The 121896-nt window shown below is 41.0% G+C and overlaps 1 protein-coding gene across 1 annotated transcript; it reads left to right on the top strand.

Annotated features, from left to right (window-relative positions):
• Positions 1-14316: 14316 nt before the first annotated feature.
• GSDMC (gasdermin C) lies at positions 14317-62839 on the top strand. Its single transcript, XM_064384100.1, is given in 12 exon segments — positions 14317-14536; positions 15609-15792; positions 40312-40477; positions 49964-50075; positions 54698-54742; positions 58518-58564; positions 58566-58641; positions 59788-59814; positions 60776-60915; positions 61229-61358; positions 61821-61894; positions 62600-62839. Coding segments are annotated over 12 exon segments (1461 nt in total).
• Positions 62840-121896: the final 59057 nt, after the last annotated feature.

The following is a 121896-nucleotide window of genomic DNA, read 5'->3' as shown; positions in this document are numbered from 1 at the left end:
GTGCTGTCAACACTGGGCAGAATTCAGTCAGTGCCCTCAGAGGGAGCATTCAGACCTGCCCTAGCCAGAGGGGAATCACCCATTCCAGCAGCCAGAGCTTGAGTTTCAGCAAGCCTCACCATGGGTTAAAATGCTCTGGGGTTCTACATAAACTTTAAAAACTGAATGGGCCACAAGGACTGAACTTTGGGGGCATGTGACCTAGGGAGATGCCAGCCAGGGAACATAATGGAATGCTTATGTCACCTCTCCCCAACCCCAGGCAGTGCAACTTGTAGCTCTAAAAGGGACCCCTTCCTTCCACTTGAGGAGGGGAAAGAGTAAAGAGGACTTTGTCTTACAACTTAGATACCACCTCAGCCACAGTGGGATAGGGCACTGGGCAGAGTTGTGAGGCCAGGCATGGTGGTGCATGTGTGTAATCTGTGCCTATTTGACAGGCTGAGACAAAAGAATCACTGTACCTGGGAGGCGGAGGTTGCAGTGAGCTGAGATCATGCCATTGCCCTCCAGCCTGGGCAACAACAGTAAAATTCCATTTCAAAAAAAATTAAAAAATTTTACAGGATATGGATTAAAAAAAAAAAAACTCCAAAGAAATAGATAGCATAAAAAAAATCACAACATCTGGAAATGAAAAACACACTTAGAGAAATGTGAAATACACTGGAAAGTTTCAACAATAGAATTAAACAAGTAGAAGAAACAACTTCAGAGCTTGAAGAGAAGGCTTTCAAATGATTCCAATTCAACAAAGACAAAGAAAAAAGAATAAAAAAATGAACAAATCCTCTAAGAAGTCTGGGATTATGTTAAGTGACCAAACCTAAGTATAATAGGTGTTCCCAAGGAAGAAGAAAAATCTAAAAGTTTGGAAAACTTATTTGAGAGAATAATTGAAAAAAACAAAACAAAACAATTCCCTGGCTTGCTAGAGATCTAGACATCCAAATCCAACAAGCTGAAAGAACAACCAGGAAATTCACTGCAAAAAGAATTTCCTAGGCACATATTCATCAGGTTATCTAAAATAAAGAAGAAGGAAAGAACCTTAAGAGCTGTGAGACAAAAGCATCAAGTAACCTATAAAAGAAAACCTATTGGATTAACAGCAGATTTCTCAGCAGAAACCCTACAAGCTAGAATGGATTGGGGTCCTACCTTCAGCCTCCTTAAACAAAATAATTATCAGCCAAGAGGTTTTTGTTTTCTTTTTTTGAGATAGAGTCTCACTCTGTTGCCCAGATTGAAGTGAAGTGGCATGATCTTGGCTCACTGCAACCTCCACCTCCTGGGTTCAAGTTATTCTCCTGCCTCAGCCTCCTGAATAAATGGGATTACAGACACATGTCCCAACACCCAGCTAATTTTTGTGTTTTTAGTAGAGATAGGGTTACACCATGTTGGCCAGGCTGGTCTTGAACTCCTGACCTCAGATGATCCACCTGTCTTGGTGTCCCAAAGTGCTGGGATTACAGGCATGAGCTACTGTGTCCAGCCCAGCCAAAAGTTTTATATCCAGTGAAACTAGCTTCATAAAAGAAGGAAAGATACAGTCTTTTCCAGACAAACAAATGCTGAAAGAATTCACCACTATTAAGCCAGCACTACAGGAACTGCTAAAAGCAGCCCTAAATATTGAAACAAATCCCTAAAATACACAAAAATAGGACCTCCTTAAAGCATAAATCTCACAGGACCTATAAAATAACACAATGAAAAAGAAAGGTATTCAGCCAACAACTAGCATGATGAATAGAACATTACCTTACATCTCAATGCTAATGTTGAATGTAAATCAACTAAATGCGTCACTTAAAAAATACAGAATGGCAGATGAATAAGAATTCCTCCACCAAGTATACGCTGTCTTCCAGAGACTCACCTAACACATAAAGACTCGCATCAACCTAAGTTAAAGGAGTATAAAAAGATATTCTATGCAAAGAACAGCAAAGGCAGGCAGGAATAGCTATTCTTATATTAGAGAAAACAAACTTTAAAGCAGCAGCAGTTTAAAAAGACAAACAGAGACATCATATAATGATAAAAGAACTAGTCCAACATCAAATTCTAAATATATATGCATCTAACACTGGGGCTCCCAAATATATAAAACAATTACTACTACACCTAAGAAATGAGATAGAAGGCACTACAATAATAGTGGGGGACTTCAATACTCCACTGACAGCATTAGGCAGCTTATCAAGACAGAAAGTCAACAAAGAAACAATGGACTTAAACTATACCCTAGAACAAATGGACTAACAGATATTTACAGAACATTCTACCCAACAACTGTAGAATATACATTCTATTCATCAACACATGGAACATTCTCCAAGGTAGACTATATTATAGGCCACAAAACAAGTCTTAATACATTTAAGAAAAATTGAAATTATATCAAGTACTTGCTCAGACCACCATGGAACAACTTTGGAAATCCACTCCAAAAGGAACCCTCAAAACCATGCAAATACATGGAAATTAAATAATTATAAACAGACTAATGCAGAAGGGTGGGAGCGGGTAAGGAGCAAAAGACTGCACATTTGGTACAGTGTTCACTGCTCAGGCGTCTTCAAGAGATTCACCTAACACAACAACTCGCATAAACTTAAGGTAAAGGGGTTGAAAAAGATATTCCATGCAAATGAATACAAAAAGCAAGCAAAAGTAGCTATTATATTAGACAAAACAAACTTTAAAGCAACAGCAGTTGCTTTTGGGTGCACTGAAATTTCAGAAATCACTACTAAATTTTGGAAACCACCACTAAATAATTTATCCATGTAACCAAACACCCCTGTTCCCCCAAAACTATGGAAATAACTCCAAAGGGATATCAGAGAACTTCCCATATCTAGGAAATGTATCAATTTTCAAGTATAAGAAAGTTATAGAAAACCTAGCAGATTTAATCCAAAAAAGAATACCTTAAGTCATCTCATAATCAAACTCCCAAAGGTCAAGTCTAAAGAAAGCAAAGCTAAAACAGCAAGAGAAAAGAAAAAAAAATAACATACAATGGAGATTCAATACATCTGGCAGAAGACTTTTCACTGGAAACCTTACAGGCCAGTAAAGAGTGACAAGACATGTTAACAATGCTGAAGGAAAAACTTTTACCCTAGCATAGTATATCCAGCAAAAATGTCCTTGAAGGATAAAGGAGAAATGAAAACTTCCCCAAACAAACAAAAGCTGAGGGATTTCATCGGCACCAGACCTGTCCTATAAGAAATATTAAAGAGAGTTCTTCAATCTAAAAGCAAAGAATGTTAATGAGGAAGAAGAAATCATCTGAAAGTACAAAAATGGTAATAGTAAGTACACATAAAAACACAGAATATTATAACTGTAATTGTGGTGTGTGAACTATTCATAAGTAGAAATCAAAAGATGAACTCATCAAAAATTACTACAACTTTTCAAGACAGAGTACAATAGAACATAAACAGAAACAAAGTTAAAAAGTGGAGAAACAAAGTGTATATTTTGGAGACAGAGTCTTGCTCTGTCATCAGGCTGGAGTGCAATGGTGCAATCTTGGCTCACTACAACATCCACCTCCTGGGTTCAAGCGGTTCTTCTGCTGCAGCCTCCTGAGTAGCTGGGATTGCAGGTGTGTGCCACCACGCCCAGCTAATTTTCTTTCTTGTATTTTTAGTAGAGACGGGGTTTCACCATGTTGGCCAGGATGTTCTCAATCTCTTGACCTTGTGATCTGATCTGCCTGCCTCGGCCTCCCAAAGTGCTGGGATTAGAGATGTTAGCCACTGCATCCGGCCTTAATTTTTTTTTTTTTTTTGCAGTGGTGGTTCACTCTTGTTGCCTATCCTAGAGTGCAATGGTGCAATCTCAGCTCACTGCAACTTTGCCTTCCAGGATCAAGCAATTCTCCTGACTCAGCTTCCCGAGTAGCTTGGATTACAGGTATATGCCACTATGCCTGACTAATTTTGTATTAATTTTAATTTTTTTTTTTTTTTTTTTGGCAGAGATGGGGTTTCTCCATTTTGGTCAGGCTGGTGTTGAACTCCTGACCTCAAGTGATCCGCCTGTTTTGTCCTCCCAAAGTGCTGGGATTACAGACGTGAGCCACTGTGTCTGGCTTTTTAGTGCATAGGTTTTATTAGTTTTATTTTTGCTTGTTTATTTATGAAATCAGTGTTGTCATTAGTTTAAAATAATGGATTATAAGACAGTGTTTGCAAGCCTCATGGTAACGTCAAATCTAAAAACATACAATGGATATGCATAAATAAATAAATAAATAAATAGCATAAAACTTAAAAATACTACCAGAGAAAATCACTTTCACTGAAAAAAAGAGAAGAAGGAAGGAAAGAAGAAGCAGAATTTCACAAAACAACCAGAAAACAAACAACAAAATGGCATGAGTAGTCTTTACTCATCACTGATAACACTGAATGTAAATGGTCTAAATTCTCCAATGAGAAGATGTAGAGTAGCTGAATGGATTAAAAAAAAAAAAAGTCCCATCACAGTGGCTCACGCCTGTAATCCAAGCACTTTGGGAGGCCGAGGTGGGTGGATCACTTGAGGTCAGTAGTTTGAGGTCAGCCTGGCCAACGTGGTGAAACCCTGTCTCTACTAAAAATACAAAAATTAGCCAGGTGTGGTGGTGCAAGCCTGTAGTCCCAGCTACTTTGGAGGCTGAGGCAGAAAAATTGCTTGAACCCAGGAGGTGGAGGTTGCAGTGAGCCAAGATCATGCCACTGCACTCCAGCCTGGGCAACAGAGCAAGACTCTGTCTCACAACAACAACAACAACAACTACAACAAACCAAGCACCAATGATCTGTTGCCTTCAGGAAACACCCTTGACCTAAAGACACACCTGAAAATAAAGGACGGAAAAAGACATACCATGCCAATGGAAACCCAAAAAGAGAATAAATAGCTATCTTTATATCAGACAAAATAGATTTCAAGACACATGCTGTATCAAGAGACAAAGAAGGTCAGTATACAATGACAAAGGGATCAGTTCAGCAGGGAGATATAACAATTCTAAATATGCAGTCAATACAGGAGCACCCTGATATGTAAAGCAAATATTAGAGCCAAAGAGAGAGTTAGACCCTGGTATAATAATAGCTGGAGACTTCAACTCTCAACTTTTAGTGTTGACAGATTTCCCAGACAGAAACTCAACAAAGAAACATTGGACTTAATCTGCACTATAGAACAAATGAACCTAATAGGTATTTACAGAATACCTATCATCCAGTGGCTGCAGAATACATGTTTTTCTCCTCATCACATGGATCATTCTCAAGAATAGAGCATATGTTAGGTCACAAAACAAGTTGTAAACCCTTAAAAAAAAGTTGAAATAATATCAAGTATCTTCTCTGACCACAGTGGAATAAAACTAGAAATCCATAACAAGAATTTTGGAAACTATACAACCACATGGAAATTAAGCAATATGCTCCCGAATGACTAGTGTGTCAATAAAGAGATTAAGAAGAAAATTAAAAAATTTCTTGAAGCAAATGATAATGGAAATACAATATATCCAAACCTATAGGATATGGTGAAAGGAGTAATCAAAAAAGGCTACATCAAAAAAGAAGAAAAACCTTAAAACCCAAAGTTTAGTAGAAGAAATGAAATAATAAATATCAGAGTAGAAAGAAGTTACATTGAAATGATGAAAAGAATACAAAAGATTTAAAAAAACGAAAAGTTGGCTTTTTTTAGAAGGTAAAATTGACCCACTTTCTATTATAATATTTGTTGAGATGGAGTCTTGCTCTTTGCCCAGGCTGGAGTTCAGTGGTGTGATCTTGGCTCACTGCAACCTCTATGGCCTAGTTTCAAGTGATTCTCCTGCCTCAGCCTCCTGAGTAGCTGAAATTACAGGTTCATGCCACCACACCTGGCTAATTTTTGTATTTTTAGTAGAGATGGAGTTTCACCATGTTGGCCTGGCTGCTCTCGAACTCCTGATCTCAAGTGATCTGCCCACCTTGGCCTCCTAAAGTACTGGGATTACAGGTGTGAGCCACCACACCCAGCCAAAATTGACCCACTTTTAGCCAGACTAACTAAAACAAAGAAGACCTAAATAAACAAAATGAGAGATTAAAAAGGAGACATTACAATTGATACTAAGGAAATTCAAAGGACCATTAGAGGATACTGAGAGCAACTATATGCCAATAAATTGGAAAACCTGGAAGCAATTGATACATTTCTAGACACATACAACCTACCAAGATTGCCAGAAAGAAATCCTAAACCTGAGTACACCAATAATAAATAATGTGATCAAAGCTATAATAAAAAGTCTCAGCAAAAGAAAGCCCAGGACCCAATAGCTTCCCTCCTGAATTTTTTTTTCAAATTAATGTCAATTATTTCAAACTGTTTAAAAAAATAGAGGAGGCAGGAATATGTCTAAACCTATTCTATGAGGCCAGTAATACCCTGATACCAAAATCAGACAAAGACCCATCAGGAAAAAAAAAAAATACAGGCCAACATCCGTGATGAAAATTAATGGGAAACATCAACAAAACATGAGCAAACTGAATTCAACATTAAAAGGATCATTCATCGAGACCAAGTGGGATTTATTCTAGGGATGTCAGTAAGGATGGTTCAACACACACAAATCAATCAATGTGATACATCATATCAGTAGAATAAAGGACCAAAACCACATGATCATTTCAATTGATGTTGAAAAACCATTTGAATAAATTAATATCTCTTCATGAAAAAAATTCGAAAACAACTGAATGTAGAAGAAATATACTTCAACATAATAAAAACCATATACAACAGACCCATAACTAGCATTATACTGAATGGAGAAACACTAAAAGCCTTTTCTCTAAGATTGGGAACACAAGAAGGATATCCACTTTTACTTACTATTATTCAACATACCACTGGAATTCCTAGCTAGAGCAATCCCATAGGAAAAAAAAAAATAAAAGCATCCAAATTGGAAAAGAAGAAGTCAAATGGTTCTTATTTGTGGATAATGTGGTCTTATATTTAAAACAACCTAAAGATTCCAACCAAAAAAGCTGTTAGAAGTGATGAATTAAAGTTGCAGGATACAAAATCAACATACAAAAATCAGTAGCACTTCTGTCAAAAGCGAAAAATCTCAAAAAGAAATTAAAAAAGTAATCCCATTTACAAGAGCTACAAATAAAATTAGATGACTAGGAATTAATTTAACTGAAGAAGTAAAAGATCTCTTCAATGAAAACTATAAAACACTGATGAAAGAAACAAGAGGACACAAAAAAATGGAAAGATAGACAGTCTATGTTCAGAGATTGGAAGAGTCAATATTGTTAAAATGTCTATACTACCGAAAGCAATCTTCAGATTCTATGCAATCTCTATCAGACTACCAATGACATTCTTCACAGAAGGAACAAAAACAATCCTAAAATTTATGTGGAAACACAAAAGACCCAGAATAGCCAAAGCTATCCTGAGCAAAAAGAACACAACTCGAGGAATCACGACTTGACTTCAAATTATATTACAGAGCTATAGTAACCAAAGGATCGTGGTACTGGCATAAAAACAGACACATAGACCAATGAAAAAAGAATAGAGAACCCAGAAATGAATTCATACACCTACAGTGAACTCATTTTTTACAAAGGTGCCAAGAACATACATTGGGGAAAAGACAGTCTGTTCAATAAACCGTGTGCGAAAACTAGATATCCATATGTAGAAGACTGAAAGTAGACCCTTATACAAAAATAAAATCAAAATAGTTTAAAGACTTGAATCTAAGGCCTCAAACTATTAAACTACTACAGGAAAACATTGAGGAAACTCTCCAGGACATTGGCATGGGCAAAAATTTATTAAGTAATATCCCACAAGCACAGGCAACCAAAGCAAAATTGGACAACTGTAACCACATCAAAGTAAAAAGCTTTCTTCTGGCAAAGGAACAATCAACAATAGAAAAAGACAACCCACAGAATGGGAGAAAATATTTGCAAACTATCCATCTGACAAAGGATTTATAAGCAGAGCACACAAGGAGCTCAAACAACTCTATAGGAAAAAATCTAACAAACCAATTAAAATATGGATAAAAGTTCTAAATAGGTATTTCTCAAAAAAAAAGACATACAAATGGCATATCTCATATACCCCATAAATAAATATATTTATCTACTATGTACCCATACAAAGTAAAGACAAAACAAAACCAAAAACCACAACCTTACACCAAGACTATTGCAACCTTAAACCAAAAATAATTCTGCCAGGACATCTGCCCACCAACTGCCTGTCTAACCCTGGACTGGTGCCAGCTTTGTTACTGATCCTGTAACCAAAGCTAATGGATTCAAAACAATTGTGTAATCCTTCTTATTTTTCTTTTAAAAATCTTTTTCTTCTCTTACCTCTCTGAATACATATATAGTTTGAAATGGCAGGCATATTCCTATTGCAATGCTCATTCTTGAATAAATATCATTTTCTTTTTATTATTTAGTGCCTCTCTCTATCTATTTAGGTTGATGTGACTCACATAACTCTTCCCAAACAGCTAAGTTACTTTTCTCTGACTTCTGGAACACCCAATAGCAGGTTGGGACCTGTAGAATGTTGGTACACAGGAGGGTTATGTATGTAATTATAATTTGATATTTCAAGTCTATAGTTTTTACAATGAAAATTATAGAATGTGAAAGTTAATTCTGGTACATTATGTCTGGTGGTGATATGCAGAAAGTACAGTCTGAGCTTTGTTCCAAGTGAAGTGCATATCAGGTTCTTATAGTGGAAAGGGAAGGCTTGGGACTTTAATGAATATTAAAAGAAAACAAAAGTAAACTAAATGCATTGTGAAATTCTGTCAGCTTAAAGGAATGTTGCTGTACTGAGTGTCAGTTCCAGGACATTACTCAAAACTTAAAGGTGTAGCAATCCTGTTTACAGTTTCTCCTGCAGGCACTTTACAGTATCTTGAAATCCACTGAAAGTATTTGGAAAAGGCATGGGTTTAGGCAAGTGTTTAATTCTTTTTGCAAATCCTCTTTTTATTTATCTTTAAAGTAAAGATTGTTGCAAGATTGGATTTAGATAATACATACATGGTATTTAGTACAGAGGAGGCATTAAGCACAATAATTCCTGTTGTACAGAGCTCCACATGTAGGCAGTTCAGAAGTACTTCCCAGGACCCTGGAACTGGTGCCTGTCCCTCCTGCTGAAGTTGTTTTTCTCGATGTCCAATGGCTGAATTCCAAATTCAGCACATATACCAGAGGAATATGAGCCAAAGAAGTTGTTTTAGCTACTCATGCTGGGAATCCATGAGTCCAAGACTTGCTCAGCTAGTTCTGTATGTAAAAGGAAATGGGTGTGGCTTCTGAAAAAGCCTTTTTAATTCTGATTCAGGCGATATATTATTAGATGCTACTTGATTTTGTCACACAGATTTTTGGGCTGAGAAGGACTTGAGAGGTAAGGTTCTGTGATCCAGAACTAGTTTCAGACTTATTCTTCTGGAAATAAAGAGGGACCTCCCTGTGCTTATTTTTCCAGGATACTGCATTGGAAACTGAGTCAGGGACCCATTGGTGAGAAGAAAACAGTGAGTAGAATCACATTGATCTGGTCCTGGAGTTTGTCTGACAATTTCTGCTTGGCAGCAGGAGGTCTGAAGATGGGAAGGGGCCCTACTCAATCGTACTATTTCTCTCTCTTTCTCTCTTTTTTCAGACGGAGTCTCACTCTGTCACCCAGGCTGGAGTGCAGTGGCGCTATCTCGGCTCACTATAACCTCTGCCTCCCAGGTTCAAGCAGTTCTCTGCCTCAGCCTCCCAAGTAGCTGGGATTAGAGGTGCCTGCCACCACCACACCCAACTGATTTTTGTATTTTTAGTAGAGACAGGGTTTCACCATCTTGGCCAGGCTGGTCTTGAACTCCTGACCTCGTGGTCCACCCACTTTGGACCCCCTGAAAGTGCTGAGATTACAGGTGTGAAGCACCGTGCCCAGCCAATTTCTCTATTGGACAAAAGGATATACAACCTGGTAAGTGCTAATGGGATCATGGGATGAAAAAGAAAAGATAATATCATCAGTGACAAAAATGTTCAGGATGAGTTTGTGAAATGAGTCGAAGATTTTTTTTTTCCTACATAATTTGACTGAAAAGAAAGTTTCTTTATCATGGAGAATTCCAGATAGCATGTAAGGCTAAGGAATATATCTCTGATACATTAGTGTACAGGTCCAGTCTTAGAGAAGCTTCTTTTGTTCTCATTATTCTCTGTTGTCCAGTGGCCTTTTACATAGCTCATATCAGAGATAATTGAAATGGTCACATCAGGACTTTTACATAAACTGTTAAAAATCCCGTCTTTCTTCATTATTAAATATTTTAGAATGTTCTAAACTGAATTCCATATAGTTAGAGAATCTTGTTCCTGTTTGTTATAATTGCAACAATGCAATTATACTTTTAGTTATTTTTAAATGTACAATTACTTTTGACTCTAGTCACCCTGTTGTGCTGTCAAATACTAGATCTTATTCAGTCTTTCTGACTACTTTTTCTTTTGTACTCATTAACCATCCCCACCTTCCTCCCACATCCTAATACTCTTCCCAGACTCTGGTAACTACCATTTTACTCTCGATGTCTGTAACTTCAATTGGCTTAATTTTTAGCTCTCATAAATAAGTGAGAACATAAAAAGTTTGTCTTTCTGTGCTTGGCTTATTTCACTGAATGACCTCCAGTTCCATCTATGTTGTTGTGAATGACAGGATCTCATTCTTTTTTATGGCTGAGTAGTACTCTGTTATGTATATGTGTCACATTTTGTTCACCCATTCATTTGTTGGTGGACACTTGCATTGCTTCCTGATCTTGGCTATTCCGATCAGTGCTGCAACAAACATGGGAGTGCAGATATCTCTTCAATATACTGTTTTTCTTTCTTTTGGGTGTATATCCAGCAGAGGGATTGCTGGGTTTTATGGCAGCTCTATTTTTAGCTTTTTGAGGAAGGTCCAAACTGTTATCCATAGAGGCTGTACTCATTTACATTCCCACAAACAGGGTATGAGGTTCCCTTTCTCAACCTTCTCTTCAGCATATTTAGTACTTGTATTTTGGATATAAGCCATTTTAACAGGGATGAGACATCTCATTGTAGTTTTGATTAATATTTTTCTGATAATAATGTTGAGTACCTTTTCATATGCCTGTTTTTCATTTGTATGTATTCCCTTGAGAAATGTCTATTCAACTCTTTTGCCAGTATTTAAATCTGATTATTAGATTTTTTCCCTATAGAGTTGTTTGGGCTCCTTATATTTTCTTGTTATTAATCCCTTATCAGATGGGTAGTTTGTAAATATTTTCTCCCATTCTGTGGGTTGTCTTTTTCTGTCATTGACTGTTTCCTTTGCTGGAAGGAAGCTTTGTAACTTGATGAGATCCAATTTGTTGCTTTTTGCTTTGGTTGCCTGTGCAGCCAACAATGCAGCCTTTCCCCATTGCTTGGTTTTGTCAGAGTTTTCACAGATCAGATAGCTGTAAAACACAAGCAGTGGGGAAAGACTGCATTGTTGGCTGCATGTATGTCTTCTCCATTCAATACATGGTGCTGGGATACCTGACTAGCCACAGGCAGAAGATTGAAACTGGACCATTTCCTTACACCATATACAAAAATCAACCCAAGATGGATAAAAACTGAAATGTAAAACCCAAAACTATAAAAAACCCTACAAGACAACCTAGGCAATACCATTCTGGACAAAGGAACTGGACAAGATTTCATGATGATGCCAAAAGCAATCACAATAAAAGCAAAAATTGACAAATGTGATCTAATTAAACTTAAGAGCTTCTGCACAGCAAAAAAGCTGTGAACAGAGCGAACAGGCAACCTACAGAATGGGAGAAAATTTTTGCAAACTATAAATCTGACAAAGGTCTAATATCCAGCATCTATAGGGAACTTGAGCCAATTTACAAGAAGAAAAATCCCCATTAAAAAGTGGGCAAACGACATGAACAGGCACTTTTCAAAAGAAGACATACATATGGCCAACAGTCATGTGAAAAAAGCTCAACATCACTGATCATTAGTGAAACGCAAACCAAAACCACAATGAGATACTATCTCACACCAGTCAGAATGGCTATTACTAAAAAGTAAAAAAAAAACAAAACAGATTCTCGCAAGGTTGAGGAGAAAAAGGAATGCTTATACACTGTTGATGGGAAAGTAAATTAGTTCAACAATTGTGAAAGACAGTTTAGTGATTCCTCAAAGTCCTAAAGACAGAAATACCATCTGACCCAGCAAGCTCATTACTGGGTATATACCCAAAGGAATAGAAATCACTCTATAATAAAGACATGTGTGCGTATATTCATTGCAGCACTATTAACAATAGCAAAAACATGGACTCAACTTAAATACCCATCAATTGTGGACTGGATAAAGAAAATATGGTACATATACCTCATGGAGTACTATGTAGCCAAGAAAAGAACAAGATCAAGAACAGCTCCCAATGGAGCTGGCGGCCCTTATCCTTAGCAAACTAACACAGAAACAGAAAACCAAATGTCTCATGTTTTAACTTATAAGTGGGAGCTAAATGATGAGAACACATAGACTCATGGAGGGGACCAACACATATCCTCTGCTGGAAGGTAGAGGATGGAGTGTGGGAGGAGGGAGAAAATCAGGAAAAATAATGAATGGTACTAGGCTTGATACCTGGGTGAAGAAATAATCTATACAAGACACCTCAGTGACAGGAGTTTACCTATATAACAAGCCTGCACATGTGCACCTGAAACTAAAATGACCCCTTAAATAAAATAAAATAAAATAAAATAAAAATCTGTCTGAAAAAGAAAGAAGAATTTCCCTGACCTTTTAGCTATTGTAACCGAAAACCAAAATCTCTCTACCACAGGTTTTGAGAGCATCATTCATTTGTGATACCACTCATGATTTATGAATATGCATGTGTTCACTAGTAAAATCATTTGGTGACGATTTGTCTTTATCACTATGCTGTAAGCCCCAAGAGATTAGAGGCCATTCTTATGTTGCTCACTACTATACTGCCAATTCCCGAGAGAGGGCCTAGCATCTAATGGGTGCTTATTAAATGTTTGCAGAATGAATGAATAAACAGGCAAATCAACAAATTGATTAGTGAAGAACCAATTTCCCTGGAATTGTAGCAAACCATCCTTTTCATAGATGTTGTCTCTACCTTCAGTGTAGACTAGGACCTGATCACTTTTCATCACTTTGAGTGCAATGCCCTGGCCTCATCTCTCACTAACGACTACCTGTAGTATCACAAAACTGCCCTGACTAGACTCCCACTTCTGCCTGTACTCCCTTACTGCATGCTGTTGTCAACACAGCCCCCATAGGCATCTCTCTTCAAAAGATGCATCAGATATGTCACTTGTGTGCTCAAATCCCTCCAAAGACTTTTAATCTCACTTCAAGTAAAAGAGAGTGATGAATATGACCAACAGGGGCCTTCACCGACTTGCCCACAGTTTCTTCTGACCTCATCTTCTTTCCTTTCCACCTCACTTATTCCAGGCATGCATTGCTTCCAAGTCTTTGCACTTGCTGATTTCTCTACGTGGCATTCTTTTCTCCACATAATGTTCATTGTTTATACCCTGCCTCCTCTACATTATTGTTCAAATGTCACTTCTCAGTGTGGCTTTCTCTGTAAAATTGCAAACACCAACATAATGTCTACCACTACTCATATCATCTTAACATAAGCCCTCCCTTCCCTCTGGCCCTTTAGTTGATGATAGTATTCAGCCCTTCCTTATTCCTGTTATTTAGAGTATTCCCGAGGCTGAGGAGATACCCAGGCTTTCCTACTCCAACCATAAGGGGCAATGAATTTCACTGCAGTGCCTCTGTCAGAAGCCCAAATTGTCTTTAGAATCCCAAAGTTGGAAGCCAGTTGTGGTGGTGTGTGCCCATAATCCCACATGCTAGGTAGGATGAGATGGGAGAATCACTCAAGCCCAAGAGTTCAAGATCAGTCTGGGCAACATGGCAAGACCCCATCTCCAAAACAAAAAAATGAACTCAAAGTTGAGAAAGTTATAATGTAGTCACTATTTTAAATTAAGACCTGCTATTCTCATATGTATGTTATCTTTTCCTTTAGGGGAAATATCAATAATTGGTGAGAGTTTAACCATTTTCTTCTCCTCCCAACTGAACTTTGTGCTCTCCTTTCATCTCCCCTAGCAACATGTCCTGTATGTTCCAACGCATTAGCAAAAGTTTGGTCAAAGAGGTTGGAAGCAATGACCTGACGCCTGTCAAATGCCCAATCCGTGCCACCAAATTACGTCAGTTTGCCGTATTACAAAAGATGAATAATTCTCGTTCAGTTTTTTGGGAAAAGTATGACTATGTTCCACTTCAGTTCTCCCTCAGTGACATCCTGGAGTCAAGTTCTTCAGTCTCAGGTATCATCAGCCAGAGGCCAAGGAGACGAGGGGTAAGAAACATTGGTGGTCAGATAGAGAGATGGCCCAACATCCAAAAATAACTGAGCACCCAGAAAGGAGCTCTCAGGACCAGTCTAGCCTGTAGGCAAGGGGCAAGGGGCAAAGACAAATTGAGACAAATTGAGAATCCTACTAATTATCTGGTTGTAGGTGTTCATTAGGTCATTTAATATTTGCATCAGGCTCATGAGGTGAAGATGTTATCCTCACTTTAAATAAGAATAAGTAGAATGCTATACAATTATCTGTTCAAAGTTATATACCTGAGGGCTGGGCACTGTGGCTCATGCCTTTAATCTCAGCACTTTGGGGGCTGAGGTGGGCAGATCACTTGAGGCCAGGAGTTTGAGACCAGCCTGGCTAACGTGGCAAAACCCTGACTCTATTAAAAATACAAAAAAAAATTAGCCAGGCATGGGTGGTGAACTCTTGTAGTCCCAGCTACTTGGGAGGCTGAGGCAGAAGAATTGCTTAAGCCCAGAAGGCGGAGGTTGCAGTGAGCTGAGTTGCACCACTGCACTCTAGCCTGGGTGACAGAGTGAGGCTCTGTCTCAAAACAACAACAACAACAAACAACAACAACAATTAAACAAAAAACAAAGTTATGTACCTGGGAACTGGTAGAACTGAGATCGAAACCCAGGTCTGTCTGGCTCTACACCTTAAACATTTTCTGCCCCCGTGTGCTGCCCTCTGAGGCTGGGTGCTGTGCCTGCTGCAGAGGAGACAGTGTGCCTGGAAGGATAATCCTATGGGTATTCCACATTGTATGTTTCACAGCACTGTTTCTCAGGGTAAATATTTTATCTCTGTCACACAGTGCCCAATGGATTTAAACATTTTCCCTCTGTGATAATTTACATTCACATTAATTGGTTAGTTAATTTTCAACAGAGTTTTAAATGAGTGGGAGGGTTAGGGCAAAATAGGTCTTTGTTATTTCATTTTACTTATCAGCTGTTCTTGGCTAAACCTATGAATTCCTGAATGGATTCTTGGCTAAACCTATGGCCATCTTTTCTTTCCCCAGATAATGATGTGAATGGACCATTATATTTCTGTGATACTATGATCCAAAAGTATGAGGCTGGCATAGGTGTGAATGTTGGTGGAGAATTGAGTGTGTCAGGGGAGGCCTCTGCAGACCAGGGAGGCTCCCTCGGGTATCAGATTGTGACCATCTCAGCTCCACACCTGGAAGTCTTTCAAAAAAGGTGAGGCCATGGGAGAGGAAGGGGATGGATCAATAGTATCCCAGGGGGTGCTTTACATAAAAATGCATCTAGCAGGCCTTGTTGCTGGGATCAAAATCAGATGACAACATCCCAGATTTTGCTACTCTTCTTGAGTATTCATACCTTCTGTTACTCAAGTAATAGTTATTAGTTACCTAACAAATACTTACCAGAGCAGTAACTACCCACGACTATGTTGTTATATTCTGGGGACAGAAGAAAACAAGACAGATATAAATACCTGTCATATTTAAGAGAGAAAATAAGCAATAAAAATAAATTAACAAAGTATTAATTTAAGTGAGATAAAGACTCTAAAACTGTTTAAATAACATGTACATTACTGTCTTTGGATTTATTTTTATTGTTTTCAGCTCTTTTGAGGTATAATTGACAAATAAGATTGTATGAATTAAAGGTGTACAATGTGATGATTTGATGTATGTAAATATTGTGAAGAGACCACAATTAAGTCAGTTAACATGTCTATTACTTTACCTAGTTATCATTTTTTTTTTTTTGTGGTGAGAACTTCTAATGTTTACTCCCTTAGCAAATTTCAAAGATACAATGTAATATTGTTAATTATAGTCTGTGTACCCTTTGACCAATGTCCCTCCATTTTCCTGACTTCCTAGTCCCTGTTAACCACCATTATGTTTTGTTATTCTATAAGTTTGACTTTTTCAGGTTCCACATATACGTGAGATTATACAGTATTTGTCTTTCTCTGTCTGACTTTTGTTTAGCATAATACCATTCAGGTTTATCCATGTTGTTGCAAATAGCAGAGTTTCTTTCTTTTCTATGGTGGAATAATATTTCATTGCATACGCATACCACAATTTCTTTTTCCATTCATCTGTTGACAGGCACTTAGGTTGTTTTGGTGTCTTGGCTATTGTGAATAATGTTGCAATGAACATGGAAATGCAGATATGTCTTTGAGCTACTGATTCAGTTTTCATTGGCTGTATACCCAGAAATAGGATTGCTGGATCATATGGTAGTTTTATTTTTAGTTTTCTGAAGAACCAACATACTGTTTTCCATATGGCTATACCAATTACATTCCCATCAATAGCATACAAAGGTTTCCTTTAATTCACATCTTTGCCAAAACTAATCTTTTTGTAAAAGCTTTCCTAACAGATGCAAAGTGATGTCTCATTGTGGTTTTGATTTGTATGTCCCTGATAAGTAATGTCGAGCACCCATTAATGTGCCTGTTAGCTGTATGTATGTCTTTTTTGGAGTAAATATCTATTTAGGTCCTTTGCACTTTTTTTTTTTTTTTTTTTGGGGAGATAAGTCTCACTCTGTTGCCCAGGCTGGAGGGCAGTGCTGTGATTTTGGTTCACTGCAACCTCCACCTCCTTGGTTCAAGCAGTTCTCCTGCCTCAGCCTCCCTAGTAGATGGGACTAACAGGTGAACCCTGCCAGACCTGGCTAATTTTTAATTTTAATTTTTAGAAGAGACAGGGTTTCACCATGTTGCCCAGGCTGGTCTCAAATTCCTGAACTCAGACAATCCTCCTGCCTTGGCCTCCTAAAGTGCTAGAATTACAGGCATGAGTCACCCTGCCTGGCCACTCATTTTTTAAATCAAGATTTTTGTTTTTACAATTTAGCTATATGAGTTCCCTATACATTTTAGATATTAACCCTTTATCAGGAATATGGTTTGCAAATATTTTTGACCATTCTGTAGGTTGCATTTTTACTCTGTTGATTGTTTTCTTTGCTGTGCAGAAACTTTTTAGTTTGCTAGAGTACCACTTACTTTTTCTTCTGCTGCTGGTGCTTTTCGTGTCATATCCAAAAAATTATTACCATACCCAATCTTGACGACATTTTTTCCCACTTTTTCTAAAAATGTTTTAAGGTTCCATGTCTTATATTTATGTTTCTAATCTACTTTGAGTTGATCTTTGAGTGTAATATAAGGTAAGGACCTAGTTTTTGTCTTGCATTTGAAGTCTTTTGCATGTGAAAAGTCTTCAGTCTTTTGTTGAAAAACTGGATACTTTCCTCAACACCATTTTTTGAAGACTCTATCCTTTATCCCACAGTCTATTCTTGTCACACTTGTCAAATATTGGTTGATCATACACATATGAGATTATTTCTTGGCTACCTACTCCACTGGTTTATATGTCTGTTTTTATGCAAGTGCCATAAGTTTTAACTTCTATAGCTTTGTAATATACTTTGAAATCAGGAAGTATGGGATGTCTAGCTTTGTTATTTTTTTGAAATATATATATATATATATATATATATATATATTTTCTTTTTTTTAAAACTGCATTATAGGTTTTGGGGTACATGTGAAGAACATGCAAGATTGTTGCATAGGTGCATACGTGGCAGTGTGATTTGCTGCCTTCCTCCCCTTCACTTATATGTGGCATTTCTCCCCATGCTATCTCTCCCCAACTCCCCACCCCCGCTGTTTCCCCCCACTACCCCCCCAACAGACCCCAGTGTATAGTGCTCCCCTCCCTGTGTCCATGTGTTCTCATTGTTCAACACCCGCCTATGAGTGAGAACATGCGGTGTTTGATTTTGTGTTCTTGTGTCAGTTTGCTGAGAATGTTCTAGGTTCATCCATGTCACTACAAAGGACGCGAACTCATTGTTTTTGATGGCTGCATAATATTCCATGGTGTATATGTGCCACATTTTCCCTGTCCAGTCTATCATCGATGGGCATTTCAGTTGGTTCCAGGTCTTTGCTATTGTAAACTGCTGCAATGAACATTCATGTGCATGTGTCCTTATAGTAGAACGATTTATAATCCTTTGGATATATGCCCAGTAATGGGATTGCTGGGTCAAATGGAATTTCTATTTCTAGGTCCTAGAGGAATCGCCACACTGTCTTCCACAATGGTTGAACTAATTGACACTCCCACCAACAGTGTAAAAGTGTTCCTATTTCTCCACATCCTCTCCAGCATCTGTTGTCTCCAGAGTTTTTTTCTTTTTTTATTGCATTTTAGGTTTTGGGGTACATGTGAAAAACATGCAAGATTGTTGCATAGGTGCATACGTGGCAGTGTGATTTGCTGCCTTCCTCCCCTTCACCTATATGTGGCATTTCTCCCCATGCTATCTCTCCCCAACTCCCCACCCCCGCTGTTTCCCGCCACTCCCCCCCAACAGACCCCAGTGTATAGTGCTCCCCTCCCTATGTCCATGTGTTCCCATTGTTCAAGACCCGTCTATGAGTGAGAACATGCGATGTTTGATTTTGTGTTCTTGTGTCAGTTTGCTGAGAATGATGGTTTCCAGGTTCATCCATGTCCCTACAAAGGACGCGAACTCATCGTTTTTGATGGCTGCATAATATTCCATGGTGTATATGTGCCACATTTTTCCTGTCCAGTCTATCATCGATGGGCATTTGGGTTGGTTCCAGGTCTTTGCTATTGTAAACTGTGCTGCAATGAACATTCATGTGCATGTGTCCTTATAGTAGAATGATTTATAATCCTTTGGATATATGCCCAGTAATGGGATTGCTGGGTCAAATGGAATTTCTATTTCTAGGTCCTAGAGGAATTGCCACACTGTCTTCCACAATGGTTGAACTAATTGACACTCCCACCAACAGTGTAAAAGTGTTCCTATTTCTCCACATCCTCTCCAGCATCTGATGTCTCCAGATTTTTTAATGATTGCTGTTCTAACTGGCATAAGATGGTATCTCAATGTAGTTTTGATTTGCATTTCTCTAATGACCAGTGATGATGAGCATTTTTTCATATGTTTGTTGGCCTCATGTATGTCTTCTTTTGTAAACTACCTGTTCATATCCTTCGCCCACTTTTGAATGGGCTTGTTTGTTTTTTTCTTGTAAATCTGTTTTAGTTCTTTGTAAATTCTGGATATCAGCCCTTTGTCAGATGGGTAAACTGCAAAATTTTTTTCTCATTCTGTTGATTGCCGATTCACTCTAATGACTGTTTCTTTTGCCATGCAGAAGCTGTGGAGTTTGATTAGCTCCCATTTGTCTATTTTGGCTTTTGTTGCCAATGCTTTTGGTGTTTTGGTCATGAAGTCCTTGCCTACGCCTGTGTCCTGAATGGTTTTGCCTAGTATTTCTTCTAGGGTTTTTATGGTGTTAGGTCTTATGTTTAAGTCTTTAATCCATCTGGAGTTAATTTTAGTGTTAGGTGTCAGGAAGGGGTCCAGTTTCTTCTTTCTGCACATGGCTAGCCAGTTTTTCCAACACTATTTATTAAACAGGGAATCGTTTCCCCATTGCTTGTTTTTGTCAGGTTTGTGAAAGATTGGATGGTTGTAGATATGTTGTGTTGCCTCCGATGCCTCTGTTCTGTTCCATTGGTCTATATCTCTGTTTTGGTACCAGTACCATGCTGTTTTGATTACTGTAGCCTTGTAGTATAGTTTGATGTCTGGTAGTGTGATGCCTCCCGTTTTGTTTTTTTTGCTTCGAATTGACTTGGCTATGCGGGCTCTCTTTTGGTTCCATATGAAGTTTAAGGTGATTTTTTCCAGTTCTGTGAAGAATTTCATTGGTAGTTTCATGGGGATAGTGTTGAATCTGTAAATTACTTTGGGCAGTATGGCCATTTTCACGATATTGATTCTTCCTAACCATGAACATGGAATGTTTCTCCATCTGTTTGTGTCCTCTCTTATTTCGTTGAGCAGTGGTTTGTAGTTCTTGAAGAGGTCCTTCACGTTCCTTGTTAGTTGTATTCCTAAGTATTTTATTCTCTTTGTAGCAATTGTGAATGGCATTTCGTTCTTGATTTGGCTCTCTTTAAGTCTGTTATTGGTGTACAGGAATGCTTGTGATTTTCGCACTTTGATTTTGTATCCTGAGACCTTGATGAAGTTGCTTATCAGTTTCAGGAGATTTTGGGCTGAGATGATGGGGTCTTCTAGATATACAATCATGTCATCTGCAAATAGAGACAATTTGACTACCTCCTTTCCTATTTGAATACCCTTTATTTCTTTTTCTTGCCTGATTGCTCTGGCGAGAACTTCCAGTACTATATTGAATAGGAGTGGTGAGAGAGGGCATCCTTGTCTAGTGCCAGATTTCAAAGGGAATGCTTCCAGTTTTTGCCCATTCAGTATGATATTGGCTGTTGGTTTGTCATAAATCGCTTTTATTGTTTTGAGATATGTTCCGTCAATACCTAGTTTATTGAGGGTTTTTAGCATAAAGGGCTGTTGAATTTTGTCAAAGGCCTTCTCTGCACCAATTGAGATAATGATGTGGTTTTTGTCTTTGGTTCTGTTTATGTGGTGAATTACGTTTATAGATTTGCATATGTTGAACCAGCCTTGCATCCCCGGGATGAATCCTACTTGATCATGGTGGATAAGCTTTTTGATGTGCTGTTGCAATCGGCTTGCCAGTACTTTATTGAAGATTTTTGCGTCTATGTTCGTCATGGATATTGGCCTGTAATTTTCTTTTCTTGTTGAGTTTCTGCCAGGTTTTGGTATCAGGATGATGTTGGTCTCATAAAATGATTTGGGAAGGATTCCCTCTTTTTGGATTATTTGGAATAGTTTCAGAAGGAATGGTACCAGCTCCTCTTTGTATGTCTGGTAGAATTGGGCTGTGAACCCATCTGGACCTGGGCTTTTTTTTTTGGGTGGTAGGGTATTAATTGCTGCCTCGACTTCAGCCCTTGTTATTGGTCTATTCAGGCTTTTTATTTCTTCCTGGTTTAGGCTTGGGAGGAGGCACGTGTCCAGGAATTTATCCATTTCTTCCAGGTTTCCTAGTTAATGTGCATAGAGTTGTTTGTAATAATCTCTGATGATGGTTTGAATTTCTGTTGAATCTGTGGTGATATCCCCTTTATCATTTTTTATTGCATCTATTTGGTTATTCTCTCTTTTCTTTTTTATTAATCTGGCTAGTGGTCTGTCTATTTTGTTGATCTTTTCAGAAAACCAGCTCCCGGATTTATTGATTTTTTTGAAGGGTTTTTTTGTGTCTCTATCTCCTTCAGTTCTTCTCTGATCTTAGTTATTTCTTGTCTTCTGCTAGGTTTTGAGTTTTTTTGATCTTGCTCCTCTAGCTCTTTCAATTTTGATGATAGGGTGTCAATTTTAGATCTGTCCTTTCTTTTCATGTGGGCACTTATTGCTATATATTTTTCTCTAGAGACTGTTTTAAATGTGTTCCAGAGATTCTGGTATATTGTGTCTTCATTCTCATTGATTTCAAAGAACATCTTTATTTCTGCCTTTATTTCATTGTTTATCTGGTCAACATTCAAGAGCCAGATGTTCAGTTTCAATGAAGCTGTGTGGTTCTGGGTTGGTTTCTGAATTCTGAGTTCTAACTTGATTGCACTGTGGTCTGAGAGACTGTTTGTTATGATTTCCATTCTTTTGCATTTGCTGAGGAGTGATTTACTTCCAATTATGTGGTCAGTTTTAGAGTAGGTGTGATGTGGTGCTGAGAAGAATGTATATTCTGTGGATTTGATGTGGAGAGTTCTGTAAATGTCTATTAGGTTTGCTTTTTCCAGGTCTGAGTTCAAGTCCTGGATATCCTTGTTAATTTTCTTTCTCTTTGATCTGTCTAATATTGACAATGGGATGTTAAAGTCTCCCACTATTATTGTTTGGGAGTCTAAGTCTCTTTGTAAGTCATTAAGAACTTGCCTTATGTACCTGGGTGCTCCTGTATTGGGTGCATATATATTTAGGATCGTTAGCTCTTCTTGTTGCAGTAATCCTTTTACCATGATGTAATGTCCTTCTTTGTCTCTTTTGATCTTTGTTGCTTTAAAGTCTATTTTATCAGAGATGAGAATTGCAACTCCTGCTCTTTTTTTGCTCTCCATTTGCTTGGTAAATCTTCCTCCATCCCTTTATTTTGAGTCTTTGTGTACTCTTGCATGTGAGATGGGTTTCCTGGATACAGCACACCGATGGGTTTTGGCTTTTTATCCAATTTGGCAGTCTGTGTCTTTTGCTTGGGGCCTATAGTCCATTTACATTTAGGGTTAATATTGTTATGTGTGAATTTGATCCTGCCATTTTGATGCTAGCCGGCTGTTTTGCCCATTGGTTGATGCAGTTTCTTCATTGCGTTGATGCTCTTTACCATTTCATGTGTTTTTGGAGTGGCTGGTACTCGTTGTTCTTTTCTATGTGTAGTGCCTCTTTCAGGAGCTCTTGTAAAGCAGGTCTGGTGGTGATGAAATCTCTGAGTACTTGCTTGCTCGCAAAGGATTTTATTTTTCCTTCACTTATGAAGCTTAGTTTGGCTGGATATGAAATTCTGGGTTGAAAGTTCTTTTCTTTAAGGATATTGAATATTGGCCCCCACTCTCTTCTGGTTTGTAGGATTTCTGCTGAGAGATCTGCTGTGAGTCTGATGGGCTTCGCTTTGTGGGTAACCCAACCTTTCTCTCTGGCTGCCCTTAGCATTTTCTCCTTCATTTCAACCCTGGTGAATCTGACGATTATGTGCCTTGGGTTTGCTTTTCTTGAGGAATATCTTCGTGGTGTTCTCTGCATTTCCTGGACTTGAATATTGGCCTGTCTTGCTAGGTTGGGGAAGTTTTCCTGGATGATATCCTGAAGAGTATTTTCCAGCTTGGATTCATTCTCTTCATCACATTCAGGTACACCTACCAAACATAGATTAGGTCTTTTCACATAGTCCCATATTTCTTGGAGACTTTGTTCATTCCTTTTTACCCTTTTTTCTCTAATCTTGCCTTCTTGTTTTATTTCATTGAGTTGATCTTCACCCTCTGATATCCTTTCTTCTGCTTGGTCAATTTGGCTGTTGAAACTTGTGCATGCTTCATGAAGTTCTCGTGTTGTGTTTTTCAGCTCCATCAATTCACTTATATTTCTCCCTAAGTTGTCCATTCTCATTAGCATTTCATCAAATCTTTTTTCAAGGTTCTTAGTTTCTTTGCATTGGGTTAGAACATGTTTTTTATCTCACAAAAGTTTCTTCTTACCCACCTTCTGAAGCCTCATTCTGTCATTTCATCACACTCATTCTCCATCCAGCCTTGTTCCCTTGCTGGTGAGGAGTTGTTATCCCTTGTAGGAGGAGAGGTGTTCTGGTTTCGGGTGTTTTCATCCTTTTTGCGCTGGTTTCTTCCCATCTTTGTGGATTTCTCCACCTGTCGTCTTTGTAGTTGCTGACTTTCTGATTGGGTCTCTGATTGGATGTCCTGTTTGTTGATGATGAAGTTATTTCTGTTTCTTAGTTTTCCTTGTAACAGTCTGGCCCCTCTGCTGTAAGACTGCTGAGGTCCACTCCAGGCCCTGGTTGCCTGGGGATCACCTGCAGCAGCTGCAGAACTGTAAGGGTTGCTACAATTTTCTTCTTCTGCTTTGTCCCAGAAGGATACCCGCCAAATGTCAGTCTGAGCCCTCCTTTATGAGGTGACTCTTTGGATATACAGGGGTCAGGGAGCTGCTTGAGGAGACAGTCTGTCCTTTATACGAGCTCAAGTGCTGAGCTGTGAGCTCTATTGTTCATTCAGAGCTGCTGGGCAGGTACGTTTAAGTCTGCTGCAGCAGAACTCATAAACCCCCTTTTCTTCCCCAGGTGTTGTGTCCCGGGGAGTTAGGGCTTTATTTGTGAGTTTCCACTGTGCTGCTCCCTTTTTTTTAATCAGGGCTGCCCTGCCCAGCAAAGAGGCAGCCTAGTCACTGCCTGCCTGCCGAGGCTTTGCTGAGCTGCTGTGGCCTCCGCCCAGCTACTATGTGAACTTCCCTGCAGTCCTGTTTATATGGGTGTAGTTAGAACTGCCTCGGCAATGGTGGCCCACCTCTGCAATGATGGACTCTCTCTGTAATGGTGGGTTGCCTTGGCAATGGCAGGCGCCCTCAGCAATAGCGGACTGCCTCTGTAGTGGTGGACTGCCTCTGTAGTGGTGGACTGCCTCTGTAGTGGTGGACTGCCTTGGTAATGGCAGACGCCCCTCCCCCACAGAGCTGGACCATCCTGGGTTCAGCTATGCTTGCTCTGAAACCATCAACCCAGAGCGTTTCCAATTGCTGTTTTTCTTTTTTTTTTTTTTGGCAGTGGAACCAGCCAAGCCTGATCACCTGGCTCCCTACCTAAGAGGCTTTTTTTTTTTAGTTGAATGGTCGACTCTCTCCCAGGTGTTCCAGTTGCCTGTTGAAAAGGCGCCGGGATCTGTGTGATTTCCAGTGTGGTGACCCACTGCGCCGGCTGAAACAATGGCGCTGAGATTCATGACACTTTTTTGCCCAGGAATCTCCTGGCCTGGCTCCCCGTTTCAGTCCCCCTTTTTTTTTTAATCAGATGAATGGGTGACTCTGCCTTCCTGGAGTTCCCCTTGCTGGCTAACAGGGGATCCAGTCCCATTTACTCTGCACTGGGAACTGCCACGCCGGGGTGCCAGCAAAACAGCCACGCCAGCCAAAACAGCCGTGCTGGCAACCCGTGGGGCTCCTCCGCCTAGGAATCTCCTGGTCTGTGGGCAGTAAAAATCTGTCTGGAAATGCGGCGTCCACTCACCCTCTGCGCTTTCACTGGGAGCTGCAATCTTGAGCTGCTTCTAACTGGCCATCTTGGATCTTCCCCTCTGAAATATATTTTGTGTTGTACTTCAGATTCTGGGGTACATGTGCAGATCATGCAGAATTGTTGCACAAGTACATACATGGCAGTGTGGTTTAGTGCCTCCATCCCCATGTCACCTATATCTGGCATTTCTCCCCATGTTAACCCTCCCCAACCTTACTACCCCCTACTGTCCCTCTCCTAGTGGCCCCCAACAGACCCCAGTTTGTGATACTCCCCTCCCTGTGTCCATGTGTTCTTATTGTTCAACAGCCACCTATGAATGAGAACATATGATATTTGATTTTCTGTTCTTGTGTCAGTTTGTTTAGAATGATGGTTTCCAGATTCGTCCATGTCCCTACAAAGGACACAAACTCATCGTTTTTTATGGCTGCATAGTATTCCATGGTGTATATGTGCCACATTTTCCTTGTCCAGTCTATCATTGATAGGCATTTGGTTGGTTCCAGGTCTTTGCTATTGTAATCAGTGCCACAATGAACATATGTGTGCATGTGTGTTTATAATAGAATGATTTATAATCCTTTGGATATATACCCAGTAATGGGATTGCTGGATGAAATGAAATTTCTATTTCTAGGTCCATGAGGAATCACCACACTGTCTTCCACAATGATTGAACTAATTTACACTCCCATCAACATTGTAAAGGAATTCCTATTTCTCCACATCCTCTCCAGCATCTGTTGTCTCCAAAGTTTTTAATGATTGCCATTCTAACTGGTGTGAGATGGTGTCTCATTGTGGTTTGATTTGCATTTCTCTAATGACCAGTGATGATGAGAATTTTTTCATATGTTTGTTGGCTTCATATATGTTTTCTTTTGAAAAGTGGCTGTTCATATCCTTTGCCCAATTTTGAATGGGTTTGTTTTTTTCTTGTAAATCTGTGTTAGTTCTTTGTAGATTCTGGATATTAGCCCTTTGTCAGATGGGTAGATTGCAAGAATTTTTTCCCATTCTGTTGGTTGCCAGTTCACTCTAATGATTGTTTCTTTTGCTGTACAGAAGCTCTGGAGTTTAATTAGATCCCATTTGTCTATTTTGGCTTTTGTTGCCAATGCTTTTGGTGTTTTAGTCATGAAGTCCTTGCCTATACCTATGTCCTGAATGGTTTTGCCTAGGTTTTCTTCTAGGGTTTTTATGGTGTTAGGTCTTATGTTTAAGTCTTTAATCCATCTGGAGTTAATTTTAGTGTAAGGTGTCAGGAAGGGGTCCAGTTTCTGTTTTCTGCACATGGCTAGCCAGTTATCCCAACACCATTTATTAAACAGAGAATCCTTTCCCCATTGCTTGTTTTTGTCAGGTTTGTCATTACTGTAGCCTTGTAGTATAGTTTGAAGTCAGGTAGCATGATGCCTCCAACTTTGCTTAGGATTGTCTTGGCTATGTGGGCTCCCTTTTGGTTCCATATGAAGTATAAAGTGTTTTTTTTCCAGTTCTGTGAAGAGGGTCATAGGTAGCTCGATGGGGATACTGTCAAATCTGTAAATTACTTTGGGCAGTGTGGCCATTTTCACAATATTGATTCTTCCTAATTTTCCATCTGTTTTGTGTCCTCTCTTATTTCCTTGAGCAGTGGCTTGTAGTTCTCCTTAAAGAGGGCCTTTACATCCTTTGTTAATTGTATTCCTAGGTATTTTATTCTCTTTGTAGCAATTGTGAATGGGAGTTTGCTCTTCATTTCATTCTCTTTTAGTCTGTTATTGGTGAATAGGAATGCTTGTGATTTCTACACATTGATTTTGTATCCTGAGACTTTGCTGAACTTGGTTGTCAGTTTCAGGAGATTGTGGGTTGAGACAATGGGGTCTTCTAAATATACAATCATATTGTCCGCAAATAGAGACATTTTGACTTCCTCCTTTCCTAATTGAATACACTTTATTTCTTTTTCTTGCCTGATTGCTCTGGCTAGAACTTCCACTACTATATTGAATAGGAGTGGTGAGAGAGGGCATCCTTGTCTAGTGCCAGATTTCAAAGGGAATACTTCCAGTTTTTGCCCATTCAGTATGATATTGGCTGTGAGTTTGTCATAAATCGCTTTTATTATTTTGTGATATGTTCCATCTATACCTAGTTTATTGAGAGTTTTTAGCGTAAAGCGCTGCTGAATTTTGTCAAAGGCCTTCTCTGCATCTATTGAGATGATCATGTGGTTTTTGTCTTTGGTTCTGTTTATGTGGTGGATTATGTTTATAAACTTGTGTGTATTGAACCAGCCTTGCATCCTCAGGATGACGTCTACTCAATCATGATGGATAAGCTTTTTGATGTGCTATTGCCATCAGTTTGCCAGTATTTTATTGAAGACTTTTGCATCTATGTTCATCATGGATACTGGCCTGAAGTTTTCTTTTTTTGTTGAGTCTCTGCCAGGTTTTGGTATCAGGATGATGTTGGTCTCATAAAGTGATTTGGGAATGATTCCTTCTTTTTGGATTGTTCGGAATAGTTTCAGGAGTTGTACGAGCTCCTCTTTGTATGTCTGGTAGAATTGGGCTGTGAACCCATCTGTACCTGGGCTTTTTTTGGTTGGTAGGCTATTAATTACTGCCCCAGCTTCAGTCCTTGTTATTGGTCTATTCAGGGTTTCAACTTCTTCCTGGTTTAGGCTTGGGAAGATGCAAGTGTCTAGGAATTAATCCATTTCTTCCAGGTTTACTAGTTTATGTGCATAGAGTTGTTTATAGTAATCTTTGATGGTAGTTTGTATTTCTGTGGAATCGGTGGTGATATCCCCTTTATCGTTTTTTATTGAATCTATTTGATTCTTCACTCTTTTCTTTTTTATTAATCTGGCTAGCAGCCTGTCTGTTTTGTTGATCTTTTCAAAAATCCAGCTCCTGGATTTATTAATTTTTTGAAGGGGTTTTTATGTCTCTGTCTCCTTCAGTTCTGCTCTGATCTTAGTTATTTCTTGTCTTCTGCTAGGTATGAGATTTTTGATCTTGCTCCTCTAGCTCTTTCTATTTTGATGATAGGGTGTCAATTTTAGATCTCTTCTTGCTTCTCATGTGGGCATTTATTGCTATATATTTTCCTCTAGACACTGCTTTAAATGTGTTCCAAAGATTCTGGCATGTTGTGTCTTCGTTCTCTTTGGTTTCAAAGAGCATCTTTATTTTTGCCTTCGTTTCATTGTTTATCCAGTCAACATTCAAGAGCCAGTTATTCAGTTTCTATGAAGTTGTGCGGTTCTGAGTTAGTTTCTTAATCCTGAGTTCTAATTTGATTGCACTGTGGTCCGAGAGACTGTTTGTTATGATTTCTATTCATTTGAATTTGCTGAGGAGTGATTTACCTCCAATTACATGGTCAGTTTTAGAGTAGGTGTGATGTGGTGCTGAGAAGAATGTATATTCTGTGGATTTGGGGTGGAGAGTTCTGTAGATGTCATTAGGTTTGCTTGGTTCAGATCTGAGTTTAAGTCCTGGATATCCTTGTTAATTTTCTGTCTCATTGATCTGTCTAATATTGACAGTGGAGTGTTAAAGTCTCCCACTATTATTGTGCAGGAGTTTAAGTCTCTTTGTAGGTCATTAAAAACTTGCTTTCTCCATCTGGGTGCTCCTGTATTGGGTGCATATATATTTAGGATCCTTAGCTCTTTTTATTGGATTTATCCTTTTACCATTATGTAATGTCCTTCTTTGTCTCTTTTGATCTTTGTTGGTTTAAAGTCCATTTCATCAGAGACTAGGATTGCCACTCCTGGTTTTTTTGCTCTCCATTTGCTTGGTAAATCTTCCTCCATCCCTTTATTTCGAGCATATATGTTTCTGTGCACATGAGATAGGTTTCCTGAATACAGCACACTGATGGGTTTTGAATTTTTATCCAATTTGCCAGTCTGCATCTTTTGATTGGGGCATTTAGCCCATTCACATTTAAGGTTAATATTGTTACGTGTGAATTTGATACTGCCATTTTGATGCTAGCTGGATGTTTTGCCCGTTAGTTGATGCATTTTCTTCATTGTGTCTATTGTCTTTAATATTTGGTACATTTTTGGAGTGGCTGGTACTTGTGGTTCTTTCCTTGTTTAGTGCTTTCTTTAGGAGCTCTTATAAGGCAGGCCTGGTGGTGATGAAATCTCCCAGCAATTGCTTGTTCATAAAGGATTTTATTTCTCCTTCACTTATGAAGCTTAGTTTGGCTGGATGTAAAGTTCTAGGTTGAAAGTTCTTTTCTTTAAAGATGTTGAATATTGGCCCCCACTGTCTTCTGGCTTGTAGGGTTTTTGCTGAGAGATCTGCTGTGAGTCTGATGGGCTTCCCTTTGTCAGTGTCCCGACCTTTCTCTCTGACTGTCTTTAGCATTTTCTCCTTCATTTCAACCCTGGTGAATCTGATGATTATGTGCTATGGGGTTGCTCTTCTTGAGGAATATCTTTGTGGTGTTCTCTGTATTTCCTGGACTTGAATATTGGCCTGCCTTGCTAGGTTGGGGAAGTTTTCCTGGATGATATCCTGAAGAGTGTTTTCCAGCTTGGATTCATTCTCTCCGTCACATTCAGGTACATCTATTAAACGTAGATTAGGTCTTTTCACATAATCCCATATTTCTTGGAGGCTTTGTTCATTTCTTTTCACTCTTTTTTCTCTGATCTTGCCGTCTCATTTTATTTCATTGAGTTGATCTTCAATCTCTGATATCCTTTCTTCTGCTTGGTGATTCGGCTATTGAAACTTGTGTATGCTTCACAAAGTTCTCTTGTTATGTTTTTCAGCTCCATCAGATCATTTGTATTCTTCTGTAAGCTATTTATTCTCGTTAGCATTTCATCTAACCTTTTTTCAAGGTTCTTAGTTCCTTTGCATTGGGTTAGAGCATGTTCTTTTAGCTCAATTTGATATTACCCACCTTCTGAAGCCTGTTTCTGCCAATTCATCAGACTCATTCTCTATCCAGCTTTGTTCCCTTCTTGTTGTGGAGTTGTGATCCCTTGGAGGAGGAGAGGCATTCTAGTTTTTGGTGTTTTCATCCTTTTTGCACTGGTTTCTTCCCATATTTGTGGATTTATCTACCTGTTGTCTTTGTAGTTGGTGACTTTAGGATGGGATCTCTGAGTGGACGTCATTTTTGTTGATGTTGAAGTTTTTTCTTTCGTTATTTAGTTTTCCTTCTAACCTTGAGGCCCCTCTGCTGTAGGCCTGCTGGAGGTCCATTCCAGACCCTGCTTGCCTGGGGATCACCCACGGGTGCTGAAGAACAGTAAAAGTTGCTGCCAGTTTCTTCTTCTGTTATCTTTGTCCCAGAAGGGTACCCACCAGATTTCAGCCTGAGCTCTCCATTACGAGGTGTCTCTTTGGATATACAGGGGTCAGGGGGCTGCTTGAGGAGACAGTCTGTCCCTTATAGAAGCTCAGGTGCTGAGCTGGGAGCTCCATTGTTCTGTTCAGAGCTTCTGGGCAGGTATGTTTAAGTCTGCTGCAGCAGAACTAATCACTGCCTCTTTTCCCAGGTGCTCTCTCCTAGGAAGGTCAGCTTTATTTATAAGGTCCTGATGTGCTGCTGCCTTTTTTCAGAGATGCCCTGCCCAGCATGGTGGTAGTCTAGTCATAGTCTGCCAGCACAGACGTTACTGAGCTGCTGTGGACTCTGCCCAGCTGCTGTGTGAACTTCCTGTTAGAAGTGCCTCAGTAATGGTGGTCTGCCTTAGTAATGGTGGACTGCTTTGGTAATGGCGGTTTGCCTCAGTAGTTGTGGACTGCCTCAGTAATGGCTGACACCCTTCCCCAAACTGAGCTGGAGTGTCCTGGGTCCAGCTGTGCTTGCTGCAAAGCTCTCTATCCAGAGCATTTCAGATTGCTGGTCTTTGTTGGGGGTTGGTCCTGCTGAGCCATATCACCTGGCTCCCTGTTTCAGCCCCCTTTTTTTTCAGTTGAATGGCAGCTCTGTATCCCAGGTATTCCAGGCACCTGTTGAAATGGCTGCCTGGATTTGTGAGAGTTTTTGTGCGGAGACCCACAGTGCCAGCTGAAACAGCTGTACTGGAAACTTGTGGTGCTTTTCAGCCCAGGAATCTCCTGGTCTGTGGGCAGTAAAAACTCATTTGGAAATTTGGTGATCACTCACTCTCTGCATTCTTCTCACTGGGAACTGCACTCCAGAGCTGTTCCTATTTGGCCATCTGGGATCTCTCCTTCCTAGCTTTGTTCTTTCTTGAGATTGCTTTAGCTATTCTGGGTCTTTCCATAACAGTTTTGGGATTGTTTTTTCTATTTCTGTGAAGAATGTCATTGGTATTTTGATAGGAATTGCATTTAATCTATAAATTGCTTTGAGTAGTATGATATTTTAATAATATTAATTCTTCTTTTCCATGAGCACAAATATTTTTCTTTTTTTTTGTCTTCTTTAATTTCTTTCATCAATTTTGTAGTTTTTAGTATAAAGATCTTTCAGCTCCTTGGTGAAATGTATTCACAAGTATTTTATTATTTTTGATGTTATTATAAATGGATTTTTTTTTTTTATACAGAGTATGACTCTGTCACCCAGGCTGGAGTGCAGTGATGTGATCTTGGCTCACTGCAACCTCCACCTCTGGGGTTCAAGCACAATACTGGCTAATGTTTTGTATTTTTAGTAGAGATGGGGTTTTGCCATGTTGGCCAAGTTAGCATCAAACTCCTGAGCTCAGGTGATCCATCTGCCTCATCCTCCCAAAGTGCTGGGATTACAGGTGTGAGCCACTGTGCCTGGCCTATAAATGGAGTTTTGAAGATAGTTTGTTGTTAATGGGTAGAAATTAAACTGATTTTTTAATGTTGATTTTGAATCCAACAACTTGACTGCAATTATTTATTAGTTATAACATTTTAAAAATGGAGTTTTTAGGATTTTCTATGTATAAGATGTTATATGTAAACAGAGGCAATTTTAGTTCTTTCTTTCCTATTTAGGTGCTTTTTATTTATTTTTCCCTAATTTCACTGGCTAGGACTTCCAGTGCCATACTGAATAGAAGTGGTGAGGGTGGACATTCTTGTTTTGTTCCTTATTTAAAAGGAAAAGCTTTCAGCTTTTCAACATTGAGCATAATGTTAGCTGTGGGCTTTATTATGACTACATATAGCCTTCATTATGTTAAGGTACATTTCTTCTATATCTAATTTGTTGAGTTTTTATCATGAAAGGATGTTGAATTTCATCAAGTGTTTTTTCTGCATCTACTGAGATGATCACATGGATTTGTCACTGATTATGTTAATGTGTTGTATTATATTTATTGATTTGCCTATGTTGAGCTATCCTTTCATTCCAGGGATAAATTCCACTTGATCGTGGTGTATGGTCCTTTTAATGTGTTGCTAAATTTGGTTTGCTAAAATTTTGTTAAGGACTTTTGCATCTATGTTCGTCAGACATATTGGCCTGTAATTTTCTTTTCTTGTAATGTCCTTTTCTGGCTTTGGGATTAGAGTAATGCTAGTATTGCACAGTGAATTTGAATTATTCTTTCCTCTTCAATTTTTTGGAAGTGTTTGAGCAGGATTGATATTAATCTTCTTTAAATGTTTAGTAGAACTCGCCACTGAAGGCATTTGGTCATAGGCATGTATTTTGGGAGCTTTTTTGATTACTGATTCAATTACCTTACTTGTTAATGATATGTTCATATTTTCTATTTCTTCATGATGCAATCTCACTAGGTCATATGTTTCTAGGAATTTATCCATTTCTCTTAGATATACCAGTTCACTGGTATATAATTGTTGATAACAGGCTCTCGTGATCCTTTTTATTTCTGTGGTATCATTTGTAATGTCTCCTTTTAACTATAATTTTTATTTATTTGAGTTCTTCTTTCTTGATTTGTCTAGCTAAGGGTTTGTCAATTTTTAATTTTTTCAAAAAACCCCTCAGTTTTATTGAGCTTTTCTATTGTTTTTCTATTTTCCATTTAATTTATTCTGCTCTAATATTTGTGATTTCCTTCCTTTTGTTAATTCTGGGCTTAATTTGTCCATTTCTAGTTATTTAAGGTGTAAAGGTATGTGGTCGATTTGATCTGAATTCTATTTTGTTAATGTAGGTGTTTATAAGCATGAACTGCTTTTGCTGTATCCCACAAGTTTTGGTATGCTACGTTTCATTTTTGTCTGTCTCAGATATTTTTTGAATTCCTTTTGATTTCTTCTTTGACGCACAGGTTGTTCAGTTTAATTTCTACATATTTATGCATTTTCTGAAATTCCTTGTTATTCTTTCTAGTTTTGTACCATTGTTATTGGAAAAGATACCTGAAATAATTTCCATATTCTTAAGTTTGTTAAGACTTGTTTTGTGACCTGACATATGATCTATCTGGGAGAATATTTCATGTGCTCTGGAGAAGAACTTGTGTTCTACTGCTGTTAGGTAGAATGTTCTGTATGTGTCTGTTTGGTTCATTTTGTCTACAGTGTTTTTCAAGTTTTGTATTTCTACATTGATTTTGCTTTTTTCTGGGTTATCTGGCCATTAGTAAGAGTAGGTATTAAAGTTTCCTACTAATTTTGTATTGCTATTTATTTCTCCTTTCAGTTATGTTAATTTGATTTATATATTTATGTGCTCTGATGTTTGCTGCATATTTATAATATCATTATATAATGGCATTCTTCTATCTTGTTACGGTTTTTGACTTAAGTTCATTTAAGTCAAATGATCTTTTTTATATATATATATATATATACACACACACACACACACACACATATATGAATGAGGGTGGCCATACATACATACATACATACAGACACACACACACACTATATATATATAGTGTTATATATATATATGTATGTGTGACTATATATACACACATACACACATATATCTATACAAATATATGTGAATGAGGGTGGCCATACATACATACATACAGACACATGCACACACTATATATATATATGAAAGGTGACACACACACACACATACATACAGACACACACACACTATATATATAAAAATGTATGTATGTGTGTGTCATCTTTTGCATTAGAATTTTTTTTCCCATCTCTTCCCTTTCAGCCTGTGTGTCCTTAAAGCTAACACGAATCTCTTTTAGGCAGCAAGTCATTCTATCTTGCTTTCTTATATATTTATCCACTCTATGTCTTTAGTTTGGAAAATTTAATCCATTTACATTTAATATAATTATTGATAGGTAAGTACTTACTATTGTCATTTTAATTGTTTTATGACTTTTACAGTTTTTTTTCTTTCCTGCTTTCTCACTTGCCATCTTCCTTTGTGATGTGATTACTTTTTGTGGTAGTATGCTTGATTCCTTTCTCTTAATTTTTTGCATATCTACTATAGATTTTTCCTTTGTAGTTACAATGAGGCTTACCTAAAATATCTTATACTTACAATATCCTATTTTATGCTAATAACAACTTAATTTTGGGGGGTTAATTCTTTTTGGGGGGTTCAACCAATTTGGGACATTTTTGAGACAGTCTCACTCTGTCACCCAGACTGGAGTGCAATGGCACAATCTCAGCTAACTGCAACCTCTGCCTCCAAGGTTTAAGGAGTTCTCATGCTTCAGCCTCCCAAGTACCTGGGACTACATGTGTGTGCCACCAAACCTGGCTAAATTTTTTGTATTTTTAGTAGAGATAGGGTTTTGCCCTATTAGCCAGGCTGGTCTTGAGCTTCTGGCCTCAAGTGATCTGACTCCTTCAAACTCCCAAATTGCTGGGATTACAGGCATGAGCCACTGTGCCTGGACTTTAGCTTAATTTTGATTGCATAAAAAGCATTATAACTTTACTTCTTCCCCTCTTTGATATTTAGGTTATTGATATTATGATTTACATGTTTTTCATATTGTATATCTAATAACAAATTGTAATTTTTAATATATTTAAAACATTTTTATACCAGAGGTGAAAATTGTTCATGTACCACATTTAGAATATTATAGAATTCTGATTCTGATTACATATTTTCCTTTACTGGTAAATTTTACACATTAATGTGTTTTATGTTGTTAATTAACATTTTCATTTCAACTTGAAGAGCTCCTTTTTGCATTTCTTATAAGGCAGATCTAGTGGTGAACTTCCTCAGCTTTTGTTTGTTTGGGAAAATCTATTTCTCATCTCTGAAGGACAGCTGAGTTTTGTATTCTTGTTTGACAGTTTCTGTGGATTGAATTTCCCCTCCAAAACTCATAATGAAATTTAATTGTCATTGTACCAGTATTAAGAGGTGGGGCTTTTAAGAGGTGATTGGACCATAAGTGCTCTACCCTCATGAATGGATTAATATCATTATCATGAGAGTTGTGTAGTTTTGGCAAGAGTGGGCTCTTGACAAAAGGGTGAAGTTCAGCCCTTGTATTCTCTTTGTCTTGTGTGTTTGCTTCTGCTTTTTACCGTCTTCCATGAGATGACATTCATCAATGCTGGTGCCATGCTCTGAGAACTTTCCAGCCTCCAGAACCATGAGCCAAATAAACTTCAGTTATTTATAATTTATCCAGTTTGTCATATTCTCTTATAGCAACAGAAAACAGACCAAAACAGAAGTTTTTCTTTTCTTTAAGTATCTTGAATATATCATCCTTTCCTAGCCAGGTTTTTTCTAAGAAATTTGCTGATTGTCTCATAGATACTCCTCTGCATGTAATGAATAGTTTTTTCTCTTGTTACTCTCAATATTTTCTCTTTATCTTTTGATAATTTAATTATAATGTGTCTTGGTGTAGACCATTTTGGGTTCAACCTATTTGGGAAATTTTTAGTGTGATAAATCTTGATGCCCACTTCTGTCTCAAAATTTGGGAGGTCCATTTCCTTTTCCTTTTCCCTTTCCTTTCCAAATGGTCTTGCACTGTTACCCAGGCTGATGTGCACTGGCATGAACTTGGCTCACTGCAGCATCTACCTCCTGGGCTGAAGTAATCCTCCCACCCCAGCCTCCTGATTAGCTAGTACTATAGGTTTGTGTCGCCAACCTGCTTAAATATTTATTTTTTGGGAGAGACGTGGTCTCAATATTATGTTCAGGCTGGTTTTGAACTCCTGGACACAAGTGATCCTCCAACTTTGGTCTCCCAAAGTGCTGGGATTATAAGTGTGAGCCACTGCATCTGGGTATCATTATTTCTACAAATAAGCTTTATATCTCTTCTTCACTCTCATATTTTTTTTATATTTTGTTTCACTTGATGGTGTCCCATAAGTGCTGTAAGTTTTTTTCACTCTACTTTCTGTTTTCTTTTTATTCCTCTAACTGGATAATTTCAAATTTTTACTGAGTCCACTAATTCTTTCATTTCCTTGATTGAATCTGCTGTTGAAACTTTCCCAAATTTTTTCAGTTTAGTTACTATATTCTTTATCTTTAGGATTTTTAAAAAATGGTTTTTATTTCTTTGTGGAACTAATTTTGTGTGTTGTTTTCTTAATTTTGTTTAATTGTCTGTTTTTTCTTGTCGTTCATTGAACTTCTAATTTCTTTGTCAGTTTATTTATATACCTCCATTTCTTTAGAGTCAGTCATTGGAGCTTTATCAGATTCCTTTGATGGTGTTTTCCTGATACTTCATAATCTTTGTACCCTTGCATTTCTTTCTGTGCTTTTGAGGCAGCAGTCACCTCTTCCAGGCTTAACAGTTCATATCAGTGGAGATAGACCTTCACCAGTCAGTCTAACCTTGGGTTCTAGATGGACTGGCTGTTAGTGTTCATGAGTAAGTGTGGCTGTTTGTGCTCTCTGGTTGGTGGGGCCACTGCCTGCATGCTGAGGTGGAACTGCTGTCTGTGCTTCATGGTTGGGTTGAATCGTTGGCTGGGTTCTGTGGTCAGGAAGAGCTGTTGGTTGGACTCTGCATTCAGGCTGGGCTTCTTCATAGGGTGGGGATTTTGACTGGCTTCATGGTCAAGTAGGGCTACTGGCTGGACTGCACAATCACTTCTTGTCAGATTTTGTTGTGGCCTGTGCTCCTGGCTTTGTGGTACTGTTGTTTAGACTATATATTGGACAGGGCTTCAGGCTGGGCTCTGAAATTGCCCTTATTGGTTGGGGACCCATGAAGTGCTCCCTGACTGGGTGTACTGCTGGCTGACCATCACGTTCAGATGGAGCCATAGACTAGGTTTTGTAATCGGTGGTGGTCTCAGGATGTGCTTTGTAGTTGGTCAGGCCACAGGCTGGGCTCCATGTTTGGGTAGGGGCACAGGCTGCACCGTGTGTTTGTGCTGGGTCACTGGCTGGGAACTTTGCTCCAGGTAGGACTACTAACTTTGCTCCATGGTCAGTCAGGGTCACTATGAGCTCCCACATTGGCTGGGTTTGTAGCCTGTGTCCCACATTTGAATGTGGTTGTAGGCAGAGCTTCAAGCCTGTGTTGGGCTGTTGATCAGTCTCCTTCATGAGGCACGGTTAGAGACTATGCTCCACAGTTACGCAGAGTCACCAGCTGAACTTCCTGCTTGAGTGGGGCCTGGGGCTGGACTCTGAACTTGGGAAGGGTCACTATTTGGACTTCCTGGTCAGGCCAGGCCAGAGGCTGTGTTCTGTAGTTAGGTATGGTTGCTGGCTGGCCTCCGTATTTGGGCAAAGTCTCAGGCTGGACCTGAGGCTGAGCAGAATTGTTGTGGAGGATCCTTGGTCAGTTGGGGCTAGAGGCTGTGCTCCACTGTTAGGCAGGGTTGCTGGCTGGCTCTCCTGTCTTGCAAGAAACTTAGGCTGGGCTCTAGGCTGGCATCCACAGCCAGGCTGTACCACTTGCTAAATATGCAAGCCAGACAGATATTGCCTACCATACTTCCAGAGCAGACTGATTTGTTGGCTTTGGTCTGCAGGTGGGCAAGCTGCTGGCTGGTCTCTCTGATTGGGTGCCACTGCTAGTAGGAATGCAGTGTCACTGCCAAGATCCATGCTGTGATTGCTGAAGTCTTGACAACTTCTTTGCTTCTAGATGACCCCAGGTTGCTCTAGTCCTGCCGATTTCCTCAATGTTCTCTCTGATATGGGACATAGCCAGACCTCCTAGGATGCACTTTGGAATGCTGTTTGAAGCTGGATATCCACTTTGGCTCTCTTTTTCCCACTGAAGAAGTCATGAGCCCAGGGGAACTCCATCTATGTTTTGATGGCACTTGGGGAAGGGTGATACTGCAAAGTGAAACTATTGATCTTACCATTCTAATGAGGCTGTGTGTGTGTGTATGTGTGTGTGTGTGTTTCAAGGGAGTGCTTCAGCCTCATCCTTGGGTTCTGGAATTTTTACAAGAGCATTTTTTCTATGGATAATTGTTAACTGAACTTTCTGTGAGGTAGTCTATAGCCAAGGACCTCTCATTCTGCCTTATTGCATATGCCACCTCTGTCCTGGGATTTAGTTTACCTTCTTGTACGTTGGGAAAGATGGATATCCAATGATCCATTAAGGGCTAAACAAAAGTAAGTCTTCATATATGGTAGAAACACATATGTAAATTTAAATAATATTTCTATCAAGGCAAAAAACTGTTAAGTAAGCAAGTAACTAAAACCGCAGAATGTTGAAAGCCTAAAAGTTATTTTGATATTCCACAATTTCTGTATGCCTGTTTTTTTGCGAGAATTAGAGACAACATTTGTAAAGACTGTTCATGGTGCAAAACAGCATCTGAATTTCTGTAGCTCACAGAAAGAGAAGCATTTTTCTCACAGAGGTATATTTCAGTATTTAAAGAGCCTGTAATTTCACAGGTAAATATGATTTGCCAGCACCAAGAGAAACAAGCCAGAACTAAAACTTTTACATAAAAAAGAAAAGGTAGTGAGATGGTTTTAATAAATGGGATGAGGGATGTGTAATGTGTTTTCACCTATAAATGCTTTGGGGTGCTCGGATAGTAATAAAAAGGATGAGATAAAAGAGACTGGGTGGAAGGAAGGGAGTCCGTTTAGGTCTCTCTTTGGATTTAACAGTTGAACTGACATGTACAGAATGAAAAGCAAGCAACGTAGGATGAAAGGAGTCCTGATGGGGTGTTTAATACCCTTGGGGTAAAATAGAGCTTGGTGTTTTCAGGATAAGGGGCGATGTCAGTGAGTTGGAAGCTTAGATAACCAGGATAAAGGAGATACAACATGAAACTTGGAAGATAAGTAGGTGTCAAATAACATAGCATTTGAGGACATGGTAAGAAGCTTGAATTTTATTATAACAGCAATGACAAAAACCTAATATTGTGTGCTCAGTAACCTCTTCCACTGAAAAGAAAATTAAGAGTCCCTTAACATTCCACATGACGTTTGTATAATGGCTGCCTTGAGTAGAATCAAGGTTGAGCCTCAGAACTGAAATAGAGATGAAATCTATCTTCAGTCCTTAAACCATTCAGATATCCCTTGGAAACTACATCATCAATTTCAGCCCTACCAATCCACCCACCAAGGACAATAAATCTGTAATGGTCATGAAATCATCCAGAGTCCTCCTTGCCTCATCACACTTTATTTATCTGCTCCCCAGCCCCCCTGATTGTGCTAATGGACACATTTGGTGTGAATACTCAGCTTTCACAACAGGACCTCCTAAGGACTGTTCTCAGTTATCTAGACCTTTCTGCTTCTAGCCCTTTTTTTTCTTAGAGACCCTAGTGCTGAAATTCTATAAATTATATCTTAATAAAACCAGTATAATTTAGTAAAATACAGATGCCTTTAACAATATGATACATATACGTTCACACCTGAACCACCATCAATGGAATCTTCTCCATCCTGTATGTCAGATAAAACATTCTGCTGCCCTAGGTACTTGAACACCCATTGGTGACTCACCTATCAAGGTCTAAAAGCATTGCACCCCACCCAGCTCTTGAGGAGAAGGGCACCCAGAGTAACCTGAAAAGGCATCTCTTTCCCACTCTGACTCTCCTCCTCCTTCCTTAAATCCCCAGGAAACTGTTGCATCCAGAGCCAGAATATCTAAAGGACTGTCGGAGGAGAGGGGGCAACCTGTACGTGGTGACAGATGCTGTTGAACTGATCAGTGATGCTGTGCTGCGTGACAACAGTAGTATGGATCTTTTTGGGAAGATATCTCTTTGGATTACTTATGGCAAGGTATAAATTTGTCCTGAAATGGGATTGAAATACAAAAAAGTACAGCCAGTCCTGTCAACCATGCTTAATTTCTCAGGGGGCTCTGGACTCATTCCCAGGGATTACAAGGGGTGGAGTCATTATTTCCCACTTCTCACATGTCAATATATCCTGACTTCTGATCTAAGAGTATATTCTAGTAGCTTCCATTACAGTGTTTTAGTATAGGGGGTCATGCAGTATTGACAAAATCAGAAATATATTTAATTATTTAATATTGTGTTTTGCTTTGGTTAAATGATAAATTCAGCAGAATCTAGATGTGTGGCTGCTGTGTTATATACAGTCTAGTTTTATGGTTGGAAGAAATGAGAGACCACTAACACCAAATCCCAGTTATTAAAGTACTTTAAGCTCTAAGAAAACGTGATAAATGTTTCAAGGAGTGAAATCAAAGTATCTTCAAGTACATGTGACTTATATGAGTCATTCACAATAACCAAGTATAATATTTTTTTATATGAATAAATTCATTTATCAAATATTCAGATCAAGTATTGGTGAAAGATATATAAAGTTTGTGTGTGTTATAGTGTGTTTTGCACTATGTCTGTGTCATCTGTCCTCACTTAAGAGCTTTACAAACTAAAGAAAAAAATCTAATAATGCATATAACTTTCCTAATGCAGTGAGTTACTACTAAAAAGTCGACAAATGGTAATAGACCCTGGAAAGCAGGAATAGCGGACTGCCACCTGCAGCAGGGGAGAAATGTTAGAAGCAAGAATCCCCAGAAGGTTCAGGAATTGGAGGCACTAGCTACCTCTGAAGATAGGGTATAGGTGGGACCGAAAGTAAGAAATATTGATTGGAAATCTTTTTAAATTTTTAAAAAATGTTTATGGGTATATAGTAGATATAAATATTTATGGGGTACATGAGATATTTTGTTACAGTCATACAATGTATAATAATAATTTCAGGGTATATTTATAAGGAACATTCAGAGCCCAAATCCATTCCCACCTCTGTACAGCCAAGCACCTACCCTCATCCACTCTGGCAGAAAACCTTCTGAAAAACTTAATCACTGTGGGCTCTAGATTTAGGGAGACTAGTTACAGTGATGGGTGGAGGTGAGAAGCCATATTGCAAAAGGAGAATAAGTGTACATCCTCAATGGGAGTGAGGACATGGAGCCCTTTTCCCCATTCAGATTCAGGCATCACTTCCCTACCTTTTCCACCCCCACAACACACAGCCTAGGCAGGAGATTAATGAATTATTTCCTAGGAAAATTAACCACTACAAAAGAAATAACTAAAAAAACCCCCAACAACTGGAGACTCCAGAGATAGCTTAATCCCTGCCTGGTTGCCCCAAAGTGAAACCTCTACTCAACATACCCTGCCAATGCACACTTAACAGCTTTCCTGCTTCACTCTTTAGTAAAACAGAAAAAAAATCACAGACACTTGAGGAAAGCCTAAAACACAAAACAAAAACACTTTGAAATCAGGAAATTAGAGGAAACAAAGATGACATAGGGAGGTAAGAAATACTTGATCCCCCGAAAGAGATGATATTTTGTTTCCATGAAAGACTAATGCTCTGTAAAAAGGGTATTTATGGCTCTTATAAATTAAAAAACAGAGTAGTAGAAATTTATTATTCTTTTTTTTGATAGTATTTTTTTTATTGTATTTTAGGTTTTGGGGTACATGTGAAGAACATGCAAAATTGTTGCATAGGTACACATGTGGCAGTGTGCTTGCTGCCTTCCTCCCCTTGACCTATATCTGACATTTCTCCCCATGATATCTCTCTCCACCTCCCCAACCCCCACTGTCCCTCTCCTATTTCCCCCCAACAGACCCAGTGTGTAGTGCTCCCCTCCCTGTGTCTGTGTGTTCTCATTGTTCAACACCCACCTATGAGTAAGAACATGCGGTGTTTGATTTTGTGTTCTTGTGTCAATTTGCTGAGAATGATGGTTTCCAGGTTAATCCATGTCCCTATAAAGGACACGAACTCATCGTTTTTGATGGCTGCATAATATTCCATGGTGTATATGTGCCACATTTTCCCTGTCCAGTCTATCATCGATGGGCATTTGGGTTGGTTCCAGGTCTTTGCTATTGTAAACTGTGCTGCAATGAACATTCGTGTGCATGTGTCCTTATAGTAGAACGATTTATAATCCTTTGGATATATACCCAGTAATGGGATTGCTGGGTCAAATGGAATTTCTATTTCTAGGTCACTGAGGAATCACCACACTGTCTTCCACAATGGTTGAACTAATTTACACTCCCACCAACAGTGTAAAAGTGTTCCTATTTCTCCACATCCTCTCCAGCATCTGATGTCTCCAGATTTTTTAATGATTGCCATTCTAACTGGCATGAGATGGTATCTCAACGTAGTTTTGATTTGCATTTCTCTAATGACCAGTGATGATGAGCATTTTTTCATATGTTTGTTGGCCTTGTGTATGTCTTCTTTTGTAAAGTGTCTGTTCATATCCTTCGCCCACTTTTGAATGGGCTTATTTGTTTTTTTCTTGTAAATCTGTTTTAGTTCTTTGTAAATTCTGGATATCAGTCCTGTGTCAGATGGGTAAACTGCAAAAATTTTTTCTCATTCTGTTGGTTGCCAATTCACTCTAATGACTGTTTCTTTTGCTGTGCAGAAGCTGTGGAGTTTGATTAGGTCCCATTTGTCTATTTTGGCTTTTGTTGCCAATGCTTTTGGTGTTTTGGTCATGAAGTCCTTGCCTATGCCTGTGTCCTGAATGGTTTTGCCTAGATTTTCTTCTAGGGTTTTTATGGTGTTAGGTCTTATGTTTAAGTCTTTAATCCATCTGGAGTTAATTTTAGTGTAAGGTGTCAGGAAGGGGTCCAGTTTCTGCTTTCTGCACATGGCTAGCCAGTTTTCCCAACACCATTTATTAAACAGGGTATCCTTTCCCCATTGCTTGTTTTTGTCAGGTTTGTGAAAGATCGGATGGTTGTAGATATGTTGTGTTGCCTCCGATGCCTCTGTTCTGTTCCATTGGTCTATATCTCTGTTTTGGTACCAGTACCATGCTGTTTTGATTACTGTAGCCTTGTAGTATAGTTTGATGTCTGGTAGTGTGATGCCTCCCGCTTTGTTCCTTTTGCTTAGAATTGACTTGGCTATGTGGGCTCTCTTTTGGTTCCATATGAAGTTTAAGGTGATTTTTTCCAGTTCTGTGAAGAAGTTCATTGGTAGTTTGATGGGGATAATGTTGAATCTGTAAATTACTTTGGGCAGTATGGCCATTTTCATGATATTGATTCTTCCTAACCATGAACATGGAATGTTTCTCCATCTGTCTGTGTCCTCTCTTACTTCGTTGAGCAGTGGTTTGTAGTTCTCCTTGAAGAGGTCCTTTACGTTCCTTGTTAGTTGTATTCCTAGGTATTTTATTCTCTTTGTAGCAATTGTGAATGGCAGTTCGTTCTTGATTTGGCTCTCTTTAAGTCTGTTATTGGTGTATAGGAATGCTTGTGATTTTTGCACATTGATTTTGTATCCTGAGACTTTGCTGAAGTTGCTTATCAGTTTCAGGAGATTTTGGGCTGAGATGATGGGGTCTTCTAGATATACAATCATGTCATCTGCAAATAGAGACAATTTGACTTCCTCCTTTCCTATTCGAATACCCTTTATTTCTTTTTCTTGCCTGATTGCTCTGGCTAGAACTTCCAGTAGTATATTGAATAGGAGTGGTGAGAGAGGGCATCCTTGTCTAGTACCACGTTTCAAAGGGAATGCTTCCAGTTTTTGCCCATTCAGTATGATATTGGCTGTTGGTTTGTCATAAATCGCTTTTATTGTTTTGAGATACGTTCCATCAATACCTAGTTTATTGAGGGTTTTTAGCATAAAGGGCTGTTGAATTTTGTCAAAGGCCTTCTCTGCATCAATTGAGATAATCATGTGGTTTTTGTCTTTGGTTCTGTTTATGTGGTGAATTACATTTATAGACTTGTGTATGTTGAACCAGCCTTGCATCCCCGGGATGAATCCTACTTGATCATGGTAGATAAGCTTTTTGATGTGCTGTTGCAATCGGCTTACCAGTATTTTATTGAAGATTTTTGCATCTATGTTCATCATGGATATTGGCCTGTAGTTTTCTTTTCTTGTCGAGTCTCTGCTGGGTTTTGGTATCAGGATGATATTGGTCTCATAAAATGATTTGGAAAGGATTCTCTCTTTTTGGATTATTTGGAATAGTTTCAGAAGGAATGGTACCAGTTCCTCTTTGTATGTCTGGTAGAATTGGGCTGTGAACCCGTCTGGACCTGGGCTTTTTTTGGGTGGTAGGCTCTTAATTTCTGCCTTGACTTCAGCCCTTGTTATTGGTCTATTCAGGGTTTTGACTTCTTCCTGGTTTACACTTGGGAGGAGACAAGTGTCCAGGAATTTATCCATTTCTTCCAGGTTTCCTAGTTAATATGCCTAGAGTTGTTTGTAATAATCTCTGATGATGATTTGAATTTCTGTTGAATCTGTGGTGATATCCCCTTTATCATTTTTTATTGCATCTATTTGGTTATTCTCTCTTTTCTTTTTTATTAATCTGGCTAGTTGTCTGTCTATGTTGTTGATCTTTTCAAAAAAGTAGCTCCTGGATTTATTTTTTTTGTTTTTTTATTTTTTATTTTTATTTTTGTCTCTATCTCCTTCAGTTCTGCTCTGATCTTAGTTATTTCTTGTCTTCTGCTAGGTTTTGAGTTTTTTTGATCTTGCTCCTCTAGCTCTTTCAATTTTGATGATAGGGTGTCAATTTTAGATCTGTCCTTTCTTTTCATGTGGGCACTTATTGCTGTATATTTTCCTCTAGAAACTGCTTTAAATGTGTCCCAGAGATTCTGGTATGTTATGTCTTCATTCTCATTAGTTTTGAAGAACACCTTTATTTCTGCCTTCATTTCATTGTTTATCTGGTCAACATTCAAGAGCCAATTGTTCAGTTTCCACAAAGCTCTGCGGTTCTGAGTTAGTTTCTGAATTCTGAGTTCTAACTTGATTGCACTGTGGTCTGAGACACTGTTTGTTATGATTTCCATTCTTTTGCATTTGCTGAGGGGTGATTTACTTCCAATTATGTGGTCAATATTAGAGTAGGTGTGATGTGGTGCTGAGAAGATTGTATATTCTGTGGATTTGGTGTGGAGAGTTCTGTAAATGTCTATTAGGTTCGCTTTTTCCAGGTCTGAGTTTAAGTCCTGGATATCCTTGTTAATTTTCTGTCTCATTGATCTGTCTAATATTGACAACAGGGTGTTAAAGTCTCCCATTATTATTGTTTGGGAGTCTACATCTCTTTGTAAGTCATTAAGAACTTGCCTTACGTATCTGGGTGCTCCTCTATTGGGTGCGTATATATTTAGGATCATTAGCTCTTCTTGTTGCCTTGATCCTTTTACTATTAGTAATGTCCTTCTTTGTCTCTTTTGATCTTTGTTGCTTGAAACTCTATTTTGTCAGAGATGGGAATGCATCTCCTGCTATTTTTGCTCTCCATTTGCTTGGTAAATCTTCCTCCATCCCTTTATTTTGAGCCTTCATGTATTCTTTCATGTGAGATGGGTTTCCTGGATACAGCACACCGATGGGTTTTGGCTTTTCATCCAATTTGGCAGTCTGTGTCTTTTGATTGGGGCATTTAGTCCATTTAGATTTAGGGTTATTATTGTTTTGTGTGAATTTCATACTGCCATTTTGATGCTAGCTGGCTGTTTTGCCCATTAGTTGATGCAGATTCGTCATTTTGTTCATGCTCTTTACCATTTGGTATGTTTTTGGAGTGGCTGGTACTGGTTGTTGCTTTCTATGTGTAGTGTCTCTTTCAGGAGCTCTTGTAAAGCGTGCCTGGTGGTGATGAAATCTCTGAGTACTTGTTTGTTTGCAGAGGATTTTATTTTTCCTTCACTTATGAAGCTTAGTTTGGCTGGATATGAAATTCTGGGTTGAAAGTTCTTTTCTGTAAGGATGTTGAATATTGGCCCCCACTCTCTTCTGGCTTGTAGGGTTTCTGCTGAGAGATCTGCTGTGAGTCTGATGGGCTTTCCTTTGTGGGTAACCCAACCTTTCTCTCTGGCTGCCCTTAGCATTTTCTCCTTCATTTCAACTCTGATGAATCTGATGATTATGTGCCTTGCGGTTGCTCTTCTTGAGGAATATCTTCGTGGTGTTCTCTGTATTTCCTGGACTTGAATTTTGACCTGCCTTGCTAGGTTGGGGAAGTTTTCCTGGATAATATCCTGAAGAGTATTTTCCAGCTTGGATTCATTCTCTTCGTCACATTCAGGTACACCTACCAAACGTAGATTAGGTCTTTTCACGTAGTCCCATATTTCTTGTTGACTTTGTTCATTCCTTTTTGCCCTTTTTTCTCTAATCTTGCCTTCTTGTTTTATTTCATCGAGTGGATCTTCGACCTCTGATATCCTTTCTTCTGCTTGGTCAATTCGGCTGTTGAAACTTGTGCATGCTTCGCAAAGTTCTCGTGTTGTGTTTTTCAGTTCCATCAATTCACTTATATTCCTCTCTACGTTGTCCATTCTCATTAGCATTTCATCAAATCTTTTTTCAAGGTTTTTAGTTTCTTTGCATTGGATTAGAACATGTTCTTTTAGCTCATGGAAGTTTTTTATTACCCACCTTCTGAAGCCTGATTCTGTCATTTCATCACATTCATTCTCCATGCAGCCTTGTTCCCTTGCTGGTGAGGAGTTGTGATCCCTTGTAGTAGGAGAGGTGTTCTGGTTTTGGGTGTTTTCATCCTTTTTGCACTGGTTTCTTCCCATCTTTGTGGATTTCTCCACCTGTCTTCTTTGTAGTTGCTGACTTTCAGATTGGGTCGCTGAGTGGACGTCCAGTTTGTTGATTTATGTCTGTTTCTTAGTTTTCCTTTTCACAGTCTGGCCCCTCTGCTGTAGGACTGCTGAGGTCCACTCCAGGCCCTGCTTGCTTGGGCATCACCTGCAGCAGCTGCAGAACAGTAAGGGTTGCTACCAGTTTCTTCTTCTGCTATCTGTGTCCCAGAAGGATACCTGCCAGATGTCAGTCTGATCTCTCCTTTATGAGGTGACTCTTTGGATATACGAGAGTCAGGGAGCTGCTTGAGGAGGAAGTCTGTCCTTTATAGGAGCTTGAGTGCTGAGCTGTGAGCTCTGTTGTTCATTCAGAGCTGCTGGGCATGTATGTTTAAGTCTGCTACAGCAGAACTCATAAACCCCTTTTTTTCCCAGGTGTACTGTCCCAAGGAGTTAGGGCTTTATTTATGAGTTTCCATTGTGCTGCTGCCTTTTTTTCAGGGATGCACTGCCCAGCAAGGAGGCAGCCTAGTCCCTGTTTGCCTGCAGAGGCTTTGCTGATCTGCTGTGGGCTCCTCCCAGCTGCCGTGTGAACTTCCCTGCAGTCCTATTTATATGGGTGTAGAACTGCCTCAGCAATGGTGGCCCACCTCTGTAATGGTGGACTCTCTGTGTAATGGTGGGTTGCCTTGGCAATGGCGGATTGCCTTGGCAATGGCAGGCTGCCTCAGCAATGGTGGACTACCTCCATAGTGGTGGAGTGCTTCGGTAATGGTGTACACCCCTCCCCCACAGAGCTGGACTGTCCCAGGTTCAGTCATGCTTGCTGTGAAACTCTCAACCCAGAGCGCTTCCAATTGCTATTTTTTTTTTTTGTGGGGGTGGGATCAGCCAAGCCTGATCACCTGGCTCCCTGCCTCAGAGTCTTTTTTTTTTTTTTTTTTTTTAGTTGAATGGTTGACTCTCTCCCAGGTGTTCCAGTTGCCTGTTGAAAAGGCACCGGGATCTGTGTGATTTCCCGTGTGGCAACCCACTGTGCCAGCTGAAACAGCAGCGCTGAGATTCGTGGCACTTTTTTGCCTGGGAATCTCCTGGCCTGGTTCCCTGTTTCGGTCCCCTTTTTTAATCAGCTGAATGGGCGACTGTGCCTTCCCAGAGCTCCTCTGGCCAGCTAAAATGGCACCCAGACCAGAGTATTTTGTATGGAGAACTGCTGCACTGGGGCACCGGCAAAACAGCCGTGCTGGCCAAAACAGCCGTGATGGCGACCCATGGGGCTCCTCCGCCTGGGAATCTTCTGGTCTGTGGGCAATAAAAATCCATCTGGAAATGCGGCGTCCACTCACCCTCTGCACTTTCATTGGGAGCTGTGGTCCTGAGCTGCTCCTTATCAGCCATCTTTGAACTTCTCCCTTATTATTCTTTTTCTTAAATAGAAGAGTCAAAAATCAAAATCAAAGAAATTTCCAGGAAAGAGTAAGCAAAAAGATAGGAGAATACTCATAAAAATATTTGGAGGCCACGCACAGTGGCTCATGCCTGTGCACTTTGGGAGGCTGACACAAGTGGATTGCTTGAGCTCAGGAGTTCAAGACCAGCCTGGGCAACATAGTGAGACCTTGTCTCTACAAAATATAAACAAAAAATTATCCAGGTGCTGTGGCACATGCCTGTAGTTCCAGCTACTTGGGAGGCTGAGGTGGGAGAATTGCTTGAGCCTGGGAGGTTGAGGCTGTCGTGAGCCATAATTTTGCTACTGCATTCCAGCCTGGAAGACAGAATGAGACCCTGTCTCAATTAAAACAAAACAAAACAAACTTGAGGATCAGTCAAGTAGATTTAACTGCTCCTGAATAATAGGAGTTCCTGAAGGGGAGAACAAAGATATAATGCAATGGGGAAAATCTTTCAGGAAAAAATACAAGGAAGGTTCTGAGAACCAAAGAATGTGTTTCCAGAATGAAAGTGTCCGCTGAAGGCATGGTTTCATAAGTCAACATAAATTCATACCACAAAACATAAGTGTGAATTTACAGAACATTTACCACCAAAAACCATAAATATTTCTAAAAGGGAAATAAAGTCATATTCCAGAGAATTCCATCCTTCAATTCTATGCCCAGTCAAAATATGAAGTATGAGAGGTAAAATAAAAAATGCCTTTAGATGTACAAGGTCTCAAAAAACTGTCCCCCATCTGCTCTGGAGAGAATAAGTAAAGAGACAGAGAAGGCACAGGGACATCACATTAACTGATAAAGGAAAGGTTGGGAGTGGGGAAAAGCAGTTTTCCCCGAGTATAAACAGTGAATATTAACTTAAACGTTGAGATATGAATATTTTAGGAAGACAGAAAGGAAATAAGGAATGAGGGAAGAGAAGGAAAACAAATTCATCATAATCAAAAAGAGAATAAATAGATATACTTAAATCTGGAAAGAAAGAAAAACATTGCAATATCAACACGAAATTGAGAAATGGGAAGATGAGAATGGGATGAAATGGAAGAAAAGCAGTGATTGGAAATTGGAAGTCAGCAGTACGGAGGATGAGAGCAGGGAATGCTGGTGGCTTTCCTCATGAGCTTTCTAGAGCCATCTAACCTTTACAATGACATATATTTAATACTGTATTGTCTGGTTTCTCTCCTCAGGGTCAAGGTCAAGGAAAGATTTTCAGAAAGAAGGAGAAGGCGCTGACTCTGAAGAAGGGCATGGTGATGGCATATAAGACAAAGCAGCTGATTTTTGAGGAAAAAGACAGGAGTAAGCAGAGCTCAGCGAGTCAGATGGGGGTAGAGAGGGGTGTCTGCTTCTCCTGAGTGGGAGACGAGAGGAAAATAACCATAATATGCAACCTTTCCTGCTCTGCCTATCCAAGGAGATGTATGTATATTTCTTACTGTCCAGGGCACATACCCATCCTACCACACAGAGGCACTTCCAAGCATGGCCTGGCTGAAATGCTGCTATTGGCAGATACAGACAGTCCTGTACAGGGAAAATAATCCAACTTGTTCATCTTGGAGTATTGTTAGCGCCGGGCAAGTCCAACCCTAGTCCTAACCATCCTTATTCATTTAAGCATCCTCAGCAACTCATCAGCCACAGAGGCTTACCCAAGCTTACCCATAACCCCAGGTTAAGGTCCTATGAGGCAACAACAGCAGAATCACAAACAAAATTGCAGACACAAAACCCTAAGAACATAAGGCTGAGTTTTATCTATATCTTTCCCTCCTCTACAAGACTGAAAATGCACAGTTCCTGATCACACACTTTGGATTCATACTCCATGTGGGCAGAAGCATCTGTGTCAGTTGCATGCCTGGGTGTGATGGTGAGTGCTGGAAACACAACCAGCTCTCAGAGTCCTTGTCCTCTTCCTTCCCAAATGCTGAGTCCCAGCTAAAGCTCATTCTAATACAGATTGAGCTCAGCTCCTCCTTCTCCCACACTCACTCTCACACTCTACTGCCTAAAGTATCCTCACTGCAACATAGTCAAGGGAGTGTCCTGATGTCAGTTACCTCTCATCAGTGGCCATAGACAGAATGAGGCTGAACTCTCCAATCTTTCACAGCTAGTGGATTCTGGCTTCTGGAAAACTGACCATATTCAAAGCAGCTCTCTCAGGAGGAGAAGGGGTGAGAATGGGATTTCCACTTTCAGGAGAGGTCAGAGTCTCTTGCTGAGGGCACCAGGAGATGGTGGCACTATCAAAGGTCATGGTGAATTATAAGATGATTTTAATCTATGTGATAAGATTATTTTAATATATGACATAATGTGATTTTAATATTGAAGGAAAAGAAAAGGAGCCCTAGTTTCAAAATATCATAATCATCAAAAAGAAATAAAAAATGATGTGATCAGACAAAAGAAGACTCCACAGCATATGATGTGGTGGTATCCAGATAGAATCAAATCAGTTTTCATTGGTGACTGAAGCCAGGTGGACTCATTGGAGAATAAACCACAGTGGTTGAAGTGTGAATGCAAAGAGAGAAAATGGGGACTCAGTGTGTAGATGACTCTTTTGTTTTTTTTCTCTTTCTTACTTTCTTTTCTTTTTTTTTTTAAAAAGGATGAAAGGAAGAGAGAAAGAAAAACAATGAATGAGAGGAAGAAAAAGGAAGAGAAAGAGGGAGAGAGAACAGGAGTATTGCTTTATTGCCCAGGCTAGAATGCAGTCTAAAAATGGGAATTGAAAATGTTTTTTATGCCAATAATTGTGCTTAACAATGGAGACAGGAAGGAATAAGGGAAGAAAATAACAAACAAGCAGCCAACCAATATTTCATTTAAACCTATGAAATGCTATGCAATTACTGATGAGTGATTTACTTCCAATTATGTAGTCACTTTTGGAATAGGTGTGATATGGTACTGATAAGAATGTATGTTTTATGTATTTGAAGTGGAGAGTTCTATAAATGTTGATTAAGTTTACTTGTTCCGGGTCTGAGTTCAAGTCCTGGATATCCTTGTTAATTTTCTGTCTCGTTGATCTGTCTAATATTGACAATGTGATGTTACAGTCTCCCACTATTATTGTGTGGGAGTCTAAGTCTCTTTATAAGTCATTAAGAACTTGTCTTATGTATCTGGGTGCTCCTGTATTGGGTGTGTATATATTTAGGATCATTAGCTCTTCTTGTTGCATTGATCCTTTTGTAAGGACATTACAAAAGGATGGTAATGTCATTACCATTGGTCATTACCTTTGGTAAGGATATTACCATTATGTAATGTCCTTCTTTGCCTCTTTTGATCTTTGTTGCTCTAAAGTCTATCTTGTCAGAGGTGAGAATTGCAACTCCTACTTTTTATTTATTTATTTATTTTTACTCTCCGTTTGGTTGGTAAATCTTCCTCTGTCCCTTTGTTTTGAGTCTTTGTGTATCGTTGCATGTGAGATGGGTCTGGATGCAGCATACCAATGGGTTTTGGCTTTTTCTTGGCTATATCTTTTGATTGGGGGATGTAGTCAATTTAAGTTTAGGATTAATAATAATATATGCGAGTTTAATACTGCCATTTGATGCTAGCTGGCTGTTTTGCCCATTAGTTGATGTAAATTCTTCATTATATTAATGCTCTTTACTTTTTGATATATTTTTGGAAAGGCTGATACTTGTTGTTCCTTTATATGTGTAGTGCTTCTTTCAGAAGCTCTTGTAAAGCAGGCCTGGTGGTGGTGAGATCTCTAAGTACTTGCTTGTTCACAAAAGATTTTATTTTTCCTTTGCTTGTGAAGCTTAGTTTGGCTGGATATGAAATTCTGGGTTGAAAGTTCTTTTCTGTAAGGATGTTGAATATTGGCCACCACTCTTTTCTAGCTTGTAGGGTTTCTGCTGAGAGATCTGCTGTAAGTCTGATAGGCTTCCCTTTGTGGGTAACCTGACCTTTCTCTCTGGCTGCCCTTAGTATTTTCTCCTTCATTTCAACCCTGATGAATCTGATGATTATGTGCCTTGGGGTTGGTCTTCTTGAGGAATATCTTTGTGGTGTTCTCTGTACTACTTGGAATTGAATATTGTCCTGCCTTACTAGGTTGGGAAAGCTTTCCTGAATAATATCCTGAAGAGTATTTTCCAACTTGGATTCATTCTCTTCATCACATTCAGGTACACCTATCAAACGTAGACTAGGTCTTTTCACATAATCCCATATTTCTTGGAGACTTTGCTCATTCCTTTTTATCCTTTTTTCTCTAATCTTGTCTTCTTGTTTTATTTCATTAAGTTGGTCTTCGACCTCTGATATCCTTTCTTCTGCTTGATCAATTCGACTGTTAAAACTTGTGCATACTTCGTGAAGTTCTCGTGTTGTGTTTTTCAGCTCCATTAATTCACTTATATTCCTCTCTAAATTTTCTATTCTGGTTAGCATTTCATCAAACCTTTTTTCAAAGTTCTTAGTTTCTTTGCATTGGATTAGAACAAGTTCTTTTAATTCACAGAAGTTTCTTATCATCCACCTTCTGAAGCCTACTTCTGTTAATGGAACATGCTTGTTCTTCATCAGGCCTTGTTCCATTGCTGATGAGGAACTGTGATCCCCTGTAGAGGAAGAGGCATTCTGATTTCGGATATTCTCTGCCTTTTTAGGCTGGTTTCTTCCCTTCATTATAAATTATCTATCTATCATCTTTGTAATTACTGACGTTCTAATTAGGTCTCTGAGTGGACGTCCAACTTGTTGATTCCCAGCACCGAAATCTGAGCAATCCACTGCACTGACCAAAACAGTGGTGTTAAGATTGATGGTGCTTTTCTGCCCAGGAATCTCTGGTCTCGTTCTGTTCTTGAGTCTGTCCTTCAATCAGCTGAATAGGTGACTCTGCCTTCCTGGAGCCCCAAACGTACTCTGCACCAAGAAATGCCACGCCGGCCACAAAAGTCACGCTGGTGACCCGTGGGGCTCCTCCGCTGGGAATCTCCTGGTCCGTAAGCAGCAAAAATTCATCTGAAAGTGTGGCATCCTCTCATTCTATTTGCTTTCACTGGGAGCTACAATCCTGAGCTGCTAGTCATCAGCCATCTTGGATCTCTCTCCGATGACTCTTGAAGAAATTTGGCTGTGAGGGGACAATAGGTGGGAGGAGGTGATAACTAAAGTAGGCCATGTAGCTTAGGGAAAGGGGTTTATGAGATGGCAAAGACGTGAGCCTGTTGTCAGGCTATGGGAAAGATCCTGATGAACTGGAGAGGGTGAAGATGAATTGGAGTCGGTTGCATTGCTAGGCATGTATCTCCATTCCTTGCATCAACTAGGGAGAGAAGATCTCATTTCCATGTTATATATGTGGTGTCTGACATAGAGGAGTGCCACTCTCCCTGCTAGTAGTCAGAACATGACTTGCAGTCACTGCTGTGAGGTTAGCTTTTCCTTTAACTTCATTCATTCATTTCCTCTAAGCTTTTCAACACTTATACAACCTTTTTGTCTTTTTCATGGACTCTTTCCCCTGTTGAACATTTACACTTTAGTGTTAGGTGAGTTTTAGACCTCAGCACATTTCTCTCATGGAATGTGAAATCATCCAAGAAGATGTCAGATTGGGTGTGGTAAGTAAGGCAGGTCAGTAAGAAAAGGGCAGCAGGAGGCAGTCCTACCTCCTGAAAGTCAGAGGAAGCTGAATTCCTCTACTCTATCAAGGTAGTTTCTTAATGTTGGATGGCAAAATGATTACTGAAAGTGCTTATTTACATGCAGGTTCCAGGGCATCCTTCAAAGTGATTCAGTAAGACACAGAGTGAGGCCAGTGGTCAGATTTAACAGCATCCCGGTGGTTTTGATACAAGGGTTCCCTGGTCCAGGTATAGGGTATGGGAAAGACTCAGGCAGAAATAACTCTCCTAATGAACTTCTTTTCCATTCAGCCATTCTCATCACAGATGATGATGAACGGAGCACCTTTCAAGATGGTGAGTTCCTAAGTCTGGTTTATTTTATTTTTATTTAAATTTTTTTTTGAGAGTACATAGTAGGTATATATATTTATGGGGTATGTGAGGTGTTTTGACACAGACATGCAATGTGCAATAATTGCTTCATGGAAAAATGGAGTGTTCATCCCCTCAAGCATTTATCCTTTGTGTTACAAGCAATCTAGTTACACTCTTTTAGTTTTCAAAAAAGGTACAACTAAATTATTTTGACTGTAGTCACCCTGTTGTGCTATCAAATGCTAGGTATTATTCATTCTTTCTAGCTTTCTAAAATGTGCCCATTAACCATCCCTACCTATCGCCTAGATCCCTCCCCACCCTTCCCAGTCTCAGGTAGCATTCCTGTGTTTTCAACTGTTTTGATTTTTGCATCCGACAAGTAAGTGATAACATAAGATGTTTGTCTTTCAGTTCCTGACTTATTTCACTTAACATAATGACCTCCAGCTTCATTTATGTTGTTGTAAATAATAGGATCTCATTCTTTTTTAGGGTGAATACTATTCCATTATGTATCTGTACCATATTTTCTTTACCCATTCATCTGTTGATAGACACTCAATTTGCTTCGAAATCTTGACTATGTGAATGGTGTTGCAACAAATATGGGAGTGCAGATATCTCTTTGTTATACTGATTACCTGCCTATTGGCATATACAGCCAGCAATGAGATTGCTGGATCATATGGTAGCTCTATTTTTAGTTTTTTGAGGAACCTGTTCTCCAGAGTGGTTGTACTAATTTACATTCCCATCAACAGTGTATGAGAACCCCTTTTACTCTGCATCTTCCCCAGCATGTGTTATTGCCTGTCTTTTGGCTATAAGCCATTTTAACAGGGGTGAGATGATATCTCATTGTAGTTTTGTTTTGCATTTCTCATATGATCAGTGATGTTGAGCACCTTTTCATATGTTTGTTTGCTATTTGTATGCCTTCTTTTGAGAAATGTCTACTCATATCTTTTGCTCATTATTAATCAGATTATTAGATTTATTTCTATAGAGTCATTTGAACTTCTTAAATATTCTGGTTATTAATCCCTCTCGAATGGGTAGAGAAGTGGGTATTTTCCCTGATTCTGTGGGTTGTGTCTTCACTTTGTTGATTGTTTTCTTTGCTGTGAAGAAGCTTTTTAACTTGATGTGATCCCATTTTTCTATTTTTACTTTAGTTGCCAGTGCTTGTGGGGTGTTTACTCAAGAAATCTTTGCCCAGATCACTGTCCTGAAGAGTTGCCTTAATGTTCTATTTTAGTAGTTACATAGTTTGAGGCCTTAGATTTAAGTCTTTAAATGATTTTGATTTGATTTTTGTATATAGTAAGAAATAGGGGTCTAGTTTCATTCTCCTGGATATGGATATCCAGTTTTCCCAGCAGTATTTATTGAAGAGACTGTCCTTTCTCCATTGTATGTTCTTGGCATCTTTGTCAAAAATGAGTTTGCTGTAGGCACATGGATTTGTTTCTAGGTTCTCTATTTTGTTCCAATGGTCTGTCTTTTTTTTTTTTTTTTTTTTTAATGCCAGTACCATGTTGTTTTGGTTACTATAGCTCTGCAGAATAATTTAAAGTCAGGTAACATGATTCTTTTCATGTTGTTCTTTTTGCTGAGGATAGCTTTGACTATTCTGGGTCTTTTGTAGTTTCATATAAATATTAGAATTCTTTTCTTTCTGTGAAGAATGTCATTGGTGTTTTGATAGAAATTGCATTGAATCTGTAAATTGCTTTGGGGAGGATGTACATTTTACCAATATTAATGATTCCAATCCATGAACATGGAATATCTTTCCATTTTTTTGGTGTGTCTTCTTTAATCTTTTTCATCAGTGTTTTATAATTTTTGTTTTAGAGATCTTTTACTTCTTTGGTTAATTCCTAGGTATTTACTTTTATCCCTATCATCAATGGGATTAGTTTTTTAATTTCTTTTTTAGAGTGTTCACTGTTGGCATATAGAAATGTGAGGTCATGTTTTCCTGGGTGATCCTGATTCTTGTAGATGTTTTGTGATATCTAGGCATTGATGAGTTAGGTATTTATTGTAGTCTTCTTAGTCTAGGCTTGTTTGTGCCTGTCCTTGAGCAGGCTTTCCAGGTATTCAAAGGGAGTTGGACTCCCTGTTTAGTATCTCTGTGGTTATTGCACATTCATAGAGGTTATGCTTTGGTGGTCTTAAATAAGATCCAGAATAATTATCGAGATTTCCTGGCAAAGAATCTTGTCCTTTCCCCTTACTTTCTCCCAAACAAATGGGGTCTCTCTCTCTCTTTGCTGAGCCACCTGGAACTGGGAATGTGGTGATGCAAGCACCCCTATGGCCACCACCATTGGCACTGCACTGGGTTAGACATGAAGCCAGCCCAGTGCTGGGTCTCACCCCTGGCCTGCTGTAACCACTATCTGGCTACCACCTATGTTCACTCAAGGCCCTAGGGCTTTACAATCAGCAGGTGACAAGGCCAGTGAGGTTTTTGTACTTCCCTTCAGAGCAGTGAGTTTTCCCAGGCCCTGGGTGGGTACAGAGATGCTCTCTGGGATGTAGGGATTGGAGTCAAAAACCTTACAGATTTACCTTATGTTCTACTCTACTGCTGCTAAGCTGTCCCTCAAATTACAAGACAAAGTTTTTTCCACTCTTCCCTTCCATTTTCACAGGCAGAGGAACTCTCTCTGTGGCCACATTATCACTGACCCATGGGGAGGTTCTGCCAGGCCACTGCATATGTTTGCTGACAGCCCATGACTGGGCTCATCAGTCAGCTTGTGGTAAATGCTGTCTGGCCTGCATCTCACCCTTTAGGGAGGTGGGCTCTCCTCTGGCCCAGGACAGATCCAGAAATGCTGTTGAAGAGCCTAGGCCTGGTCTAGAGGGCCCCGAGAGCCTGTTTGGTGCACTACGCCACTGTGGCTGAGCTCGTACCTAAGATGCAAGACAAAACTTCCGTTACTTTTCCCTCTGCTTTTCTCAAACAGGAGTCTTTTACCACAGCCACCACAGCTGGGAATATGCTGGGGCACACCTTTAGTCAGCACATCTCAGGGCCCAAGGCCCACTACATACCACCTTGGTACTGCTGCTGGCTATTTAGGGCCCAGTGGTTCTTTATTCAGCAGGTGATGAATTCTGCCAGGGCTGTGTTCTTCCCTTCAAGGCAGTAGGTTTGTTTCTCCCCCAGTAGTGTCTAGAGATGTTATCCAGGAGTTAGGGCTTGGAATGGGGGCCTCACAATTCTGTTCAGTCTCCTATCCTCCTGTGGCTGAGATGGTATCCAAGATGCAGGACAATATCCTCTGTGCTCTTTGCTCTCTTCCACTTAGCCAAAGGGAATGACACACTTTCATTGCTGTGAGCTGCCCTGCCTGAGAATAAGGGCAGGGTAGCACAAGCACTTTTTTTAGCGACCCCAACTAGTGTCTCTCTAGGTCATGTGTCACTCTAGTCCTCTGGCTCTGAGCCCAGCTCAGCCTTAGGAATTGCCTAAAAATTGCAGCCCTCATGTCCTAGACTGACCTTTAAGTTCTCCTGGGACTCCAGAGCACTTTGGCTGGCATTAGCGAGGCTTACCAGGAAACTTGAGTTCTGAAAGAAGGAATGGGCAATTCCCCCTTTACTAGGTGTGGCTCAAATGCTCCCTTTGTGCACTGGCACTGATGTGCTCAGCCTGGCTCTGCTCTCTGCTATGACAGGGCAGCACTGAGTTCAATGTAATGTCACCCAGTCACTGTGCCCTCTCTCTCCCAAGTGTACAGAATTTCTGAGAGGCTAGGCTACTGTGGGGCGAGTCTACTGATTGGTGGTACAGTCGTTCACTACCATGTCTTCAACCTTCTTCAATGCCTCATCCAATGATATAAAGTTAAAACTGGGTACTGTGATTGCTCACCTGATTTTTGGTTCTGTAATGGTGCTTTTCTTTGTGCAGATAGTTTTTAAAATTTGGTATTTGTGTGGGGTGTATGAACCATGAAGACTTCTATTGCACCATCTTGCTCATCCTCCTCTGCCAGTTTTTTTTTTTCCCCTAGAACTTAGGCACTGCTTATCCCTGACCCCCTTTGGATTCCCACAAGAGCCCTGCTTGGGCACAGCTCCCACAGACCCACAGAGAACATTCCCCCAGTCAGGCTCCTCCATTACCTGCAACTGTCCCCTTCCTCTGACCCAGTTACTGTCTCCCGGGGCCACAGGGAAACCAGGCTTTCTCCTTTAAACATTGGGATAGGTGTGAGTTAGTTGGGGAAAGAGGCTGCCTGGGGATCCATCTCTCTGGGGAAGTTTTTCAACTGAACTGATGGTACATGTGAGAAAAAAGGGGAGGAGAGAAGAGTTAGAGGTGGGACCAAGAGGGAAATAAGTAGCAGAGGAAAAGTGGGGGTAGGCTAATGTTTGATGAGTAAACGCCTTTCTTTCTTTCCAGAGGAATTTGCGACACGGCGTTGTTATAGTGAGGAAATCTGCCCACTGCATTTTCTAAGTGAGTGGAACTTGGACCTCACCTCCCAGGACAATCTGCACAACAAAACCCTACCTGATTGCCTTTGCTGCTATTACCCAAGATCCTGGGGTCTGGCCTCTTGGGATAAGGGCAGGAGCAGATAGAGAAGAGGGCTTCAGGGAAAGTAGGGCAGAAGGCTGGAGCAATCCAGTCTTTGAGCCTCTTTGGTGAGGAATTTCATTTCTCTTTTTATCATACAAACTAGGTGACATCCTCCCAATCGGTGAGTGTGAATTTGCTGGAGGTGAGGGTGGGGATCCCATCCTGCACACAGGGGTAAGTAAGGCAGACTGCCCCTGCCTTGCCTTTGCCACCATTGCTCTAGGGCCTGGCCTTTGGTCATGTGGAATGGGAAGGGTTCAGAAAGGCTAGATAATGGAGGGATGGATGGGGATGGGGACAGAAAGAAGTTAAGCAAGAGGAAGGAAGTGGTAGGAGAGCAGAACCCTCCAAAACATCTCAAAAGCAAATTTGGTGGGGATGAGGAAGGGAGATTCTGACTTGATTCTCCTTCTAGGACGAATAGAGGAACCCTTCTGGCAAAGTGAGTATCTATTAAGGGAGACCCTGGGGCTTCTGGGTGGGAGCTGCAAGTTTGAGCACCCAAACTGGTAGTTTTCATGCCAGTCAGAAATGGAGGTCCACTTCCAAATTTACACTTTGATCATGAAACAAACATTTATTGAGGACTTATTGGACAACGAGCATTATTCTGAACCTGAAAGTTATGGCAGTGAACCAAACAGACATAAATTCTTGCCTCTTTGGAGCTTCCAATCCAGTGATCCCTCATCTCAAGTAGATTACCCTGAGGGCACCTGGTGCCTGCCAGGACAGATAGAGAGCCCCAACGTGCAGCCTGAGGTTCATTCTTAATAGACATTGAGGATTCTGGTAAAAGTGCATGATAATAAGGGTAGCTTATATGTGCCAAGTGTCTTACATACATACACCCTCTCTTGTTTTTTTGAGATGGGCTGTTACTATGTGGACCAGGCTGGTCTTGAACTCCTGGCCTCAAGCAGTCCCCCCATCTTGGCCTCCCAAAATCCTGGGATTACAGGCATGAGCAAGCATGCTTGGCCTACGTAAACTCTTTTAATGCTCATAACATCCCATTTAACAAACATGGAAAATGATTCCAGAGCACCCAAGATTTTTACCTCTAAAGCCCAATGCTAGATTTTACAGTATTCCTGACATGTTCTAGAAATGACCACTTTGTCATTCTCTTCCACCTGTGATGATGTCATTTCAGAATCTCAATCTCTGCTCCCAGTATTCTGATTCCTCCTTTCAGAGCACTGGATTGTCCATCTTTTTAGCTTCTTGTGACAGTTCTGTTCCCAGAGCTCAAGCATGCCATCAGCAGAGACAATTTTGGTTAGCAGCTGAAAGGGATAGAGGAGTTTGGCTCATATTCATGCAAACAGGCTGTCATTCCATGGATGTTCTAATCGAAGAATTGTCCCCACTTTCTGGTTGGTGTTGATGCCTGAGAACAGATTTCAAGCATCTACAAGTGGAGGTTTCCGAGAATATAGAGGCACTGGCCCAGCTCTCAAAGGATGTTCAGGGTGTTGTGTTCTATAGTATCCTGGCCATGCTCAGAGACGGAGAGGATCTGCAGGACCTGATGTACATGGTGAGGGGTTCCACAGTTGCATAGGTCTGGTAAAAGCTGTCAGTGGGATTGTTTAGGAGATATGACTACCAAGTTACATGGGGGAGGAAGAATAAGCAAGATGCCAGGGGGATGAGAAAGACTGGGGACTCTGGCACCCAGGCACTGTGGGCCAGGATGTGCCACCCCCCACACACTGAGGCTGCTTGAAATCTCCTGGGGGAGGTAGAGAACCCTTACCCCTACCCTTTGGTTATCACCAGTAGACACAGGCAAATTATATAACATTACTGTTATTAGTCTTATTACTAACAATAATATCTGTCTTCTATAGCTGAAATTGGACAGCTCAGGTCATTTGGATGGCCCTGGTGGTACCATCCTAAAGATACTTCAACAGGATTCAAACCATGCATTGTCTAAATCAAAGGAAGCCATTCTGTATCTCCTTGAAGCCATAATGGGTAAGAGTAATTAAAGGGAAGAATGGGAGAGTCATAATGTTGGTCCCCAGAACCCTGAAAAAGCTGTGTTATATGCCATGTCTCCAAAGCCCTTTGAATGCCATGGTCCTTTGTCCTTACATCACAGCTCTCTCTAAGGTCAGAGGGCTCACTGTGATAACTTGCCATATGATACAGAATGAATTTAAGGTCTAGGAAGTCACCAGCTCATGTTCATCCACAGATCACTGGAGGTGGGTGATTTCAGCCTTCAGCCCTTGAATCCCATCCTTTTGTCCCTCTTATTTAGCATCCTGGAGACCATTCTCAAGGACCTCCCAGGGCAGAGAATTTGATCTTCAAGTCTAATGGGTTTATTCCTCTGTCTTAGCGTTATTCTCTCAGGGGGTCTCCTGCTTTACAGTAGGAAGAAAAATCTGGATTCTTCACTACTGTCTTTCCCCACATGTTCCCCACCCTCAGTGCTGAGTGACATCCAACACGATTTGCTGGCCTATTCCATGGAGAAGAGGATCCTGCTTCAGCAACAGGAGCTGGTGAGGACTTCCCAGGGACCAGAAGTTCAGGGAAGGGGATGAGGAAACCAGAGTTAAGAGGAATCATTCTGAGGAAAGAGAGATGATACAGGTTTATGCCAAGAGAGGAGTCCCAATCCCAGGGTGGCCACTGGGAAGTCCCTACTTGCGGTGTCCTTCTGGAAACCTGACCCAGTGGGTATGAGTCTCCCTCAGGAGGGTCTCAGTTTCCATGGCAATCCCTGCGGCATTCCCCAACAGGTCCAAAATAGCCACATAGGAGCACAGGACTTTGAGGTCTAAGGGGATATGATATTCCTGCTCTAGTTACACCGTTACCATTTGCTGATCACTCCTGCTAGTTACACTGTTATGATTTGCTAATTTCTCTATTTTTCTCTCTCCAAGAATATGTATATATAAATACATACCTTTATATGCATAGACCATATACATACATATGTGCATATACATTTAGAAATAAAAACACTTACCAGTATTCTACAGGGGGAGTTTTATTTTCACCATTTCATAGACGTGGAACCTGATTTCCAATAACTTGATCTGCTGATCATAGGATATGACCAGAATGTTACTCCTGGTCCTCTGGATTCCAAAACTCTTGTTCCTTCTATTATCCTCCATGGGCCCCTGGCTGCTGTGGCAGAAGCCTTCTCTTCCTGATCTTAAAGGCTGGTCTGTAGAATCTGATCATCCTTCTTCTAGGTAAGGAGCATCCTGGAGCCAAACTTCATATACCCCTGGAGCATTCCCTTCACCCTCAAGCCTGAGCTCCTTGCCCCACTCCAGAGTGAGGATTTGGCCATCACCTATGGCCTGCTGGAGGGGTGTGGCCTGAGGATGGAGCTGGATAGCCCCAGGTCAACCTGGGATCTAGCTGTGAAGATGCCCCTGTCTGCCCTCTATGGGACTCTCTCATTGCTGCAGCAGCTGGCTGAGGCCTAAGCCCTCCCTGCTGGGCAGTCAGTCCAGAGATACTGACCCCTGCCCAGTCTATGCTGTGAGTGTCTTTAGGGGTGCAAGAGATAGGGCTGTGCCTCTCTGCTCTTCCAGGTGGAGTAGAGACAGCCATGGGTAGAGACTTTAGGAAATGTTTTGGGGGTGGTGGAATACTCTATATATTGACAAGGGTTTATATATTTGTCAAAACTCCTCAAATAGTATGTTAAAGATGTAAGCATTTCACTATGTTTAAATTTTACTTCAAACTAATAAAAACAAATACTGACTCTAGTTCATGGTGTGTGTTTTGAATTGTTTTGGGCAAAGTGTACTGATAACGTTAGATAACTTACATTGAAATGCAACAAAAGGTAAGTTGACTTGATAATAGACAGATATGTGACCAAGGAAATGTGATAAAGTATTAATAATTGGGGACTATGGGTGAAGAATATAGAAGAGTTTTTTTTTTAACTCTTGAAACATTTTGTGAGTCTGAAATTGTTTCACATCAAATGTTAGCCCCGAAATGTGCGTATGTGTATATTCCTCAATTATTAACATTTTGTCACATTTTCTTGGTCATGTATCTGTCTCATCCTGTGCTCTCTGTGTCATTTGCTAATGCCACCTGGCCTCCTGAGCTGCAAGCTGGGAGTCCATCTCGACTCGTCTCTCTCCTTAACCCCCGATCAACACAGTGCAGCCGACTCACCATCGCCCTCCTCTTCTCACCTGGACAGCGGGTCCACTGCTCCCAGCTGGTTTTCCTGCCACCATCTTGTTCTCTTCAAATTCTCCTTAAATCCTGGAGGCTCATATCACAGCAGGCATGGGGAATAATTAAAAAATGCAACCTTTATATGTCACTCTTCTGCCTAAAATCCTTTAGAAGTCCCCTGTCATCTAGAATCATTTTAACCAAGATTTTAAACATGTTGTCTCATCAGAATCACGTTGGCCTGCATTTTCACATGACAATAATCAAGTGAATAATCACCCGTTCACTCCAGTGTATTCCAGTAATCCCTACTGCTCACATTGTGTCTCACTTTTAGACGGTGTTTACTTATTTTCTGCTAAAAAAAAGGCAAGGAAATGAATTCTCCCATCTTGCTCTTCTACCATCTCCTATCTCCCTATTATTTTTTATTTGTAAATTGCCAAGGAGTGTAACCATATTCCTCAGCGTTGTTTAGTGTTAATTCTTTAATTTTTTTTTTCTTTTAAGACAGAGTCTCACACTGTCATCCAGGCTGGAGTGCAGTGCCATGATCTTGGCTCACTGCAACCTCCACCTCCTAGATAAAAGTGATTCTCGTGCCTCAGCCTCCTGAATAGTTGGGATTACAGGCATGCACTATTACACCTAGCTAATTTTTGTATATATATATTTTTTGTAGAGATGGGGTTTCATGATGTTGGCTAGGCTGGTCTTGAACTCTTGTTCTCAAGTAATCTGCCTGCTTTGGCCTCCCAAAGTGCTAGGATTACAGGCATGAGTTCACAGACTATTTAAATTTATTCACTGGTAACTAACAGTCATTTTAGTCCTTGAATGGCTGTGATCAAATAATTTTTTCAGTAGTGCTTCACTCCCCAAGTCTCTTCATATTTGAAAAACTTTGCCTCTTGTCTTTATTCTTGAGGATCTCCTTGGAGAGGGATTATAGTCAACCTTCTTGCCCTCAGTCTTTTGTGGCCATGCAAAAGTCTCCTGTTGACTTATTGATGCTTTGAAGAAGATCAAGGCCAGTAAAAGTTTCTGAGACTCTCCACAAATACATCTAAATGTATGCCTGAAGAATTCTTTCTTCATCCTTGAAGTTAAGCACTTTAACCAGGCAATACCTGTGTCTCAGTCACTCTGTGTCACTTTTCCTGGGACACTGTGCCTTGTGAGCTGCAGATCCAATTCAGGAAATTTTCCTGTTATAATAATAAAATAGCGTTTCTATTTGTTAGGTTCTCTACCTCACAGATAACCAATCGTCCTTTAGGATTCTCCATATATTATCTTGTCTAATTCCCACATCTTTGATTTTTCTTTTTCATCTGCATTCTCTGAGATCACGGCAGGTCTTTCCTCTATGTCTGTAACTCAACTCTCAATATAATTCCTTTCCACTTTATGAGTTTAGATATTGTGTTGTGATCTTCAGTTCATTTCCTTAACTTTGAAGTCTCTCTTTTCACATATTTCTGTTGTTTTACCTTTGCAACTTTGAGGTTTTGCCTCATTAAAGTATTTCTCTTAAATTCTTCTATGGCACAAAACAATTCTTTTTCTTGAGCTACGTTTTCCATCTGAATTGATTCCTCCACTCTCTTCTTTTCCTGTAGTGTTTTGTGTGGATCCTCTGTCACCCCCCTACCTTTTCCCCGGTAATGCTCAGTCTCAGCATGAGCAGCTCTGCCCAAACTCTATGTTTACAAAGACAATAGGGTAAATGAGTTTTTCTCAACTCTCTCACCGATTAAATGAGATGGCTTCTGTTCCTCTGCAAACTATGGATTGAAAACTGTGTTTTCCAGTGCTTAAGGTCATGGCATGTGGAAGGGAAAGCGGGCTCACCTGGGACTTTGGGCAGTCTTGGATGATTGCCCGGCCTCTCTTGCACCTTCTATGATTTTAAACATTCTCTGTACCTGAGTTCCCTCACCTCATAAAGGGATTTTATCCTTTTGGAAATGACTTCTGGTATCAGCGACCTGAATTCATACAAGGAACTTGGGTCCTTTGGTCAATCCTTGTACTGATTAGATTCTGGGATCATCATGGCAGGTGATCTGAGGTCAGATTTCTTACTTCCTTCAAACTAGGGTGAATGAAGCTGGCCCTTCATTATTGGAGGAACAGCAGGGGCTCCCATCCTAAACCCCAGGAGTGTTGCATTGAGAACTTTTTTTGACCCATGACCATCTGCTTTATTCACCCCATTCCTGTATAGGCATTTAATGATTTCCACTTGGCTGGGATGAGCTCCCTGACATCCTTTCTCTCTCTCCTTTATTTCACCCTCTTCATGTTTCCCCATTTTCTTAGGAACTGCATCAGTCTTCTTCCCTGTCCAAGTTTCAGCATAACATTTCCCTTTGGAAATGGCTTTGAGGCTAGTGGCTATATCTCGGGTGGGCCAGAATCTGAACTTGATCCAGCATCAGGATCTTCCCCAACACATTCTTTCCATTAGGACCCTGAGTCCTGGGGCCATAGTCAGACCAGCCAGAATCTAAGCTTGGCTTGCTATTTCTTTCATTTTAGTTATTATGGATCGCAATAAACAAGGAATTGTAGGTTTTCCTCTTTCTTGTTACTTTGCATTTCCTGATGCATACAAGGAGCCAGCTTTCTTAGGAGTCAGATCTCTCTTTTCCAAATTCCATTGCTGGCCAGGCTCAGTGACTCATGCCTGTAATCCCAGCGCTTTGGGAGGTGGAGGTGGGCAGATCACTTGAGGTTAGAAGTTAGAGACCAGCCTGGTCAACATGGTGAAATCCTGTCTCTACTAAAACTACAAAAATTAGTCAGGAGTGGTGGCATGTGCCTGTAGTCCCAGCTACTCTGGAGGCTGAGGCAGGAGAATTGCTTGAACCCAGGACATGGAGGTTGCAGTGAGTCAAGATTGTACCACTGCACTCCAGCCTGGGTGACAGAGCAAGACTCTGTCTCAAAAAAAAAAAAAAAAAAAAAAAAGAAAAACCAAGAAAAATTCCATTGCTTAACTCCTATCAGTTAAGATAAGTTAGTATTTAGAAAACAGAGATCCTCAACTTCTATCGTAACTGATCACTGCACAGCTGCAATTTTATATCACAGGTCTCTAGGGACTAGGAGCCATTCAGGAATCAATGATTATTCATCTCTCACCCTTTTATTCTTTCTCTTCCCAAAGCACATGTTTCAGTGAGTCAGAGTCACTGTAGCCAATACGACTTTTGTGAGATCAGAAAACAACTCCTGAAATTAACTACCTGGAGTCAGGCTGAATTTTACAGACTCAGGGCACTGCCCTCACCTCAGACATGAAACGCAAATTTGGGAGTTCCCAGAACATCTTCACTTTTTACCAGCTGACTACAAACTTGGGGTTTCTCACTAGACCCTCAGGTTCAATAATTCACTAACACAACTCACAGAACTCATTGAAAGTGTCATACTTGCATTTACATTTTATTATAGCAAAAGGATACAAATCGGAATCAACAAAAAGGTTGAGTTGCATGGGATGAGGTCTAGGAGGTTCTGATATGTGAAATTTGTTTTTTTTTAAATATCTTTTATTGTGTATATTTAAGGTATATGGCACATATATAAACAGTAAAATGGTTACTGTATTAGTCTGATTTCATGCTGCTGATAAAGACATGCGAGACTGGGTAATTTATGAAGAAAAAAGAGGCAGGCAAAGAGGGGATGAGAACCAAATGAAGAGGGAAACCCCTTATAAAACCATCAGATCTTGTGAGACTGATTCACTACCATGAGAACAGTATTGGGGAACTATCCCCATGATTCAATGACCTACCACCCAGTCCTTCTCATAACATTTGGGAATTATTGGAGCTACAATTCAAGATGAGATTTGGGTGGGGACACAGTCACACCATATCAGTTACTATGGTAAAGCAGAGGAACATAACTGTGAAACTTCCATGTCCTCAGGGACAGCTCAGCCTCTTGGCATATCTAGGTATACAGAATACCATCCATCAAGGAAGCTCACCTGAAGCAGGGCCCTCGGCATGTTGGTGCATGGAGGAGTGGTGTACGTAATTAAGATTTTATATTTCAAGGCTATAGTTTTTACAGAGTAAATGATAGGAAGTAAAACTCCATTTTGGTAAATCTTGTCTGGTGGTGATATGCAGAAAGTACAGCTCTAAGCTGTGTCCTCAATGAGCCGCATATCAGATTCCTAAGATTAAGAAGGCTGGGTATGTGACTTTTATGAATATTACAGGAGGCAAAAGTGAAATAAATGCATTGTGAAGATTGTCAACTGAAAGGAATGTGACTATTCTGTGTGTCAGTTCTGGGATGTTGCTTAGAAGTTATAGGTGTGGCAATTCTGTTAACACAGTCTCTCTCCTTCGGGCACTTCACTTATTCCTGTAAGCCCACACGGAGTAAACGGAAAGGGAATGGGTTTTGGGCAAGATTTTTTTTGTCCTTTTGCTTTATCTTTAGAATACTGTTGTAAGATTGGATTATATAATACATGCAAGGTGCTTGACAGAAAGGAAGTGTTAAAATGTCCAGACTCCCACAGCCAGGCAGCTCAGAGGTGCTTCCCAGGGTCCTGGCCCTTGGACTTGTCCCTTCTCCTGATGCTCACGTCTGCCTTTCTTGCTGTCTCATGCTGACATACATAGACTGAGCCCCTTGTTCTCCAGGGAGTGGGAAAAAGAGGGAGAATAATAGACATATCAAGTTAGGATTCTCCAGAAAGACAGAACTATATATATATGAGGAGACTTATTAGAGGAATTGGCTCTCATCACACAAGTGTTTCTAAAATACAAAAATAAACATTGGCTTTGTTGGGCCTGTACTATATGGAAGGGGTGTCCTTTGGAGAAAACTTTGCAGGTCAAGTTTCTTGGTGGAACAATTTGTTTTCTTTTGGATATATACACAGTAATGGGATTGCTGGGTCGGTTAGTAGTTCTGTTATAAATTCTTTGAGACATCTACAAACTGCTTTCCACAGTGGCCGAACTAATTTACATTCCCATCAACAGTGTATAAGCATTCCCTTTTTTCCTGCAGCCTCATCAGCATCTGTTGTTTTTTTGACCCTTTAATAATCGCCATTCTCATTGTGGTTTTGATTTGCATTTTTCTGATGATTAGCTATGTTGAGCATTTTAAAACAAAGTTTGTTAGCCACTTGTATGTCTTCTTTTGAGAAGTATCTGTTCATGTCTTTTGCCCGTGTTTTGATGGGGTTATTCATTTTTAGCTTGTTCAATTAATAAGTTGCTTATAGATTCTGGATGTTAGACATTTGTCAAATGCATTCTGTAGGTTGTCTGTTTACTTTGTGATTATTTCTTTTGCTGTGCAGAAGCTCTTTAGTTTAATTAGCTCCCACTTGTTGATTTTTGTTTTTATTGTAATTGCTTCTGAATTCAATCTTGGAGATTTTGTTTTTCCAGGAATTTAGTCACTTGCTGTAGATTTTTTAGTTTGTGCATGTAGAGGAATTCATAATAGTCTCTGAGGATCTTTTATGTATCTATGAGATTGGTTGTGATGCTACCTTTGTCTTTTCTGATTGTGCTTATTGGATCTTCTGTTTTTCATTGTTAATCTAGCTAGTGGTTTATTTTGTTTATTGTATCAAAACAACTTTTGCTTTTGTTGATTTGTTGTATAGATTTTTGGGTCTCAATTTTGTTCAGTTCCACTCTGATTTTAGTTATTTATTTTCTTCTGCTAGCTTTGGAGTTATTTTGTTCTTGTTTTTCTAGATCGAGGTGTGATGTTAGATCATTAATTTGAGATCTTTCTAATTTTTTGAGTTAGCCATTTAACACTATAAACTTCCTTTTAACACTGGTTTTGCTGCATCTCAGAGATTTTGGTATTTTGTATCCCTGTTTTCATTTATTTCAAGGAATTTTTTGATTTCTGCCTTAATTTTATTGTTTACCCAAAAGTGATTCAGGAGCAAGTTGTTTAATTTGTATGTAATTGTGTGCTTTTGAGAGATGTTCTTCTATTTTTATTCTACTGTAGTCCCAGAGTATGACTGGTATGATTTCATTTTTTTTGAGTTTATTGAGACTTGCTTTATGACCAAGCATGTGGTTGATCTTGGATTGTGTTCCATATATAGATGAGAAGCATGTATATTCTGTGGTTGATGGGTGTATTCTCTAGATGTCTATTAGGTCTGTATTAGGGTTCTGTAGAGGGACAGGATTAATGAAATATGCACATGCACACACACACACGCACATGCATGCGCGCGCACACACACACACGAGTTTATTAAGTATTAACTTACATTATCACAAAGTCCCACAACAGGCCATCTGCAGGCTGAGGAGCAAGGAGAGCCAGCCTAGTTCAAAAGCTGAAGAACTTGGAGTACAATGTTCGAGGGCAGGAAGCATCCAGCACAGGAGAAAGATGTCAGCTGGGAGGCGAGGCAAGTCTCACCATTTCACATTTTTCTGCCTGCTTTATATTCACTGGCAGCTGATTAGATGGTGCTCACCAGATTAGGGGTGGGTCTGCCTTCCCCAGCCCACTGACTCAAATGTGAATCTCTTTTGGCAACTCCCTCACAGACACATCCAGGATTAATACTTTGTATCCTTTAATCTAATCAAGTTGACACTCAGTATTAACCATCACAAGGTCCAAATGGCCAAGTACCAATTTAAGTACAGAATTTCTTTGTTAATTTCCTGCCTCCATGATCTGTCTAATGCTGATAGTTGGTATTGAAGTCCCCCACTATTACTGTGTGGCTAAGTCTTTTCGTAAGCCTTGGATACTTGTTTTATAAATCTGGATGCTCCAATGTTGGGTATGTATCTATTTAGGATAGTTAAGTCTTGTTGAATTGAAAACTTTATTATTATATAATGCCCTTATTTGTTCTGCTTGATGGCCATTGGTTTAAAGTCTGTTTTATCTGATAGCAGAATAGCAACCCCTGCTCTTTTGTGTTTTCATTTGTAAGGAAATCTTTTTCCAACCCTTTGCTTAGATCCTAAGAGTATCATTACATGTGAGATGGGTCTCTTGAAGACAGCAGATGGATGGGTCTTGTTTTGTTAATCCAACTAGCCACTCTGTGACTTTTAAGTGGCGCATTTAGACCACTTACATTCAAGGAGCTGGCTACTTTGTAGAAGTGGGGTTGCTCTGTAGGGTCTGTAGGCTATGAGTAGGTATTGTTCTTTCATTTCCAAGTTTAGAACTCCCTTATAGATCTTTTACAAGGGTGGTCTAGTGGTAACAAATTTCTTTCATGTTTGCTTATCTGGAAAGGATTTTATTTCTCCTTTTGCTTATCTGGAAAAGATTTTATTTCTCCTTTGCTTATGAAGTTTAGTTTGGCAGGATATGAAATTCCTGGTTTGAAATTCTCTCCTTTAAAAATATGAAAATAGACTCCAGTCTCTTCTGGCTTATAAAGTTTCTGCTGAGAAGTCTGGTGTTAACCTGGATGGGATTCCCTTTGTATATGATATGACCTTTTTCTTTTCTTTTTTCAACAGAGTCTTGCTCTGTTGCCCAGGCTGGAGCACAGTGGCACGATCTCAGTTCATTGCAACCTCCACCTTCTGGGTTCAAGCAATTCTCCTGCCTCAGCCTCCCGAGTATCTGGGATTTCAGGTACCTGCCACTGCACCCAGCTAATTTTTGTATTTTTAGTAGAGACAGGGTTTTGCCATGTTGGCCAGGCTGGTCTCAAACTCCTGACCTCAGATGATCTGCCTGCCACAACCTCCCAAAGTGCTGGGATTATAGATGTAAGCCACCATGCCTGGCTGTGACCTTTATCTTTAGCTATGTTTAAGGTTTTTTGTTTCTTAGCATTGACTTGGGACATTCTGGTAATTATATGTCTTGGTGCTGCTCATTTTACATAGTATCTCACAGGTGTTCTCTGGATTTTTTGTATCTGATTTTTTTTGTATCTTTCTAGGAAGATTAGGGAAATTTTCTTGAATTATTTCTTCAAATGCATTTTCCAGGTTATTTGCTTTCTCTCCTTTTCTCTCAGAAATTCCAATAATTTGTAGGTTTGCTAGCTTTACATAATCCCATATTTCTCAAAGAAAGACTTTGTTTATTTATAAAAACTCTTTTTTTAAAAATTTTTGTCTGACTGGACTAGTTCAAAAACTGATCTTCAAGCCCTTGCTGAAATTTTTTCTTCTGCTTTGTCCATTCTATTGATAAAAGTTTCAATTGTATTTTGAAATGCCTTAAGTGGGTTTTTCAATTCTAGAAGCTCTGATAGATTTCTTTTTAAGATGTTTTTCTTTTTCTTCATTTCCTGGATTGCTTTAGAAGTTTCTTTGTGTTGATTATCAACCTTGTCTTGGAACTCACTGAGTTTCCTTGCAATCTATACTCTGAATTTTTTATCTGCCATTTGTGAGTTTCTGTTTTGGTTAGAGACCATTGCTGTAGAGTTAATGTGACCCTTTGGTGGCATCACTACATTCAATTTTTTTGTGCTGATTCCTTCTCATCTGGAGACCCTGACACTTCTAATATTTGTAATTATTTTAGTGTGGGTAGGAGTTTTTTTTTTTATTTCCCTATGATAGAATTATTTTTTCTTTCCCTTTTCCCCTTCCCTAAGGGGTGTGATTGTAGAGAATGCTGGGGAGGGTCTTTTGGCTTTCCTTCTATAGCCCTGTGTTCTTCTTTCGGCAAATTTTGTATTGCAACGTGAAGTTGGATCTACAAGCCAGTAGATGGTGCTTATAGGTAAGAGCTGGTGCAGCCAGTGTAGCTAGGTATATACTTGATCCTTGTTTATTGGCAGAAACTCTATGTTGCCCCAGACAAAGAACTGATTCGTGGAATGCATAGTGGTCTGAGCTCCCTGCTCAGGGAAGCTCGGGGGAGGTGATGCTCATTGGGGTCCACCTACAGGTCTCCTGATGGCAGGCACAAGCACCTGTGCTGAGGGAGAATCCAGTAGTTGACTACCAGGCACCCAGAGGTGTGCCTAGGTGTGGAGCTGGAAAACCTCCTCTGTCCCATGTTCTCTGTATGGTGACGGGGGCAACCTAAACTCTAATCTAAAAGAGTGCGTGCTCCAGATGCCTGGAGATCGGCCTGGGTATGTAGCAGAGATGACTCCTCTGCACCAGGGTCTCTGCACAGAAACAGTGTGGCAGGTCAGGCTGCTTATCAAGTTGAGTGGGTGTTCCAATTACCTGGAGGTCTGCCTGAGTGTGGAGTAGAGAGGGCCCTTTGCACCAAGATCTCTGCACAGGAGGAGTGGGGAGACTCAGGCTGCTGATTTCGGCAAGCAGGTGCCCTGAATGCCTAGAGATCTGCTTGGGCGTAGAGGACTGAGGACCTTGCTGCACCACAGTGTATGTCCAGGATGGGTGGGGAGCTTAGGCTTCTGGTCCAGGCCATGTATGCTCTGAATGCCTGGATTTCTGCCTGGGGGTGGAGTGAAGAGAGCCCTGCTGTACCATGATTTCAGAGGAGCAGTCTGGGCACCCAGCAATGGCATATGCAGGTGGGTTCAAGGTTGCCAATATTGCCCTGGCTGAAGTCTTGCTGCCCAAAAGAAACTGCGGCTATAGCAGATTTCCTCTTGCCCCAGACCTGTGATGGAAGAGAACACAATTCTAGAACCCATTGCTGAGGCACTTTCCACAGCTCTGACTGTGGAGGCTCCTACCCAACTCCAGAGCAGTTGCTCCAATCTCTTACCCATGACTAAAATGCCTGTGCAGTCATCCTGCTGGGTCGCCAAGGAATGGATGACTTTGTATGCACCTAGATTAAAAATGACATCCTGATCTCAGTCCTGAGTCTGGGAATATGTCTGTAGCCTTTCTCATTGCCATTCATTCACAGTGGCTTCAAACATCTCCCCAAGTAGTTCCACGGTTTGAGAGAAACAAAGTGTTCTCCCTCGGCCTGTCTTTCTAGGATCCCCATGGAAAGGTGAGTTACAGAGGGAGGTACTCTGCCTCTCTCATGTACTGGGGCTTCACTCTTATCAGCCATACACTGTCATGGGGGCTGTTTGCTGGCGTTGCCTCCCTGGGATTTGGAATGTCCTTCACAATTCTGGTGGATTCCTATTTTCCTTCTTGTATTAAAACTCACAGAGTTGATCTTTATGCACTATCTTGCTCCTTCCAAGTGGCTGAGCCATGCTAAAAGCCTCTAATCCACCATCTTGAAAAAGAATCGTGTCTTTTCTTATAAGGACGTAAGTCATATGTCCTTATATGCCTATTGTAAGTCATGGATTTAGGGCTCGCTCTAATCCAGTGTGACCTTTTTTTACCTAAATACATCTGCAAGGGCTCTATTTCTAAATAAGTTCACATTATTTGTGGGTGAATGTAAGGTTCTGGGTGAATGTAAATTTCCAAGTAAACTTTCATGATTTAGAGGCCGTGTGTGTAAATAAATGAGTATGTGAATAGGGTTGTGTGTATGTGTGTGTGTGTGTATGTATATATGTTATGTGTATTGGGTGTGAGTGGGAAGTTGCCAGAAGACTGAGACGTGGGGGTGTTCCATTACAGCCATGTAAAACACTATTCTGGACATACATATAAAATCTGAGCCACTGTAACTGGGTTTGCAGGCCACAAGTTTGGGATCCTTCCTGGGCCAGAGAAATACATTTGAACTTGTTCCAAGTAAAATTCAGTCATGGAGACTCTGACTGCTAGAGGCAGGGGGTGGGTGGGGGAGGACTGGATTGGAAGGTAGCATGCGTGGAGGTAGGTACCACATTGAGGAAGTTTCTCTAATCATCCAGGCATAGTATGGAATACTTTGAAAGACAGGAGCTTGAAAAGTAACTGTACTGAATTGTAGTTTAAATAGATGCCAGGAATACCTTGGAGGTAATTAAAAAAAACTTTATTGGTATATCAGATCACATCTTTGTGATTTTTCTATTAAATGACAGTGACTAGCTGTATTTTCTAGTAATTTTCCAATATATGCCAGAAGGTGGCAGCATTGTCAAACAGCAGGATGCTTGGCGCTGCCTGCCACTCTCCTTTATTTGCTTTGGGACCTACTGAATTCAAGGCCATCTCCTCTCTCTCACCCCCTGCTCTCCTGCCTCCCCTCCTCCATGTCTTCCTCCTTGCTGGGTTAACATGGAGTGGGCTGGGAGAAATGGGGCTTCGACAGAGGGCCTAACACTGGTCTCCTTTTACATTAATATCCTCAGAATAGAACCTCCTTCTTAAAACACTGCATTGATTGTATTAGACGTCTCCCTTAAAAATCTCTGGGAGGTAAGACCAGAATAATGAGGAATTTAGAACAATTTTCCTTATTTCAGAAAAGCCATGCCTTGGTAATATGTCAACTACGTATGCTAGGATCATTATGGATTCTGTGATAAATCTGATTGTCTCATGCTGAGCAAAGACCTGGGTTGGGAGTTTCAAATATTTTTCCATAAGCAGAGAAATATTATCTCTAAATCAATTTAACCAATTACTCTCTTTCAAAACATTGGAATCTTGGTTAACACACAAGAAAGCAAGGGTGGTGAGAATCTTGAGATTCATTATCTTGGTGGATACAAAGGTCATCTTCATTTAAAAGATTTCTGACTAGGGCAGTAGGGCTAACCAAAAAAACCTGGGTTTGGAGTTTGCAGCCTCCGGTAAATAATTAAAAAATATTTGAGCTTCATTTTTCTCAGCACAGTGGGTTGCTATTGACACAAATTAAATAATGTGTATTAAAAAACCTAGTATAGCATTAGCACATAGTTGATGCTCAACCAGCTTTTCTTGAATGAATGGAATTAACAGTAGCAATATTGAATTTTAGAGGCTTGCTGTGTACCTGATATTGTGGTCATGGCAAGACTCAAAAGCAATGAATGGAAAGAAGAGAAGAATATGACTCTTTGATCTGAGACATTTAAATTACTATTTTTAATTTTTAGATCTTGGGTAATTGAACACATATGAAACTGCCCCCTGGCTCTGGAGCAGGGTGATAAGTAACTGAGATGCCAGGTCAGATGCCACTTTTCTTACATACCTCACAGCATGTGGCAAGTACACAATATCAACTCTGGAAATTGAGCCATTAGAAGGAAAGGAATGGACGAATGTGTCTTTGATTTGAATACAGGTAGTAACCTCATTACCCGAGGTGGCAGGGAAGGGCAAATCTAGCTTTTAATCTATACCAGCTTTATTGTCAGGGAACAAGACAAAGATTTGCTGTTATTATTCACCATCTCTTATTTGAGGACACGTATTTGGCCTGTGCTCAAACAGTCTAATAAGATACTTGATGGAGAGAGGGTATGTGTGAATGTGAAGGGGGAAAATGTTAGCACCATGGTTTTCCTCCTGAGCTTTCTCAGGCCAGCAGAGGACAGGAGCAACCACAACAGCTCAAGTTAGAAAGGGGCTGAAGGGTTAACTTGTTCAACTGGACTTGTATTCTCAAATTCCTTTTATGATATTGCTTCAGGAGCACTTCAAGAAAAACTCCAAGTAGAGCTTGACATCTTAGTCCCCCTGTGCCACCTTGCAATGCCTTTTCCTTCTCATGAGAAGCTGAGCTTCTCAAACTATGCCCTTTGTTAATTATTCTTTCTTTGAATACTTCAAGGCCCTGTATTCCTTCTACACATAGCTCCCTCCAACCCCAGTAAGGGAGGAGGATGATGTAAATTCTAGTAACATTTTTTTCCCCGTAATTTCCAATAGTTCTTTTTGGATAATTATGCTGTCTAATTTTTTTTGCTAAAAGGTATCATTTGATTGAAGAATTATACTTCTGTTTCTGGGTGTGAACCTATATGGATATCTATAAAAAATTAGGAACCAGCTTGTCATTAACTGAGTTGTTACTCATTGTTTGTTGGATGCATACAAGATACCAGGAATACAGGAGTGAATAAGACAGAAAACCTGCCCTCCAAGAGTTTGTAGTTTAATAAGCTGTCATCTCAAACAAGGTGAAAGAAGATTGTATTATCTCTTGCTGCATAACAAATCACCCTCAAAACATAATGGCTTAAAATAATAAACATTTGACTTGTATTTTCCTCTTTCTGATGGTCAAGAATTTGGGAATGGCCTGCCTGGGTGTTTCTGACCGAGGGTCTTACATGTGACTGCAGTTGGATGTTGGCAAAGGCTATGGTCATCTGAAAGCTTAATCAAGGCTGGAGAATCTGTTTTGAAGATGGCTCTCTCACATGGCTGTAGGTAGTAGGCCTTATTTCCTAACCATGTGGCCTCTCCATAGATGGCTTGAGTTCCCTCACAACATGGCATCTGGCTTTCTCAGAGTGAGTGATTGCCTCAGGATGCAACAAGCCTGGCTTTCCCCAGAGGCCATGGTTGCCTCAGGATGCAAAAGCAAGCCCTTGTACCCACATATTAATTAATTAGTTCAACAAATATTTATTGAGCACCCACTATTTTCTAGAAGTTCCAGCTTGAAACATACCTCATTCTTTCCTCACTGAGAGTCTGGAAAAAGTAAAAATACTTTCAGGTAGTTAAAAATTGGAAGGGCTAGAGTCATATTTTCTGGAGTCATTCGTAGAGAAATAAACCATCTAACCAAGGAAGGGGTACAATCCAACCAGTTGCAAATAAACAGTGCAATTGTATTGGATTCAAGTGTGCTCTGGGTCTCTCTTTATTTTGGAAATCCTTGTGGTTTTGTGATGGTTGCCTAGCAACCAGAGCTTTGCTCAGTTCACACCAGGAGTGTTTGAGCAGAGTTGCTCAATAGCATTAAAATTCACTGGGTCTCCCAAGCAGTAGGAAAACTGCTAGATGCTGAGCCCGGATGGCCACCTAGCGGTGCAGGGGGTGAGCATCAAGGTGGGAAGACTCTGGAAGGGGGTAGAATTTTTCTAGGTTGGGAGGAAGAATGTGCATGTGTGATGGCAGTTCTACCTATGGTTGGTTAAGAGTGGCATGATTCACATTTAAGAATAGATAACATTTGTTTGAAACTGTTCTTGGTGTTTGCTTTCAGCAGTGCTTACACTGAAATGGAAATGACACAGAAAAATAGAATCTGGTGAGTAAATCCTTCTTATTTGTGAACATTCTACAGTTTTATGATTAGAAGCTATCAATATTAGAATTTTGGTGCATAGGTAATTTAAATGAGCTTACTTCTCAAAATTTGCACTGATCCCCTGCCCCCAAACTATGATTAGAATCTTTTTTAAAAATGTGTTTTGAAAAGTTAAATCCATCTGTATGCAAGACTATGCTGTATGTAAGACTCTGGTTAGGTGAAGTGAAAAAGATACTGTTTGGCACTTGTCATTCATTTATTCAATAAATGTTAAGGGTACAATTTTCCAGGTACTCTGTTAGGCATTGGAATATAGACATCAGTAAAAGAGACACATTCCCTGACCTTCAAGTATTACATTCTAGTGCTGCTCATGACATACGAGGAAGAGAGAAAAACTCACATAGCTTTCCTGGGGCAGGAGAAGGGCCAAAGGACTCCAGTTGGTGAAATAAGGATTTTGACAGCTACACAGGAAACTCAGAGTTGCCAAATTCTGCCTTTCTGGATGCTTTGCTGTGAATTTCATCAGTGACAGGTGAATTCTTATGTAACAGACTTGTTTACAAGCCACACTAGCCCAAGGTGTCCAATTGGACTACCAGAAATAAAACTAACTCTGTCACTCACCCACATTGATCATTCATTAAAGCTTCACCTCTTTCAAACTTTCTCCCTCTCATTCAAGGAGGGCTCTGAAAATTTTCACACATGCTTGGAAATTGCTATTCCCTGAGCACTGTAGGGCTTCTAGTGAGGAGTCATTGAAGACTCGTGGGAACACTGGGAAGAAATCATCAAATGTATCTTAAGATTAATTTGCAAACAGGGAATAGAGTCACTTAAAGTGGAATGAAATTAGAATTAAGAAATACAATAAAGAAGCATACTGGAGGGATATTTTATATGTTTTCAACTCATTTTTGACTAACTAGCTGTTTTTTCTCAGTTTAGGGTAGTACCTCTTCAGTTCCGCTTTGGGGGACCATCTTTTCTACTCTTAGTCATTGTGATTTGGGTGGGGTTGATCTAACTCCCACTCTGGGCATGGGGTTAGTGGACTAAGTCTGTCAAGGAGAAAACATACAGCACATTATATGAACAATCATTCATAGAATGTTAGCTGGAACTGTGAGTGAGGCATCCTCTTGCCAATGGGGTTACCAGTTGGTAGGATGTAAGCCCAAAGCTGTGTTTGTTATTTATTATGTAAGAAAAAGTGACGGGGAGTGCTGTCAAGTCAGAGAGAACTAGAGCAGTGATAATATGGAGAGTGATATTTGGTAATAATGAGGACCTGGATCCAGTCCTGTCTGAAGTCTAATTTTCAGTTACATTTGCCCACAAATTATTTTATTAAAGGCAATTTGAGTTGAAATTTCTGCCATTTCCACAAGAAGATCCTGGGCTAATACACTACAATATTGAGCAGTATCAAGGCTTTAACACTAACAGTTGTGAAGTAATTAAAATTGGGGATGCTATTGAGAAGAATTACAAAAAAAATGTGGTAGATGAAGGAGACAGGAGTAAGGCAGTAGGATTTGCCAGCTTCAGCCAGATGATTAAGAAGATGGTGCCGTCTGTTCTTAACAGAAATAAAGTTGAACAATGAGAACACATGGACACAGGGAGGGAAGCGTCACTCACTGGGGTCTGTCAGGGGGAAATAGGGGAGGGACAGCCGGGGGTGGGGAGTTGGGGAGAGATAGCATGGGGAGAAATGCCAGTTATAGGTGATGGGGAGGAAGGCAGCACATCACACTGCCATGTGTGCACCTATGCAACAATCTTGCATGTTCTTCACATGTACCCCCAAACCTAAAATGCAATAAAAAATTAAAAATTTAAAAAAAGAAACCTAAAAAAAATCAGGAAAATGATTTGGAGTAAGGCAAAGGGGTGGGAGTGAAACCTACTTTAGATACGTTGAGTCGCTCGTGATGGCTGGGCATCTAATCTAATGGTTGAAAATTTGGGACTGAGTCGATGCAGAGACCATTTCTAAAGTGGGAGGCAATAATTAAAAATGATGTAGTGAGTAAAATCATGAAGGGAGAATATGGTGGCTGGGTAAGAAATGGGCCACTGGAAGACCAGGTTTAGGATTCAAGAGGAAAAAGTGAAACCAACAAAAATGGATTCTTGTCCCAGTGCCTTTGCATGTGGTGCCTTGATGCCCTGAGATCCACTAATCTTATGTCAGCCACTTCTCTAAGACGGTTCAGATAGAACTTCTTCCAGGCCGTCTTCTCTTCCTGCCCCACCTTGTGCACCTGCGGTTGGGCTTCTCAGTATCTATTTCAGTTTCCCACTGCACTTATCATGTTTTATTTTCAGTATGTCTCTCAGTCTGCTTCTGTAACAGACTTCGCTAGAATGTGAAACCAAATCTTCCTGATTCTAGAATGCATGCTTTTCCCACTATGTTTTGCTGTAATGATTTTTAGTCTACTTACAGTGTAGGACAATTGAGAATGTCAAATGAGATGATACATATGAAATTGCTTTGAAAACTACAAATTAACATGTAATTATAAGCTGACATTACTATTATAAATCTGTTATTGACTATATATTTGTGTACATTTCAAGTGACATTATTGCAAATGTAGATCGTATTTGTGCACATGTGCATTAACATGTAATAATATGTAATAAAGTGTTTGTATATATACATATAGAATAACATTAATATTTTATGTATGTGGAATTATTCTTATATGTATATACATATATGATATATTTATGTGGATGTGAATGTGTGTATATTTATTACAGTACTCAGGAGACAAGTTATTGGCTTTTAAAATGTATTCTATTAAATGAGAATTTAGACAAAAAAGACACTTTTTTTGATATGTCCTGATATCAGACCATTGTAAATACTCAAATTCATAATCTTGAATGTTGATAATAACAGTAATTATTCACTACATGTGTATTTGTGGTCTTTAGACTACAAAGCATGATCACCGGCACTATTCTACTTGTTCTCATCAAAATCCTGTGAGGGTATCTGATTTGTGTATTGGGAAGTATTGGCTTTGATGTTTGGCAGACTAGGGCTTCTACTCTGGATCCTGTCTACTTTCTAGCTTGGCTATCTTGAGCACATTATAATAGCTACATGACTGAGTATTTTCTGCTCATATTCTTTTATATATTGTTTTAAATTTTTCAAAGGGAGTCATAACGGGTACGTATTGTTCCCACTTATGAATGAAAGTACTTGTTATTGGAGGAGTTATGTGACTTGAATCTTTTTATGTTTATTTATTTATTTATTTTGAGATGGAGTCTTGCTCTGTCACCAGGCTGGAGTGCAGTGAAGATATCAGCTTACTGCAACCTCTGCCTCCCAATTTCAAGTGATTATTGTGCCTCAGCCTTCTGAGCAGAAGAGATTACAGGTGCATACCACCACACCCAGCTAATTTTTGAATTTTTAATAGAGACAGAGTTTTACCATGTTGGCCCAGCTTGTCTCAAACTCCTGGCCTCAAGTGATCTGCCTGCCTCAGCCTCCCAAAGTTATGAGATTACAGGCGTGAGTCACCGTGCCTCGTCACCTGAATCTTTTTTAAATGTATTGAGTTGGCTGGGAGTGGTGGCTCATGCCTGTAATCCCAGCACTTTGGGAGGCCGAGGTGGGCAGATCACAGGTCAAGAGATCGAGACCATCCTGGCCAACGTGGTGAAACCCTGTCTCTGGTAAAAATACAAAAATTAGCTGGGCATGGTGGCACACATCTGTAATCCCAGCTACTCGGGAGGCTGAGGCAGAATAGCTTGAACCTGGGAGAGGGAGGTTGCAGTGAGCCGAGATTGCACCACTGTGCTCCAGCCTGGCTACAGAGCAAGACTCGTCTCAAAAAAAAAAACATGTATTGAGTTATTTTATTGCCCAAAATCTACCTCAGTAAGTATTTCATGTGCTCTTGGAAAAAAAATGTGTATTATGCTTATATTGAGTGGTGGATTTTATAAATGTTAATTTGGTCAAGTTGGTTGACGGTACTGATCAAGTCTTCAGTTTCCTTACCAATTTTCTGTCAATTTGTTTGATTAATTACTGAGTTAGAGATATTGAAATCTTAAACCATAATTGCCAATTTTTCTACATCTCTTTTAGGTTGAATCAGCTTTTACTTCACGTATTTTGAAACTCGATTAGATGTATAAACATTCAGAATTGTTATGTTTTCTCGATGAATTGATCTCTTATTATGAAATGAACATTATTGTCTGTGGTAATATGTGTTCTGAAGTCTATTTTCTCTGAATTTAATATAGCCAAATGCATCTGTCTTTTTTTTTAAGTGTTTTTAAAATTATACTTTAAGTTATGGGATACATGTGCAGAACATGCAGGTTTGTTACATAGGTATACATGTGCCATGTGCCATGGTGGTTTGCTGCACCCATCAACTCGTCACCTACATTAGGTATTTCTCCTAATGCTATCCCTCCCCTAGCCCCCTACCCACCGACAGACCCTGGTGTGTGATGTTCCCCTTCCTGTGTCCATGTGTTCTCATTTTTCAACTCCCACTTATGAATGAGAATGTGCAGTGTTTGGTTTTCTGTTCCTGTGTTAGTTTGCTGAGGTTTCCAGCTTCATCCATGTCCCTGCAAAAGACATGAACTCATTCTTTTTTATGGCCACATATTATTCCATGGTATATGTGTGCCACATTTTCTTTATCCAGTCTATCATCAATGGACATTTGGGTTGGTTTCAAGTCTTTGTTATTGTGAATACTGCTGCCGTAAACATATGTGTGCATGTGTCTTTATAGTAGCGTGATTTATAATCCTTTGGGTATATATCTACTAATGAGATTGCTGGGTCAAATGGTATTTCTTATTCTAAATCCCTGAAGAATCGCCACACTGTCTTCCACAATTGAACTAATTTGCACTCCCACCAACAGTGTAAAAATGTTCTTATTTCTCTACATCCTCTCCAGCATCTGTTTCCTGACTTTTTAATGATCCCCATTCTAACTGGTGTGAGATGGTATCTCATTGTAGTTTTGATTTGCATTTTTCTAATGACCAGTGATGATGAGTCTTTTCTCATATGTTTGTTGTCCACATAAATGTCTTCTTTTGAGAAGTGTCTGTTAATATCCTTCACCCACTTTTTGATGGGGTTGTTTTTTTCTTGTAAATTTGTTAAGTTTCTTGTGGATTCTGCATTTTAGCCGTTTGTCAGATGGATAGATTGTAAGATTTCCTCCCATTCTGTTGGTTGCCTGTTCACTCTGATGATAGTTTTAAAATTTTTTTTATTTTTATTTTTGCTGTGTAGCTCTTTAGTTTAATTAGATACCATTTGTCAAGTTTGGCTTTTGTTGCCATTGCTTTTGGTGTTTTAGTCATGAAGTCTTTGCCCATGCCTATGTCCTAAATGGTATTGTCTAGATTTTCTTCTAGAGTTTTTATGGTTTTAGGCCTTACATTTAAGTCTTCAATCCATCTTGAATTAATTTTTGTATGAGGTTTAAGGAAGGGGTCCAGTTTCAGTTTTCTGCATATTGGTACCCAGTTTTCCCAACACAATTTATTAAATAGGGAATCCTTTCCCCATTGCTTGTTTCTGTCAGGTTTGTCAAAGATCAGATGTTTGTAGATGTGTGACATTATTTCTGAGGCCTCTGTTCGGTTCTATTGGCTTATATATCTGTTTTGGTATCAAAACAGATATACTATACTAACTATATAGTATATACTAAATATAGACTATACTAAAAGGTACTGTAGCCTCGTAGTATAGTTGGGTAGTGTGATGCTTCCAGATTTGTTCTTTTTGCTTAGGATTGTCTTGACTATAGGGTCTTTTTTGGTTTCATATGGAATTTGAAGTAGTTTTTCCAAATTCTGTGAAAAAAGTCAATGGTAGCTTAATGGGGATAGTGTTGAATCTATAAATTACTTTGGGCAGTATGGCCATTTTCACAATATTGATTCTTCCTATCCATGAGCATGGAATGTTTTTCCATTTGTTTGTGTCCTCTCTTATTTCCTTGAGCTGTGATTTGTAATTCTCCTTGAAGAGGTCCTTCACATCCCTTGTAAGTTGATATCACCACTTATCCTACAGAAATACACATTACCATCAGAGAATACTATAAACACCTCTATGCAAATAAACTAGAAAATCTAGAAGAAATGGATAAGTTCCTGGACACATACACCCTCCCAAGACTAAACCAGGAAGAAGTTGAATCCCTGCATAGACCAATAACAAATTCTGAAATTAAGGCAGTAACTAATAGCCTACAAACTAAAAAAAGCCCAGGACCAGAGGGATTCACAGCCAAATTCTACCAGAGGTACAAAGAGGAGCTGGTGCCATTCCTTCTGAAGCTATTCCAAACAATAGAAAAAGAGGGACTTCTCCCTAACTCATTTTGTGAGCTCAGCATCATCCTGATACCAAAACATGGCAGATATACAACAAAAAAAGAAAATTGCAGGCCAATATCCCTGATGAACATTAATGCAAAAATCCTCAGTAAAATACTGGCAAACTGAATCTAGTAGCACGTCAAAAAGCTTATCTACCATGATCAAGTCAGATTCATCCCTGGGATGCAAGACTGGTTCAACATATGCAAATCAATAAATGTTATCCATCACATAAACAAAACCAATGACAAAAACTACATGATTATTTCAATAGATGCAGAAAAAGCTTTCAATAAAATTCAACACCCCCTCATGCTAGAAACTCTCAATAAACTAGGTATTGATGGAATGTATCTCAAAATAATAAGAGCTATTTATGACAAACCCATTGCCAATATCATATGGAATGGGCAAAACTGGAAGCATTCCCTTTGAAAACCAGCACAAGACAAGGATGCCCTCTCTCACCACTCCTACCCAACATAGGCAAGAGAAAGAAATAAAGCGTATTCAAATAGAGACAGAGGTAGTAAAATTGTCTCTGTTTGCAGATGACATGATTGTGTATTTGGAAAACCCCATTATCTCAGCCCAAAATCTTCTTAAGCTGCTAAGCAACTTCAGCAAAGGCTCAGGATACAAAATCAATGTGCAAAAAATCACAAGCGTTCCTGTACACCAATAATAGACAAACAGAGAACCAGATCATGAGTGAACTCCCATTCACAATTGCTACAAAGAGAATAAAATACCAAATGTATCTTTATTTTGATTGGCATTAATACATTATATCTTTCCCCACCTTTCTATTTTTAATCTGTTTGTGTCTTTATATTTAGTGTGCATTTCTTGTAGAAAGCATATGGTTGCATCTTCCTTTTTTCCACATTCTGAAATCTCTGTCTTTTAATTGGGATATTTAGTCCACTTACATTTAATGTGATTCTTAATGTAGCATGTTTAAGTCTATCATCTTGCTACTTGTTTTTAAATTTGCCCATGTTTTTTCCTTTTTTCACCTTCTTATAGAATATTTAAAAATAATTTCTTTTTATCCTCTTTGTTGGCTTATTTGCTTTAACTCTGTATTGTTATTTTAGAAGTTGCTTCAGGTTTGAGTAATATACTACTTCGTGTACAGTATAAAAAAACTTACAATATCATAATCTATTTTTCTCCTTACAGCCTTATGATATTTTTGACATATATTCTACTTGTACATGTGTTATAAAATGCATACTACATTGTTGCTATTTTTGCTTAAACAGATTAGTTTGTTTAAAGGTATTTAAATAATAAAAAATTGTATATGTTTACTCATGCAGTTACCACTTCCAGGGCTATTCATTCAATTGTGTAGATCCACATTTCCATCTGATATCATATTCCTTCTGCCTAAATGATGATGTCTTCTTGTATTTCTTGTAATGCAGCTCTGCTGGTGAATAAATTTGTTTAGTTTTCATATATCTGTAAAAACTTTTGTTTTGGCTTTATTTTAGTTTGATTTTGAAACTCATTTAAGCTGGGTATAGAATTCTAGGTAGATAGTTTTTTTTCAATACTTGTACTCTGGGTTTTGAGATTCTTGTTCTGTGGGTTTACAGATTTTATCAAATTTAGACATTTTAGACAAATATTTCTCCAAATATTTTTTTTTCTGTCTCCTATCACTCTCTTTTAAGGACTCTAATTACCCTGTTTGATGCTGGATATTTTTGTGTTCCTATATTCTAAAGTCTTGTTCTGGGCTGCAGTTAAGTTACTTGGAAACATATTTTTTGGAGCATTGCTCTTAAGTCTTTTTTTATAGGCTGGACCAGAACAGTGTTTAGTCTAGGACTGATTATTTTCCACTACTGAGTTAAGAAGACCCTCTGAGTACTGTCTATTGCCCAAAAAATCATAAGGCTTTCACTTCTAGCTTGGGAAAGAGACACTGTTTATAAGCCTGTGCCATAATATTTACATCATTTTAGTGGTTTCTCTGATCATTACACTATACATACCTAAATGTTCACATCTATTTAGAGTTAATATTTTATCACTTCAGGTAAAGCATAGAAGCCTTAGCATCATCCAGGTCATTTTACCCTTACGCTTGATGTTATGATTGACATATATATTATGTCTATTACATTGGAGACCTCCCAGACAATGTTAGAATTTTTGCTTTCAATAGTTATACATATTTTTAAGAATTTAATAGGAGAAAAATAATTAATTTTGAAGTTTTATTCCTTTTGATATAATTCTTCTTCAGCCTGAAGAACTTCTTTTGCCATTTTTTTTCAACCAGGTCTGCTGGTGACAAATCCTCTTAGCCATCTTTCATCTGAGAATGTCTGTATTTTAGAAGACTTTGGCCACATAATTATAAAATATATGCCTGTATTTGATGAAGATTTTTTACTTAAATTGACTTCTTATTTTGGAGGAAAAATTTGGACAAAATGAAAATTTAAATCACTACCATAAATGGAAAATCAGTATCACTTGCTATAATTAGATGACAACAATAAGATACACAGTGAAAATAAAACATTATTAAAGTCTCTTTTGCCTCCCAGGCACTGGTCATGAAAGAAGCTCTCTCTTTGTAACAAGTGTCCTTTGAGAAACACTGGTTGGATGAATGGATGGATGAATGAATGGAAAAAACCAGACTATTTCTGTCTTTTTATTCATTGAATAAAGATTTATTGAGCCCGCATTCTGTGATGGGCACTGAACTATCTCTGGATTTGCAGTAATCATGCGACAGACAAGGTCTAGGCCCTCCCAGCACTGGCAGCTCAGTGTGAAGAAGTGGATCCTACCTTCACCTGAGAGTGGGCTTTGATGGGTGAGGCATACTTGAAAAGACGCAAAATGGAAAGGTTGTTAGAGATGAAGCTCCATTGCCAATTGCTTCAGGCTGTCACTCCCTGTCTGCAGCATCCCGGATTTTTCTCCCCTGCAGCTTGACCTCAGCTGAGATGAGTAGTGTTTGCTGCTTCCTGTGATGTTTGGAATCACCACTTAGTATTATAACTGTCTGCTCCAAACATCTTTACTTAGCATTTAGTGAGAGCCCGACCTTTTTCCACCCAAGGCCATTAGTTATATCAGTGGGCTCTGTGTGTGCTCTTAGTCAGAATAAATCCCCCCTGAGTCAGGGGCAATAGATCATGGGCTCCATCATTTATGGCCTATAAATTAAAGGGTGGCTGGGAAATCTGGCTTCTGTGCCTGGCCGCTTACTCCTTAGATACACAGTGTCACTCTTTTATCGGGGGCTGGTGGGAGGAGGCTGTTTGGTCTCCTTCTGAACCCCCTGAAAGACAGTATTTACTGGCTATGGAAATACCTTCACCGCATGTTTATTTCTTTGAGACACTCTGCCCCAAGTTCATTGGATCCTTGTTCTTGTCTCTGTCCGGAGCTGTCTGGGCATTTAATGGCCTTGGGTGGTATGCTCTCCACATTTCCAAGGCTCCTCAGTGGCAGCAGAATAGGCTTTTAAAAGTCTCACCACACCCAGAGTGTTTGGGGTTTCATAATGGCAAAGCGTGGCTGTCTTCTGCACTCTGGAGGTTGCATTCCTGAGACAGGGCGTTCCTCCCTTTCCACTGAGGCCACAAGGCTCCATTGATGGCTGGCACTGTCCCCTCTTTGCTCTCTGAGAGCCTCAGCACCACTCTTGGGGCTCCTGCCTCCCCTCGGCCTGTCACATCACCTTCGAAAACAGATGCACGGCTGTGAAGTCGTAGGTTTCAGGATGGCTTTGCTGTTATAGAGAGATTGTTCTCAGAGACATTTCTGTCAAGTTCAGATCTTGGAGCATTATGCTGTCTCCGTATTTGGAACCAAAGTGCTATCATGTAAAGCAGTTCTAGGATGCCTCTGTTTAGCCCATAGTGAGCTCATGAGGATCCAGGGAGGAGTGAGGAGCACAAGTGCGTGAGTCTGTTGCATTCAAGGGATTGCAGAGTTAAAGGCATAGCAAAGATCACTGGTCCAACCGGTTACCAGAGGGCAGCATCCTCACCCCGACATCCCTGATGAGTGCTCATCCAGCTTCAGTCTGAATGTATTGGACCCTGCCTGGATCCCAGCCTTGGTGAGCTCTTCAGTGCCAGCTGGAACCTCTCAGCCTCATTTATGTCTCCCCTCATGCCAAGCTCTGAGCCCCACTGCTGCCCTGAGGCAGGAGAGTTTTAAGAAACTCTAGATGAGTCAAAGAAACTCAACTTCAGGTCTCACTTGGGTTGCCTGTGTAATATTTATCATCTGTTCAGGTATCTGGTAACTGGGACAAACTTTATCTTGATCCCAGCCACCTATCTCTCCCTTAGTCTCTGTGCCCAAGCCCTTGTTTTGCTAACATATCTACTTCCCAGCCCTGCCTTGCCCTTCTTTTATTAAGTAGCAACTACTTAATAAATGCTACTATCATCATCATCACCAACACCAGTAAGATGTCCTAATCAAATGTAAACAAATATTTGATTATTTTCCTCTGATGAGGGGTTTCAGCGAAGGCATCCATCCTACACCCTCCCCTCCTGGACAAGCTGGTCCAGGAGGATTGCATGAATCTGCAAGACGACGGTTGCCCAGCATTACGGCATGTAATATGGCTGTGAAACAGACTTTCCCTCTGCCTGGGATCTTCCTCCCCAGGATTTATAGCTTGTCCTGGAGCTACAGCCCAGTGATTTGCGTCTTGCTGGCTGATGATGGACCTCCCAGATATAGACTTGTGTAGAGTACAACTTGCCCCTGTTTTCTTGCTGCTTTGTATTCCTGTGACTGCTGGTAACCCTAAGCTAGCACCCATCATTAGAAAATAGCTGGGTGCAGTGGCTCACGCCTGTAATCCCAGCACTTTGGGAGGCTGAGGCAGGTGGATCATGAGGTCAAGAGATCGAGACCATCCTGGTCAACATGGTGAAACCCCGTCTCTACTAAAAAAATGCAAAAAATTAGCTGGGCATGGTGGTGCGTGCCTGTAATCCCGGCTACTCAGGAGGCTGAGGCAGGAGAATTGCCTGAACCCAAGAGGCGGAGGTTGTGGTGAGCCGAGATCGCGCCATTGCACTCCAGCCTGGGTAACAAGAGCGAAACTCCATCTCAAAAAAAAAAAAAGAAGAAAAGAAAGAAAATAGGCACAGCACCAGAACTGGCCTGCTGGGTTAGATGCCTTTCTAGGAATTGTATCTTGGCCCATGCATGAAATGTTTAATTTCAAGTCCTGGACCATCCATCAGTCTGTATCGTCTAACTGCAGCTAATCATGATATTCCTGTATGCCTATTGAAAAATAAACCTCCTAAGGTAGAAACGTATTCAGTGATGAAATATGCCAATTATTGGACAAGTACTACATGCTAGACACTTTGCTATGCATTTTATATGCATTATATCCCCCAAAGCCTGTGAGCTAGGCATTGTTATTATTGTTATTATTATTCTTAATTTAGTTATTTATTTTTTGAGATAGGATCCTGCTATGGTGCCCAGGCAGGCCTCAAACTCCTGGGCTCAAGTGATCCTTGCTCCTTGGCCTCCTAAGTAGCTGGTACTATGGGTGTGCGTCATCATGCCAGGTCCTTTTATTCTTATACGTAGCAGCAAGCTGTGACTCTCCAGAGCACAGGCACTATAACTGGACCACCTGGATCGAAATCCCAATTGTGCCTCTTTTTAGTTGGGTACCTTGGATAAGCTGCTTGGCTTCTTTGTTTTTCAGTTTTCTCATTCATAAAACGAGGTCAACTACTGATCACTTCAAATGGTAGTGTGAGGACTAAATCAGTTGATGCATATAAAACATTTAGAACAGTACCTATTGTCCTAGAGATGTCAAGTAACTTGCCCAGCACGCACAGTAAGTAGCAGAGCTGGGACTTGCAGGAAGGACCCTTTAGCCCCTCCCTTGGTGTCTCATTGTGCCCCTTTATCAGCCTAGAAATCCCTGGGTTTGGCCTGGGTCTCTTCTTTAGACGGCAATTCTTTGCAACAGTCAGAGCCTTGCTTTCCTTGGTTTTGAACTCAACACACTTTACATGTAGAGATGATGTCATTAATCTGCTTATCAAGAAAAAACAGTTTCTGTGTTGTCCTGGCTAAGAGAATGGAACTGGCTTTTGGAATACTGGGATCTGGTAGGAGACTCTGTCACTTCCTAGCTGAGTGATTTTGGTAAGTCAACAAATCTCTTCCACCTTCAATTTTCTCATCTGTGAAAGAAAGAGAATAAAATATACCTTGCAAGGCTACCGTGAATTCAACTGGATGACATGCATAAGAGAGTGACTGTGAAGTAATTTTGTTAACTTCAGTTTTCTCATTTATAAGGTGGCATGATTGGACATGCATTTAAAGATCAAGTGAAAAAAATTCCTGTGAAGAGCTTAGCGTACTGCCTGTCACAGAGCAACTACTTAATAAATGCTACTATCATCATCATCACCAACACCAGTAAGATGTCCTAATCAAATGTAAACAAATATTTGATTATTTTCCTCTGATGAGGGGTTTCAGCGAAGGCATCCATCCTACACCCTCCCCTCCTGGACAAGCTGGTCCAGGAGGATTGCATGAATCTGCAAGACGACGGTTGCCCAGCATTACGGCATGTAATATGGCTGTGAAACAGACTTTCCCTCTGCCTGAAGATAACTAGTCTCTAGGGGACATCAAACCGGTGACCCTGTCTTCATTAGCCATGTGAACTTGCTGGCCTCATCTGCCCTTGGTAATAATTCCTGCCAGGTCACAAAGACTATCTTTCCCCCATGAGCCTTGGGTTAATAGCAACCTTTGACCCTATTCACTTAAAAGGTAATAAGCAACAGAAGCATTCATTCATTCAGCAAACATTTATCAAGGGACATTCTTGAGTTTCTTAGTTCATCATGACTCTGTGTGCCTGCTGCTGACTCTTTCAGGCTGCCACATTCTTCCCAAGATAAGAACAAAGTCAGGTATCTGAGTTTTCCTTGTATTGGGGCCATTCATCACCTTTTCTCTTCTCTCCACACCCAATCGAGTCAAGAACTCACATTAAAAGGGCTTTGAGCTGATGACTCTGAAAAAGCCCAGGACCCTGATTCCCCTTCCTTTATGATCCCATTAGCAGGCTGATGGTGACAACCATGTGAGCACGCCAAATACAAGAAAGCATCACTGACAAATGCAGAACACATGTTGGCAGGCGCAAAGATGTGGCACTTCCTTTAAGCCGGCAGGTCTGTTGAATTCAGTTCAGTCCAGCAAGTTTTGGGTGTGTGCCTATTTGCTCATTCATTCAATCATTCATTCATTCCTCATTTTTTTTGAGTGTTGTATACAAACACTGTACTGTGCTGCATGCTAGATTGGAAACAAAAGAAATCTATAATGTTCTCCATGTTGGCATTCTAGTTGAAGATACTGTTTGCATTTACAAAGCACTCAGAAAAAAAAATACATGCATGAGAAGAAGAAAAATATTTACTTCATTTATCATTTATGCTTGCATCCATTCATTCAATTTGTTAATTACCAACCGTGCATCATGCACAGTGCTAAATGCTGGTACCCAGAGATGAACAAACAACAAAGACATAGTTTCTACCATCACAGAAATTTGGAAGACTGATTTAGATGAGATGATCAAGGAACACCACAATAAAGGTGAGACCTCTATGGGGAGAAAGAACTAGCTTTGCCACCAGTGGGGAAAGGGCATTTCAGACAGAGGGAAGAGCATATGCAAAGCCTTATTGTAGGAAAGAGATGGACATTTTTGAGAAGACATTTTGAAAATAGGATAGTAGGGTTGGAAAGTAATGATGGAGGGGGAGGATAACAAGAGATGAGGACAGAGAATTGGGAAGGGGTCAGATAATGCAGAGAGCTTTGGCAGGTCATGATGGAAATTTGCAGATATATAGCTAACTGCATATCTATCATCTATCTATCTATCTCTATCATCCATCTGTCTGCCTCTCTCTCTCTCTCATCTATCTATCATCTACCTATTATCAATAAATCAATCAGTCATCTATCTTTTGAGGCCAAAAGGAAACTTTTAAAGAGTTTGAAGCTAAATACTGTCATAATTTAATCTACTGTGTGCCTCTGATGTGTCAGGATTTTTGCTGAGGACTCTGATGATAAAATAAACAAATGCTACTGAGACTCACTGAGTTTAGAAATTCACCCAATGTCATTAATCCCTTTTTCACAGTAGCATTCAGCCAGCTGAATGTAACTAATTGCTACAATGTGTGGGATAAACATTAAAAAAATCAGAAGGGGAATTCAGTGACAGCTGGAAATAGAAGCCCCATGGATGGGGTAAGATTTGTTCAGGACCTTCTTGGACTCAGCAGGAATGCATTCTGAACAGGGAGAATAGAATATACAGAATGAAGGGGGATGTGTAAGGAAAAACAAAGTGAATACTCCCTTCGTCATGTGTTACCTCATTTAGCCTCTACAACATCTCTTTGAGGCAGGTATTATTTCCCTTATTTTCAGATGAGGAAACTGAGGCCATAAAGTTACCTAGCTAAGGACATTCAGCCAGTAGGTGGCATGGACCATTGTCCAGAGTTGGAAAGGTTTTCAACATCTGGCTGGTGAACCAGAGAGAAAACCAGTGGTTCACCTATAGCTGAAGAAGACTTCGTGCTAGAGGAGGTATTTCAGCTCTTTTGTTTGCTGTTGGTTAAGGATGGCATTCCCAATCTCATCTGGCAAGGCTTGAATAAAGGCCAGGAGTGGGCCCTGTCCTAGGAGAAAACCCACTTGGCTGCATGGCCAGTGCTGAATCCATTGCCCCTGACTTCTGTTCCTAAGACAACTCTCACCAGCGTGAAAGACAGCCCTTCTACAGCTAGCAGTGAAGTTGCTTGGGCCTCAGAGTCCTGGTGAATATGGGAATGTTGTCTTGGCCATTTTTCCCTTTCCAGGTTCTAGGACATTCCCTGAGGCTGAGCATAGAAAGACTGTAACTGCTTTCTTTTGCTTTTCATCCCAAATTCCTCTCTGAGTCCTGCAGGGAGATGGAGCCTCATTTGCCATTCTCTCTGCAGAGCCTGAGGTTCTTTTCTCTTTGCTAAGGCAGCTCCCATAAGCAACCAATCTCCCCTCTTTACTTGGCCTAACTAGCCTGGGTCTTTAGGGCTCTGGACTTCGCATCTCAGTCAGCCTTCAGCAACTGTTCCCTTGGCTGTGAACTCTGGGGCCCCTCTTAGCAGAGATGGCTTTATGGGCTTGTCTATGACTCATTCTTGGCTGAATGCTCTGCCGCCACAGTCTTAAATTCTCAGTCTTCTTATCTTTGAACTTGTGTTTTGTGAGTGGAGTCCAACGGGACAATGAAGCATGCACTTCAACAGAGGAGAGATGCACGGTATGGGTGTCCACAGTACCTCACCATGCCATTCACATTGGGGCATTCATGATGCCCGTGAGCACAGAACTCTGGCAGACCCACGATGCCTGGGAGGTCAGCATGACTTAAAGTGAATACAAGACAGGCCATTTGAACTAGAGCTTACTTTGAATGCCAAAAGAAGGCAATGGCATTCCAAGAAGCATGACCCACCAAGGAATTCTATCCTCGGATCTCTGTTTTCATTTGTGCTACTACCTTGTATTAGTCAACCACTTATGCCAAGAATGATGGTTGATGAAAAGTGAATAAGATGAGCCATAGTTTCTTTTCCTTGAAGTCCGTCCTTACTCATCAGTAAACCAAAGGTAGAAAGCACTGGTAGAATACATGTGTATCAAGAAATGTAATAAAAACATTTGGGCTATTTCCATCGTTCTGGATAAGAAGAGCTTTGTGCTGTTTCTATTGTTCTGGTAAGAATGAAATACAGACTACCAGTTTTGAATTATATAATTTTGGTGATTCTGCATTTGAGTTAAATGCTCTTATATTTGCATTTAAAACTGGCTTGGCATAATATAAAGATGAACAGTAAAATTAATGCTACTTAGATTTTTTCCTGAGAATAATGGTGAGTAACAAATAAAAAACCCTCACCATGTCTAATTGAAAAAGAAACCATGAAAGGAAGAAAAAACCTTTATATTTTAGTTCCTGTTAGGGCATGTTTTCCCTGCATTTTGAACAGGAGGCTCTGTATTTTCATTTCTTATTGAGCCCTGCAAATTGTGTAGCCATCCTTGTATTCAGGACTTATCCAGTCAAGTATTTTTTAGATGTCTGATCAGCACCAGCCACATGACTTACTTGGGCATTTTTATTTTTTCTATCTAGGTTGAGACTACAGCAGCTTGTCTTGGTTCTTCCCATCTGATCACTTCATCCTTCCAGGTAGTGGGCATCCAGAGATAAACAGATGCAGCCCCTACTCTGGAGGAGTTTACAATGCCATGAGGGGAAGTGACAGGTAATGATGCCTGGGGAGCACAGAATGGGGGTACCACCATGTCTGGAGGAGAGAGAACACTTTATTATTAAATATTCACTTTATTGTTTAAATATAAAATAAAAATTATTAAATATTTTCCAGAACTTAGCACAGTGCCTGGTACACAGCGAATGCTCCATAAATGTTTGATGAATGAACAAATGGTGTAATGAACATGAGTGCCCTATTAACAGTTGATTACTATGGAAATAGTAGGATTATCATTAATGGTGGGGGACATACAGGTGGTAGAGAGAATATGGCTTTCCAAAGGTCAGCTGGAGCAGAGTAATGTAGCCTCTCTTTTGTCCTCATGAGTTTTAACTGATTTTCTTCTTCCATGAACTTTTTGGGGTATTGCTTTTGTACTTGTAGCATGGGGTTTCCATCTTGAGGATGAAGAATGTTGCCTAAAATCAAAGGCCTGCAAGTGATTCCATCTTTTCTTCCATAGATATACAGTGAGTGCATGCTAAGTGCCTGGCTCCATTTTTGGACTGGGAGCAGCAAGTATCCAGGCCAGGAAAGGACTTTGAAGTCATTGAGTTCAGTAGTTCCCAAATACAGGCCCTCAAATTGGTGCTGCTGAGTGATGTTTTCACTGCTTTACAGAAGAGCGAGGGAAAGAAAGTGATGTTTAGAAAACTAGAGTTAGACTTTAAAGCATTTCCTTTCTTCTGAGATCATGTTTTTCCTTCTCTTCTGTTAAAATGTGCTTTTTGTGGTTTTTGTTTACAGAATGACTACAATAGAGGATAATTGAATTCGTTGTAATATCCATTGTTGGCAAAAAGTTGGCAACCCTCTGTAATTCCTCTGATTTTTCTTTTTTTTTTTCCTGTGGAGAAAATTTGTATTGGTCTGAGAAACAGAAAATCTGGAAAGCATCCACGTCATCCAGTTTCAATTCCTCTACACCTGAGCCCCTCCTCCAGCAGCATCACCTTCCTAAACAGACACTAAGAGTCATCCTTCCAAGGGCAAGGGAACTCCCTACCTATTTGAAAAAGTTATTTTTAAAATTTCTTCATTTTAATTACTATTCTTATTTCCCTAGAATTTCCAATACCAGGTCATCCATATGAATGTATTGATTGATTGGTTACTTTATTGACTTTTAAACCAAGTAGAACCAATAAAATTTATTAAGCATGACCTTAGTGTCAAACATCCTACCAGGACCTGGAGACACAAGGATGAAGGTGTCAAAATAGCCCTTCCTCTATTTGAAGACAAATTCTATGCCGCCTCTCTTCTGCTCCTCCCCTTCACTCCACATTGCTCTGCATCCAGTTAACCGTCTCTGATCTTCAGACCTTGATATGGTTTGGCTGTGTCCCCACCCAAATCTCATCTTGAATTATAGTTTCCATAATCCCCACGTGGGGTGGGAGGGACCCAGCGTGAGGCAACTTAATCATGGGGATAGTTACCCTCATGCTTGTGATAGTGAGTGAATTCTCCTGAGATCTGACGGTTTTATAGGGGGCTTCTCCCTCTTTTGCGCAGCACTTCTCCTTGTCGCTGCCATGTGAAGAAGGCTGTGTTTGCTTCCCCTTCTGCCGTGATTGTAAGTTTCCTGAGGCCTCCTCAGCCATGCTGAACTGTGAGTCTATTAAACCTCTTTCCTTTATAAATCACCCAGTCTCGGGTATGTCTTTATTAGCAGCATGAGAACGAGCTAATATACAGCTTAATACCATTCATATAAGAAGGTATTAAGCTTCTACACCATTTGGATCCATCTCCTTTGAATGCCCTTCAGTTTATTTAAATTTCTTTTAAAATAGTTCCCCTGAAATTGAGATATACCATGTGTGGTCTCATTAGTGGCAATTATGCAAGGACTATCGCCTCTGCTATTATATGTATTATATTTCCATTAATGCAGCCTATAGAATAATTACTATTTTGGCAGCTGCAACACATCATTAATTATAATAGTAATTGATTATATAGTGTTTTTTATATGGTAGCCAATGTTCTAAATAAATTACATGTACTAAGTTATTTAATCCTTTCAATTATCTTATGAGTAGGTAGTTATCTTTATAGAAGAGGAAACCAAGGCACAGAGAGGCCAATGGTTTAGGCCTGAGTCCTTAGAAGAAGCCATGTCTTACAAATGGACAAAATGTCTATGAGAAGCAATGAAAGTGCTTGACTTAGATTCTAAAGCCAGGATGAGATTCTCCCAGGTTGGGGGAGTCAAGTGGATTTTGTAGGTTCCATAGCAGTGAAGATTCAGGGAGCTGAATACCAGGGAGCTGGAAAGAGCCACAGGAAGGGGTGCTGGGTGGTTGTCAATGCAGATGGGACCCGAGGCAGCCTGGCAAGGGATTCCCATGGTTAAAGCTTGGCCCCGAAGCAGCAGAAACTGTCCAACCTTGAGGGCCTGGGGACCAGGACATGGGCATCTTTGCAGTCCCCTGTGTGGCAGGAGATAATGGCCAAGCTTCATGAGATTCTAACCTTGAAGTGACCATATTAGGGGGCTATTCCAAATGACTGAGGTTGTGGCATTGGGGTTTAACATAGAAATTTCTTGTTTATAGTGCCATATTTGTGTCACACAGGAAAAAAGGAGGGAAGAAGGAAGGGGCAGAAAGAAAAAGGGACAGAGGGAAGGGAGGAGAGAAGGAGGCAAGAAGGAGGGAAGGGAGGAAGGAATAGGAGGTGAGGAAGAGGGAAAAAGAATATAAATCCAGCTTCCCCCTTTTGATGCCCCCTTTCTCCTGGTTCTCTCAAGGCAAGCAGTGGCCTCAGCTTTCTTACTGCATGAGTGAGAGAGAACAGGCTGTCCACAGACAGTCACAAGGAGCGAGGAGATCATTAGCTGCAGTGATTTATTGCAGGTCAAAGTGCTGCACTTTTGTGCCAAACACAGAAGCCCTTGAAGCCTCATGATGAATTAGAAGCCAGATACTGTTAGGGATGATGCTCAGGGCTGGGGAGCAGCAGGGCTCACTGGGCAGCTGCTCTTATCTTTGCTCTAGATGACCAGCCAGGCCAATGTTTTTGGACAGGTTTCTTCTCTTTGGGCCTCAGTTTTCCAATCTATAAAATGAGGGGCTGAGCAAGATGATTTTCTTTTGGGGAGTATCATTTTTTTCTGCACTAATATTACTCTGTGCTAATTATCATTAGTGAATAACACAACACTCTGATCTGCTGCTGCCTCTGTGCTCCCTTAGCAGGAGCAGTGATGGCAGATTGTGGTGTCGACATCACTTTGCTTCCCATTGTGTCCTTTTCTTTTGAAGCCCAAATTCGTCACCGAGCCCCCGAAACACTGGCTCATTTCATGCACTGGGCTCTTGCCACTCTGTTCTCTACAACCAAACTCCGCTCCCTTATTCTCCCTAGGCGTCTCTGAGAAATGGATTAGAGATCTTTTATTCTATCTCAGAGTATTAAAACCTAACCTTTAGAATTAAGCATAGCATAGAGAAAGGCACAGGTTTTCTTCATTTTCCGCCTTTAGTTATAACCTATTTAAGACATTCATTTCCCATTCAAGCTAACACAGTTCTAGTGTGGAGTAGAATGCATGATCCATAGAAAACTTTAAGCTAATACTGAACATTTCAAAGGAGCATCCTCTTTCCAGAAGGCTAATTTTGACTTCCATGTCAGATTTCCATCATCACTGAATTTTCTCCTGCCATTTGGCCAGCTTCCTTTGTAAACTCTGAAAAGCTCCTACTTGCTCAATTTCTCCTTCCTGCCAGACCACTTATGTGTATGACACCTGAGAACTGGAGACCTTAACACTCTCTCTCCTGCCATGTAGTCTTAGGGGACAAGGAGTTAGCCCAGATGATGGAGTTCTTTAGGGCCAAGGGTGGAGTAGGAGGGCATGGGATGGGATAGGGGAAAAGCACCGCGGGATGAGAGGAGAGCTGGGATCCAGAAGGCCACAAGGAGAAATTCACAGGGGCAAGACAAATTAATAAAGGGTCCTCCTGCAGGCAGACTTGTCAGTGTGTAGGGCTTGGCTGATGGAATATAGCCAGGTGACCTGGGAGACATAAAACCCAATCACTGTGCATGGCGGCTGTGCCAAGGGGTTATTGAAATGAAGATGCTGGAAGCTGGCCTGGATATAGGGCAGCAGGAAGTTCTGAGAGCAGAGGGCAGTAGGGCCACATGCAAGAGTTTGTCCTAAAAAGGGGCTTTAAGACAATGACCTAGAAAAGAAGCAATACTTTCAAAGTGTGCTCTGGGGACCACCTACCTAAACATGTCACCTGGGAATACTGGTTAAACATGCAGATCATCAGCTCTCTTCCTTTAGTACACGTAGGAAGGCGGGATTCCTACTTGTACTAAAAATTTGAAACCAGGTCTGAACCTAGGAGGCTCAGGACAAAATAGGTCTCTTCTTGGTGGTGCGGTCCAGCTCCGTTGAAAGAAAAAGTACAGGACAGAACTGAACTTTGACTCAAGCACAGGCTGTCATGGGGGATGCTTCAGTCTTGGCAGAGGCTGGGAAAGAAGGGGCTTTTGACCCTGAAGAGCTCTGGGACCATCTCAGACAGCATCTGTGAAAGCGCATGGCTTAGCGCCTGCAACACATCATAGGTGCTCCAGGAACAGCCGCTCTGTCCCTCCTGGCTCCATGTGGGTGCAGGGATGAACCGGATGTTTGCAGATCAGCCTTGTTTCCAGCTGTCCACAGAGCTCCAGGGCACTTCTGCAGTCCTTGCAGTTCAGCATAGCTTCCCCTGAGCAGCTGCTAAGCATCCTTGAGCCCCCCTTCCCCACACTTGTGCAGACCAGCGGCACCCTCTCTCAGCAGACACCCCTGGCCTACTTCCAAGACCCTGTGATGGATATACCTCTTCCTGAAGCATGGTGCAGCGTGGAGAGGTGATTTTGATCCTGCTCCTCAGCTGGGCCCAGCTGTTTCCAGTTTGGGGAGGACCTTTTACTTACAGCTCTTCATTTGTTCCAGGATAAAACTCAATGTTCACTTCAAGGTTTCTAGACCACCCAGGGTTTCTTTCTCAGGCCCTGTTGGAAGAGGCCTTGGAAATGCTTTTGGCTCTGGAGGCCACGTTACGGGGGGTGTGGGCGAGATGTGGGGAGGGGAGCAAGGTTCAGCAGCAGTAGTGGGGCCAGGTCTGGAAGGAGCATGTGCTTTGGAGCTGGGCTGACCTGTGGATCCTGGCTCTGACTAGCTGGTTACCTTGGACACACTGGCCCTTGGGCATCAATCCTCGTCTACGTTATGAGAAAACTGTAACCTTCTCCACAGGTTTTTATGAGGATTAAATGAAATGACGTGAATGCTGGCATTATCTTTGCTTTGTCTGTAACCTCTGCAAAGATGGAAAAGTGCACTTCATTACCAGGATGAATGCCATACTATTTCATGACCATGCATGGAGACAGAGTCCAGAGGAAGGGTGAGAGAGAGCTCTCCTTCTCACGCAGGTATGGGCATCCCTGAGGTGCTCTGCCATGAGCTCTCTCCTTTATTCTTTCTCCCCCAGCCGCCCTATGGTGCACCCCTTTGCCTATGCCCACTCCCCACTAAGAGTTCATCCTCTGGGTCCATTGGTTCCATCTTGCTCTTCTTTACACTTAGGCTAGGATGAGAGCCTTAGCTCATGTAAGGCCCTTTTGCAGCTAGAGTGGGGGGCAAAGAGAGAGTGGGGTAGGGGCATAGTAGGAGAAGACTTTCTCTTGTCTAAGAGTGGAACATCTACAGGACAAATTTTACGTTTTTTTTTTCCCTAATATTGATTACATTACTCAATTCCACATGCTATTATATTAAGCCTGGAAACATCCTCCCAGGAAAAGAATGGGAAGGATAAAAAGACTCCATCCTCTTATACAGGCTCTAGTGCCGTGACCAGTAGCCATCTCACTGGCCATAATTATAATATTTCCAAGGGCAGGCTAAGATTCTGAACTTGGCTGGGCGTGGTGGCTCATGCCTATAATCTTAGCACTTTGAGAGGCTGAGGCAGGTGGATCACTTGAGCCCAGGAGTTTGAGACCAGCTCTGGCAATGTAGTGAGACCCTGTCTCTACAAAAAATTAAAAAATTAACTGGGCTTGGTGGCACACACCTGTGATCCCAGCTACTTGGGAGGCTGAGGTGGGAAGATTGCTTAAGCCAGGGAGGTTGAGGCTGCAGTGAGCTGTGACTGTGCCACTGCACTCCAGCCTGGGCACAGAGCAAGATCCTGTCTCCAAAGAAAGAAAGATTCTGGACTGATTTCTCTAATTTACCAATGAGGAGATGGTGAACTGGTGTGCTGATAATGAGGTAGCTTAAAGCAGAGAAGAAGTGGTCATCTAAGGCGTCTTTGGTCCTCATGAGTGGGGGCGGGAAGCATGGCTGGGTAGAGCTAAGGTATTAGAAGGCCATAGAGACAAACTAAAATATTATCTCTGGGAAATGATAATGTGGGATCTAGATTTTCAGTCACAAACTCAAACAGCAATGAGAAGTCAAGTACTTAGAGATGGACAGTGGCTGTGACCACCATTAATCAAAGCTAGGAAAAAATGGATCCTTAAATAGTCAGCTCTTTTGGGAAAGGCTCTCTTTTGAGAGCGCCACGGATTTTTAATGGAAAGAGTGATACAACTATTGAGTGCCTACTTTTGCAGCTAACACTTGAAATAAGTATGTTTATCTTCCTTTTCAAGATGGAACAATGAGGCTCAGAGAGGTTAAGTAACTTATCTGAAGACACACAGTAATTTGTAGGAACAGATTTCAAACACCAGACCCAGTGCTCTTTCAGTTCTATTATGCTGTCCTTCAAAAGAGAGCTATTAAAAAGAAATAAGATTACCTTCTTATTCACATTTGCATTTGTATTTGCTGCCGCAAACATTGTGGCTTATAGCAAGATGAATGTCTTATAGTTCTGGAGGTCAGAAGTGTGAAATGAACCTTAAGGGTCTAAAATCAAGGTGTCTATAGAGCTGAATTCCGTCTGTAGGCTTCCTTGCCTTTTCCAGCTTCTAGGGGCCATCACATCCCTTTGCTTATAGCCCACATCACATGACCTTTTCTCCCTCTGCTTCCACTGTCACATCACCACCTTCTATATCTGATTCTGATCTGCCTGCCTCTTATAAGGGCCCTCGTGATTATATTAGACCTACCTGGCTAACCCCGGATAATCTCCTCATCTCACCATCCTTAACCATATGTGCAAAGTTCTTTTGTCATATAAAGTGACATTCACAGATTCCAAGGGTTAAGACTTGATCATCTTTTGGAGGGGCATTGTTCAGCCTACCCCCACATATAAGGACTATTTTGAGTCAGTGCATTCTCAGGGTAATCTCCTCCCCTTTTATACTGTATATTCCGCACTGTTCAGTACAGTTATTTAGAATGATCCTCAGGGCTTGCTACCTGATGATAATCATTTATACTTATTGAATGCTCACCATATATCTGGTGCAGCTTTAAGCGCTTGACCACAGCCTCAGTCAATACACACCATGCCACATGAGCTCAGTACTGTTATTACTTACATTTTCCACTTGAGGAAAATATGGCACAGAGAGGTTAATCATTACGCCCTAGATCACTTACTTAGGAAGCAGCAGATGGGGACTCTGGCTGTCTGGTCCCAGAGCCTATGCCTTTCACCATGAAGTCACCTTCCATGGCTCTGAGCTCCAGGAGGACGGAGCTGGAATTTGTTTTACTGACCGTTGTACATGCTGTGTGTTTCTATATAGTGTCACAGTACTTCTAGGAACTAAATAAACACGCTATAGTAATGGAAGCATAGAACATCAAAAATCAACAACTTGATAGTTTTTCTGAGTGTAGTAATTTATTAAGAGAAAAGGAATTAGGTATGTTAGAAAGATGATCAATTCCAAGGATTAAACTAACTGGTATTTTGCTTACCTCTCTAGTAAGCAGAAAATTAAACTTTTCTCTTTTACTAACAACGTCTGTGGCATATTTTGGTGAATAGAGCATCTAGTGTGAAGTTCTCCCTTCATGTAGGTATAAGATATAAGATAAACATATTCATTTAAAGTGTTGGCTGCAAAAGAATACAGTAGGCACTCATCAGTTGTATCGCTCTATCCATTAAAAGTACCTGGCAACCTCCACTCCTTCCCTCAAAGAACTGATTATTTAAAGGGCCCAGCTTTTCCGGCCTTTCATCAATGGTGGTTCAGGTGCTACTGTCCATTTCTAAGGAAAGTGTGAGATTATGATCTTGACTCATCATGGGCACTTGGGGCTTGGGACCTGGCCCTTTAAATCGGTGGGTAGCAAGGGCCCTTGTCTCTCTTCTGTCTCTCATTCTTGCCTTTGACAGGGGCTTGTTCCTTCTCCCCTTGCCTTCTCCATTCCTGGAGGCTGTTAGGCCCACACCTGTTTATTTAGCTGCAGTTTGGGTCCAAGAACCATATTAGTGTCAGTGCTTACATGAGACTAATCCCAGGAGTTTGGGCCTCTAAGCTCATTTTTCTCTTGGAGAATCTCACAGCCTCATCTATTCCTGGGCTGTCAGTGGGTAATTCATATGATGAGAGAGAATGAAATAGTTCCCCTATCAGAGCCGCAGTCAAAGACCCAAATGTGGAAATGCTATAGGGCTTCATCTGGGTGTAGGCAGGTTTGTGGTCACGTATGTGGGGTCAAGAGAAAACTGGGTCACTCCAAACAGCTTCTCCCAGTGAGATCTGGGATGTCCCCTCCTCTTCCCCAATGAGCTTTGCCTGGCCATGCCTTTTTTTATTGAGCAGATTCTCTCTGGGAAGATGCAAAGTTTGAAGATGCTAATTAATCACACCTGTTTTATTACTCTGTTATTGACAAACTGGGAGATGAGACAGGCAGTTGGACGTGAAAAACAAATCAACGTAATTACTATTAAGACTACATGGGGGAACACTGCTGTGCTGTGAGCCCCACATCCTCATCTAAATGGTAGCAAAGCCCATGATCTGGTTAGAAGGGTCTCTGGGCCTCACCATGCTAGTGGCAGGGCTGGGCCTGGAACTTGGGAGTCCTTAATTACCTACCAATGCTTGTTACATACCAACTTGCCCTTTTGCCGTAAGATGGCTTAAATCACATCCGGCCCTCCTTGCTTTCAATGGGGTTCAGAATCCAATATTCCCTGGTAATAGGTTTAATATTTAATTTTTTGTAGCTACAGGGATAGTGGAGTATTTAATAGGGGAGGGGGAAGGGGTGAAGGTGCTGCTGGGTTAGGTTGCTACATGCGTCTAGACTGAGACGCTCCCCAAACCTCCATGTTTGTTGGAGTTGTAGGTTTGCCAACTTGATCAGCCTCCTTGAGCTCCGTGGTGATATCGTTTGTGTCCTGCAGATGGAGATGTTACTACACATAAGGGAGTTTCAGACGGTGACTTGAAGTGCCACCACCTCCCTTTCCCGGAAAAAAAAAAGGAAGCTTTTTTTTCTTGTTCCTTCTTTGAAAAAAAATGGGGCAAGAGCTTTCTAAATGGATGTATATGTCCAAGCTTTAGGTAAGATTTAAAATGAATTTGAACAAAACCATATCCTCCTCTCAGGCTTATACTATCTTTCCCCTTTGCTGAGTTCAGCAGTATCTATGATCTTTTATTCTTCCTTCCCTCCCTTCATCCTTCCTTCCCTCCTTCCCTCCCTTTCGCCTTCCTTCCCTCTCTTCCTCCTTCCTTCCCTCCCTCCCTCTCTCCCTGCTCCCTCCAATCCTTTCCCTCCTTCTCTCCCTCCCCTCCTTCCTCCCTCCTTCCCTCCCTCCCTCCCTCCTCCCTCCTTCCTTCCTTCCTTCCTTCCTTCCTTCCGTGTTGGTACCACTTTATTTATTTAACACATGGAATGTTAAAACAATGTAATATAGATTGGGAAAGGTGACATTTGTACTTGTTAATTGTGCATATAATTTCCTTTCAAAAACTGTATAAGAAAATAGAAAAGACTAGAAGGAAATCCGCCGAAGTGTTAACAGTGGTTTCCTCCACTGGTAAGTAGGTTCATAAAGAACTTCTTCTGGTACTTTATTAATTTTATATTTTAAATTATTGCACAAAAAGTTGACTTCTTTTGGTGTACGGTTCTGTGAATTTCAACACAGGAATCTGCATAACGGCCACATGGGTGCTCTCTCTCCTCCTTTCACCCTCACCTGCCCTTTTCAGTCTTTCCTGCCTCTTTCCCCCTCTCTCTGTCCATTCCTTCCTGCTTTCCTTGGCTGGCTTGTCTTTCTCTAAATGCCGGTGTTTGAGCTTTTTTACTTTTATTTTATTTTTTTTTTTTTGAGGCGGAGTTTCGCTCTTGATACCCAGGCTGGAGTGCAATGGCGCGATCTCGGCTCACCGCAACCTCCGCCTCCTGGGTTCAGGCAATTCTCCTGCCTCAGCCTCCGGAGTAGCTGGGATTACAGGCACGCGCCACCGTGCCCAGCTAATTTTTTGTATTAGTAGAGACGGGGTTTCACCATGTTGACCAGGATGGTCTCGATCTCTTGACCTCGTGATCCACCCGCCTCGGCCTCCCAAAGTGCTGGGATTACAGGCTTGAGCCACCGCGCCCGGCCACTTTTATTTTTTAAGTAGGGACTCTATCCTGCTGGTGTTCTTATTCACTCATAAATTCTCTTATCACCTCCAAGCCAAGTGGCCCCCAAACTGTATCTCCAATCCAGATGTCTCGGTTCCACTCCAGATCCACTTGCTGCACAGCTGTTGGACGTCACCTGGATGTCCCATAAATAATTCAAACGCTACATGTCACCGACTAAATTTATTGTTTTTTTCCTGATATGGGCGTGTCTCTTGCATTCCATACCTTTCTTAAAGGGGACCCTGGACGCCTCACCTCCCGAGCTGGAAACCTCAGGAGTATTTGTATGCTCTCTCTATTGCCTCCCGCATAAATCAATTGCCAAGTCCCGTGTGTGGTGCTCTAGGTGTGTCTCTTGACCCATTGCCTTGTCTGTATCCTCACTGTCATTTGCCTTCATCTGGGCCCTCTGTCTTGACATATTTGTGAGCGTTCACTTCAAAAACCTCCTAATTGGTGTCTTTGCCTCTGTGTCTCTTGTTTTTTATCCATCCTTCCCATGGCCAGCATGGGATTTGCCTTCATCAAACACAGATGTGATATTTCACTCCTGTGTTAAACTCCTTCCACAGCCACGGGAGGCCATTCCAGGTGCCATCTAGAGCTTCCACAGTGGCCCTGGGAAACTTCGTCAGTCTCATCTTCCTCTGCCCAGCTCCGCTCTCGATCCACTGTGTGGATAGGGCACCCAAACACTCCATGCTCGGAAAGCCCTTGAATTTTCTTCCAACAAGAAACCTTCCACTCTATTGTCAAGAATGAGTTAAAACTCCCTCCTCATGCAGCTGTTCTCAGCTCTTCCAGGAAATTCTAATTGTGCTTTACTTTGGACTCTCCTGCATGCTGATGATTAGGAGGTGGGAGTTACTCCCCAGAGGGGATGATCAGAACCTAAAGGACCTTCACAATATGAGAAATGGCCAGAAAACAACAGAGTGAGATAAGGACCAAGAGAAAGATGGAGTAAGAAATAAAGGGGGAAAATGAAGGGTGAAAAAACGATGGTGCCGAGAGCTATCACATGATACAAGGTGGCATGTGATTCATCTAATTCAGTCTTCACAAGTATCATAAGAATTTATTTTTCAGATTAGGAAGGTAAGGTTCAAAGAATTTGAGTAACTTGCCCCAAATAACACAGTTTTGTGAGTCCAAAGGTTTGTGCTTTGCAGTATAAAAATACTTGTTCACAGGTGCTCATCAAGTTGGCTCCTGGGGGAGCAGTTTCTAAGTCAGAATATTTCTTTTTTTGTGAGAAAGGATCTTACTCTATCATCCAGGCTGGAGTGCAGTGGTACGATCTCTGCTTACTGCAACCTCTGCCTCCCAGGCTCAAGTTATCCTCCCATCTCAGCCTCCCCAGTAGCTGGGACTGCAGGCATGCACCACCATGCCCAGCTATGTTTTTTTTTTTTTATATATATTTTGTAGAGACAGGGTTTTGTCATGTTGTTCAGGTCTTGAACTCCTGAGCTCAAGGGATCCACCCACACCCACCCTGGCCTCTCAAAGTGCTGGAATTACAAGCATGAGCCACTGTGCCCATCCAGAACACAGCTTTCTTTGGAGTGTTGACATAACCAAGTAGAGTAGACCTGGAGTCTTTGGCTAATGGCAGACTTTCTCCCCTCAGATGGTTGCTGACATTCAAATGAAACCTCTTCAGCACAAGCCTTCTAAAATCCCTTGAGCCAAGAAAGATGTGAAAACCAGCTCAGTGGGGGTGAGAGTAGGCATTCGCAGCTGTTGCCCAAGTTTCCTTCTCAGAATGAGTCAGTACCTAGCTTGGAACAGGGAGCAGGGTGTCAAGCTCCCGAAGCAAGACCACCTCCTGGTCCTACCAGAGTTACTCCTGGAAAGTAGTTTGATTTCCCAGAATTCTGGACATATCTGCTTTCAAATGCAAGAATTAAAAAACAGGCCAAGTCCAGAAGGCAGGAGGACAGCTGGTGGAACACTCTTTGTCCCAGAATTTGGGAGACCTGGCTTTAGGTCGGGCACTCACTAGCTCTGTGGTTTGAGTAAAGAACTTAATGTTTCTGAGCATCTTAATGTTTCCTTGTCAAATGCAAGTCATAGTGCTTACCCCACAGGTGAGGATTTAATGAGAACACAGCATTTGGAATTGGCAAATTACATGTCCGGCTCTTCTAGTAGCCTGTGAACTCCTTGGGGGCCAAGTGTCTTCTTCATCTTCATATGTACATATGTATTTTTTAACATAAAAATAAAGAAACAGTAAAGATACCATGTATTAGGGGCTTCATAACTCTTAATAAATATAAAATATTTCTCCTAGGATTCTGAAGATAATACTCTTCTATATTAAATCATTCATTCATTCATTTATGTATCTATTCGTTTTTTAAAAGACAACTACACTTACAGTGTTCCAGGCAGGTATGTGGGTTCTTGGTGATGAAAAGACAAACACAGCCTCTACCGTCAGGAGATTGAAGTGCTAGGTGTGCACATGATCATTGCACGGACACACAAAATGCACAAGTACAAGGTGTGGTGAGTTCTAGGAAGGAAAAAAAAAACAGGCAAAATGGATGACTGTGTTAAGTGGGGGGCATAATTTGGTTTGTGAAAGGTGGGCAGGAGAGGCATTTCTGAGGTGGGGACATCAAAACTGAGACCTGAATGATTAGCAGGAGCTTGCCAGACAAAGAGTTGGTCTGGGGGCATGGGGATGGGTGGGGAGGTGTGGGAAGGCGGGAGCAAACATTCCAAGCAAAATCAGTTCTAAGGTAGGTGTTGTTTTTATTCCTCTCAAGGGAGATCAGTTCTGGAACCCCTTTTATAAGAGAGTTCCACAGCATGTGCTCCAAAAGGAATTGCAGAGTGAGGCTCCAGGCCCTAGGCAAGCAGCGGTTTTACCGTCATTATACAAGGAGAGCGGCATCAATACAACCGAGGTCAAGGTCCCCAAGGTTTTGGGAGAGAAAGGTCTCCATCAAGGGTCTAGGGAGCCATGTGCAGGAGGCTGCCAATAACAAAGAGACTTCTGTTCTCCCTGGCCTGTCCTATACCCTGGCCCAGAGGCACAGTCGTTCGTTTGACCCTCCTTCTGCTGTGTCTGTGTGAAGACCCCCACTCCAAACTACTTTAATGGCAGGAGGCGACTGGGAACAGCTGGGAACTGTTGTTAGCTTCTGGCAACATCCTGGAATTTCTTCCTTGTGGATCCTGTGCCCCTGAGCTGCTGGGGGCCCCTGACTTGACCTGGAGTTGAACTTAGCTGAAGGGTCCAGGGCTAGGGGTCGCCTTCTTGTCAGCCCTGATAGTAGCGTGAAATTGCACAATCTTTCCAAGAAAGCCGAGGCTGCCTTTCTAGCCATTCCTGGGGCCGGACGACTATCAGAGGCTATGTTTTCTGCAAATCCATTCATGTTTTCCAAGGGCAGGATAGTGCAGGAGAGAGTGACCAGATAAGACACTTGCTTTTGTTCACAAACACCCTGAGGAGGTCCCTTAAGAGATAGCAAAGCTCCTGGTGGGGATGAGGCAGAGAAGGTTTGCTTCAGATAAGATGCTGGTTGAGGGATAATTGTTGTTTTCAAGGGAGGAGATACAAAACATCCGTTAATGGGGTTTGTCCAAGGAGGAACTTTTCATTCACAGAATTAGAGAATGGGGAGTTGCAGCAATTCTACTCTAACTCTTTCTTTTATAACACAAGCAAAAAGAGGCAAAAAGAGGGGAGGTGACTTTATCTAGATCCCACAGCAAGTCAGGGGTAAAGCTCTGTGTAGATTTGGAGGCTCTGACGTAAAGTCCACTGTTTTCAACCACTGAGTTCCAATATTTCACCTCTCCATCCTGTCATTTCTCTGTGTTTTTATTAACTAATCCATACATCCATTCATGCATTCCTTTATGTGTTTGCTCATCAGTGTTTATTCAGTGTACATAGATGACTGACAGTTCCTCAAGGAATGGATGATGTCATGAAGGAGATGCCCATGAGTGCATAGCAGAGGGATTAGCCAAGCGGGATGGGAGAGGCAGCGACAGGGCATTATCATGGTGAGACTGAAGAAGGCTTCATGGGGAGGATGGCATTTGAGCTGAGCTTTAAGGTGGAAAAGGATTGCATTTGCTGAAGAAGAGGACAAATGCTTTAGCACCATACTTCTAGAAGTAGCATGAAGAATGAATTGAAGAGGTGAGACGTTGGCACCAAAGAGATGAGTTATAGCAGTTGATTCATTCAACAAATCAGCAATAGATGCTTCATGTCTTCAGAGGCCATCTGTGGTGTTGGCCACTGTGGGGATGTCGAGATGTAAAGACCTGGACCCTTTCCTTAAGGAACTGAACTTGCCAAAACACAAATGTGCTCAAATAACAACGAAATGCGAAATGAACACAGGACTAGAAATTGTGAGCTCTGGGTTTTAGTCTCGCTTTGGCATTGATCTGCATGGTGTTTTGGGGCCTTGATTATTTCCTTACCTGTGAGATGGTGAGGTTAGGTCTGCCTTCCTGTCCCAGGGAAAAGGCAAAGGCAGTGTCCATCTCGAGCCTATTCCTTCTCAGTCGTTTGATCATGAGAAGTCATTTCATCACACTAGAGCTCAAGTCCTCACTTATAATATGGGGGGAGTAAAAGCATGTCCCAGGGAGTGTGAGGATGATCTAAAACAGCTGAGGGAGAGTGCAGAGCATGCTACCTGGAACAAAGCTGCTAACAAATGCTCATTCTTGCTCCACACTCCCATGGCTTTGTTTTTTCTTGGAAGGGGTGAATGGAATCAAGCATGGTAATATACATGAAATCTCCTTATAACAGGAAGTGCCCTCCATAAATGCCAGGGAAATCTTGTGTAGATTTCTACATAGGAGAGTCTGTGGGCTCCTAAGGCTGATCTCTGGGAGGATCTGTGCTTCTCATTGTGTCTTTTCTTTCTCCTGGTTCTAAGTCTCCGAATAGGCCTTCCCCTGGAGGGCTCCTTAGACAAAGGAACTCCTTTCCCAGAAGCATGCAGAAGGTGACAGGCACAAATACAAAGACAAACCTTCCTTGATTTTCTGGAGCAGAGATAGCTTCAGACATTCTGCCTCATTCTTTTGTTTAAAAAAATTAATTATACTTTAAGTTCTGGGGTACATGTGCAGAACGTGCAGGTTTGTTACAAAGGTATACAAGTGCCATGGTGGTTTGCTGCATCTATCACCCCGTCATCTACATTAGGTATTTCTCCTAATGCTATCCCTTCCCTATGCCCCCACCCCCTGCTATCCCTCCCCTAGCATCCCAACCCCTGACAGGCCCCTGTGTGTGATGCTCCCCTCCCTGTGTCCATGTGTTCTCATTGTTCAACACCCACTTATGAGTGAGAACATGCGGTGTTTGGTTTTCTGTTCTTGTATCAGTTTGCTGAGAATGATGGCTTCCAGTTTCATCGATGTCCCTGCAAAGGACATAAACTCATCCTTTTTTATGGCTGCATAGCATTCCATGGTGTACATGTTCCATATTTTCTTTATCCAGTCTGTGATCTGCCTCATTCTTATAGGGACCTGTCAGCCCAGTTCTTGGGTCAGAAAATGGGTTCTTTGTAGGTTAACGTAAGCCACAACCAGTAATGACTACTTTGCTCTAATCATTCGTCAAAGCCTTTTGATCCTTCCTTCTCCATTGCTCTCCCATCCACCTCCGCTGTTCAGCCTTCCTGCAGCTCCTACATACTGCATGCCTTCGTCACTTCCTGCTTTGCCTCTGGCGCCAGCGTCCGACTGTGCTTTCCTCTTCCCAGTCCATGCTTCTCCTCACAGCTAAAATAACCTTTCTGCTTTGATCACGTGATTGCTGTGGAAGTGAAACATGCAGAGAGCCCCAAGGGGTGAGGAGGCTGCAGCCCTTTATTTGGTTGGTCTTTGTCCTGAGAGCTTCTCTGCTCTCACTTTGCTTTGTTATCATAGAAACAGTTGTTTTATTATAATTCCATTTTTTTTTTTCTGCAGAAAGATTAAATGCAAGCACTTGACATTCAAGGCAGCCTCACAGGGAATCCAGCTTTTCCAGCTTTCTATGACAAACTCCTTCAAATACATTATAGTGATTAAGGGGATGGACTTTCAGTCCTGACTATGTTCAAGTCTTACCACTGCTGCCTATCAGCTGTGTGATCTTGGGCGAGTTACTTAACCTCTCTATGCTTTGACTTCCTTATCCAAATTTTAGGAATAATAATACCTCATTACCTCACAGGGTTATTGTTAGGGTTCAATGAGGTTATCTATGTAAAGTTCTTAGAACTTTGCTTAGCTCAGTAACTACTCAGTAAGTCCTATCCATCCAGAAACCTCCTTCCTAGCTAACGTCATCTCTGTTAACAGCCCCACGTGTGCTTTTGACTTTCCTGCCTCTGTGATTTCAGCTGCTCCTTTCACCTGCCTGCAATAATCCCTCTCCTTCCTTTTGACTTTGTCCAAGCTCCCGTTGTCCTCTATGGCTAAGGAAACTCATGCAATTGCTCAAGACCTCTATGGCTAACGAAACTCAGGCAATTAGTCAGGAGAATGAGACAGCACTCAGCCTGGTTCCTACAGGTGAGTTACTTACTGTGGGAGGTCACTTGGCTTCTCCACATTTCAGCAGACCCCTCGCTGAAGTGAAGATACTTACACAGACCTTGTGAAGCTGTTGAAAGAAAAATCCTCAAATTCTGGCAGGTAGCAGGTGTTTAGTGAATGACAGATATTATTAAGCCAAGTCTTGCTAGTCCTTCCTACCTGAACTTCCCCTCTGAACTCGTCTAGTAATTATTGATTCCATCATGTATTGACCATTTACTACTTTGTATCACCTCATCTTGTCTTTCTTTTTTTCTTGCTTGGAATGATTATTGTAATCTTATGGCCGCTTAGTTGTTTACACATACACAATATCCTACTCACCACATTGGGGTTTCCTGGAGGGAAGACCCTGCACAGACATTTCTGACATGATCAGGGTTTTAATGTACAATCTCTCCATGCTAGGAGCTTGGTGAGGTGCTTACACTTTTTAGGACTTCATGGCTTTTTGCTGTGGTATGTCGGCCTGGTGCAGCCCAGGGCTTTGAGACTGGAGCTCTCTCTTAAGTGTTTGTGTTTTTGGACCTTTGCCTTTAGGTGATGGACTCTCCCACCTAAAGCTTTGGACTTTTCCTAGCTGCCTCACTGAGCAGTTGCGAGGCTGACACCAGTCCGTGAGTCCAGAGCTGGGTCAGAGCAGATAAGGGCTCATTCTCAGAACCAGCATGGTGATCACGGTGTGTCTTCTCTTCATTTTCTTCTCTGTGAAAACATGTGCCTTGTAATTTGTGTTCTGAGAAATATCTCAACGGTCCTGTGCCCTAAACATTTCCTCATCTGAGATAAGGTCTGGATGTTGGCTCTAAGGAGGGGAAAAGGTACAGTGGAGAGGAAGTTCTGATCAGCAGGAAGATTTCCCAAGCAATGACACTACCTCTGGCAGCAATGGCCTAGAAATTGGGCTGCCTTGGTACAGACCAAGACCAAGGCCATTCCCGAAGGAGAGGCTGACAGCATTGCGCAGGCATCCTCTTCCCTGCCAGGCATGGACCTTCTGAGGGATGTGGGGGCTAATGTACCTAGAGAGAGGCACTGGAGCCTGAGAGGTCAGTGCTCCGAGGCCTCAGCAGTGGGGCTGGTGGCTGAGGCTGCTGCTAGTGGAGCTGATGGGCCCTGGATAAAGACCCAGAGTTCAAGATTCTGGTCTTGGCCGTCAGTTCCTCACTGTGTGTTGATCCTGGGCATGTCACTTAATCTCTTTGGAATGCAGTTTACTGCCTAGAAAACAAGTATGTCCTATCAGTGGTTTTAAAATTATTTTTAAATAATCAGAATGCTTTAAAACTTTTTTTCCAAAACCAATTGTATGCATATTCCTAGTTTATACAACAGATAAAAAGAGCAGTTCTGTATGGAGGAGTTTGGGCCACCAGGGGCCTGTGCCCAGGTCCTTTCTGTCGTCCCCTGCTGCCATGCATGTTCTGTTCCCTGGGGCACGTCCATGCTGACCTGGCTTCCCCAACACAGCTTAAGCCCTCTGGACTAGCTTTGTTCCCAGCTGCGTGTTCTGGGCCTACCAGTCTGCTTGGCTGATTTTCCCCATTTCAGTGGTTAATGGGAGAGCAGTGCTGGTGTGCAGAGAGAGGCCAATATTTCACCAAAGGACCCAATCCCAGACGAATCAGAGGATGCTGGTCTGGAGAGACCGATGCAGAGAGCGTGCATTGGTTGAATATCGGTCTCAGTTTTGTATCAGAATGAGCTGTGAATTAAAAAAAAAAAAATACACCTTTAAGGGTCCATCCAAAGCTTCACTTGAATCAAAATTTGGGGCTATGATTTTGAAAAACAGGACATGGTATGTGCATCCCCTCCTCCTAACAAATAAACAGGCCTAAATCAAAATATTAAAACCCTGATTCTGGAGCTTTGGGTGGGCGGGTGGTCTCCAGGATGCACGGGCAGAATGAAAACGGACTTAAGTTAACTTGGAGCATGGTACGGGCAAGAATAACACCAATAATATGACGAAGCACTTACTCTGGAAGAGCTTCCATGCTTAACATGCCACGAAACAGATGGATCCTAGATTCCTAGGGCTGTTTTAACAAATGACCACACGCTTAATGGCTTAAAAAATCCCCCAGAAATTTATTTGCCTAGAGTCCTGGAGGCCAGAGTACAAACTCAAGGTGCTGGCAGGCTCACACTCACTCTGATGGTTCTAGAAGGGACTTTGCCTTAGCCTCTTTCTGCTCATGGAGGGTCCAGAAATTCTGTGGCTTGTGGCTGTGTTATTCTTGCCTCTACCTTCATCTTTTTTTGCATGGATTTTCCTTCTTGTGGTGTCTCTTTCTGGTGTGGTAAGGACACTTGTCACTGGATTTAGAGACCACCTGGATAATATGGGATCATCTCATCTCAACAACCTTTACATAATTACATCTGCCAAGACCCTTTTATCAAATATGGTCACAATCACAAGGCCTAAGGATTAGGATGCGGACATATCTATTGGGGTGGGGGACAGCATTTAACCCACCACAATTTGTTATTAACACCAACTGAAAGATGAGAAAGCCCAGGTCCAATCCATAGAGGTAACTTGCCCATGGCCACACCGCTGGTGCGTGGCAGAGCTAGGCTGGGACTCACCCTCAGGCCTGCTTTATGCTTGTCTTCTACAGAGCCTGTCACACAAACGCCCAGGGAGTGTGTGGAACAGGCAGACACAGGACTGTCATTGGGGCCAGCTTGCAACACTCTGCTTTACCTACAGAGGGTGCTCAATGCCTGTCTGTTATAGAGGTGGTTGTTGATTCTGAGACCTTGACCAGCACTTCTAGGGGGTGGTAAATTAATTTACCTGCCTCTGTATCTTTCGGATAGTGCAGGAAATGTCGCCTAAATAGAATTATTCGATGCCTATAAGAAGATAATGTTCTCATATATCCATGGACCTTTACAGGGTTGATAGCTTATCGTTAGTGCATAGATGCTATAGAAAAAGGCTGTATGGGAAGACAGGGCTTCCTCTGAGAGACCCAGGTCCATGCTTCCCTTCTTGCTCTAGCCACAATCTGCTTGAGGGACTTCAGATCAGTCACCCTGCCTCGATTTCCTAGCATATAAAGTGCGGCTACTGATGGATTTCGCAGGGTGTTTTCATGCTTTGTTGACTTACAGGGGTCCCGTCTGAAGGCAAAGGGAAGTAAAAGATAGAATTTCCAAGCTCCTCCTAGCCCTAGGGTTTTAGAAAAAAATTAGACACATTTTGCACCAGCAGATGTAAGCACATATTGTAACTGTGAGAATAACATGAAATAGAGGACAATCATGCTCTTTTACTTGGATTAGAACAAGAAACATTTTGCTTAAACTTCAAATAGAGAGGGAAGTTAGACAAGAATCCCTTTGTGATGTCAGCAGATGTATTTCATGGGAATGGGGGCTGAGACAGACTTCTCAGAGGAGTTTGGGAAGGCAGAGGACTGTGGGTTGCAGAGGGCGGGAACAAACCCTGATGAAACATTTTGACATGAGGAAGACTTTTCAAACTATTAAAGCTGTGGAACCCAGCAACAGGTGACTTGGAAATATGACAGGCCCTTACAATCAACAAAACAGAGGCCAGACTCTTAAACCCTTGTGTATTATTTGAAGGTCATTCTGCCTTATATATATATATATATAAATTGAGATGGAGTTTCTCTCTTGTTGCCCAGGCTGGAGTGCAACGGTGTGATCTCAGGTCACTGCAACTTCTACCTCCTGGGTTCAAGTGATTCTCCTGGCTCCAAGTGATTATCCTGGCTCAGCCTCACAAGTAGCTGGGATTACAGGCATGTGCCGCCTTGCTCGGCTAATTTTTGTATTTTTAGTAGAGATGGAGTTTCATGATGTTGGCCAGGCTGGTCTCGAACTTCTGACCTCAGGTGATCCACACGCCTTGGCCTCCCAAAGTGCTGGGATTACAGGTGTGAGCCAGCACGCCTGGCCTCTGCCTCATATGCATCCAACCAGTGTAGACCTGGGATTTGGAGTCAGACAGACCTGTGTTAAGTTTGTGCATTGTCATTTGCCAGTTTTCGACCTTGTACAAGTTATTTACCCATCCTGAGTCCCAGGTTCCTTGGCTGTGATAGTGATAAGAGCACCTCTCTTCTCAGGTTGTCTGTAAGGGTTAGATGCGTCAGGGCATGGCATACAATGGTACTTGGCATATAAGAAACATTTAGAAGTTCTGATAGATGTGTAGGAAACCCCGTTATCCTTGTGTATGCCACGTCAACAGTTTGACAAAACTCTGAGTTGGGGCAGGAGAGTCTTCGTGCTATTTAACGACAAATGCTTTCAGCATTTCAAAATGGAGGTAAATTGAAACTTGATGTTTTTGCTTAAACACCATTAAGTTGAGGCAAGGATTGGAGGAGCATCAGGAAATTCTCCTTTTCTGTGACTGTAGGTCTAGGGCAGGGTGCTGGAATGCCCCTACCCCCTGGCTTCCTTCTGCTGCTTTGGGCACTGTCCACAGACAGGCCAGATCTCAGCCGTATGAAACACCACTCAGAAGGGAGGAATGTGCAATCCGTTCCAAGCTGGAAGTGACTTTCATGTGACAGGCCGCACCGCTCTGTGACTCTGTAACTAATTTTCCCTGCCCTGGAAGCTCTCCAAATTCCTGGGATGTGATCGATTGACGAAACCACTTCAGGTCACATTCAGGGGAGTGCTGTATCTGGAATTGGGCGTGAGAACTTCCAGCATGTGGAACGTTCAGGCTCCAAGTTTCTTTATGTTTTTCTCTACTCTTTTCAGGCAGGTCGTAGGTAAGGAACACGCAAAGAAACCCTCAGAGTTGAAAGAAGTTAAGACAAAAACAAGAGCTGGAATTCCTTGACTGAAGAGGTCACTGTACATGGCAAACAAACGCTCAGCTTATCTTTACTCAACTGAAATAAACGGAACTAAACTGAACTGCCGTCAACGTATTTATATGAGTGTGTCTGGGACATTTATCACCATAAAGGTGGTCTTATAAAAGGAATATTGCTGTGTGAACCCAGACACTAGCTTCTAGTGTTAGCTGGGCTCCTAACTCACTCTGAATCTTCGGGCAAGCTGCCTAACTTCTCAGGAAGTCAGTCTTTCTCTCTCTAAAACTAGTTGGGCTTATAGCTTCCTTCTCTGTTTAAAATTCTTTGATGTGTTTTCGAGGGATGGAAAAATTCACCAGTGATGGATCCGTAGTAGGATTCATAAAGGTCTCTTATGTTTGTATATTGCTTCATTATTTCCTTTGCTATTTAGGATCTATTCAGCCTGACAGGGAAGGTTATGTTATACCAATGTATAGTTTGGAAAACTGAGGCTCAGATAAATTGAGTGATGTGGCCATGCTTTTTGGCTGGTGACTGGAGGAGGTGAGAATACAACCCAGATCTCCTGACATCTAGCCTGGCGTTCCTCTTGACATGTAAGGTTGTGAGAACCCATATCTGATCATGTCTGCCCTCCATCAGAGGCAAAATCTTGTTAACTTGGTTCTTCCGAATCATGATCTGACCTCAGGTAGTTCTTCATAGATTCTCAATGGGAGTTAAGTTTATAATAAATTGTATTACATGTTGAAAATGCAGATTTCCAAGGTGAGTCTTAGGACAAGGCATGCAGAGGAAACATGGATATCGGAGGAGGAGTTTAGGCCTGAAACCACGCAGACCTGGTGGGCATCTCTTCCACAGTTAACTGGCTCCTCATTTACCTTCATTTTCCCATCTTTAAAATGGGCATTATAATATCTACTGCTTAGGTTCCTCAGTACATTAATTCTTTCACTCTCTTCATCTTAGTCATTTGTAAACAATATTCTACATTCCTTACAAATGATGCCATATAGGAACATTGAATGATATAGGTGATAGTCGTATATTGCTATGTTAGACAAACGATACAAGTAGTATGTTTTGTATGAACTCAATTTGTATAAAAATGCACGAAGTACACAGTAAAGAGAAGATTGATCCCATATGGTTAATAGTGGCCTTCTAGAGGCGGTGGAACTACAAGTGCTTTCAATTTTCTTCTTATTGCCTTTCTTCTTTTACTTAAATATCTAAATTGGCCACATACTAATGTGATAATCAGTTTTAAAAAGTTCTTTCTCTTAAAGGTGTAAAGGTGATGATTCTATGTGATTGGGAAAAAATTGGATAACCAGCTTTCTTTCAAATAGTTGTTCAAAAGACATATTCCCAGATATTTTAAAAACAAGCACAAATGATGTTTTCAGGAGCAATTGCTAACAAACCCTCCCTTTTTTTTGTCAGTGAAGACAGCCCGAGTCAGCCACCAGTGGGTCCGTGGTGTCGAGGACACTGCCCGGTGCAGTTGGGGCCCGGACTCCGCATCACCTGCCTGCCCTTGTCAAGCAGCTGTGTTCTGAGCAAACAGCGTGATGACACTCACCTGCAGGAAACGGAAATGGGGTCATGGAGTTGGGCTGCAGTCACAGGTCAGGGGCGCAAAGAGCTGGCAGTGCCACGGTTCCACCCCAATGTGCGCATCAGCCTATCAGGAAAGGGCCAGGACAATGCCAACAGAACGTCCGTTGCTCTTAGTAATGAGTGACAGTGCTCCAGCTGTTGGGTAAGTCCTGGGCGGGATGCTGTCACCATTACAGTTTGGCCAGAACCTGCAGTCCTGGGCTTAGGTCTTACAACACAGGGGATGCTGACGGGAGTTCCCCTCAGCTTAGTAGTGAGACTGGAGACAGACAGAACGACAGAGAGAGAGAGAGAAAATGGTGCACACACATGGAGAGGTGCGGAGTGAACACAGATACTCTCTGCCCCGAAGTGTGTTTTTGCCACATTTCTTTTAGCCTCATCCGGAGCAGGGAAGGTACCTTTCTTTGCAGTGGTTCCTCCCAATTTGAAAGTGAGATAACTTTATTTCATACATGGATGTACATTTTCATTTTGACTTTTGGGTTTTAGTGTATGTCTTTAACAGTTGATTTTTGTTTTGTGACAACAGATTGTTTTTCCATTTCTGACAGTAACAGGGTTCTTTTAAAAATACATTGCTTTAGGTAAAAAACGGGGTTACTTAACATGTTAATATAGCTAGTGTGTGGAAATGGCAAAAATCTTCAAGTGATGCAAACAACTGAAATATGGACATCACTTTTCTTCACTGGCCTGCAAGTTGAAAGACTTGGGTCCCTGCCATCTTACCTATTAATTAGGAGAACATCAGTCAGTGGTTCCCAAACGTTGGAATCACCTGGATGTAGGGGAGCTTCGAAAACTCCTGCTGCCTGTTTTCTACCCCAGAGATTCTGATTCAATAGGTCTGGGTGTAGCCTGAGCGTTGGCATTTGTAAAGAGACCCAGGTGATCCTAATGTCAGGCACTTTAGGAGAAAATCCTTTGGCGTTTCTGAGCCCTAGCTTCCTTTCTGTAGTATGAGAGTGTTGAGTGTCTGCAAAATAGGATTTGTCCTATTCATGTTCTTAAAAAAAAAAAAAAAAGCAAGCAAGTGCTTTCAAGTGAATGGCTCAATGTTTTCTCCCTGAAAGTGACTGCTGGACAGCATGAGGCACTGGGTTCTAGATGGATAAGATGGTCCAGTCTGGGGCTTCTGGTGCAAAGCGGAGAAGGTGGAACTGAAAATGGAGAGGAAAGGGATACCTGGCAGAAACTCTTCTGGCTGGGTGTGGTGGCTTATGCCTGTCATCCCAGCACTTTGGGAGGCTGATGCTGGAGGATCACTTGAGGCCAAGAGTTCAAGACCAGCCTGGTCAACATGGTAAGACTGTCTCAATAACAACCACCACAACCGCCGCCACCTCTTTCCTCTAAGCCAGCTTTACTGGTAGTTTATATATTCAGACAGAAATGGTGTGGGGTGGGATAGAGCTAATGTGTGTATCCAAGAGATAACGGGCTGCCATGGGCTAGAAGAGTGACCTCAGACAAGCCCCGTTATCTCTTTGGGTTTTAGTTTCCCCGGCTGGAGAATGAGGGGTGAATGAATTGATACAGATAATTCAACCCATCATTAAGAATTCTTTTCACCCCACCTACACGGCAGTCCATTCTTGGCTTTTTGCCAATGACTTCTTCAGATGACCAGTAGATGGCAGTAGAGGCTTTTGAATGAGACTTTCGGGTCGCTTGGCTCACCTAATTTCATCCTCCCACCCTGACACTGCTGGGAATGCTGCCCTGGAAAGATTCTCTGCTGCCTGCAGAGCTGACAGCTGCTGCCTGAATCTACTCATCTGTGAGCCACAAAGGGGCAAAGTTTAAAGGAACAGCACTTCTTAGCTGTTCACAGTTCAACTAGGGCAGGGCAGAACAGGACCAGCTGGTGCTTACAGTCCAGTTACTTCTTTGCTCTTTCCCTGGGGTCAGACCTCACCTGTTTTTGATCTTTGGCACATTTTCCTGCAATGATGAATGAGTGAGGCGGGCTAGGAGTGAATAAGAGGATTTTTAGGGTAAGAGAGCAACCCCGGCCATCTTTAGGGCTACACCAGTTTCTCAGAGGAACTTATATTTGCACATGATGATTTTAAAAGACCTTTCATATACATTAATTCATTTCATCTTTGAAACTACCCTTTGAGTTCCATAGAAGAACAGTTGTGACTTTCAGTAGATGAGGATGCAGAGTATCAGGGTAAATGGGAAAGTGATTTTTTAAAGCCAGCCTCTGTAAGGTGGTGATCAGAACACAAACCCAAGTCATCTTTTTTTTTTTTTTTGATGGAGTCTCACTCTGTCACCCAGGTTGGAGTGCAGTGGTGTGATTGTGGCTCATTGTAACCTTTGTCTCCAGGGTTCAAGTGATTTTCTTGCCTCAGCCTCCTGAGTAGCTGGGATTACAGGCACCATGACTAGCTAATTTTTGTATTTTTAGTAGAGACAGGGGTTTACCTATGTTGGCAAGGCTGGTCTCAAACTCCTGACCTCAAGTGATCTGCCTGCCTTGGCCTCCCAAAGTGCTGGGATTACAGGTGTGAGCCACCTGGCCTCAAACCCTAGTCATTTGGCAACTTAGTTCAGTCTTTTCTATTGAGCAAGGCATAGCAAATAACGTGCCCCATAATTTGAGTTCCCGTAGGTACTTACTGGGTTATACATTTTAAAGATCTTTATCATTTACTCACTATGTGTCTGGCACTAAACCATGTTCTGAGAATACAGAGCTCAAAAATGAATAACGTTGCATACTGCTCTCTATGTTCCAGGAACTGTTGTAATGACATTAAAAATAATTGCCAATTTAATTCCTCTTAGTAGCCCTTTGAAGTAGGTATTGCTTTAACCCCGTTTACAGATGAAGAAAGTGAGGCACAGAGAAATTATGTAAGTTGCTACAGTAAGTAGTGAAGCCAGAATTTAAAGGCAGGCAGTAGCGTCCTTTTTCTTTTTCAAAACAGCTACTGAGTTCTAAGTCACACACTCCATAATTTGCCTATTTATGGCATATAATTCAATGGTTTTTAGTATATTTGACAGAGATGAGCAAACATCACAGTCAATTTTAGATCACGTCTCATCCCCCTAAAATAAACCTGTAGCCATTAGCACTTGGGATGCGGTATTCTTAATGGCTATACTATATTCTGTTTCTATGGATGACACATGATTTTTGTCTTTCAAGAGTTCTGTTGAGTTCAGGACACATAGATTATGACACTGCAGTGCAATAAGCACAATGACAGTTGATGCTTAAAGAGCAAATAGCTTACAGTATAATACAGAGCCTCAAAGTAAGGACCTTTACAGAGAGAGAGCGAGCGAGAAAGAGCATGAGCTTGAATTTTCTGCTTATAATAGAGCCATGATTAATGCAATAAGTACTCCTGGAAATTAAAATGATGTTCACAGAGGGGATACTTAGCTTTTGTATGCTGGGGTCAGTTATTGTGATGTTACCAGATTAGCCAATGACTCCTTTCAGCCCCCTTGGGGAATGTGATGGGGATGGCTGGGTGGGCAATGAGTGCGGATATATGTAGTCTGGGATAAGCAGGGAAGGTTGATACCTAGTGCCTGGGATCTGGGAGGTCAGGAGGAAAGCTTCACTGTTACTCTCAGGGTCAACCTGGTGTGATGCACGCACCAATTCAGCAGCCAAGTTTATCTAGGATATGTCAATATCACAAGTTACAGAAACTTGCAAGAAGTAGCAACAGGACCCAGGAGCTCACAGCTGGGTTTTCACTTAATCCTTGTATAGTGTTGCCTCAGCTTTTCAAATTTCTGGTGTTTATGAAGATCCATAACAGCTGGCTGCAAACCCAACTCCTGAGAATCATTTCTGGGAGAAT

Source organism: Aotus nancymaae, unplaced genomic scaffold (assembly GCF_030222135.1).
Source record: "Aotus nancymaae isolate 86718 unplaced genomic scaffold, 86718_ANA_hifiasm-v0.15.2.pri h1tg000036l, whole genome shotgun sequence".
In the NCBI taxonomy this organism is placed as follows: domain Eukaryota; kingdom Metazoa; phylum Chordata; class Mammalia; order Primates; family Aotidae; genus Aotus; species Aotus nancymaae.
The sequence above is the reverse complement of the archived record's forward strand: the minus strand, read 5'-3'. Positions and strand labels throughout refer to the sequence as shown.